The following is a 142,210-nucleotide window of genomic DNA, read 5'->3' as shown; positions in this document are numbered from 1 at the left end:
TTGGTTTTGATCATGAGGGCCGCCACCATCGAGCTTTTCGCAGTATCGTCGATCCTCAAAGCTTTCGAATTTGAAGCTCCGTTCTCCGGTTTAACGCTGTCTTCTTCGTCCCTGGAATGTTTTCCCGGTGCCGGTGAGTAGAAAGTTGCCGGAAATCCAGGACGGTAAAGAGCCGGTGGCGGTGGCGGAGGCAAATGAGAAGAATTACCAAACGAGAGAACAGCACTGGCTTGACCTCGAAGGATAGCTTCGGATATCATAACGTGATGATGGTAATGCAAAGCGGCGGCGGAGGAAGAAGAGCTTTTAGCTTTACGACGGCCGGCGCCGACCGGAACGTTCCTCATGGCTCCACCGGCGGTCCAGTATCTCTGACAGTTTTTGCAGAAATGACGGGGCTGTTTCACGTTGTAATTGTTGTAGTAACAAAACTTGGTTTCGTTACTATTACATCGTGGGCAAGGAAGTATCTTGTCGGGCTTCTTTAATGTCTTCTCTTCGTTCTTGGAGCTTTCGGACAAAGGGATCCTGCCATTGTCGTCTTCTTCATGCTTCTCCTAAAAACCAGAACTTCAAACACTTAAATTTCAAGCATAATTTTCGGTTATATTCACTGGGTTTTCATGCTTAAGCTATTTCAAACGTCATCAATGGTGGGTTCATTGAAACTTAACCCTTAAGAAATTAGATCAAAACAGATAAAGGACAACTTACTTGAAGATCAAGAAACATAAAATAATGTTTTTGCTCAATTGCGTGGAAGCAATCGGCGCCAACCTGAAATGATTGTTTAAAACTGTAAGAAAATAACATTTCTCACAGGAAAAAAAAAGATTGTTTTTTTCTGGTTAAAACTTTTCAAAATTCAGAACTTAATTTGAACAAATCAACCCCAAAACAGATCACCCTTAAGTCATCAAGATTTGCAGGAGGAAGAAGAAGAAGAAGAACAAATTACAGAACTGAGTCAACGACAGAGTTTCATTAAAAACCTCGAAATAAACTAAAGCAAATTTGAACAAATTACCTTGTCTTCTTCCATGGGAGGCTGAGCTTGAATCCCATGATTAGAATTAGAAGGAGAAAGAAGATTTGTGCCACAACAATGATCGACTAAAGCTTCATCCCGGTTCAATGTCAGCAATGGAATCAACTTGCCGAACAGCTTAAGTTCAGACATGACTGACTAATATCTTGTTGTAGTGATATTTCTAACTAAACCAAACCTCTTTTTTCTGTTTGTTTTGTCAGAAAAAAATGATTCCAGTTATGTTGGTGAATTAATGGAGGGAGTCTGGGGAAGAAGACTAAAGAGGCCCAAAGGCGTTCGGCTTAAAAAACAGGGGTGGGGAATGCCAAGTAAGCAAGTGAGAAAGAGGGAAAGACAATTGAGAACCACAAATTTTGTGGACTTTTAAGATCTTTTCATTCTCTTATATTCCTCCACATTGCTTAAAAAGATAGTGCCTTTTTTTTCCTCCTTTTTCTCTCTCATTAAACACATGATAGGTATTTCATCAAGTATTATTTTTTATAAGTATTATTTTTAAAAAAAACTTTTGAGTCCAATATGAAATTTGAGTCCAATCAAAATAAATATATTAGTTGACCCTATTCCCATATGTAATGGAGGTAAGGGGAGGTATAATTGTAGGCTACCCCCAATGCCAGATTGAGAGCAGCTTCCGTGGGAGACCTCCGGCAGTTAGAATTATATAAATTGTATTTATATTCAATCATAATTATTTATAATTTTATGATACTAATTAGTTTCAATGTAAATAATTTTTTCTAATAATATATATAAATATTCATATTATTTTTAATATATGTAAGTAAAGATTGTAATATTATTTAATAAATTAAGGTTATATAAATTTATATAATATATCTATAATATATTCACATTTAATCAATTGGTTAAGCTGATCATCTTTGGTCGCTCATATTTCCTTTGGTCAAGAGTTCTAGACTGCTAAGGACACTCTACATCCTTTTTCTAGAGTCTTTCCTTCCCTTCTCCTCTAAGTAGGATTGTGATTGTATTAAGAATTTGTCAGAGAGAGAGAGAGAGAATGAATTTGATTATAAAGTATTTATGGACATATAAAGGAGTTAAAAAATTGATAAGAAGAAAAAAAAATGTAAAGAGTCGAGGCTAGAGGATTAAATTGAAAAAATGCAAAGTTAAGAGATTAAATTTTTAGAAAAAAAAGTCAAAAAGGTATAGATGTTATCCATGTATTCTATAATGGTTGAAGAATATATAATTTAAATTTGATAAAAAAAAATGATATTAAAACAAACAAATGAAAAGAAATAAGATAATCAGTGATCAAATCAAAAAATACTCAAATTATTTAGCTAAAGTTAAAAAAATTGATGTAGTTTTAATATTCAATTTCTTGGTTATTCGAAATTTTAAAATTTAAACTTGATTTGAACTCAAAATTTAAGCTATTATTTATAGTTGACTCGAATCAAACAACTCAGATAATTTGAAATTAAAAAAATTAAACCAGATTGAATATTACTCACTCCTAATTACACATATACCCTCATTTATTTTCTTCATTTCTCTCAAGGCTTAGTAGTTAGTACTCATTTTTACTCTAGAATTATATTTTTTTCACTCTTGGTATTTATTTATCTTATTTAACTTCATTTTTTTCACTCATTTTTCTCGTTTTTATTCTTATTGGAAATTTTTTTAGAAAAAACGTTGTAAACTTGAATGTAAATGATAATTTAGGTATTAATGTGAAAAAAATTAAATACCAAATTAAAAAAGAAGCTATAATTCAAGGGCTAAAATGAAAATTAAGCCTTTTTTCCTGAATACTTGGTTCTTATTTTCTCAAATACATGCCTTGTGTGTTTTTTCCTTTCTTTGATCAAATGATAGCCTTCACTAACCAAAGAAACCTAAAACGTTTCACATTATTTTAAGCATAAATGCATAATTCAAACCCTTCACTATTCAAATCAATTTTAATTGATTTATAAAAAAAAAACGACAACAAAAAATTAGCTGTTAAGTGACTTAATTTAAAAGTTTATGATATTTTTTACTAAAAAATATATATGATTATGTGACGAACATAAATATGTTTAAAAGTTAGGTGACTAAATATGTAGTTTATCTAATACTAAAATACTTAACTGCTTATGTATAACTAGGGTTTCTTTAGAAAATATATTCGAGTCGGTTTAGATTCAGGTTTAGGGTGAGAAATATGATTCGATCTGATCGTAAATAAAAATATATATATATTTATGAATAATTACAATAATAATTCTCTATATATTATTTTTAATTAGATCCTTGATTTTACTAAATAAAATAAGATTTATTTTGGATCTGATCGAATTTAAAATTTATCTCAAAATATCAAATTGGATTTAAATCGGATGAAGTCATACTTAAATCTGGGTCATATCAGATTTCAGATGAGAGTATTTCGGGTCAGGTCATATTAACTAAAATTCGACCCGACCTATGCCATCCTTATGTATAACACATGAGCTGTCAATGCCAACATCGACATGGAACAAGTGACCCATCTGCCTTGCCAAGCACACCTCAGCACATATTCCTGTGTCGGTCCCGCCAGCTAAAGTGAAACGGCAAATATTCATTCTAAACAACGTCTCATCCTCGCCGTTCATCTTTATTCACACTGATGTTTTGACACGTGTGTCTTCTGCTCTGACCGGCAACCGACATCACCGGTATTTCCGCGGGCAGGAAATGAGTTCGATTGTAAAAGGATTCTTGTTTCTACATTTTAGGAGGTGTTTGGTTCGTGGTTTTTAGAATTATGTTTTCATATTTGGTTTACGAAAATTATTATTATTATGTAATAATTTATTACTAATAATAGTAATTTTGGGTTAAAATGATAGAAATATCGTTACTTCTAAATTCTTAGGTAATGAATAATTTTTATTACTTCGGACATAAATACCCTTGAAATAATAAATTCTTTAATATAGATCATTTTCAAATTTTATTCTTTGTATTTTACTCAAAATTATAAACTTAATAGTAATTATATACAAAGAGTTTAATTTAGTAAAATATTGATAAATTTATATAGTTAAAATTATGAATAAATGATATTCATACCTTAAATTTGACCTTTCTAAAAGGAATTTGATGGTTCTTGAAAATAAATGAAGGCTTAAGATAGAAATGTTAGGTCAAAAACTTGGGAATATGAAATCAAACTCACAGGGAAACGACACTATTAGTGGAATGAAGAAAGTGGAAGAAGATGAGTTGTAGGTCACTTTGCAATCACTTTTTGTATCACATCCAATTCCATCAAGCCTTTTCTTTTATGGTATCTCATTGGCTATATGCCCCACTATCATACTTATCCCCCTAACTTAATTTAGTAGTGAAAGGTGCATTTAAAACCACATTGAATCCATAACTAGATTGTACATCAATTTGGTGCCAAAGCAAGAAAGAATTGTTGGTATATTTGTATGCTCATTCCATCCATTAGGAGATGCTTTAGTAGTTTAGCTTTCATGATAATATTGTATTCCTACATGTGAAAAAGGAGGCAAAGTTAGACAACTTTATATAATATATATTATATAAATATAAAATATGTTCCATGATAATATAATTATATTATCGACTGTGATTCTGTGTAAATCTATATGATGAAAAAGATGAACACATCCCACTACAGCTGTCCCAAGCAACATTTTACCATCAACGATTATGTAGGTAACTTCAGTTTATGACCAATCTTTTGAATCATGTCTTGCACATGGTGTTTGTTCTATTACCAGAGCTTCGTTGCACGACAGTGGACGTTAAAAGGAAATTGCAGGTTGATCCCATGATTACACCATCAGCCACCACCTTGTCCGAGAAAAATCTCAAATGCTCGTGGTGGAACGAGGTGGATCACTTCATGGCAATGCCTTGGTGTCGAGTAAAAGGTTTTTTGAGTCTACTCATTGATTCAAACCGGAGCTGCTTCTTCAGCAGCACGAGATTGGTGAAGTAATCGTTGATGGGTTGACATTACAAATTCTGCAAATTCTCCATGTGAGAGTAGCCTCAAAAGTTCGAAATTTATTTATAATCATCAATATGTACATGGTTTTCAAATAAGAACAAACAAATTCTTTCGCGATTCTTCTAATTCTGGGTTTCATTTTCATTGCCAAAACCAGTTGAAGGACCGTTATTGAAAGAAAATCTAACCCAAATCTCCCTCTCCTCGCCTCTCTTCTTGCCATTCTCTTCATCATGGACAGGCATCTTGTACCGGCAAACAGGGCAAGAGCCATGAATTTCAAGCCATTTCTCTATACACTCACCGTGAAACTTGTGCTTGCAAGGCATCCCCTTTGCAACCTCCTTTGACTTCCACTGCTCCAAGCAAACCACGCACTCTCCATCTTCATCTTCACCGATGTCAACGCTCGGCATGGCTTCTATCGATGCCTTGGAAGCAGGCGGGTGACCGTCTTTGTTAGCCCACCCGCGTACCAAAGCTTCCAAATTTGAAGCTCCCTCGATCACCACCATGCCCTGAGTAAACGGGTTGACAAGGATTGTTCTTTCACGTTGTGGCGCTGTTTCTTGATCTGGGTTTTCGGTGCTTTGTCTTGAAACGTCGTCGTTGTCGTTGTCGGAGGATCTCAAGACGAAGGGTAGAAACAAATAGAGCTCTCTGTGCCTTAACACTCTTTCAAACAAAGAAGAAACCGGAGGAGCTTCAGTTTCAGAAGCCATGGGAACTTCGAAAAAGAGAAGAAAGGTGGAGACTTTTGAGTTCTAAAATGAATCGATTAATGAAAAAAAGTGATGGGATTAGGGGAAATCACCAGGTAATAGAATCGAGAGATCCACAGATTCGTTAAGAAGGTTGTGGAAAGATCTGGAATGTTGATTAATGAGAAACTGTTGTCACTTACAAAACACGTTGAGTGAGATAACAGTTAATGTCTTTGAATTTGATTATGTTAATATTTTCTCAGGTAAAGTACATAAATAGTTTTTATGTATAAAATACTGATTTATTAATTTTTTCGATTATTTAAAATTATAAAATATTTTTTTAATTATAGAAAATTATTTATTTTAGTTCATTAACTATTAAAAATTATAAAATAAGCACTTGATTATTCATTATACTTCAAATTCGTCATTTTCAATTAAAAAATTTAATGAGAATCTAAGTTGTACATTAACTTGTTAACTGAGATATGATAAAATCTGAATCTCATAATTTTAAATTATTATTATATCTCATTCAACATATTAATGTTTAACTCAGACCAGAGGCGGACCCAGGATAAAAATTCAAGGTTGCAAAAGTCTCAGTGGTGACACTTTTGAGGGGTGACACTTGTGGAGGGGTTTCTTGGGATACCCGGACACCATGGAGGTCCGCCCCTGACTCAGACAATTATTAATTTTTTAACAAAAAATAACGAGTTTGAAACATAATAAATAATCGAACGATCATTTTATAATTTTAATATTAAAAATAAAATAACTTTTGATAATCAAAAGATTTAATAATATAATATTTTATAATCGATGACGTGCGTCCAGCTTCTCTTTGATTTTTTTTTTAATTTTTTGCTCTGCGGAAACGGAAAACTTTATTCATTTTTATTTTTTTGAATTCAACCTAATATTGAACATACTAAATAAAAGCAGCAAAAAGGTTTGATTTTCACTTGGCTACGATTTTTTTCCATGTTTAATAGAACATATTTTTATTGAAAGTAATTAATTTTATTCAAAATAAGAAATATATCAAATTATAATAAAAATTTATAATTAAAATCATAAATTAAGTATATAAGTAAGACAATTCATCATAATCGTTTAAACACAACTAGTAACTTAAGATCATAAGGACCATACGAGAAAAAAATTAAAAATCTAATCAAGAAACTCTAACAATAATATATACAAATAGATCTGATCGCATCGGCAAATAAACCATAAAAAAGATCAAGTTATTAAAAGAACACCGACAAACTCGTAAATTAGATTTTATGGACGTGTGAAAAGCTATCAACAAATGCAAAACGAATATCCAAATCCACTCCGAAGATCCAAAGAAAGAAAAATCAACAAGATATCAGGAAATTACTATCTTAATCAGTCTTGACGATATCAAATCAATCTTTAAAAAAATCAAACAATCAAAAAATATGCCAAAAACAAAAGAAAAATACCACAAATGCAAACTTAATGAAAATAAAAAATTAAAGAAAATAGATATGCAATATAATAAAAGAAAAATACAATAAATAATACCGACGATCGATAATCAACATTAAAATTAATACCGTTATCATTTATCAAAAACGAAAAAAAATAAAAATAAATGACACATCAACAAGAGAAAACTAATTTTTTTCAAAATAAAATAGATTTAAAAAATGCAGAGCGTGTCCTTATTAATGCGACAAAACTTAATCGGGTGTATATTATTTAAGATCAAAACAAAAGGAAATAAATGAATGGACCAAAAATGTAAAAGGAAAAAACAGTAGAATTTTATTTAAAAAGAAGTAACGTGCTTATTATGTATGACTGCAAACATAATTAGGGTTAAACGAGACACATTGTTTGTGTACATGCATGCCATCCACGTATAATTATAAAATAATATTTATTTAAAATATTTTTTTAATCTATTAATAATGTACGTATACTCGATAAACGTAAAAATTAATATTCTTTTTCATAATGGATTCAATATCTACGCATTTGTGCAGTATTTATGTCTACCATTTCCCAATCACTCATGTTGGTTACTATCTATGCCCTACAAAAAAGATTTCTTATTATACAATAATATATAATGAGTAACCCCGTCAACCTACTATCAAAATATCATTAAAAGAGCAAAAGAAACAAAAGGACCACCAAAACACCTTCTCTTACTCTGATTTTTCCTCAGGCGGATCGATCGAACCAGCAATGGCTGGTCGGTTTCCTCCTCCATTTCCGGTCGAGTTAAAGTTAGCACCGGAAAAGTGCTGGTTGTGAAATGTAGTCGTCGGTTTTCGTTCGTCAAAGAACCTAGAAGGAACCATTGCATACCTTATGAATTGCCACAGCACATAGCTCTTTTTGTCTCCTGGAGCTTCTGCCATAAACACATCATCTCTCTTGGACCTTGATAGTGAGCAATGACATAACCATCCTTGCAACCCTCGTTAAAGATCCTCTCTTCCTTCTCGTACCGGACTTCTAAACCGACTTTTATCATATCCGCGATCCAAATCCCCATCGCCACATCTTCGAGCTTGAACATCTGTTGTTTACACGAAATATTTAATCAACATTGGCCAGTGACTGTGTTTTGCATGAATCAAAACAACAAAAATAGGAGGTGGTCGAAAAGTTTCATTTGTACCTTTAAGCGTACTTCATTAAACCTCTTGTAAACAGCCTTCGCTATGTCGTTGGACACCACATAACCAGGACCATGTGCCCAAGGTGGGTACCTATCTTCGGACCATTCCTTCATTGGAAATGATAGCAAGAACATAGTAAGCACTGGAAGATAATTTTTATCCGATTACGGGTAAACATAATGGTGATTTGTAGCTAAAATGAAGATAATGCAAATTAACAGAAGCTAGCATAGTTCTTCATTCCACTCGGTGCTCATATCAAACAAAAATTTGAGGGAATCGAGTGAAGAATTACCTCGGGACTAATATACCACTTGCTATCTGTACTGCGATGAGGTTGGGAATCTGAGTTAATGAGTCCATAAAGCAATCCATGAGTCACATTTATCCTGCTTAATGAAGCCATTACTTCGTCCAAACGAATGAATGCATCATCATCAGTCTTCATGACAAACTTTCCAGAAACAACTTGTGTCTGTAGGAGAGATGAAGTCTAAGAAAATGAACAATTTTGCATATTCAAACAAAGGGAACAAGACTTTACCCCGAAGGTGCAAATAGCCAAAGTTTTCCAGGTGATCAGGCTGTAGTAATCAACAAAAGGCATCAGCTGTACGTCTCCATATGTCCGTGCTTCATTCCATAGTTCATCATTCACAATATGGTTTTTATGCTGCAGAACATCTCAAATTCGGTAAGTGATTATGTAAGAGGCTTAGATAACCATAAAACTTAAAACCACAAACTCGAAAATAGTTTCAAGATAGAAACAATACAGATTTTGGCACCAAAGTTTCCAACTGTCTAACTATTTTCTAACAGCAGTTAATGCTTCTGGCATAAAATCATAAGCATTCTAGAGGTGCAACGATGGATTGAGAACATGATCAAGATTCAAGAACCATATATGATTCTCTCTTACCATGATAGAACTAGAATCACCCAAGCGTCCAAATTAGAACTATTTTGAGTGAGAAATTCACAAGGAGATCTTACCAAACCAACAAAAAAGCGCACTACAACCATCCCAGATCGAACTTCGGGATACTGCATCCATGTTCTTCTCACAGCCATCCTTCTCTTAAAATTATTGGCTGTAGAGAAAACACCAATAAAGAGATCGACGGGTCTGTGAAGAGAAAGAGGAACTGATTTAAGTGCTTCTATATCAACTGTATGGTCTGAATCCTCTGAAGTGGGTAAACCACTAGCCAGCACAGAGATTAATTTCACATCTCCAGAAATTCTAACCTCACTAACAAGCCATGGCTCCAATGTCTGAACATAAGAGCAGCAAAAAAGTCATTAAGTTTAATAAAACTATTAATTATTGAACAAATTCTACAAGATGAGGATTCAGAAATTACTTCTCGGTAAGCAAAGGATGTTATGTGCTTCCCATCAACTGTCATCTGTATTCCCTCTGATCCTACTCTAACTGTTGCAACGAAAAGAGAACCTTGCTTAAAAGGAAAATATCTTCTGGATTTAATCCCTAGCAGCCCCATTGAAGACTTCCTTGAACCATGGGAACGCACTCTTACCGTCAGGTTATCATCTTTACCCACAAACTTATTGCATTGGTCCAACTCATCCACTGTAGAAATAAATAAGTAGAAATTTACATGAGGTGGAAATATTCTTTTTCATTGCACATAATGAAGGTAAAGCATTTTTATAGCTAGTCATTAATTGATTTCATTAAGCATAGAGTTTCATGCTAGACAAAGCCTCAAGACAATAGGTTGAAGAACCTTTGAAGTTGATGAAACTTTCAGACTCCTTTAATGTGTTATCCAGAAGAGAGGACAATTACACGGACCTTAATTTAACATAAAACAAGAGGAAAGACCCTAAATTTTTTGCACTAAAAGTATCAAAAAGATGTAACGAGTCTTTCTACCTTTATTATTCTTTTCAGATGTTTCTGGCGGACAACGCTCCTCTTCACCCCAATCATGAGCTAAGGTCCAGGTGTTTTGCACAATTACCGAGTCCTCGGTTATCTTATCCCCATGAAGTCTAATGTTGTAGTGCAAAATTATTGGTGGATCAGGCTCCCCAGGAAGTGCTTCCCCTGTTAAATCAATGCGAAAATCACCAAGAACACCATTTGGAATGCCAATGATTGTAATGGAAGAACCTTGAGTGAGGCCACAAGGAACTCGTAACTTGAAGTGACTCTCAGGTTCTGTAGCATTCATTTTATTAAGAAACTGGGGACATTGCTTCTCTTTTGCTTTTCTAGATGAATTGTCATTCACATAACCAAGCTTTTCCTCTTCGACTGAAGCCATCAAGCTATTCCATGCACTTCCAGCTTCCTTGATAGCCTCTATTCCATTTGGCAAAGCATGAGAATGATTAATTAAGTTCTTCAACAAATTCCAGGTGAGCAAAGACTGTTGCTCTCCCTTGGAGAGGTTCCTTTGAGCAAAGAGACTTAAGGCTATGATATCAAAGGAAATTACTTGAGAAGCATTTCCTGGATTCTGAAGTGCAGGTGGAGCTGTAAAACGCACCCATTCAAGTGGATTGGTTCCATTAAAAGAGAAGGGATTCATCAAGTAGCTTTCTTCAACAGGATTTTTCATAAAACCATATCTCAGCAGCAGCAACATAAACAGAGATGCAACTACAGCACCACCGTACCATTTCTTCATTCTGCCAACCATACAGCCACATCAGTGCTTTTGCAAACAACTGGGAAATAAGTAAGTTTATTTGCAAAATACTTAAAGAGTTAGAATATGGATGCACTTTGGACAGACAGTCAACAGTCTAAGATTAAATGCTGAATGATCATTTCACCTCTTCAAATGGGGCTTTTCAGCTTTCATTTTCAACCTGCCGTCCAACTGAGCCAACTACCAAAATTTGCAAGCCTCACCTTTCGGCTTAAAAGCTTGAAACTTCTTCAACCATGAAGCAGTTTCATGAAATATTCATCGTCATGCATCGGCCATAAGATTATCACACTGACAGAAAAGGAAACCAATCAGCCCATTAGAAAATGCATCAAATTTTGCCACTAAAACGAAGTAACACATCCATAATACTAATAAAACGAGAAACAGTTCAACAGAACAAACAAGCACACACTCCAAAAACTAAAGCAAATCAAACCGAAGACCTGGCCATATTCTTTTTCCGCTTACAAAGTTGATAAGCTATACCAAGTTCATCCCGAGACAAGTGTCATACATTTCGTAAACATCAGTACCATCATTATAATTTATAAAACACTAACCTAACATTTTCCCCAAGCAAACAATATCCAATTCGCAGCAGCCACCGTAGACTATTAAGATGTACAAGTCAATTGTATAAAGCTGTCTCACCCCAACTGCTCTTTTGGAGGGAGTTGTTGAGCTTACTGTTTCAATGGATATATTATATTCATGTTGACTGAAACAAACAGGAAACTTTGTACATATAAAATTATATAAAATAACTAAATAAAACTTGAGACGCATAACTATAGCAAACGAGAAGAACTTAAAACTTCAAAGAATAAACTATTTCTTGTTATAAATTATAATTCTGCCCCAGAGAAACCGTGAATTATATTTTCTTTAATTGAAACTATAGACATGGAATTTATTCTCATTTTATATCAAAAAGTCATAAAATCGTTTTCTTTATACAACACGAAAATGTCATTGCCGTATCAGAATTCGCTTTGGCTGGGGAAAATTTTAAATAAATAAAATGAAAATTAACCGTCATTACTCATTACAGCTATGATTGGCACGCGAGAAAATGTAGGAAAAGAAAGAAAAGTAAAATAGAAAGAAAATTCCGAATTTTTTATCGATCAAATCTCGGATTCAACTGTATGATATTTTCCCTGCCGGAACTTAGCAAAATTGCTAGTTTGCTACCATACTATAATTGAAACAAGTTTCAAACAATAAACTTTAAAATTCTCATAAAGAAAACGAAGGATATAAAAAAATCAAGATTTCAGTTCCCTCCTCATCTTCTAATCAGCTCATGTTTCCCCGCAAACCAAACTAAAACAGAAAAAAATGCACCAACCCACAACCCAAAAAAAGAAGTTTCGAGACAGATCCAAGCGCATTGAACTAAATCTAAACTTAACAACGCAAACGCGAAGATCTAAAGCGAAAATTGATTAAAAGAACTGAATAAAAAACATTTCTGTATTAAAAAATTTCAACAAAAAGCTGAACTAAAAATGAACACTGTAAGCAAAAATGAAGAAGAAAAACTACAAGTTCCAGCGAGATCAAAGACTGAAGCTTACCTACGAGGAGAGAAATCGCAGAGAGAATTTGAAGATAAAGCTTTCGGAAACAGGATTTGGATCTCTGTCGTTTTGGACTTTGTTTTTTGAACTTTGAGGTCGTTTAAAGCTAAACGGTGGGAAATAGAACCGTTCCCCGTCTTACCAAGTAACAGAGTTTGTGCGTTTGTTGACTGACTTGTAATTTTATTTTATTTTTAATCAATTAAATAACATAAAACCGACTAGACTATTTTTTATATTTCCTTTTTTGCCCTTTCGCCTTTAGCCTTTTACTAGCATCCGCTGATTAGACCTTGACTGGAATGCCTAATGGTATATGTACGCGTGGCAAATTGTCGTCTGCTTTCTCTTCCTTTTTGTTTTTCTTAGAATATAATGATAAATTTAATTTTTAATACTTATATCTTTAACAAATTGGTTCTAATTTTTTAATTGAATTTTTAATTAATCTTTGTTTTTCACCAAATTGGTGTATTTTTTTAGTTTTTCTATAAAAAAAAGATATCGTGGGTAGGAATGAGTATGAGTCGGGTTGAATTTTCGATCAATCTGACTCAATACAAAAAAATAGACCTCTTTCACCTGAGTTTTATCTGACTCGAGTCTAGAGTGATTTATGTTATCTCAAAATTTGACCCGAGTGTTTTTAAATAAAATTCGAACCCTACTCGACCGAAATAAATATATTTATAAAAAATATCAATTTTACTTCAATAAAATAAGGATATAATTAAAAATAATATAAAGATTGATATTCTTGCAATTATCCATAAATATATAAAATAAAATAATATTATTTTTGGGTTGGATCGAATATTTTTCATCTTAAATCATAATTTAACCCGACTCGAAATTATACTCTAAAAATCGACCTCAAACCTATTTTTTAAAAAAATATGATCTGATTGAGTCGAAACCCACCGAATTTAGGTATCGTGCCCATACTAGTTGTGGGATTGAATCTTATATCTAATACAAGGATTAAAGTAATCAAACCATATGAGTGGCTAAATAAGTATTACTAAAGTTTGATTTTATAAGTTTTTGAAATAATGTAATAAATGTACTATTTAATTATGTAAGTCGGAACACGTGGCTCCACACGTTGAGACTTTTGATTAAGAAACCGTCGGGGGGCCTATTCGAGAAAGGACATTGCTTTATCCTTTTTTTCCATTTCTGAATAAAAGAGAAAAGCGAGGGGTAAAATCCAAAAATAAGAAAGTAACGGAGGAGTTAAAGAGTAAAAATAAGACAGATAACGTGAAATGCCGACAATGATTGAATATTTCAAGTAACGTAAGAACTTAGATTAATCAATTCGAAAGCAATACTTCACCTCTCCTTTGTTGCCTCATACCATATATATATATATATATATAATTTTTATATTTGTATTTTATAGTTGTATTTTCTATTTTAATATCATGTTTGATGCTGTTAGATCACGTATATCTAATTTTATTAATAAATATTATACATTTTTTGGAGTTGTGTAACTCCGAAAAAAGATAATTATATTAATTAATATTATTTATATTCAAATTTTGATTGGTCTTTAAATTTTAAAATATTATAAATTTTAAAATTTTATTAATCAAAATCCTCAAATGTCAGAAACTAATACACGTAACCTATGAATCGTTCTAAAACAATTTTTAATCTTCTTCAAAATAATAATAGGAACAAGTTTTATTAAATAAAAATTTAAAATAAAATAATAATGTGTCCCCTCTCGTGCGTCAGTCAACAATTTGATAAACACGTGTTAAGGCAGAGGCCCAATTGTGCAATTAATTTATCCATCGCGTTCGCAATGAAGCAGCAATTACTTGACGAAGGGGTTTTAAACTATTCTTTTTTCATATTTTTAACAATAATAAATTTTAAATAAATAATAAATTAAAATTAAATAAATAAATAAGAGACATAGAGAGTATTATTTTTCTTAAAAATTTAAAGATTAAATAATTGTATTTTTATGATGTATATACATCATTAATGATTAAGATTTTTTTTAAATAGAAACTACATTACGATTACTTTAAACTAATATAAAATAATTCATAATTTAAATTTTATCACGGATTAAATTGAATGTATATTTTAAATTTATTTTAAGGATAAACCAAAAAATAATCATCAAACTTTTAGGGTGTTTGTAGTTTAGTCATCAAACTTACAATACACCCATTGGACTTTTAATTCAATTTAATCACGATTATTATCGTTAGTTGCCGTTAAGAAAGGTTGATATGATACATTAGAATTATATTATCTCATAAAACTCTATGTTTCTCATACTAATGGCAATAGCTGACTCTTTTTACTTGTGTCGTCACCCATTAGAATTATATTAAGTTTCAGTTGTGTTTGAGACTTGGATGAGATGATGATAAAACTCTCGTGTAAGGTGGGTGTTGTATTTAGTAACGGTAACGATCGAAAAAATTCCAGATGGTGATGGCACATGCAAAAGGAAACTGATAGTTGCCATTAGTATTATAAAATTAGGATTTTTTTGGGAAAGAAGATAAATATAACGTGTCATGTTAGTATTTCTTAACGGTGTTTGATGCTAACATTAGTGACCGTAATGAAATTGAATTAAAAGTATAATGATCAAAATACAAATACACTAAAAGTTTAGTTCTACTTTTATAATTTTCTCTTAAGTTATTTTTATCTAAATTTATTATGATACAAGTTTGGATATATCTTATTTATCAATGTGATCATACGTCATAATGATTAAATGACTTTGGTTCAAATGATTTTTTTCTTTTGATTGTTAAAGGTGATTACAAAGTAATATATGTTCTATATACTCTTAATTATTTGACAATAAATGTTTAATCATATCCTATAATCGCTGATGTTAGAACCCGTGACCCCGTGACCTATAGGAACAACAATAATTCCTTTAACCACTAAAGTAATTTGATTCGTGCGGTTCAAATGAAATTTTAAAATTCATTCGATAGATAATTACATTGCAAGCTACGCATACTCTCTTATTACGAATTACAAAGATTTTATCAGATGATAACAGGCAATCGTGTGCATCAATTAACTATAAGATTTGCAATGTTTGAACTAAAATATTAAAACTTTGGAAACTGGATGCTTGAACCACATCTAGCCCTTGGCAACAAAGGGCACTCGATGAAGTCTGACCCAGAAGTATCAACACACAAGTAAACTTGATAAAGCTGACTGTTACCGGAAGGATCCACATTGCACTCAATGCCCGGAGTATACCCAATCGCTTCCTTTATAGCATCCCTAAACTCCTCAATTTTATAGAATTCATCGTTCGGTTTGATTCCTACAAACATGAATTTCACATCGAACTCGTTAATCCGGTATTCGTATTCAACACATACTCAAAAAGTCAAAACCCGGATTTGAGTAAAAGAAAATGAATTCCGAATGTACCCGCATTCGTTAAAGCGTAGAGGAGGTTGGCCTTCTTTTCAATGCGATCGTCGCCTCGAAGTATTGACGTTGGTCGAGTTCAGATTCGGAGCATGTCCCGTGCTTGAACCATTCGTGAGTCCAGAACTTGGTTCCGTCGTTGCTAGGACATGAAAGAGTGGGCCATTTCTTCTCCATTGTCCGAATCAGATCTGATATCTATTTGTCGTGTAAATGATAATTTAGTATCAGTGTGAATAAACAATATGTTGAAAAAGTATAATGTAAATAAATAATTGGGAATTTGGGAGCAATTGGTATTATTTTAAGTTGTTGGAACCAAATCGAGACATAAAACAACTTGGGTGGTATGGTTTGGTCTGGTCCCACTCCCAACAACATGGAAAGTAACGAAATGGGTAGTTATAGCTGTTGTCAAGTATTTGGGTGATTCTGATGCACGCCCCTAAAAAATGTTAAAAAAATGATGTTACTTGTTAAATAAGTGATCGATTAAAATTTAGATCGATTATGTTATATTATTTAACCGGAAATATTATCAAGTACAATAATATATTAGGTAGCGCTTATGTAATAGGTAGCGCTTATATTGACTTATTTTCTAACTAAACATGTATATTTAAATCGATAACATTACAAATTTACCTATTACATTATAATTATCGGTTTCCCAATGTTATTATTTTGTTACTGCAAAGTTTTTGTTATTTTATTATTGGGTTTTGCTTAAAATATCCAACTTTTTGTATTAAAAAATGAAAATTCTGATATAAAAATGATCACACAAACACACTTTTTTACTACCGGTTTTGTCATTTCGAGATCGATTTTGTCATATTTTTACTTGTTATATTATTATGAATCGATACATTTTTATAAAGTATTGACACTTTATTGGCGCTATAACTTCTTTTCTTTTAAATTCCAAAAATGTCGATACTTATAATAAAGTATCGACACTATCAACATATCTGGTAGTTCTTTACCGGTTTTATCATTTCGAGACCGATTTAGTCATATTTTTATCTGTTATATTGTTATGGATCGATACATTTTTATAAAGTATCGACACTTTATTAGCACTATAACTTATTCTCTTTTAAATTCAAAAAATGTCGATACTTATAATAAAGTATTAATACTATCAACATATCCGGTAGCGCTTTACCTGTTTTGTCATTTATAGATCGGTTTTGTCATTTTTTTTACCTGTTTTATTGTTATGGATCGATACATTTTTATAAAGTATCGACATTATTAACATATCCGGTAGCGCTTTACCTGTTTTGTCATTTATAGACCGGTTTTGTCATATTTTTACCTGTTATATTGTTATGGATCGATACATTTTTATAAAGTATCGACACTTTCAATATATCCGATAGCGCTTTACCTGTTTTGTCATTTATAGACTGGTTTTGTCATTTTTTTGCCTGTTATATTGTTATGGATCGATACATTTTTATAAAGTATCGACACTTTCAATATATCCGGTAGCGCTTTACCTGTTTTGTCATTTTTTTACTTGTTATATTGTTATGGATAGATACATTTTTATAAAGTATCGACACTTTCAATATATCCGGTAGCGCTTTACCTGTTTTGTCATTTATAGACCGGTTTTGTCATTTTTTTACTTGTTATATTGTTATGGATCAATATATTTTTATAAAATATCGACACAAACCGACAAGCTAAGTTTGCCGGTTGCCAAATTTTTTAATATTTCTTCATGATTTCCACCTATTACATTATTATTACTTGATATTTCCTGTAGAGCTAAACCAAATTTATCAAATATCTTTTAATATATCTGATAACGCTGTATATTAACCGTATATTAGTCCGCCTTTCCAGAGACAATCCCAAAATATTTTGATTAAAGTGAGAAGAAAAAGTACCGTTATTATCTAACCAAATAGATTATGTATTTATAAAAAAAAAAGTATATTTAAATTTAGGGTAAAGAACGTAAATGTATCCCGACTATAGGATATTTTTTATTAAGTATCTCGATTATTAAAAATTACAAAATGATCATTTAATTATAGAATGTTACTTTATTAAGTCTTTCAATTATAAAAATTATAAAATGGGCACCCAACTATTTATTATCTTGCAAACTCGTCATTTTCTGTTAAAAAATGTATGATATTTTGAGTTGATCGTTAACTTGTAGGTTGTGATATAATAAAATATGATCACAAAATCTCAAATGACTATTATATCTCAATCATCAACATCCAACTTAAACAACCGTCAATTTTTTAACGGAAAAGGACGAGTCTGGAACATAATGAATAATCGGGAGACAATTTTGTAACTTTTAATAGTCAAGGGACTCAACAAAGCAACAATCCATAGTTGAAGGATCATTCTGTAACTTCTAATAGTCGAGAGACTTAATAAAATAATATCTTATAGTCAAGGGACCATTTGCGTTTTTTACCCTAAAATTTATACATACATGAATTCGATTAGTATCATCTATTAACATGTAATATCAGATTCAAATCTTAAAACAACTCTTTCGAATAGTGTGACAAAGATATTGTACCTCGGATTTGTCGAAACGAGAGTCGGGATCGCAATTGGAAGGGTAGCCGCCGCCGTTGTAATTAGGCCAGAGTCCATGGATCCCAAAATCTGCAGCAGGCTTCCCTGTCTTCGGATAACAACAACGCTGCTTTGAATCGCAGTAGGATCCAGGCCACTGTAAGGTAAGCACGAACCAATATCATAACTCAAACTCCAAAACACGAGTTATACGAAAATTAGATAGATGGATAGATATATATAATAAAAAAAAAGTGATTTCGTCTTGTTCGTTTACCTGTTGAACAAAGTAGAAGAAATCAAAATCTTGTGAAAAGCAACGAACCGAAAAGTATTGCAGTACGAAAAGGTTTATGAAAAAGATCGAACATGCGTTGAGTTTCATGTTTTCAGAGGTTTTTTTTTGTCCGAAACAAATGATGAAGGTTGGGTTTTGACAGATGGATGTATTTATAAGGCAAGAAGGGTGCTAAGGGCATGGGATATTCATGGCAGCATATGCTTGTCATTTGCCGTTGATTGCATGTTTTAAGTTGTTCTCCAATGAACTTTTTATGTGCTTGAAGTTATATTTTAGTGGATTTAAACTAGCTTTTAAGTGGTGGTTAAGCAGTTAATTAATTGTGTTTTTCAATTAAAGATTACTATTTTGGCTTAGCCAATCCTATTGCGTGCAGATCAACACTTTATTCAACTCTATACCTAACCAATGTGTAATGAAATGACATAATGCAAAATGGTCGGAAAAAAAGAGAAGGGAAAAAATGGGTCACTTTCAGTTTGGGTTGTGTTTTTCTTCATCTTGTAGCAAATGAAATCTTACAATTTTGCTTGTACAACTTACATATTTGGCTTAAAGGAAAACATCCCACGATCGAAATTAGAGCAAGGAAGCAACCGTCCAAAACAATTTCCCAGATAAAGCTTACCTTTTGCTTTACACTTTGGTAAATCACGCTTTTCACTTTGTTTTTAGCATCTCTAGTCCACGTTACAAATATCAAAATAATATTTTAAAGGGAAAACTACGTAATATCTAAATATTTAATTCTTTTAAAATTTAACGTTAAATTTTGAAAGGGTATTAAAATTTAATAAAAAATTAAATTTTAATTATATTTTTTTAAATGAAAATTTAAATATTAAAATAAATCAAAACTAATAATTTAAATATTAAACGCGTAGTTTATCCTATTTTAACTCACTCGAGCTGCATTTCGATGATCAGCAGTTTCAATCGCAAAACACAAGACCATGAGCTGAGAATTTAAACCACAGACCAGCAAATTAAATAAGTAAAAATGCAGTAAATATCAAACATGTCAGCCTAAAAGGTAGCCCCTCTATCCATGACGTGGATAATACGTAAACACAAAGTTTTTACGTTAAATGATAAATTTATAATATTTTAAAGAGACCGAACTTATAAAATTTTATTAAATAAAAATAAATTATTAATAAAAATTATAAAGAGATAATCTCATTAAGATCATTAGTTTGATTGAAATCAAATTACAATCAAACTAAGAGCGATAAACAAAAATAATTTACCCTAATAACTAATATTAATAATTATATTTTCATATTTTATATAATCTACCAATAAAAAGACTAAAAATCATCTCATATTCATCATATTAACACATAAACTCTTCAGCACTCTGCCTATCATTATTATTGCCAAGAGAATAGGGGGAAAAACTAATATTGATAAAAAAAATAAATAATAACTTGAACTCCATTTTTATTTTTTTGGCTTAATTATAAAATAAGTTTCAAATTATACTGTTTTTCTCAAATAGATATATATTTTTTTTTGAATCATCCAGTACCTAATATTACAAACGTTTCCATTTTAGGTATCCGAGATGTAATGGTCGCTAAAAAATCTCGTTGACTGACACATGTCACATTTTGGTAATTTTGAAATTTTTATTTTTAAAAAAAACTTAAAATGTCGTTATTATATTTTAAAAAACCTAAACTTTTCTATTTTACACAAAACACCCCACAATTCATAAAATATCTTATTATAATCCCATTTACTCCTGTCACCAGCCATCTCCGATCACCCATCCGTCGTCGAACGACTATCCATTCATTGTCGGCTACCCAATGATCGGCCATCACCGTTGCTATCATCTCAAACCTTAAAATTCTCAAATTCCTATACTTAAATCTCTAATCCCTAAAATCTCAAATATCCAATCCCTAAAACTTAATAGCTAATTTTGAAATAAACCTTAGTGATCGCCCATCATCATTGATGAATTTGTTGTTATAGATTGGAAATTTGAACTGTGAAGAAAAATATTTTTTCTAAAAAAAAATTAACAAGATGTGACACGTGTTATTTAACGATGAAATTTAACAATCATTACAATCGGACACCTAAAATGATAACATTTGTAACATTAGACACATGAATAATTAAAAAAAAATTATACACATATTTAGAAAAAGGTATAATTTAGACACTTGTTTTATAATCTATCCTTGTTTTTTTAAGGGGTTCTCATGCAATGTTTTTGGAATTGGAATCTGGAGCGGATATGGTGCCCATGATTGGCTATGTGTCGGCTCAATTCCATGTTCATATTAAACCCCGTTAATGTCGTAAAAATCTCTGTTTTATGGTATGAATCCACGGAGGCAATTATAATTTTTATATAACTTGAGCTGCATTTCAACAGTAAAATACAAGAAAATAAAGCTGATAATGTATACGACAGACAGCATGAGCAGATAAAACAAATTACAAATGCAGTAAATTCCAAATACACCAGAGAGATTAGAAGGAAGGGAATTCGATCTCAGGCCCACATTTCCCCCCTCTAGGGAAAACAGGGCACTCAATGAGGATAGACCCTGAATTGTCAAGGCACAGGTACACCTGGTAAAGCTGGCTGTTCCCTGACGAATCCCGGTTGCACTCGATCCATGGCGTGTGCCCCGTCCCTTCTTTGATCGCATCCTTAATGTTCTCCAAGCTGTATGTGCTTCCATCCGGATTGATCCCTAAAATACCCGGATTTTTACAAGGGTCCGTTTCATGATTATAATTGATTTTCGGAAAGTGATTTACCTGCGGTTTTGAGAGCTTGGAGGAGTTTTGTTTGTTGCTTCAACCCGAGTGTTGTTTCGAAGTAGTTGTGTTGATCGAAGACGGACTCGGAACAGGTCCCGTGTTTCTCCCATTCGTGAGACCAGAAGGTTTCCCCGCTGCCGCTTGGACAGGCCAGTGTCGGCCAGTTCTTTCGCATGTTACCGATGAGGTCCGAAATCTGCAACGGTTTCGAACTACATTACTCGTATTTTAACTTCAATGCATTATTTTAAATGGTGTACACAACAAATGTTAAAGCTACCTTGGATTCATCAAATGGGTTGCCAGAATCACAGTTTTGAGGGTAGGAGCCATCGTTGTAATTAGGCCAAAGTCCATGAATGCCAAAATCAACAGCAGGCTTCCCCGTTGTAGGGTAACAACAACTGCTCTTGGCTGAATCACAGTATGATCCTGGCCACTGCAAAAAAAAAAAAAAAAAAAAAAAAAGGAAAATCAAAACAATCCCAGAAAAAAAACATTTTTTTCTCAGCAACCAAACAACTCACTTGTTGAACAAAGTAGAAAAAATCAAAATCCTGGGAAACACAAACAACTGCCAGACACTGTAAAACCAGAAGATTGATCAAAAATGAAAACTTGGACTCCATACTTCTTTTTTTCTCTGAATTTTCTAGTTGATTTTGGACTTTGAAGAGTTTGAGAATGATTGATCCAGCGTTGATAAGAGCTATTTTTATAGGCATTTAATTGCAGGTTTTTGACAGATACAGTTGATAATGACAAATGTTTACGATAAGGTAACGTATCCGTTCATAATCTCGATTCCATGTTCATATTTAGCCCCCCATTAATGTTGTTAAATTTGTTGTCTTTTTAAGGTGTGAATCCAATCAGGCAACTACTGTTTAAGTTTTTATTGTTTGGAGTGCGGTTGAATGATTGGGACAACTCACCAATGTCCCAAGCGTTTATTATTAATAATATATGTTAGATGTTAGATAATGGACAGTGGGGATCGAAGAAGAAATAATTTAGCATTGAATGTTTTTCAGGATGAGAATTAGTTGATTATTTTGGTAAGTGAAGAGTAGTGACGGTGACAGAGATTAAGCGGGATTGAAGAGCTTAGAATGAAGAAACTATTATGGATGACGGCGAAATCTTTCATTTTTCACATGTCCCTTCTAGTGTATATACTTTTTAGGAAGGACAAAAATTACATGTAATTTTGTTTTGACGTATTGATTTTGCTAGCTCAGAGTTCGTTAATGGATTCAGAGTTAACTGTTGAGAGATCAAAATCGAAGGAATTGGTGATATGAGGGACTAAAATCATTTTTTTGAACCAGTGATCAAAATTGAATGAACTGAAAACATAGGAGGATCATTCGTATAGTTTATCCTTCATTTTTCTAGGAACGAACCGAACCGGAATTTTTCATCGCGCTCCAGGTACTCGTAAAAAAGCTTGGAACTTGAAAAATAAACGCGAAACGAGAAGGGGGGGAAAACAATCAGATAGGGGAGAGAGAGACCTCTGAAATTCGTAGTCTCTCCTCTCCGATCCAAATCCCAATTCAAGGGAGGGGGACAAAAAATCCATTTTTCAATCGATTATTCCGTTTCGTTTTCTTCAATTTCGATTATAATTCCAATTATTTTCCTTTAGTAGTGTTCTTAACAATTCACATGCTTCCTCTCCAACTGTTCATTTCTTGATGCGACGATCGGCGGATCGAAATCGGGTTGATTCCAAACCCAAACCCACCACCGCCTCACCCAAAATGGATCCGATTAAGTTCCAAAACCGACCCAATTCCCGATCCACCGCTCTTCTTTCCCGAAACCCTCGTCAAACCAGGCCGACCCTTTCTATCTTTGTAGTTTCAATCGTCGTGTCTCTCGCTTTGTTGGTTTTTAGTTACATTTTCCTCTTCTCATCAGCGGAGTCCACGGAATTCGGAATCATAATCGATGGCGGAAGCACAGGAACGAGGATCCACGTGTTTCGATACGGAGTTGATCGGAGCAAAAACCTGGTTTTCGACTTCAAAGAAGGGTCAGATAGCTTGAAAGTTAATCCGGGGTTGTCAGCTTACGTGGAGCAGCCGGAAGCAGTGTTGGGTTCTTTGGAAGAACTTCTGAAGTTTGGGAGGAAGAAAGTTCCAAAAGAACTGTGGGGAGAGACGGAAATTTGGCTAATGGCGACGGCGGGGCTTAGATTGTTGGATGTTGAATTGCAGGAACAGATTCTAGAGGAGTGCAGGAAGGTGCTTAGGGTGTCTGGGTTTAAGTTTCACGATGAGTGGGCTTCGGTTATTACAGGTGATACATTGTGGGTTGCTTTAGTTGTAATTGAATAAACCGACATGTGAATAGGAATAGAAGAATAGTAAGAGGTTTACGTTCATCTTTATTTATGAGAATTAGAGTACTTGACCATGTTTTGCTTTTCATCTTTTTTTGGTATCCGGGGCTTAATAAAGATCACTCCTGCTGTCAAGGCTGGAAATATTTCAGTCTTATGTTTATATTTTAGTTTCGAATCCCTGATCCATATTTTTTAGGCTAATTTTTAAATTTTCTGTCTCAGGCTCTGATGAGGGAGTCTATGCTTGGGTTGTTGCAAACTATGCACTTGGTACTCTTGGAGGTGATCCTCTGGATACGACTGGAATTATTGAACTTGGCGGTGCATCTGCTCAGGTTTGTTGTTAACTTCCTGTGTTTTGATTGAGTTAATTGGATTCTTCAACACCAGAATTCTTTTGAGCTTCTAATTAATGGCCCTAGGCATTAGAGTTCCTTGAAGCAATTTCTTCTTTTATTTTTCAATCATTCTAGTAAACATAATTTTTGCTCCTTTGAAGCTATTTCTTGTGTATTGAGAAATGATATCTCAGATTAGGTCATAATCCATAAATCTTTCTTTGTTGAACTTGTAACTATGGAGTAGGCTTTTAGTGTGAGCTATGAACTGCACTTTGTTGGCTTTCCAGAAAAAAACAAGTTGATGTCACTCCGAAAAACAGGCATTAACATGCAAAAAGTTATTGTTGTTAAAGACATTACTGATGCTTAAAGCAACAGATGTTAAAAGAACAAGAAGCTATAACTTCAACGTATTGCAAATGCATTTGATGGCATTATATTTGTTCTTTACTTGGTGCACTTGATGTATAATTTGAGAAGCACTTATAAGATCACCATTAACTCACTGTTATACTTATTTCAGGTAACCTTTGTCTCAAATGAGTTTATGCCTTCTAAGTTCTTGCGCTCCATCAAGTTTGGGAATTTCACTTACAATCTCTATAGTCACAGCTTTCTTCATTTTGGCCAGGTAACCTTTGCATGCATATCTACTTTTTTTGTTTGTTTTTATGTTTCAAATGTAGGCTTTAAAAAATTTGGTTTAACTTTCTTGCAATTCGAATGAGATGTTTGGATGTTTTTCATAAGCCAAAATCAAGTGGACTGAGAATAGTTTTTTGTTCATTAATTCTGAAAGTGATAGTGACAATAACGATATAATGCAGATCTAACTTCTAACTAGTATTAGTATTATTTCAATATGGCTTTGCATTGTGAGTTTTGTGGGATGTTATTAGAAATTCTGTCAAGAAATCCAAGGCTGGCATAAGAGCTTTTTCACTTTTTCATTTCTTTTTTCAGAATGTTGCTCATGAGTCATTGAGGGAATTACTTATTAAAGGAGATTTCAGTCCTGGTATGTTTTTCCTTATCTTCTTTCTGCCAAAGTTTTACAGGCTTAGAAGTGCTTGAAATTATGCATTGAACTCCAACTAGGAATTTCTCTCATGCTGGATTGTAATTTAATCATATCCATGAGTCTTGCAATTTAAAGCTTAAGGAAGAGATCTGGATTTGATTATGAACACTGTTTGTATATTATGGTTTTTATTATTTATGCTGGGTTGAATCTTTAATTCTAAAAGTTTTCGTTTACCTTTGGTCATTTATGGCCTATTCACGAGGGATGTATCGAAAAAGGTTGTTTGAGTCAGTTTTTTGTTGGATATTTTCATAGAATCTGTTACCTTTAATAGAGATGACATGGACTTACTAGTTAGTTAAGTAATAAGGTTATATGGCTCATTATGTTTTTTCTCACCCTAATGCAGCTGCTGACTCTCTTCACAATGAAGTGTATATAGATCCTTGTACACCTAAAGGTTACTTGCCTCAGTCATCGAATCTTTCACTAGGTTTTATGGCTGAAAAAAGTAAATATACTTCTGAACTTCAAGCTATGGGTAACTTCTCAGAGTGCAGATCTGTTGCACTAAGGTTATTACATAAAGGAAAAGGTAACAAACTCTCTTAGAACCACTGAATCTGCATTACCTTGCGCTACAAGATAATAATCATTATATATTCTGAATTGCAGAGAAATGTTACAGTTATTGCTGTTATTTGGGGTCAGTTTTCATGCCCAAGCTTCAAGGAAAATTTTTGGCTACAGAGAATTTCTTTTATACCTCAAAGGTACAACTATTAATGTCTCTGTTTCTGACTGGCTTATGTGCAAGCACATCCTAAAGCATGTGATGTTTTCTTGGATGCACCGAGTTTCTGTTTCCTAAAAGGCTTCAATTTCTTTGTTTGTCTCCTCTTGTTTGAGTAGTTCTTTAAGTTGCGCCAGAGGGCCTTTCTTTTGGATCTAATGATGGCAGGGCAACATTTCTGTGGAGAGGATTGGTCTAAATTGAAGAAGAAACACCAATCACTCGATGAGGAGGAACTGTTGCGCTATTGTTTTTCTTCCGCATATATTGTGGCCTTACTTCATGATAGCCTTGGAATTGCTTTGGATGATGAAAGGTATATTTACTGCCTTATAGTTGAGTATCTTCAAAAGCAAAGACCAAGCAAGTTCAATGACATTTTGGGCACCGTGGCTTTCCTTGATATGAAGCATATCTTTTTGCAGATCTGTCAATAGTTTTTATTACTTCTCTCACAATTGAACTTTAACTAATTGGATTCTATCATAAACAGGATCAGCTTTGCTAATCAGGTAGAAAATATACAACTTGATTGGGCCTTGGGAGCTTTCATATATTGCAAAGCACGGCCAAGTTCGAAGAAGAGGAAACTGATTGGATAACTACCATTATCAGCCGTGATTCACCCACACTATTCTCCATCATTGCCATTTCTGCAATATTGATGTTCGTTGCTTGGTCTATATCGAAATGGAGGAAACCCCAGTTGAAGACAGTTTATGATTTAGAGAAAGGACGTTATATTAGTGACTCGTATAGGCAGAAGTTGATATCATTGTCCAGAGGAGATAATAACATGCTTACAAGTTTGCATCCAAGGAGGACGACGATCCATGTGTTACGATGGTATACTATCGTTATGCTTCCTTGGTTTCCTATGCCCTCCACCTAAGGTCACAATGTGAGTGGGAAATTTAAGATTGTATATCATCAAACTCTTAACATAGGGTCGAATGTAATCATGGGGATACCGGATAGAAGACTAGATTCCAATTTTGTATATACCGGGAAGTCGTGAACCAAAAACCCTACACTATTATACCACTTGCTTGTTCATTTGAACCTATACTACAGAATCAGAAAAAAGGAGTGATGCATTAGTTGTGGAAGGAGAGGAAGGGGTTTATTTTCAGAGCTTTATCACTGCTTCTTCCTCAAATGCTGTGTTCTTAAAGTGCCTTATAATGGCTTGTTTGTTGTTTTGCTATGAAAATTTTGTTCGAATTTGAGTCTTCGCCAAAGTTACCATTTGTTTTATTTTTCTAATTATTGTTGCTATTATTGCATTTTGGAAAAAAAAAAAGGAAAACTCCATACAGTAACTCCAATCATAGGAAATTTACAAAGCTTAATTAGAAAATTTCTCTCCTATTTCTTCGTACTCTAATTTAACGCAAATTTCACATTTTTCCCGGTAAAGGTAAATATATTTAAGACTTCTTTTTCCTCTGTTTCCCATACGTTCCATAATTTCTTTCATTCTTTCATTTGTTTCGGAACCCCCGTGTTCGCTGCTCTTACCCAGCGCGATTCCATGATTCCTTTATTCTTTTGTTAAAAAAAAATTAATCGGTTGAATGAACTTGTAGAAATCGAATATTTTTTTGTTCATTTGTTGTTAAATCTGAAGAAATTATGAGTGACAACGGTCTGTTAATGCTGGAGCCCGTGCAGCCGGTGGGGTTCGATGTTGTTCCCCCAGAGGAGAATCCAAGGCCGCCGTGCTTGTCAAATTATAAGGAGAATGAGGTCGTCAAAGGTGATGAGGAGGAGCCGCTTGTTCAGTCGGCCGAGTGCCGCATTTGCCAGGATGAAGATTGCATTAAGAATCTCGAGACTCCCTGTGCCTGCAGTGGTAGCCTCAAGGTAGTTTCTTTCATTGTTATTATTTTTCATTTCTTTTTCTTGATAAGAATTCAAACCAATTTCACGATTCGGTTCAATGAACCTCATAAAATTTGTGCTAATTTCGCAATTAACATTACTTTGTTTTGGCATTTTAAAAATACTACATGAAATGAGATTTATGATGAGCATTTCATGAAATCTCTGTGTGTTTAAAATTGCAGCATGCACATAGGAAATGCGTGCAGCATTGGTGCAACGAGAAAGGCAATATAAACTGCGAGATCTGTCATCAGGTATCTACTTGGTTTAGAGTCCCCCTTCATCGATTACGGCAACTTGGTTTCATCATTTTCATTTATCGCATTATTTTGAACTAGAACATTAGGTTTTTTGTGCAAGGAACGGAAAGTTTGTGGATTTCGAAGTAGTTCCACCAGAGTGGAAGAGGCTGAAATCGACTGCTTTTAGAATTAGCCTTTGATTTACAGGGAAAACCCTTTATTTCAAGCCCCGGTTTGATACATTTAGGCTTTGAATAGCTGCCAACGCCTTGTTAACTTCTTAGTGCTATTGAAATTTGGTTGTTAATGTCTCATTGCAAAGTTAGTATGTGCTTATCATTTGCCTTGCAGCCTTATCAACCTGATTATACTGCTCTTGGATGCGTCCAAACTGAAGAAACCACTATTGATATTGGGTATGTTTGAGGGACAACTGCTCTGTATGATCTGTTTGGAAGATTCCATCTTATTGAGTTCTGTATGTCTTGTAGTGGAGTCTGGACAATCTCCAGCCCCCTCTGAACTTGCGTGATCCTCGTCTCTTAGCCATTGCAGACGCAGAACGGCAATTTTTGGAAACCGAGTATGATGAATATGCTGCATTAAATGCCAGTGGAGCTGCATTCTGTCGTTCGGCTGCTCTAGTTGTAAGCTTTTAGTTACAGAGCTCCATGTCATATTCAATTTCTAATCATGTTTAGCACGGTGCTCAACATCCTTCTTTAGGTGAATTTAACATTAATCCCTGAACATAGGACTATTATCATTTCTATTTATTAATTTACAAGCCACGTCTTGAGGAAATATTTTGATGAAACTGATTTGGAGAAAGGACTTTTCTGAGCTGTCTAAGCATTTAACTCGACAATCTTTATTTTCTCACACGGCCATGTGATTAAGAGTCCATTTCTAAAATGATTGATTTTTTCCTTCAATTTTATCAGTTAATGGCGCTTCTGCTATTGCACCATGCATTTGATGTTCCAGATGCTGACTCAGACGAAGATGTGTATACCGTCTTCTCTGCAAGTTTTTGCGAAAGCTGAATTCCGGTATTTCACATACACACTTCTGAAGCATCTGTATTGTACTCATCATCTCAATTGGAGCCATTTCTTCTTAGATTGCATGGTTTCATGTTTCAGATTTTCTTGTTTCGTGCTGCTGTAATTCTCCTACTATGCTACATCATGGCTTGGGCCATCAGTGTATTACAGCGACGAAGGCAAAGACGGGTTATTCTCGGATTACTTCTACTTCCAATTTGAAAACTTCATGTTTGTTTCTCTTCCTGAGGAGGCCCGGTTCTCTATATCTTTTTTAACCACCCCTCCTTCGCATATTTCTTCAGACCTTGAAAACCCACCATATTTCTTCAGATAGTTTTTACATTTGTATCATATCAGCATATCAGTATCAGGGTGCGGCTGGGGCTGCAACAGAGGTTGCACTTGTGCTGCAATCCGGGCAACATGGTAACTACAGTAACTTCTCAGCAGGTTAGTGTTTGAAACATGAAGCCCTGCACTTACATTATATTGGTAGTTGATGAACAATGATGATCGTTCCTGTTTATTCTTGTCCGATCGATGAATTTTTTTATTTTCTATCCATCTGCCTGAACTTAGTCCAGTCATATTAAAGATGGAGATGAATCAATCTGCTTCAGTACTAGCCTGGAGCCCCTACGCCTAATAAAAGATTTTCCAGGTATTCCCCACCCATATAGTCAATGTCCACAAGTTCAGTTTAATTCTAAAAGAGCCCTAGCTAGAGAAATCCTTTTACCATCCGAGAAACCCGGCCACCAACCACCCCTTATGCGCCGATGGCTAAAGTGTCCTGGGGCATGGCACCTAGCTCAGCTGGAGAGGCCTAGCCTGATCTGAGAAGTGTTAGTTCGGTTCCTTGTGTCTTGTATATGAGCTCTGCTCTCATTCTCTGTATCTTGATTTTTCAATTTAAATTAATTTTCTTTCAATTTTTTCACATACCGGAATCTGGTTAGTCCGAGTTGTGTTGTGTGGTGAAGTAGGGAGGAATAAACAAGATGAAGCACCAAATTGTCTTTTGTGTATCTACTCTTTATTTACGACGTTGGAATAACATTTTGGAATTGTTAAAAATGTGAAATGCTCAGACTCCACTAGTTGGTCACATCAATGGATGCCCAAACACTTGGTGGTAATCTCTTATGAAGCAAATGCAGCATATATTCTCACATGCCCTCGACCACACTTGATCATCATCTATCAGAACAACCTTAAAAGTAAATGCCAGGTAAAGATTCTGCCTTTAACTTGTGTGTTTTTGGTAGCATCCCCATTTTGCAGTCTCTGCCTGATGGAAGAAAAAAAAGCTATAGTCTGTCTCAGATTGTTTGATCTTTCAATTTTGTTTATCTATAAAATACTCGATTGTTTATCTTGAAATCGCTTTGGTTTATGATCCGATATTTGCAAAATCGAGACATCAACATCGGTGTCTTCCTCGGGTCGGAGGTTGTCTCCTGAATAGGTCTCAACCCGGGGTCGATAACAATGTTGTCGATATCCCAACCCGGTGAACTTGTCTAAAAGGCTATCGATAGATCCGATGACATCAACAAGACTATTAATCGGTTCGATTTTGAACTAAACAAGAGTTTAAGGTATGGATGTGTTAGAAATGAAACAGCGGAAGAAAAGATGAAAAGATTTATTTAGGTAAGGAAAAGAAAGGTAGGGGAATAGATGAAAGATTGGGATTTAGGAAATAGACTTTATCTTTTGTTGAAATTGCTTTGGGTATTTTGAATGGGTCAGGGTTTAAATCAAAGTCCGTCGAGGCTGCCTCCTTTGGTCTAAATCTAAGTTTTAAAAGTATACACATTTAGACCAACCTCGAGAATCTATAGCATCCTTTCGCTTTTTCTTTTCTCAAACACCAGGTTTTATTTATGTTACATTTTATTTGGGTAGCGTTTGTTCTTACCTACATCTAAGCCAACATGATCAAAATATCTAATGTTTGACGGGTTTTAACTCGATCTGATCTTATAGAATCACATTCCTTGAAATTCATGTTCCAAGTGAATGTTATAAAACAAAGAATCTAAGTTGGTATAAGATCGAGTCTCGTAATGGTTTAGGACAGCAATTCATAATTTAATTTTCTTTATATTTATTTAATTTTTTTTGTAACGTTCAATTGGATGACAAAAGGTGTAGAATCAGAACATTAATAAAGAGCAAGGTTAAGTGAAATGATATGAGCAGCCACCATAATTAGCCCCACATCTCGAAAACAAACTTACCCTAAAGTGCAAGAATTTATGCTTTAGAATGTTCCTAGCTGCATGTGACATTTTGCATATTTTAATAATAAGAAGAAATAAAGCAAAATATACATATAATCCTTCCTACATTTAAACAAATTGAGGGACAAAAGACAAGTCTTTGATTTTTGAACTGCCTCTTCTTTTACATATAATATATGTGTGTATAAACATTCGCTTTCACTTTAAATTCTCATTCTTATATTTGGTTTTTGCTTTGGTTTGCTACTGTTGCAAAGCAATCTAGCTGTTCTTAGTGGTCCATGTCCATGGCTTCTGCCTTGACCAGTCCTTCCCATTAAAGAAACCCTAACAACACCCCTTACTTACCATCAAAGGAACGTCTTTATTTTTTTAATACCCTTCGTTTAATTTGCAGCAACTTTTATCTATATCGAACATTATTATATTTTTTCAACGAGTCGTATCTCCTTTTTCATTTCTTCGCCTACCGATATCTTTAAAAGAATCCATTCGCTAATTAAATCTTTTAAAGACCTACATCATCCGATCAATCGCGATCTCACGATCTTTTGACATGACTTCTAACATGTTAATGTCATCTCTCATAGTTAAATATACTGTTAAATGGCTAATACACTGATACTAAAATTTATTTATTATAAAACCTTTTAATTGAACAAAAAGATACTAAATTCACTAGAAGAGGACACAGTTCATCATCTACAAAGTGATGTCTTGTCATTAACTAATCGATTGCGATTTTCTGTCAAAATCAATAAAAGTAAATTATCCACGATTATCACAACCTAAACATTACCATCAACAAATATATATTTGTAGTAACTATAATTCGGATTACGCACGTTCGAGAAGCCTGTCAGACAGGAATAAGTGGGTCCGGAGTCGAACGTACACTTAGGAACTGGTCGGATGATGTGGCAGACAGAACACTGTGGCAAATGATACAAATTAGAAGGAAAGCTTAAAGAAAAAGATACTTGGCTTCTTAAGGGTATTATTCCATTTCCCAAAAACCTTTTATTCATCCATGTCAGATTCTTCCAAACAACAGCCCTAATTTGCTTTAGATTATTGCAGACTTGTGATTTTTAGTGAATCCACAAACCCAATCTTCTAATGTTGGGTCCCTCCATGTCTTTAATATTGCCTTTAAAGTCCTTTCCAAATCCAACAGGACACATAAATAACAGGCTTATGTCTGCGGCAATGGAACATAACCATAGAGTGACACCAGCACAAAACAAAGATATAGTTGTCTGTCTGCTTTTGCTTCTTCTTTGTTTCGAGTTGAATTGAGTTGAACCAAAAAAAATGATTTGCAGAGTTCAAAGAGTGCTTATATTTCTTATGATTTTCGGGTTATTGGCAGTTCAACCAGTTGAAGTTTCTGGTATGAGAAATTTGGACGTCTTCAGACATGTTCAACGTGTTCTCAAGGCCGTCGACACGAAGGGAATGGATACCGAGAAGAAACCGGCTTTCGGGAACAACGGATTCGACCCGAATAGGTCGAGCAAACGAAGAGTTCGACGAGGATCGGATCCTATCCACAACAGGTCTTGAAAAACCTTGATTGACAATAAGTTTAGAGTGGTTTAGTTTCTTCAACAAGGAAGTTCAATGACCTCAAAAGTAAGTTTCAACACTTCATAGTGATGTACTTCGGTGCTGATAAAAGAATGAAGCTGGTTGAAACCTCTTTGATTCTGAGGGTTGGTTGACTGGTTCTCTTTGTTTTTCATACGTTTTTCTTTTTCTTTTTTGTTACAAAGAGCTGAGTTAATCTAATTCGAATTTCGGATAAGGGTACGTATGAATATGTCATACGAATGTCGGATAAATATTTCAAGAAAAATGAAGAGTTCGAGTAGCATAGATAGAAGATATGTGTATAGTAAAGTTACTTGAAGACAATTTCATGGAGCCGCACGAATTAAATTACCTTCGTGGTTAAAGACATTTATGTTATTTCTAGAGATCACGAGTTAGAGCACCAATAACTGCAAAGGTGATCGAACGTTCTGTGTCAATCATATGATTAAAATTACTTAGAACAGATACTAATTTGTAATCTTCTTTTATCCGATCAATGAAGCAAATGAAAAGTACAGTTTATGGTTTGAAATTTCCCCGTAATTATTGTAACATTCATAGCTTTTCTTTTTCTTTTCTATTATTTCAAGAGAAAATATCTTATATTTGAATGTCATAGCAAGTTTCTTGAAAAATATACAGTCAATTTTTCTTTATAATTCTATGTCACAAGCGAAAATTTAAATTAAACTTATATGAAAAATATAGTTACTAACATTAAAATATTTGAATTTAAATTTTGAAAACACTAATAACTATATGAACCAACCGGATAAAACTTCGAATTCAAACAAATTACTACATGAAAACTTTATACTATGACTGAAACAAAGCTAAATTTTAATATAAATGAATATTTGAGTTTCATTTTTAAGCCATCAATATAAATTTTAAAATTGAGAGATCATAGTCTAATTGTTAAAAATTTGAAATTTACAGGGACTTACAAAAGTATTTAAGCCAAAATAAATACTTATTACTAAATCTGACTACTTTGGGCTGGAAAACCAAGACAAAAAGAGCCCAATAGAGTCCGGGTTTCGTTTTCCCTTAAAGCGGGGACTGAGCTGAACTCGCAGTCAATCCAGAAACCCTAGACCGAAAACCAGGGTGCGGAGGCCTCCAAAATGGTTCAGCGGCTCACTTACCGCTCGCGTCACAGCTACGCCACCAAGTCCAACCAGCACCGCGTCGTCAAAACCCCCGGTAACTTCTTCCATTTCTCCCTCTCCCCGTAACCCAGATTCGTTACTGGGTTTTTGGTTCCTTTGAATTCATGGGAAAAAGACCGTATGATCTATGGTGCATCGACATTGTGGTGATTTATTTCCTTTCCTTTTGTATTTTTGTTGCTATTAGGAGGGAAGCTTGTTTATCAAACCACGAAAAAGAGAGCCAGTGGACCCAAATGACCTGTTACCGGCAAGAGAATTCATGGCGTACGTCGTTTCTTTTCTTAGATTTTGATTGAAATCGTTGAATTTTGAAGGATTTTGTTTTCTGGGTATGAACTTATGGAGCTGAAATGTGATTCATTGGAGATTTTGATTCATTTTTTCCTGTCAAGTTTTGATCTTTACAACATTATAGACTTAATGAACTATTCATGGCATTTCAGTTGAGATATAATGTGTGTATATGGAGGGCAAATTGGGTATGTTTCAGTTTGAGTGAAGTTTTCACCAGTTGAGCTGAAATTTGCCCTATATTTTGTAGATTCCTCACTTGAGACCTGCTGAATACAAAAGGTCTAGATTGCCGAGAAACTGAAGGACTGTGAACCGTCCATACGGCGGAGTTTTATCCGGAAGTGCTGTTAGGGAAAGGTTTGTACATTAAGACTAGTATAAGTCTTCTCGTATCCGTGCTTATGATTGCTTTCGGTGGTACAAGACTTGTTTTCTTGATTGTGAATCATTGCAGGATCATTCGGGCCTGTTTGGTGGAAGAGCAGAAGATTGTGAAGAAGGTGCTGAAGATTCAGAAGGCAAAAGAAAAGCAATCATCCAAGAGCTAGAATTTCAATGGGGTAAATTTTGGCTTAATGGATTGATAGTGAACCTTGAAATAGTAGCTTGAGATGATTTAAGATCAGTGTTTTTATGTTTTCACGTTTGGCTGTTATGAATCTTGTTCTGCTTATCTGACTTTGTCGACGAACCATCTGTGTTGAAGTTTTGCTTTTTTGGAACATTCACTTGAATGCTGTTCTCCGGAAATTCATATTTCAGCCAAAAACTCGTCATTACCGAGTTATCTGATCGCCTCTAAATGACATACATTGCTCCATTCATTTCATTATAAAATGTTTGTTGCAGAAGAATGACACATTCTGATCGCCTCTAGATAGCAGCCTGAACTGATTGTTGCAGAAGAATAACAAATTAGGATTCATTTGTACATTGTTAGTTTAATATATGTCAACATTTTAAACAAGAATACATGAGCACTAAACGAACATGTACATTAATATTAAACTAATAAAACATACATAATTTCGAGCAAACATAAATAAAATTATGAAATTTTTAACAAACACGAATCAAACATAAATAAATTCATTCTTGATCAATTTAAGACGCACAAGCGACTGTACTGGTACTTAATATCATTTTACGAACACCAAGATTTGAATTAAACTTATAGTTGAATGACAAAACCTTGTAGATAAGTTTTCAAAAACATCACTGATGCATTTTTCTATGGACAAAAGTAAGCATCAAGTTTAGTAATTCAGAATATAGGAATATACAAATAACAAAAGCAGTGTGGTTTACCGATATAAGCAAAAAGCGCTGTCAGTATATTTTACGCAAGAAACTGAAAGGATGCTCAGTCTAACCAATTTAATCATCCTTTAACTCTTTCCTCGGCCGTGCTTCAAATCCCCCTTCTGCTCTCTTCTCGAGCGAATAAGGCATGTGCGTTCCGAGAATTCTATCCCACATGATGAAGAATGGTTGCGAGAAGTTGTATTTGGTACCATGAAGCTGATGGTGGATATCATGATATGCTGAATTGTTTCTAAAGAAAATATGGAAGGGGTTCCCGGGGAGCATTAACCCACAATGGTCATCCACGGTTTTCATGGTAGCGAATGAGAAGAAAAATATGGAAGTTCGAGGAGACATGCCGGACAGGAGAAACGATAGGGCACCACCTATTGTGTCGCCGAGAAGCCCCTCCACTGGATGATTGTACAAAGCTCCAAATGCATAAGGAACGACGAGACGATGATGCAGAGAGTGAACGTGTCGGTACAAGAACTTGTTCTCGTGCATGTATCTATGCAGAAAATACTGCCAAGTATCCAGAACCACCATTGCCGTGACAAACTGTCTAACTAGAACAATAAAGGAAGTTGACTGTAGTACAGAAGCCCCATCATCACCCCCTGCGACCTGCAAATTAAAAAGTTCGATAAAACTATATACAACCGAGACAATTTCACAGCTGAAACTGCTTATAAGGCGCATTATACACTGGCAAAGATAGGGATGTTCAAGTTCAATTAACAGAAATAAAACCAGTCAACGAATCAACTATAGATCATGAAAGTTAAAAGGAGCTCTCGAACACAATATGAGCGTTTCATCATGTGAGAAGATACAAAGAAACTTACGAAATCATTCCTAAAATAGAAGGAACTTTGATGTGGCTATCATACCTGTTAAATTAAACTTTCGACCAATAAGCTAGATATCACAAACACAAGCCGTAAGAGAGTATATATCCGCATTTATTGCGCCTACCTCAAATCTAATTAAGAAGTTTCAAGACAGATCATTCAGCATACATGCAGAATAACAGTAAGATTATAGCTGAAAACTCATAATTATAATGACAAGTCAAAGCTGTGTTACCCAAGCATGAGGCGAGTATTGGACATAAGTATCTTAGCTCATATTGTTAGAAGTCTTCTCATAGAATTGGAGGATTGTACTTAAATACACATGTCTGAATATGTATTATACTAGCTTAAGATTAGTGTTCTCATGGCTACCTAAAGCTTAAAATTATCCATCCAAGCTTTGTAATCAGCTTGAGCAAATACATCACATGCAGTGGAGTGATCCAAATAATTAACTCCAATCTCTTCTTCATATCTTTGCAAAGTAATTAAGTGTAAGAATCTGGAGCTATGCTAAGAAAGATTAACGAAGTCTTATAGCCTATCTTACTTTCTAATTAAGCATCAAAGCAAAAGTAAAACAAAAAGTCATACACATAATAATAAAATTCAACGATGCACACATCAAGGTAAAACAAGACCGCACCGAAAAAATTCCAACTACATTTAGATTGTGAAAAACCAAATCAATAATAAAAAAAGTAAAAGAATGAACAAGTGTTTCAGCAACGATTTACCGCAAACAAAAGGATGGCGACGACAGCCTGAACTGCCTGCTGCAGAAGGACGCCTTTGACGACAGTTGGTTTGGAAACCAAATTCTTCTCATCCTCGTCGCTTACTGAATGCAATCTATAGCTCTCAAAAGATCCTAAACACATATAAATTCCGGAATAAATCCAATAGACAACAATCGGGACGATAGTCCCCAATAACTCGTCAGATATAGCGAAGCCCATCTCCTTGTACTAAACAAACTTCAAACAAAACACATGAATTTGTAAGAAGAGAAGAAAAGAAGTTCGAAGCTAATGGCTTAACCCAGAATAAGTCAAAATCGACGGTTTACTCAAAGAAAAATAGCTAATAATTGTTTTGGTCAATGATTAAAAGTCTAAGCGCTTGGGAAACAGCTATACATAAAGACGAAGAAAGACAGATGGATCAAAGTTCTTATTAGAAGTTGGAATGAAAGAGGAAAATTCCAAATAAAACAGAATTGGGGGAAAATGACGAAGGCATAATGTTAAAATATCATGAGAAGTGATTCGGTGCGTACGGCTCTATTGTGAAAAATGTTGTAACAAATTGTGATCCTTCGATTTCTGATTTCTTTTTGTTAAGTTGATCCGACGGTTCTAAGAACAATTCCTTTTATATCAGGACGGACCCGAGCGAATCTATACCCAATGAGAATTTATACCTACTAGTAGTTTCCAATTGAATGACACGTAACTAAATAGTTAAGGATAATCTTTCATCTGTTTGGAATATTATATATTCAAATAAATTTTATTGCTTATTAATTTATAAAATAAATTGATATTCGTATAATAACAAAATTTATTATGATTTTTTATTAAATATTTAATTTGAATATTATTTTAGAAATAATGTAGGATAAATTATGCATTTAGCACTTAAACTATCAATTTTGATCTATTTTAGTACTTAAATTTTCATTTTTTTCAAAATAATACTTAATGTTTAGTTTTAATTTCATTTTAATACTTATCGTTGAAAAAATTAAATGGGTGATTTTCCCGTGACATCTTTTTTATGAGTAAATTATATCATTCATCACTCAATTATCTCTCACTCCTATTTTACTCACTAAAATTTAAATTTTATAATTTAATTATTTAACTTTTAAATTATTCTTATTTAATCACTCTAACTTTCAAATTTATTTTCTTATTTATAATTATATATTATTTTTTGACAAATTTAATTATATATTAAAATAATAATAAATGTCATGTCAAAAAATTATTAATAAAATAAATTAGTGTGATTAAAATAGAAACAATTTAAAAATTGAGTAGTTAAATTAAATTTTGTAAACTTTAATACCAAAATAAGAGTGAAAAGATAATTGAGTGATGAATGATGTAATTTTACCTATAAAAAATACAAGGCCGTTAAATTTTTAACGACGAGATATTAAAATGAAACAAAAATTAAATGTTAGATATGATTTTAAAAAAAAATTAAAGTACTAAAACATACAAAAATTGATAGTTCAAGTGCTAAACGCAAAATTTATCCAATAATTTAATCATTTTCAGTACTTTTTTTTAAAGATAAAAAACAAGTAAAAACCAACTTTTGCAATCGAATCTTAACGTAAGACATCGTTTAAGCTAAAACAAGGGACCTGTGAAGGCTGTGATTGCACATCCAGTAGCCTTTATAAAGGCTACAGAGAAACATATTGAACAGGTAATCCAGAAATCAATAAACATTCAAAGTAAATTGCTATTTTGATGTGTTTGTTGATGATTCTTCAGTCTCACTGCTGCCATGAACAAGCTGGCAAAAAAAGTGTCTAATAATCTGTTTTAACAAGCTGCGCTTGGGATCCAATAACATTTTCCTCCCCTCTTCTTTCTTTGAGATGTTCATAAGTATGGAACCAACATGATCAAAAGGGTCATCTTGTAAGCATGTAAAAAAAGGATGTGAGGTCAACATTTGAACAAGAAATATATATTACGAATACAAGTATACAAGGCTACAGATGACTTAAGCGAGAAAAGATGTAAAACACACCACTGGTTTCACTTGATCTACAGAATGATCTTACAAGCTTCATTACATAAAGCCCTTGCATCTTGTCATCTCCAATCTAAAAAGCACAAAAAGTCCCCTGCTAAGTGATTAACGATTCCCAGAGATAAGGCAGAAAAAAATAATGATAATGAGATGAGAAGCAACATATAAACACACACACAACATTCAACATAAATCTCAAAAAAAAATATATATGAACTGTCCCAATATTCATGCAGATTTAAGAAAGGATTAATAAGTCATAGGACATGACAAAAGCACCTGAAGCGAAGACGAAACACCATCATTCAACTGTGTTATATTAACAAGGAGCATAACCAGCAGCCGAGTAATACTAGAGCCTGGTTTATACAACAAATCCATGGCTATTTTAATCATCCCCATTTCAACCATCTTGGCGGCCAATCCTGCATTTTGGGACAGATTTACGAGAGCTTCAGCAGCTGGTTCTGAAACTTCCTGCAACATTGATGCATGAGACAACCACTCCATAAAACAAAAAATTCAAAAGAGAGCTACTTGTGTTAATTGATTCAAACATTTTCAATGAAATCACTTAACTGACAAGCACTAATGATTAGCTAAAGAAAGTTTTGTGAAAAAATAAACACCTTGTCGTCAGCCAAAAGCCGAGACAACGATGGAAGCACGGAGCTGGCATAGTTGGAAAGCGAGTGCAAGCCATCCTCAGACCCTGTTAATCCTCGCACAATATCGACTGCTGCCTTCTTCACCTACACATATCACAATCAATAAATATCACTACAAGAAATTCAACTGAGCTAAGAAACAGTAACAACACTTATTGGAGAAACTTCTATATAATTATAAATTCAACACTTTGAACTCTACAAGTTGTAAAAGGAACAACCAAAGCTGGGATTTAAATGGGATTTTGCTGTATGAAAATGAAATGAACCGAAAATGAATCGTTTAGCGTAGTTTTGCTGATAAGTAAGTAAATATAGAGTACAACTTGAAAACAGGTCGAGTAAAAGAGAAAACCCAGATAAATTATAATAGATTTTTTACATCAAATCGAGGCGACTTTTAGGAAGCAAAATAGAGGGTTAAATTGAACAAATGGAAACTTACAGGAGGAGAAGGGGCAGTGAGGAAGCCTAGTAGCTCTTCCAGTTCGGTCGCCATTATGTTTCTTCTGTTGATGCCTTTCGACGGTGAAGCAGCGCACAATTTGTAAATCGGTGTCCTCAAAACGACTTCGTTCCATATTTCATACTAGGGTTAATGCACCTTTTGGCCCCTGCCTTTTTCTGTTGCAATTTGGCCCCTCAATTTGGCTTTGAACTACAATTTGACCCCTTATTTAGGCTTTGGGTTGCAATTTGGCCCCTAACCCTTTTTGTAGGATTTACTTTAGTTTTGATATGTATTTTGGCTCCTGAGTATTTTTTGCACAATTTTAAAATATAATTATTTTTATAATAAAAATTATCTAAACCGGTAAGGATTATAAGTTTTAATTCAATATAAATTCCAATGTTATCAAAATCGGATCGGACCGGCCGGTTCGGCCGATTGAACTGGGAACCGATTGCATATCTGGTCCGGTCAACCTCCAAAACCAGTTTTGCAATGAACCGCTAAAGAACCGGCGGTTCACACAATTCTATTTTTTTAAATTAAACCAAACGACGTTGTTTGTTATGATTTTTTTCAGCCTCAAATTTATTTTCTAATTTTGCATCTGGGTTAAGCCATTTTCACGAACGTTTGCAAGGGTGAACCCTATCCCTTTTTCACTTTGGGTTCCTTCATCACTGTTCCGTCTCCGATATCATACTCCCTCAACGGCGTCGTACTCTGTCATCAGCAACCTACTCCATCACCGACGCGCTCTACTCGTCTTCCGCACAACATCACGACATCATCTTCGTCTCGATTCCTACCATGCCTCAGCCACAAGTGTTTTCTTTAATCATAATTTTTTTAGGTTTTTGTTTGTGCTTGATTGAGCCTGCTAATAATGTTTACTTGTTTAGTGTTCATGTTTCTACTTTTCCTAATATTTTGGAATTTGAGGGAATCAATTTCAATGACTATTATGATGATTGATACTTGTATCAATTATGTACTTTTTTATTTAGTTGTTGATGAATTTCATTAGGTATTGACCTTAAATATTATGTCGTAGTTAATTTAAATCATTTTGTTTCACTTTATATTATGATATTTAACTTATATATGTTATGACTTGTGATATTTTTTATACATTTTAATATTGTGAACTTAAAAAGAGTGTTATATATATATATTGCTTTGAATATTATGTAAAATTTTTAAAAATATTATTTTATATAAACCGGTTCATCCCCGATTTAACCACGGTTGAATCAGTACCTTCACTGGTTTAAGGTCCGGTCCGATTTTAAAAACATTGATAAATTCAGATTTTGTTGGTCAAATAATTCAGACAAAAAAATATAGATGTTAAAAAATTAATTTGAATCTAAATCATTTATTACAATGTGTTTAAATTTCTCTTATGAAAAAACGAGTACTATAAAATATAATAAATAATTAGAACTCGTTATATGAACATAACGATTTTCGTACAATTTTCGTCCAGTACATTGACGAATTCTATTTGTTAATATAATTTATAAAAATTATCATGTGGACATAAAAAACTTCACGTGTACTATACTAAAATTAGTCTTGATTTCAAAATAATTTTTTTAACGTACATATATTTCAAAGTGAAAATCGCTCACAATATTTCTAAATTTTATTGAAAAATATAAATTTTAACTATGAATTTACATTAAAAGAATTTAAGGCCAAATTGCACCCAACAAAAATTTAAGGACATATTTTTGTTCAAAGGTTTTGAAGGTTGCATCCAACATTTTATAACATTTAACGGTGAGAAATTCAATAAATCATTATTCTATAATCGAAGATTATTTATATATTTTGCTCATAAAAATAAAAATATGGCATTAAAGAAAATGATTAATTATAAAATAAGTGTCCAAACTATAACGTTTTTTACGAATATATTTCTAAACTATTTTGAATGATCTTGGTGTCTAACGTTATAAAAATCATCACTTTAGGTGTCTTGGCCGTCAATCGTATTAATTTTCTCTGTTAAGTGACACGTACCACAATACGATAAGTTTAAAATTTTTATATATAATTAAAAATTAAAATTATATTTTAAAAAATACACTATTTTTGAAATAACTCTAAAACTTTGAAAACCTTCATTTTACCTCTTAAACTCAAGGCACCCGTCGCCCTTTTTTCGTCGACGAAGTTTCACCTGATCTCACTTTTTCGGTGATTTGACGTTTTATACCCTGTGAAACAGAGGATAAAAATCACGATCTCAAGTGATTCTGACGGCTAATTCACGACAACTACAACGATATATGGTTATGAGAATGATAGAGACTACTGGCCGAAAAGTCGGCAATAAAATATTTTTTATGAATAAATTTTAAAATTATTGGATTGTGACATATGTTAATTAACGAAAAAATTAATATTGTTTGACAATCTTAACACCTATAATTAATAACTTTTGTAATGTTAGACGAACATCATTTGAAAAAATAATTTAAACCCTTATTCAAAAGTATTATAGTTTATGAACTTTTTTTATATTTAAGCCTAAAGAAAACAGTGGGCGGCAAGGTCTATAATTGATCGCCTGAGTAGAGGGGAGCACGGAAGCAGAGCAATCCAGTTGAGAAAATGGAAGCTTGTTTGACCAAATGCTGGCAATGGCAAAGCAAGGGTCTTTTCACGTCACTCAACTCCGTTCGCCGCTCGTCCATCTCCACTCACTCTGGTTATATTCCCTTTCCTTTTTCTACTTAAATTAATACAAAACCATCTTTTTATTTCTTAATTTGGACTCATTTGCAGTTAGAAATTCGGTTAAAAGAGCATACGATGGGCTGCTGTTGGACGCCGCTGGCACTCTCTTGCAATTGTCCAATCCTGTAGAAGACACTTACGCTTCCATTGGAGCTAAATACGGTCACTTTTTCTTTATTATCCGTTTATCGTTATTATAATTATTTCTTAAAAGATCTTAGAGACTTTTCAATCTGGGTTTTTCCTTGTTTCTTGATTTAACTCTTGAAATTATGGTATTCTAGTATAAAGTTTTTATTCAATTTGACAAAAACAAAAATCCTCTCTTTTAGGTCTGAAGTTGAATTCAAATGAAATAAAGCAAGGATTTAGGAGGGCTTTCGCTGCCCCCTGGCCTGATAAGCTCCGTTATGAGGTTCCTTGTTTACTTTGTTGCTCTCTTTATTTTGATACTCTAATTTAGGATCATTGGATGAGTGTAGATTGAGAGTTTTTTACAGAAAAAAACCATAACCTCAACATTCAGTTTACACCCGTCCAATGGTTCAATCTTTGTATGGTTGCAGATTCGACTTTCATGGTACATGCTATGCTACAATATATTTTCTTTAAGTAGTTGTAATTTCCCTTTGCTCTTGTGTTGTATATTGATAGGGGGATGGAAAGCCATTTTGGAAACTTGTTGTCTCTGAGGCCACTGGTTGTTCCGATGACGATTACTTTGAAGAAGTCTATGAGGTAATCTTTAGGGGCTTGCTTTTCCATTTTCATGTCCTTGAAGCTGCACTAATGAATAGAAATATAGAATTTCAAGAACTTAAGTGGCTGCTATTTAGTGACTGTCTCAACTGCAAGTAATTAGACCAGCGGCTCATTTTATGTTAAGTCTGAAGTAATTAGTGACTGTTTTTCAGCATTATGGCAATGGCTATGCATGGCGTCTTCCGGATGGAGCTTCAGAAACAATATTCCATCTGAAAAATGCTGGAGGTCATATTCATCAAGTATTCTTCTTCTTTTACTTTTGAAACTGATAATGGTAATACAAATTGCTTGGAATACATACTTTTTCCCCACCAATTCATTTCTCACTTGGTGAGTGATGGTACAGTTAAAGTGGCTGTTGTGTCCAATTTCGACACCCGATTGAGGAACGTGCTGAAGGAACTCAATGTCATAGATCTGTAAGTATCAAGTTCTTTGTCAATGCTGTTTCCTGTGCTTCTTAACATCAAAAACATTTTTAATTGTATCGATGATTCATGAGGCTGCTTATGAATTTTTGCTGGTTTTCCCCTTAATTAGCAGCGATCATTTCTTTTTACTCTTAAAACTTGGGATGCATCTTTTGTTATAGTTAGCATGGATTCACTGTTTCTCTTGTTTACTGCCTCATTCTGAGCTTGTGATGGCTCGTACAAACCTTTCGTTCCATACCTCTATCTCGTTTTACACTTCTACTTTCGTGTTAGATGCCTGAAAGGAGAAAAATGGCTTTTGTTTCAACCATTCAAGCCATTCATATAGTCGTCTTTACGTTTGATTTGCAACCCATTTTTTCTTCATTTTCAGGTTTGATGCCGTAACTATATCTTCGGAGGTTGGTTATGAAAAACCTGATGCAAGGATATTTAAAGCTGCTTTAGGTTTGTATTAAGTACCAAAGTATATCTTACTCATTGGTACATAATCCATTTAACTGTTACCAGAAACTTAGTAGTTTCACTAACATGCCCTGCTTGGCTAAATTAACGTTAAAGATATCTCTGTGTAGATCAAATCGATATGGAGGCCAACAAGGTGGTACATGTGGGGGATGATCTAAAGGCAGATAAGGTGGGAGCCAATGCCTTTGGGATCGAATGCTGGTAAGTTATCTTTCTACTAGTATAAAGACGTTCTTTGAGATTGCCATCAAAATCCAACACAACAAACTTCCATTTGAAACCAAAGTGCTTCATATTCGAAACTGATTACGCATATGTATTTTCAGTCGAAAAAACAGGTTGAAAACATTCAGTCATTTGTTTCGTTCTACTTTCTTCCTATATGTCGGTCATGATTACGTACACGAAACTATCCTTTTATCTTTATCGTGCAGGTTGTGGGGGAAAGACGTAAAGACATTCGCGGACATTCGGAACTCAATACTCGTCTCAGATTCATAGCTTCGGGAAAATAAAGCTTTTGATCAGATTGCCAGGCATGTAATAAAGTGTTAACAAACATGGAACAAACTATCTTTCAAAAACCCTAATATATGATCATGTCCATGAAAGGACTCATTGCATAAAATCCCCAATGTTTGATATTAAGTGGGAGGCTGGGAGCCATTGCATTATTAATATCATTGTTTGATAATGATCAATGACTAACCATTTAAACTGATATATACTTTCAAGTCTTGATTAATACCAAATTAAGAGTTTATTCATTCTTTTATTAGAAACATATAAATATTAAATTTATACATAAATTTTGATCTAATATATACTTTGATACATAAATATTAATTTTGAAGGTGGTCACCTACGGAGTGATCATGTCGAAATAGAGCGTTTTGGGATCCGAAAACACAAGACCATAGAAGGTGACAATGGGATCCCAACGTCGAAATTAACTTGTTCCAACCTGGAGACAAGGTCGGAGCTGCCGCCCTAGAGAGCTCCACATAAGCGGAGCTCAACCAAGGACCACCACACCGAGGTGGAACTACTCGATACGATCGACCATGGGTCGATTCCGGAGAACTTAAATCCGATCCCGACGACATTTTGGACGTGGTAAATTCTAGTAATCATGTCATCAGCGGGAGTGGCGCTGCCGATCCTTTGCGGACATTGCCTTCAGCTACAATGAATAGTAGTAGTGGTGAATCTAGAAAAAAAAAATTAGAGTGAGTTCACTAATAATATAAAATTTTTATATCCAAATAGATACAATAAAATTTCAAGGTGGGTACAATAAAATTTCAGGGTAAGCATACATATAAATTAAGAGGGAAAAATTCGAATTTTAAGAAGAAAATTTGAATTTCAAAAAATTTCAGGATGGAAACGTGTCTACCCTAATCACAATGTACGTCTGCCACTCTATAGGAGCACTATGTCTAGTAGGTACATTTTATGAATTTCGCTTCTCCGAACTCTCTCTTGCCTAGACAACAATCCGGTTTGGGAATCGATCACGAATTAGTTATCGACACTCGTTTAGGCATGCTCGCAGTACTAAACACGTTTATGTTGATTCTCGGAACAAATGTTTCAGAATCTTGTCAATTGTGAATGGAGAAAACTGGATTGGGAGGGTCACTCATACCTCTGTAGTATCTGATAACATAATTAGTTATTTATAGTAAACTACCTATTTAATTACTTATTATCGTTCTATATTGTTTCTGTTTTGGTCATCTATCATTAGGTTTTGCCGTTATCATAATTGAAGATATAACATTGGTAAATAACAATTTTAGTATATAAAACTTATACATTCTATCAAATTAATCTTAATTTGAACTAATTAAAAAAAATCCTCAACATTTAAAGATTCTATCAATTTTATTCTCATTTTAATTTAAAATATTGTATTAATGTATTAATATTTTAACAATAGTTTATATAATTTATTAATAATTTAATGACCTCTTTCAAAACTGTCAAAGTTTAAGGACTTATTGTGTGAATGCCCCTTTATATTTTATTTTCATATTTGTGGATCATCCTATCGTTCTCCATAACCACACACTTCGAACACCATCTTTTTGTCGTTACCATTATTTTTCCTCTCTTTCTGTCTCTCTCATAAGCACCTGACGTTTGTAAGTGATCAACGAGGGGTGTATGATCGACGTGGAGAGACGACTCGATGACTGAGCAAACATGCTGCAACTACAATCAAGATTTGAGAGAGATTTTGGAATTTTATGTTAGACAAAATTAAAGGATTTACAAATATTGAGGTTTTTTTTAAAATTATTTTAAATTATGATCAATTTGATAGAATGTGTAAGTTTAAAGGACTAAAATTGTTATTATATCATGTCATATCACCACTTGAAATTAAGTCAACAATCAAACTTTAATGGTATGTCATCAAAATAGAAATGTAACTTTAACTTTAAGTATGATTTAAAAAATAATAATTTAGTGACCAAAACATTAAGTTTTTTCTCCCCTCAATTTACAACATTGCTTGTTCAGTTTTTTTTTTCAGTTTTATTCGCAGACGACGTCATTAGTTTCGATATTGACCGTAAGAGTGTTCATTTTTTGGTTTCAACTGAATTAAAGAATCGAATCAAATTAGTTCAATTAATTTAGTTGACTACCGAATTAATTCAGTCGGAGAATGGTTAATACTTTTTTTAATATTCATTAATGCGATTTGAAATCGGTTAATTAACCGAATTAATCAAAATCATTAAACATTAAATATGTGATATATATTAAATATATATTTTAAGTTCAAACTCATTAAAAATTATGAACTTTTAACTACACTAGACTCATTAAATTATCAAATTGACAATACCTAATTAAATTTTAATCCAAATAAAAATACTTATGTTATATTCAAATTAATCTAATTAAAAAGATTATTAATTTTTTTTAGTTAATTTGGTTAATCAACCGAAATAATCGAACTTTATTTGGATCCGTTAATATTTTTAAAAAAGTCTGGATCAGTTAACGGTTAAAGAAAAAACCGATTAATTCGGTTAATAAAAATTCAATCCAGTCAGTGGTCGAATTAATCGTTTGAACACCCCTAATTAATCATCAGCTATCTATATTTGTTGTTTTCTTTTATTTTCTTATATCATATTTTTATTTTCCCTTTGTTCTTTTAGTTTTTAATAACTTGTGTTTATGATACACTTTTCTTTACCTTTTGATATGTTTTTAGTCTTCTTCAGCTGTCGTTTGACCATTCTTTTCGTTCAAGAGGGTTAATTTCGGCGTTGTTCGACTAATCAAGATGATGCTTATTTGTTATCCTGTTGATTTTTCCTACTTTGGATCTTCATATTGGATTTGGATACACAATTTGCGTTCAGAGATAGTACTTACAATGTTCGATTTTGATTTGTGATTATCGGTGCTCTATCAGTAATTTGATCCCATGTTGTAGTTCGTTTTTCGATGCAGTTATATATGTTCATATATATATATATTGTTCGAGTATTTTGAATTGGTTTTTAACCTTTTGCTTGTATGGTCATTGTTTTGATCTCAAATGATTAGTTTCTTGTGTTAATGGTTATATAAAAATGTTCTAATTATGTGTTTAGTTTACGTTTACAATTATAAACTCATTATAGTTTTAAATATTTTATCCTTTTTAATAAAATTAACTATTTTTATTTGCATAAAAATTATAATAATATACATTTTAATATAGAAATATTTTTTTACAGCAGAATCGGGCTTTAGGGCTGTTCAGGGTCTTATTAGCTAAAGCCCATGTCTTCTTCTCGACGGACCAGTTGAAAGACCACCGCCATGTTTGCTTTATAATGGAATTTTTCTTATTGTTTTAAGTACGTGTAAATATTGGACATGCTTTTCACATTGTTAGAGAAGTCGGAAACTTATTGTCGGAAGGGTCGATATAAAATTTAAAAGACTGAGGGGTTAAATTGAGTTATTAAATTTTTTTAGGGACAAAAATAAAAATTTTACCATATAATTACATGTACAATTATTAAAAAGAAAAATCATGGGGCCATGGCGTGGCGGAAGATTTTCTATCATAATCACGTGTCTGATTAAGTCATGTATAGTTTTTGAGACACTGACTGTGACCTCCATTATTAACCGTTTCTGTTGTCTTCCTGCCTCAAAAAAAAAAAAAAAATCCTTCATTTTTTTTTCTTTTAAGCTGTCAGTTAATTAACTGAAAAACAAAACAAAACATTACATGTGATTTTAGTTTGGGTTTTATTGTCGAAATGAAAGATTTATAAATATTTTTTTAAATAGACACGTATATATATTAATAATAAAATATTTTCGTATGAGGTAGACATAAATAAAATTTTAAGATGAACACTTTTAATAAAATAAACAATTAACATAAAAAAATTCGGATTCTAGAGTGAACATGTGTCCACCTGAATTTCGCTTGCCCCCTTTACAACACTAATTCATTCTTGTTAGGGTTTCTACCCATCTGGTTTTAAATATGAACATTGCTGCAAAAGAATGAACTTGTGCTGAAGCCGAAAAGGCTTTACAATCCAAACGAGACAACTGGCGAACAACAGGTTTCCGTTTGTTGTTTTTTTGTCGTTGGAAAACATCTTCGGTGCAAGAGGCTAATGACTCACATGGCTAGTTCCATTTGAAATTGATTTTGTCTAGACGTAACGGATCCAAAAATATTTTTCAAGATAAATACACATTATCGATACAAAACTTTTGAATATGAGACGAATATAAATAAAATTTCAGGGCAGACGCTATTAAGAATGTAGATAACTAACCAGAAGAAATTTAAATTTTGGGATGGACACGTGCTCACCCTAAATACTATATATATCCGCGGTTGTCTAGGCAAATGACTGTTGTGAAAAAAATTTAAGTAAACTACGTATTTAGTATCTAAACTATAAGTTTTGGACTGTTTTAGTATTTAAACTTGTATTTTTCAAAACCATATCTAACGTTTAATTTTTATATCATTTTAGTACCCATGTTAAAAACTATTTCATTTTAGTACCCATGTTAAAAACTAACGCGTTTACTACTTAAACTATCAATTTTAATCTGTTTTAGTACATAAATTTTCAAAAAAAATAATCAAAAATCAATGTTAAATTTTGAACATGAGTACTAAAATTTTCAGAACGTTAATGATAAAGAAAATATTACTCTGAATAAAAGATTCGAATTTGAGTGGAAAGTGTTTCATACCAAGTGTGCTTACGGGATATGATTTTAGTAAAATAATTACTGACTATCTTGGATTCTATAAACTAAATACCTCTCGGTAAAATTTTTCAATGGGTCATGCAAATGGAGAACAAAAAAGATAACACATAAAAAATTTTGATGTGACAGTCTACGGTGCCAACATAACAGTTTAGAGTGATTATTTAATATGTTAGATTGAATAAATTGGTAACTTAAATATGACAGACTAATTGTCTCATAAATATTATGAACTTACATGTCAATATTATAGTAATTAACGATTAAAAATGTTGATTAAAATATCACATTAATTTAAACAACATGACAGATTAATTGTCAAATCATATTGATTCCCCCCCCCCCCCCGAAGAATACATAATCCACTTATACCTTCTTGTCTTGAATAAATTAGGGTGGTTTAAGCAAAAATAGTTACGAAATTGAGAAAGAGCAAGTGATCTTGGGGGTGTAGGTATGGAGCTAGGTTTCCCTAATTGAGAGCTTGAAACATGGAGGCCACATGACACATGGTCCATGGCGAAGTAAAAGTTTATTACATTTTTCACCATAACTCTACATCCTTTTTTATATATAGTATAGCCCTTCAATCAATTCAACGTGGCAACAAAAGTTTGACCACATTACGAGGAAATTGCGATTGATTAGGGATCTTACTCAAGATTTTAATTATAAAATAGGGTAAATTATACTGATGGTAACTAAACTTTTGGAGTGCTTTCATTCTGATCACGACGTTTTAAAATTTTTGTATTACTAACTTTAATTGTGTTAATTACGATCACCTTCATTAAGAAAAGCTTACATGTTACGTTAAAGTCTTCCTCCAATTTTTTTTAAAGCTCCAGATTGGCCATCGTCGTAAAATTTAAATTTTCGATGAACATAATAGTCGTTGGGCAATATCAGTTGTGGGAAGACATTGTTTGGAAAGTAGATTAACGTAGTTCGGTTTCAAGTTGATTCAACAATCGATAATGACAGATAAAAAAAAATTAATTTTTAGTTTTGATTAGGATTTGAGGAGATTTAAAGGTTTTTCGAGGAATTTAAAATAGAAGAAAAAAAAAGTAAAACGAATAGTTTGATGACTTTTTTTAACCAGAGAAACCATTGAACAATGATGCAAGGAGGAGCAACGAATGTCAGCTGATGTAATTGGTTTAACTGAAAATTTTCTTAACAATAGTAATTTCAGTAAAGTTTTATCGATTTCGGTGATCAAAGTAAAACATTTTAAAAATTCAATGACTATTAATATGGTTTACCCTATAAAATATGGACTCGTAGACTTGACCATATGATCAGCTCTATAAACATTTATAGATCTAGCTGAGAAAAGGTTGAACATGTGACATATCAGGCGTGGAGACATTACTCTAATTAAATATTTCAAAAGTATATATTATAATCATTACATGGTAACCAAAAAAAACCCTAAAATTTGTGAGTCTGAGTGAGTTAATTAAGATCATACCCTAAATGGTGTGTTCTAACTTCTAAGAACTGCTTTATCCCCTCACGTTTATCTAGAGTTTTATTAATTATAAAAATAGAATTAAAATTAATGTACACGATTTATTTCTTCTAATTTAGATGAAAGATTGTAGTTGGTAATTCTGATGGGTCGAAGAAAATAATAAACAGTAATATTAGAATTAGGGAGAGAGCGAGGAGTTTAAAAGAGAGTCTCAGTTTTAACTTGATATGACAATTTATATACGTGTTTGGTGTTAAATTTAGAATAATAATGACTGATATAATTATCATGTAACGGATTCAATTGATAACGAAATTAATAATAATCAAACTTCAAGTAATGGTAAGTATTTAAAGATTTTCAATAATTTTAAATATTTTGATGGATAAAATTTATCTACAAGATAAGAATTGAGAAAAAAAAATAAAAAAAAAGTACAATAATTTTTAAAATAGGTTAAAAACTTGTTAAAATTGTTTATAAAGTGAGAAAATATAATTAAAAAGACAGGAAGTAATAAGAGAACGTGGGCTTGCGTGCTAAACTGACAGGCGGGAGGGCCGCATAGATGGGTGATTATTGTCCCTTAAATCCCACTTGCGACCACAGTATGGCGTATCTCTCTTCCTCTTTTTCTATTTCCCGTTATGAATCCTCCTCCTCCTCCTCCTTCCTCTTATATTTTATATATATATATATACACACACACATATAACTTATGTATAAACATGGATACACCAAAAAACCCTATTTATTAACAAGCCTAGCCCACTGCTTCCTTCCATGCATTTTTGTCTGCTATAATCACACTACCAAACCATATCTCTCTTTGATCTTCTTCTCATCCTTATAACCATAAGTATAACCCCAGTTTTCCTCCTCCTCTGACAAAACCCAAACCCCATCTCTTTCTTAAACTTCGATTTTGTTGGTTTAATTACAACAATGTCGAGCAGAAGATCACGTTCCAGGCAATCGAGTGAATCCAGGATCACAGATGATCAGATCATAGACCTCGTTTCCAAGTTGCAGCAGCTTATCCCTGAGCTTCGTGGAAGACGCCCCGACAGGGTGCCTAATCATTGTTTCTTCTTCTTCTTCATCATCACGTTTATCTTTTTCCAGATGTGTATTTGTCTTAATAGCAAGGTTTAAGGTTCAAGGTTTTGTGTTTCAGGTATCAGCTTCGAAGGTGTTACAGGAGACCTGCAACTACATAAGGAACTTACACAGACAAGTGGACGGCTTAAGCGACCGCTTATGTCAGCTATTAGCATCGACGGAGACCGACAGCGACCAAGCAGCCATTATCAGGAGTCTACTTATGGAATAAGCAGTCTTCTTTTCATATATCTAATCTAGGGTTTGTTTATGCAGACAAGGGTTCAACAGTTTAACCATGTTATATAGCCCTAGTCATTTAGACACTTGTATACTTATCGAGTTTGTCCTCATATATTTATAACATAAAAATAAATTATGAGTTTGTTTACATATATTATTTCTGCATAATGTCATAATCACTTATAATCCCTAAAACGAAGGTCATGTATGCATTAAATATGTTTAAACCTACGACTTGTCTTGGTTTGTTCATGGTGTCCTACATGAATCTAAGATGGATATGGCAAAGTTTTTAAATGTATAGAGAAAACCTAGAGGGCTATTGTAACACCCATAACCCGTACCCGACCAGAAGTCAGAGATGTCACATTAACTTTTTAAAATAATTTTCTTACAAAATAACAAAACATTCTAACTCATATTAAGAAAATATGATAATATATTACTGAATTATGTTCGTTATAACCAATTTAAGAAAATATACATTTTATGAACAGTAAAATACGTATGAACAGTACCATAAACAGTAATGAACAGTCACCTGCTACATTACCGTGAACAATAACCTGCTACATTACCGTGAACAGTAACCTGCTACAGTACCAAAATGTTAAATTTTCCAGATTACAAATAGGGAACCAATTCCCTGCTACATGGTATCGATTCCCCTGCTACAGTACTGCTATAGTACTTCCGTAAAACATACATAAAATTCGTAAAAATTTAACCATTCATTACTATACATTCACCATTTTTATATATACATTTAAAACGTTACAAAAGTCGATCAGAGCATACATACTAAACGACTCTATTTACATGCCAACACATATATCACATAAACAAACATACTTTTAAGGCTCTTTTGATCTGATCTTCAAATGACGATATGTTGCCTTGTTGCTCTTAAGATCGATCTTATCACTTTTCTGTACCTACGTATAAATCACTTACACGCTAAGTCATAGACTTAGTGAGACATATAAATATAATAATGATGCATTCCTTATGAATATGAACATGCAATCTATCCATTCAATCATGTAACATATAATTCAATATAAATGATAATAGCATGGTAACATATAACAATAATAATGTAATTACCTTTCATAATATTTTATAAGCCCATGTCCATTACTGAGAACTCAAGGTATTCAAGTACATTGAGGTTGTGCACTATTGCTGTCACCACAGCTCGTATAAGTCCCACTGAGTGGCATATGAAATTTGTCCCGAAGGACCTATGAATATGTCCCGAAGGACCTATGAAACCCTCGACTCTTGGCATGCCAACTATACCTATAGCTCTCATATCGTATATTATGTGCATTATTCTTATGTTTCTTATGTTCATGTGCTCATGTCATTTCTCTTGTGATCACATAGCTCATATAACTTATCATATCTGTTGAGTTAATCGAATGACGAAATTGGCCAAGAGGGGGGTGAATTGGCAATAAAAATTTTGTGGAAGCTTTTGCAGAAAATTGAAAGCAATTGCACAGCGATTTACAGTGGTTCGACTTTCTCAAACAAAGTCTACGTCCACTACCTTAGCTATCCACACTAAGGATTTTCCAACAAATTCACTAATTTGTTCTTTCTTTTGAGGCCAAAGAGATAACCTTACAATTCCCTCAAGAGTATACCCCAACTCTTGAGAACACTCTTTTCTCAAAGAGAAGATTACAAATTTGCAAACTTACAAGAAAACCTCACAAGGTAAGATGTTTGCACAATTCTAGAACAAAGAAAAGAACACTCAAAGATGAATACAATTGAGCACAGAAAGTGTTCTTGAAAGCAAAATGAATATTGAATGAAAATGGGCTTGAAATGCTCAAACTTGAGGTTTGATGCTTTCTCTTTGATTCTCTCTTGATTCTAGTTGCTTGATGTTTCTTGTTGTTGATCAATGGCTTCTAAGCTTGCTTAAATACACCTTGGATCACTTCTGAACGTTGGGGATAATTAGAGAAGATATTATAGCCGTTTTAGTGTGAAAACATTTAATAAAACAGCTTGGACAGTGGAGGGAATCGGTTCCCTCTCATAGGGAATCGGTTCCCTAAGTGTAAAATTCAAATATTTCGACCGTTGAACAAGGGGGGAATCGGTACCCCCTTGGGGGGGAATCGGTTCCCTCCGAGCATTCTGGAAATCTCGGAGCCAAACCATTCAGGGGGGAATCGGTTCCTCCTATGGGGGGGAATCGGTTCCCTCTGAGTAATCTGGAATTTTTGGCTTTGAATTGGTTCGAAATACTTTATAAAATATTTTGAAATTGTTTTATGATTAAAACTTAATTTTACACTTAAGTAAGGATCAAAAATGATTTTTGAAATATTTGGAGTAATGTTTTGATATTCGAATAGTTATATCGAATATACTTAGAAAATCATTTGGAAAATCTTAAAATCCATTTAACTTAATTTGTTATATCGAAATATTAAAATGTTTCAACAATCTTTCCCCTTTTTGATATAACAAAACATTTTAGTAATTTTAAGATTTTTGAAATCAAGTTTTGAAATTAGAAAAAAATGAAATTAGAAATTACTTAGAAATTACTCCCCCTTACTTTAACACTTATTCTTCTCCCCCTTTTTGTTAAATCAAAAAGACATTGTAAAACAAGGTTTTGTAAATCATTTAGCCAATTGATTTATTAATTATAAGCTTAAGCTGCTAAGATCATAATCAAAAGAGAGGTTAGCCATTAGTTTCATAAATCAATATTCATAAATAATGTGATATGGCAAAATTGGTCATATTGCTAATGATAATGTAAATGATGCAAAAATGAATAAAACACACCAAACATATAAGTTCACACCATTCATATATCCAAAATCCAACAATCCACAAAATCAAACAAATCAAAATGTTGAAACAATATTCATTTTGTTCAAAGGCTTAAAGCTAAACATAAAATCAAGCATCCGGATCGGTAGGAGGAAAACGGGCTCGCATAGCGGCCATCTCGTGTGTGAGTTCATTGATACGAGCGTTGGTTGATTCATTGTTTGCACGCATCTCCCGAAGAATCTCTAATTGTTGAGCTCCCATTGTGGATAAATGAGACTCTATAGAGGAAAAGCGCGAGTCCATGGTAGCGTATCGGAAATCGAATGTCTCCATAAAGGATTGAAAATATGGAGGCATTTGATGCGTTTGTTGAGCTTGCTCCTCGGGCTGCTCTTCGGGCTGATCAGGTTCTTCTTCAGCTTCATCAATATCCCTCATTAATTGTTCAAACTCGGGATCTTCGTCAGCTTCGGGTGGAGCTTGTGAAGAACTAGCTCCCGGAGTAGAAGAACGAACCCATTCACCGGTTTCTTTGTCCTTTACCCATCCCGCTCTCGTTAAGGAAAGAAGATTTATTTGTTTCTTAAGAGGAAAAACGGCATCTAGACCGACTCTAAGCCCAGCTTTGGAAAACAGATTACTCAAAAAGCAACCGTAAACTAGAGATGAACAGTGTTTCTTGTTAGGAACAAGATTTACGGTTTCAACAATTTCAGCAAAAATAATCTGAGGTAGGTTAATTTTAATACGGTTTTCGAAACAATGTAACCACCAAAGATCCAAAGCTCTAAGAGTAGAATAACGACCTCCGGATGGTCGAAACCACCAAGAAATCATTAGATGAAGAAAACGCTCATGTAGGTCTAAGACACTCGCACTATCTCTTCTTTTATAACGAGAACCTAAGATTTGTTTTTCATTCGAAATACCATCATTATCTAATCCAAAAGTATTGGCTATATATGCCGGGTCAATATATAAGAATTGTCCTAGAAGGTAGGAACGAATTCCTATGGTTTCGGTTTCAGCTTGGTTTTTAACACATACGGCATTAGAGTAGAATATACGAACAAGTTGATGGTAAACGATGGGTTCAAGATCAAATAGTTTATCAAATTTCCATTCTTGTAAAATGGGAAGATATTTAAAATTGATAGCTAACATAGCTTGACGAGAAGGAATACGTTCTTCCCGGATTTTGTAAGAATCGAAATACTGATAATACCAATATCGGTGATTTCTAGACCCAGGATGATTGAAACACGAATTTTGGATAGTCAAGTTAGGATCAGTGGGATTGGGATTAGAAATTGGAATAGAATGAGGATTTGGAGGTGGATTTTGTTGACGACTAGAACGACTAGATGAAGACCTAGGACGTTTAGGATTTGACATGGTGAAGGAAATCGGAATAGATATAATAACCTGCAATTTTAAAACAAGTGTATGCAATTCAATTAATCCCAAAACTCAAATGAGTCCTCAATATTTCAAGATTCTCTAAATCAATCCTAATGGGCAAAGTTTTTGAAAAACTTTTGAAAAATATGGTTTTGAGAAACAATATATGTATAGTTTTTCATAACAACAATATAATTTGATCAAAACACAATAATTTGAAAAATAACAATTTTTTTTTTATTTCGAAAATTTTAAAAATTTGAAAAATTCTTGTGTTTTTGATGAAATTAGTTGTAACATCTAGTTTCTAATCACTAAATAATCAATGCCCATTCACTATTTCAACCTAGAACTAATTGAAACTAATCCTATGTTCAAAAATAATGAAATAAAGAGTTTAGAAAAATTTACCTTGAAATATGAAGATTGAGGGGATTTAGATGTTGTTTGCACGATTTTAATGATTCCAACAGGTTTGGAAGATGATTTATGAAGCAAATTCCGATTAATATCGTTGATTTGAGGCAAAAATGGAGATTTGAGGGGTTTAGAGGGTGAGAACGGCGGAGAGAGAGAGGAAGAGGGTTTTTGAGTTTTTGAGCATTTGGGGTTATTCTGCCCGATTTTAGCAGAACCCCAGGGGGGTATCGATTCCCCTGTGGGGGGAATCGGTTCCCCTTCAAAGGGGGAATCGGTTCCCTCAGGGGGGGGATCGATTCCCTCTGCACCAAAATGCTAAAATCTGAATTTTTAAGCACAAAATGCTAAATTAATCTTTTCTAGTGGTATTGGCAACTCATATATCAAACATTAATTATGTTCAAATAATTAAATTAATCTTTAATTGATTTTTGAACATAAAATTAATTTTCATTAAGAATCACAAACTCCCCCTAACTAATAGCAAGAATGCAATCAAAAAAATATAAGCATTTTTCAAGATTTATTAAAAGTGCTAAAATTATTTTAAACACTAAGTGAAGATAGATTGGTCAAACCTAATTCTCTCCTAAGTGTCCAAAATCTTTCCTTGTCTAAGGGTTTTGTAAAGATATCCGCTAATTGGTGCAAAGTATCAACAAATTCTAGAACTACATCTTCCTTAGTGACATGGTCTCTAATGAAGTGATGTCTTATTTCAATGTGCTTAGTTCTAGAGTGTTGGATGGGATTTTTAGTGAGACAAATAGCACTAGTATTGTCACACTTTATAGGAATAGTACCTACTTCAATTCCATAATCAAAAAGTTGTTGTTTCATCCATAAAACTTGTGCACAACAACTACCAGCTGAAATGTATTCAGCTTCAGTGGTAGATAATGCAACACAATTTTGTTTCTTTGAAAACCAAGAAATCAGCATATTTCCAAGGAATTGGCAAGTACCGGAGGTGCTTTTCCTATCTAATTTGCATCCTCCATAATCCGCATCAGAAAAAGCATGCAAGCTAAAACTAGAGTCTCTAGGATACCAAAGTCCTAAACTAGGAGTGTCCTTAAGGTATCTAAAGATTCTCTTAACAGCTAGTAAATGTGATTCCTTAGGACATGATTGAAATCTAGCACATAAGCAAACACTAAACATAATGTCCGGTCTACTTGCAGTTAGATAAAGCAAAGAGCCAATCATTGACCTATATAGTTTAACATCTACACATTTACCTCCTTCATCTAAGTCAAGCTTTGTTGAAGAGCTCATTGGAGTGTTATGAGGTTTCCCATTTTCCAGTCCAAACTTCTTGAGCATATCTTTGACGTACTTAGCTTGATTAATGAAGATGCCATCTTTTCTTTGCTTGATTTGGAGTCCCAAGAAAAATGAGAGCTCCCCCATCATGCTCATCTCAAATTCACTTTGCATTAGCTTAGAAAATTCTTGACAAAGAACATCATTAGTAGAACCAAATATTATATCATCAACATAAATTTGAACTACTAATAAATCTTTACCTTTTCTCTTTAAAAACAATGTAGTGTCAACCTTTCCTTTTAAAAAACCTTTTTCAATTAAAAAATTTGACAATCTTTCATACCAAGCTCTAGGAGCTTGTTTTAAACCATAAAGAGCTTTTGTCAATTTTAAAACATGATCCGGAAAATTTGAATCTTCAAAACCTGGAGGTTGTTCCACGTACACTTCTTCTTTTATAAAACCATTTAAAAATGCACTTTTAACATCCATTTGATATAATTTAAATTCATTGAAACATGAAAATGCTAATAACATTCTAATTGCTTCCATCCTAGCTACGGGAGCGTATGTTTCATCATAGTCTATGCCTTCTTCTTGAGTATAGCCTTGAGCAACAAGTCTAGCCTTGTTCCTCACTATATTACCACTTTCATCAAGTTTATTTCTAAAAACCCATCTAGTACCTACAGTAGATTTATCACTAGGCCTTTCAACTAATGTCCATACTTTACTTCTCTCAAATTGATTTAATTCTTCTTGCATAGCCATAATCCAATGTTCATCTTTTAATGCTTCTTTGATGTTCTTAGGCTCTATGCATGAAATAAATGCAACATAATTACAGATATTTCTAAGAGAAGATCGAGTAGTTACCCCTTTTGATGGATCACCTATAATTTCACCATCTTTGACATAGTTGTACTCTCTTGGAAAAGATACTTCCCTTTCTTCAATGGTTGGATTCTCGAGGGGATCACGAGTTTTCTCATCTTTTGTTTCTTCCTTTGATGATGATTCTCTAACGTCATATCTAACGTCATTTGCTTGTACAATACCTACATCATCATTAACAGAAGAATCCTTCCTCGGAAGGGGATTATCATCGAAAACAACATGTATAGACTCTTCTAAAACTAAAGTTCTTTTATTAAATACACGATAAGCTTTAGAGTTTAAGGAATAACCCAGAAAAATTCCTTCATCACTTTTAGCATCAAATTTACCAAGATTTTCTTTACCGTTGTTTAAAACAAAACATTTACATCCAAAAGGATGAAAATAGCTAATGTTAGGCTTTTTATTTTTGAGAATTTCATATGGAGTTTTCTTTAAAATTGGCCTAATCATTACTCGATTTATAACATAACAAGCGGTATTTGTGGCTTCCGCCCAAAAATATTTTGGCAAATTATTTTCACAAAGCATGGTTCTAGCCATTTCTTCTAAAGTTCGATTTTTCCTCTCAACAACTCCATTTTGTTGAGGGGTTCTAGGTGCTGAAAAATTGTGGCTAATACCATTAGAATTACAAAACTCAATAAATCCAAGATTTTCAAATTCAGTTCCATGATCACTTCTAACACTAGTGATAGAGTATCCTTTTTCATTTTGGATTATTTTTGAAAATGTGATGAAATTTTCTAATGCTTCATCTTTAGTACTTAAGAATAGAACCCAAGTGTATCTAGAATAGTCATCTACCAAGACAAATGCATATTGTTTTCCTCCCAAGCTAGTAGTTCTAGTTGGCCCAAAAAGATCTAAATGGATCAATTGTAATACTCTACTAGTTGATACATCATTAATAGATTTAAAAGAAACTCGTTTTTGTTTTCCTTTAGCACAAGCATCACAGATTTTATCATTATCAAATTTAAGCTTAGGCAACCCTCGAACTAAATCACCTTGAATTAGCCGTTGCAGAACACTCATACTAGCATGACCTAGTCTCCTATGCCATAACCAACTATCATGCTCATCCTTAGCAACTAGGCATAAATTAGTCATATCAATAGAATCTAAATGCACCATGTAAATGTTTCCTATTCTATGACCAACAAGCATAATCCGATTAGATGCAATGTCAATGACTTTACAACCATTAATTTCAAATAAGACATTGAATCCTTTATCGCATAATTGACTAATACTCAATAGATTATGCTTTAATCCATTCACATATAAAACATTTTTAATTTGTATGGAAGAGGTATTACCTATTGTACCAATACCTTCAATGTGACCTTTTGAATTGTCTCCAAAAGTCACTTCTCCTCCATTTTTGGCGTTAAGCTCAATGAACCGGCTTTTGTCTCCGGTCATATTTCTTGAGCATCCACTATCAAGGTACCATGAGTTTGAATTTGTTTCCCGTGCCTTGTAGCAATGCTCCTTTCCCTACAAACATAGATTAATTTTTGATTTTTGGTACCCAAATTCTTTTGGGTCCATATTCATTAGTTTCCAAAATCCTAGTCCCTTTAGGTATCCATTTGTGTAGGATATTTTATCTTTAGTAGTAATGAGTTCTTTAGGAACCCACACACTTCTAATGATTTTTCCATTTGAGGTTCTTTGGGGACCTCTATGATTGTAGTTTCTAAAACTTTTTCTAACAAAGTTGGATTTTGAATTTTCACCTTTTTCAAAATGTTTTGTTCCAACTTTATCAAAAGAAGTTTTAAGATCATCAATTTTCTTTTGATGATCATCATTGATCTTTGAAAGTAAATTTTGCAAATCTAAATTTTTCTTTTCAAACTCTTCTAGTTTGATTTGCAAATTTTTGATTTTACTTTCAAGATCGTTGTTGGTTTTGGATATGAGTTTGTTTTCATTTTTCAATTTTGAAACATCATTTTTATATTTTAAAAACAATTTCTCATAATCCGAAGCCAACCCATTGTACTCCTCAAATAACTCATCATAAGATAAATCATCAAAATCAGATGAGTTAGAGGTTACCTTAGAATCTTCCCCGAATGCCATCAAGCACAAGTTTGCTACTTCTTGTTCCTCTTCATCGGAACCTTATTCATCGCTCCATGTAGCCACATGAGCCTTGTGCTTATTCTTTGATTGACCCTTTTTCTTCAATTGTGGGCAATCATATTTGACATGCCCCGGCTTTTTGCATTCATAGCAAATGATTGGGTCCTTCTCTTTTGGTTCATTTTTGAGGCCTTCGTTTCGTTTGAATTTTCTTCCTTGGTAAGGTCTCATCATTTTTCTGAACCGTTTGGCAAACAATGCCATTTCCTCGTCATCATCATCATTTGAATCACTCTCATCTTTTGTGGATTTGAGAGTAACTCCAATGTTTTTCTTCTTCTCCTTCTCCTTTGGTGTCTCTTCAACTTTATCAAGGTCCACCTCATCTTCAAGCATCATCTCATGAGTGAGGAGTGAACCGATAAGTTCTTCAAGAGTTAAGGACGATAGGTTCTTAGACTCGATGATTGCCGTCTTCTTTGATTGCCATGATTTTGGGAGGGAGTAGACTAACTTCCTCACAAGCTTTTCATTTGAGATGATCTCTCCATATGATTTGAGACCATTGACAATCGTTGAAAATCTATCCGTCATAGCTTTGATGTCTTCATTTGGTTTCATCCTGAAATTTTCATAGCTATGCGTTAGAATACTAATTTTTGATTTCTTTACCTCATCTGTACCTTCATGTGTGACTTGAAGTTTGTCCCATATTTCTTTGGCGGTTGTACACGATGAAACTCTTCCGTATTCATCTGGTCCAAGAGCACAAAAAATAATATGGATGGCTTTGGAGTTGAGCTGAAACATTTTTGTCTCTCATTCACTCCACAACCTTGGATGAGTGAGAGGTTTGATGTATCCTTCTTCTACAGCATTCCATGCTCCCATGTCACTTGCTTGAATGAAGTACATTATTCTATTCTTCCAATAGGCATAGTTAGCTCCATTGAAGAAAGGAGGCTTGTTGACAGGCATCGAATCGAGACCGGAGTCGAAGTTTGAAGTGGAGGCCATTGATGACTTTGTAATCGATGTAACTCTTCCCGGATCGACTCAAGAGGCGATTAAACCTTCAAATGAGTTAGGCTCTAATACCAATTGTTGAGTTAATCGAATGACGAAATTGGCCAAGAGGGGGGTGAATTGGCAATAAAAATTTTGTGGAAGCTTTTGCAGAAAATTGAAAGCAATTGCACAGCGATTTACAGTGGTTCGACTTTCTCAAACAAAGTCTACGTCCACTACCTTAGCTATCCACACTAAGGATTTTCCAACAAATTCACTAATTTGTTCTTTCTTTTGAGGCCAAAGAGATAACCTTACAATTCCCTCAAGAGTATACCCCAACTCTTGAGAACACTCTTTTCTCAAAGAGAAGATTACAAATTTGCAAACTTACAAGAAAACCTCACAAGGTAAGATGTTTGCACAATTCTAGAACAAAGAAAAGAACACTCAAAGATGAATACAATTGAGCACAGAAAGTGTTCTTGAAAGCAAAATGAATATTGAATGAAAATGGGCTTGAAATGCTCAAACTTGAGGTTTGATGCTTTCTCTTTGATTCTCTCTTGATTCTAGTTGCTTGATGTTTCTTGTTGTTGATCAATGGCTTCTAAGCTTGCTTAAATACACCTTGGATCACTTCTGAACGTTGGGGATAATTAGAGAAGATATTATAGCCGTTTTAGTGTGAAAACATTTAATAAAACAGCTTGGACAGTGGAGGGAATCGGTTCCCTCTCATAGGGAATCGGTTCCCTAAGTGTAAAATTCAAATATTTCGACCGTTGAACAAGGGGGGAATCGGTACCCCCTTGGGGGGAATCGGTTCCCTCCGAGCATTCTGGAAATCTCGGAGCCAAACCATTCAGGGGGAATCGGTTCCTCCTATGGGGGGGAATCGGTTCCCTCTGAGTAATCTGGAATTTTTGGCTTTGAATTGGTTCGAAATACTTTATAAAATATTTTGAAATTGTTTTATGATTAAAACTTAATTTTACACTTAAGTAAGGATCAAAAATGATTTTTGAAATATTTGGAGTAATGTTTTGATATTCGAATAGTTATATCGAATATACTTAGAAAATCATTTGGAAAATCTTAAAATCCATTTAACTTAATTTGTTATATCGAAATATTAAAATGTTTCAACAATATCACATGTGCATTTGAATCTATTCACATATATCATGTATGCATGTTTATAACTATTGTACTATAAAAAATCAACATAGGAATTAGACTTATCACAACTCTTATTTCATTGTACTATACTTATAATATGCACTCACATTGGCCTTGCTTTCGTTGATTCAATCCTAACTCTTCGATTGTTCCGGAACAAAATTACCTTTTATATCTACATAAACATAATTTCCAAGATGGTTATCAGAAGCCTAACCCTTGTAATTTGATACTAACAACTTAGACTAATTTAATGAACCAAACTTCAACTTTTCCTTTAGGGGGTATCGATACCCTCCCCATAGGGAATCGGTTCCCCCTGCATAATCTGTAAAAACCTGGAATTTACTGTTCAAACCCAAAAATCATCAACTCTTCACTAAATTTTTCTCATACAAAGTTCCTTTCATACCACCAAACTTAACTACAACCATTTTAACTAACTTCTATCATTTCAACACTTTAGAATCTCTCATACTTCGTTCAAATTCTTAAAGCTAAGAATTATACACAAATTTCAACATGTTCTAAATCCAATTATAACATTCCATATTCCTTAATTAACCTCTTGACAAGTCAAAAATCTTATTCAAACTTCAAAAACTCATTCATATCAAAATTTCATCTAAAAACCCATTTTTCAAATCCATCTCTAAAATACTTATCTTGTTGTTTTAATGCCATTTAAAAGCTTTCCTTTAGCTTATATAACATCCAAACTTCAATTTCCAAACCAAAAAATCAAAGAAACAACCAATGTTCAGATTCTTAACTTAATATGCAGTCCACGTTGAAGAAGAAGAGAGTAATATGATCTTCCAACTCTTCTTCCCTTTTTTTCATATATATCCCATCCAAAACCATTAAAAATATCTTTCCCTAAAATTTACCATTTTACCCTTATTATAATTTCATATTTACTATCATACCCAACACACAAAATTCCCCCATAAATCACTATACTTATCACTTTATTCTAATTCACCAATTTAATTTATAAGTTCTTACAATTTAGTCACTTACCCGATAATTGGGGTGTTACAAATCTCCCCCTTAAGAAAATTCATCCTTAAATTTTTATTGCACGAACAAATGGGGGTACTGATGTCGTATATCCTCTTCACGTTCCCATGTTGCCTCTTCTACCTTGTGATTTCTCCATAGCACTTTGACCAAAGGAATAGTCTTATTCCTTAGTTGTTTCACTTCGTGAGCTAATATTTGAACATGTTCTTCCTCATAAGTCAGGTCATATTGAATCTTAATCTTTTCTGGTGTCACGATATGAGTAGGATCAGATCTATATCTTCGAAGCATTGAAACGAGGAAAACATCATGAATCTTTTCTATTTCAAGTGGCAAGGCTAATTGATATGCCACTGGTCCCACTCTTTTTACGATCTCATAGGGTCCAATGAACCGATGACTCAACTTTCCTTTTCGATCAAACCTCAACACCTTCTTCCATGGAGACAATTTTAAAAACACTTTATCTCCGACGTGAAACTCAATTTCTTTCCTTTTTAGATATGCATATGATTTCTGTCTGTCTGCTGCAGCTTTGAGATTATTCTAAATTATTTGGACCTTTTCTTCTACTTCCTGAATTAGCTCAACACCAAACACTTCTTTATATTTGAGCTCGTACCAGTTCAAAGGCGTACGACACTTCCTTCCATAAAGAGCTTCATAGGGAGCCATTTTAATACTCGACTGATAGTTATTGTTGTAGGCAAATTCGACAAGTGACAAATATCTTTCTCACGATCATTTGAACTCAATTACGCATGCTCTCAACATGTCTTCCAAGATTTGAATAGTCATTTCCGATTGTCTATCAGTTTGAGGGTGAAAGGCCGTACTAAAATTTAGGCGAGTTCCTAATGCTCCATGTAAGGATTTCCAGAATCTCGAAGTAAATCGAGGATCTCGATCAGAAATTATATAAATAGGTACACCATGCAACCGTATAATCTCTCTTATATACAACTCATCATACTTGTCCATAGAGAAATTAGTTCGCACCGGAATAAAATGGGCTGACTTAGTCAATCTGTCTACAATCACCCAGATTGAATCTCTTTTGTTTGGAGTTAAAGGTAACCCCGTTACAAAATCCATCGTTACATTCTCCCATTTCCATTGAGGAATCGTCATTGGTTGCAATAATCCTGACGGAACCTGATGCTCAGCTTTGACTTGCTGACAAGTCAAACATTTGGACACAAATTCCGTAATATTTCTTTTCATTCTTGGCCACCAATAACGACTCTTGAGATCCATATACATTTTGTTTCCTCCCGGGTGCATTGTCAAAGGACTATAGTGAGCTTCCATTAATAAATCATTCTTCAACTCATCATTATCTGGAATTACTAATCTCCCTTGATAGTATAAATTTCCATCAGCTTTTATCTTATAATCATTGAGCTCTCCGTTCTGTACTTGTCGTAACCTTTTTGTACACTTTTCATCTCTAGCTTGTAATTCCTTGACTTTTTCTATCCACGATGGTCGAAGGGATAATTCCGCACATAAAGCATCATCATCATTCCATGATAACCTAGCATCCAGGGATCGTAAGACTACAAACGTCTTCCGACTTAAAGCATCTGCTACTACATTTGCTTTTCCATTATGGAAGTCAATTACTACATCATAGTCTTTTAGAAATTCCACCCATCTTATTTGCCTTAAATTCAACTCCTTCTGAGTCATCAAGTACTTTAAACTCTTGTGATCAGTATATAAGTAGCAACGTTCACCATACAGGTAGTGATGCCAAATCTTAAGAGCGAAGACTACTGCAGCCATCTCCAAATCGTGTGTCGGATAATTCTTCTCATGCGGTTTTAATTGCCTTGAAGCATATGCTACCACTTTACCCTCTTGCATCAACACACATCCCAACCCATTATGGGATGCATCACTATAAACCACAAAGTTCTTGCTAGACTCAGGTTGAACCAATACTGGAGCTTCTGTCAAAATCTTCTTTAACTTTTCAAAACTTTCCTGACATTCCGGATTCCAAGAAAATTTAACCTCTTTCCTCAATAACTTAGTCAAAGGTAAAGATATCATCGAAAAGTTATTAACAAACCTTCGATAGTAACCCGTCAATCCCAGAAAACTTTGAACTTCAATATATTCTTTGGGACCTCCCATTCTAGAATAGCTTGTACTTTTTAAGGATCTACTCGAACTCCTTCCGCCGAGATCACATGTCCGAGAAATATAACTTCATTCAACCAGAACTCACATTTGGATAGTTTAGCATATAACTTCTTATCTTGTATAATCTGCAATATTGTTTTCAAGTGTACACTATGATCTTCTTTTGTTTTGGAATACACCAATATGTCATCGATGAAAACCACTACAAATTGATCCAGATACGGTTGAAATATTCTATTCATTAAATCCATAAAGACGGCCAGTGCATTTGTAACTCCGAAAGGCAACACAATAAATTTATAGTGGCCATACCTCGGTCTAAATGTCGGCTTTGGGATATCTTTATCTTAAATTTTTAATTGATGATAACCCGAACGTAAATCAATTTTTAAGAACACTAAAACTCCCTTTAATTGATCAAATAAATCATCAATTCAGGGAAGTGGATACTTATTCTTGATGGTCACCTTATTAAGTTGTCTATAATCAATGCAAAGATGCATTGATCCATCATTCTTTTTGACGAACAACACTGGAGCTCCCCACGATAAGACACTTGGTCTTATAAATCCTTTATCTAACAACTCCTGTAACTGTATCTTTAACTCTTGCAATTCTTTTGGAGCCATTCTGTATGGAGCCATGGCAATAGGCGCAGTTCCAGGCATTATTTCAATCTGGAATTCTACCTCTCTATCTGGAGGTAACCTTGGCAACTCTGCAGGAAATACATCGGGAAACTCCTTGACTATGGGAATTTCTTCAATTTTTTTCTCCTTGGTTCTAACATCCAGCACATTAGCAATGAACTCTTGACATCCTTGTAGCAGTAACTTCTTTGTCGTCATCACTGATATTAGATTTGCTAATGGATTCCACCATTCACTAAACACCATGACTTCTACCCTTTCCGGACTTCTCAACATTACTCTTTCCAGTCTACAATCGACATTAGCGTAATAATGATATAATCAATCCATTCCCAGTATCACTTCAAATTCGTCGAAGGGTAATTTCATCAAATTGGCAGGGAATTCAATTTCCCGAATCCGTATGGGACATCCTCGACATGCCAAATTCACACGAGCACTATGTCCTAATGGATTTGTCACTATCACTTCATTATTAGTAGCTTCTAGCGGAATGTTCAGTTTCTCACTAACTTGCTACTAATGTATGAATATGTAGACCCCAGATCAATTAATACTATTATATGTTTATCCAACAGTAAAAAGGTACCTGTTATTATCTCTAGATCACCTGGTCTTCATTGGTTTTGAAATTATACACCCGAGCAGTGGAGCGAACTTCCTGCTGAGTAAAGGATTCAGGTTGAGTTCTACCTTTTCCTCTACCTCGTCCCCTCTGGAACATTGAAGCAGATCTCTATGGTGGAACAGACTCTTCAACCCTCAAATGACAGTCTCTCATGAAATGTCTTGTTTCCCCACATCGGAAACAAGCTCCTGTTTTAATTCTGCATATTCCACTATGGTTTCTTCCACAGATCTGACACTGCCCAACTTGACTCTGTTGTGCTCGCCCATCACCAGTCCCCACAGATTGAGTTCGTCTAGCTCTTGCCTGATTTGATCTTCTAGCAGAGGATGCCACTGATTCGGATCTTGTTTGATATCGAACACCAGAATCTCTACCTCTCTTCGGTAGTGCAGAGCTTGATGAAGCTCCAGTTCTTTTGGATGGTTGAGCTATCTGCTCCCCAAACCGTTCACTCTAGGCTCTTTCAGAGCTTTAGCACGGTTTAGTACTTCTTGGAATGAGGACATATTCAATACAATCAATATTTCTTTTAATCTTGGACGCAAACCCTCAACAAACCACTCACAAGCATCTTTCTCTGTGGGCACCAATTCTGCTACAAAACGACTTAACTTATTAAATTCGCACTCATACTCATATACATTGTGGTTCATTTGTTTCAATTTTAAGAATTCATGCTTCATTTATTTAATGAACTGATCTCCTATATACTTATGCTGAAACTCTTCCAGGAACAGAGACCATGTCATTCGATCACTGGTCATCCTCAAAGTAACATTTGTCCACCAAATTCTCGCTTGCCCACAAAGCAAAGAGACCACTCCATCTAGCTTTTCCACATTATAATAGTGGAGTCCTTCTAACATAATTTTTACATCATTAAGTCAAAGATCCGTAGCAACAGGACCTTCCTCAGCTTCACCTTTAAACTCTGGAGCTCCTAACCCCTTCAACTCCTTTGCAACATTCATTCTCGGAGTTGAAGTAGCAGGAGGATGGAAATGAGTCAATACTGCATCTAATATTCTAAAGAACACATCTTGATCAACTACAGGCACTCAAGAAGGTGTTTGTTCTTCACCTTGCCTGGCCAGGGCAGGTGAATTACTACTTTCAGCGGGCCGATCATCTCCCGCTTGACTTCGAGAACTATCATGTCCAGACATCTATTAAGAATAAACATATCATTATATTAGCAAAATAACATACTCATTACCGTACCAGATAAGAAGTTTTCACTATTTTGTTGGCATTTATACATTATAAAACACTCTAGACTACGGTTTATGTCGAGAATCGACTAAACCTTAGCTCTGATGCCATTAAATGTAACACCCTCAACCCGTACCCGACCCGGATACGAGTCAGAGATGTCACATTGAATTTTTAAAATAATTTTCTTACAAAATAACAAAACATTCGAACTCATATTAAGAAAATATGATAATATATTATTGAATTATGTTCGTTATAACCAGTTTAAGAAAATATACATTTTATGAACAGTAAAATACGAATGAACAGTACCAGATTACAAAATGTTAAATTTTGTTCCGGAACAATCTTACGTTTTATATCTACATAAATATAATTTCCAAGATGGTTATCAGAAGCCTAACCCTTGTAATTTGATACTAACAACTTAGACTAATTTAATGAACCAAACTTCAACTTTTCCTTTAGGGGTATCGATACCCTCCCCATAGGGAATCGGTTCCCCCTGCATAATCTGTAAAAACCCAAAATTTACTGTTCAAACCCGAAAATCATAAACTCTTCACTAAATTTTTCTCATACAAAGTTCATTTCATACCACCAAACTTAACTACAACCATTTTAACTAATTTCTATCATTTCAACACTTTAGAATCTCTCATACTTCGTTCAAATTCTTAAAGCTAAGAATCATACACAAATTTCAACCTGTTCTAAATCCAATTTTAACACTCCATATTCCTTAATTAACCTCTTTACAAGTCAAAAATCTTATTCAAACTTCAAAAACTCATTCATATCAAAATTTCATCTAAAAACCCATTTTTCAAATCCATCTCTAAAACACTTATCTTGTTGTTTTAATGCCATATAAAAGCTTTCCTTTAGCTTATATAACATCCAAACTTCCATTTCCAAACCAAAAAATCAAAGAAACAACCAATGTTCAGATTTTTACCTTAATATGCAGTCCACGTTGAAGAAAAAGAGAACAATATGATCTTCCAACTCTTCTTCCCCTTTTTTTTTCATATATATCCCATCCAAAACCATTAAAAATATTTTTCCTAAAATTTACCATTTTACCCTTATTATAATTCCATATTTACTATCATACTCAACACAAAATTCCTCCATAAATCACTAGATTTATCACTTTATTATAATTCACCAATTGAATTTATAAGTTCTTACAATTTAGTCACTTACCTGGTAATTGGGGTGTTACAACTATGGTTGCCTATATTATTATGCGGGAATGAAAATTTTAACACACATGCATGACCCGTTGAGTGGTTCCTATGAATTGAAACGGTTTATTTTTCTTCGGTAATATGTATTTGAATAAAACAATATTTATAGCAATAAAAACATAAATTATTAAGTTTGATATCAGTTAAAATGAAAAAAAAATTATTATCAATACAATATAAATTTAATGGATCACAAAACCTTAAATTAAACCCAAGGAGATTTAGATTTTAGAGTAAATTACATATTTTACCTAAACTATTAGTTTTGATCCGTTTTAGTACTTAAACTTTTAACTTTTCAAAATCATACCTAACGTTTAGTTTTAATTTCATTTTATTATCCCGCCCTTGAAAATTTAGCCTGTGTAGTATCTAAACAATCAGTTTTGGTCCGTTTTAGTACCTAAATTTTTAATTCTTTTCAAAACTTAACGATAAATTTTAAACGAGGTATTAAAATGAAACAAAACTAAAGTTTTTAACGACGGGTACTCAAATAAAAAAAAACTAAATTTTAGATATAATTTTGAAAAAATTGAAAATTTAAATATTAACAGGACTAAAACTGATAAATTAGATACTAAAAGCGTAATTTAACCTAAATTTTAAGAGTGAATTGGAAAGGTCAACCCCGGAAACTGTGGGCAATAGCTCACGTGATTTAGTACTGCACACCAAATTATCTTCCGGGTATTACGGGTTTTTTTCATCAGTCTATGTTCGAAATATACGGTACAAATTCGTGATACTCGTTTTTTATCATAAGATCGTGAAAAATGAAAAAGGAAAAAAGAAATGAGCTAATGCTCTCATTCATCCCCTTTTCGGTGAATTAACGTTCATGTTACACGAATTAAGTGATGTTAATGGTTAAAGAGATGATTGTTATTTTAAATGTCTCGAGTTTAAGTACGATATTCATCTGCAAGGGTATTTGAGCATTCGTTGTCAAATGTTAAAGAGTCTTTCAAGCATAAACTATCTTAATCAATCTAGACTAATAAAAAATAATACCCATGCTATATAAGATTAATTTTGAATATTTAATTAGACAAAAAATAACTTAGACGTTAAATTACATCTCGAAGTCAAATTCAAGTTTTTATTTTCTGGAGTACTCAACGGTTTGATCGTAAGTGACCTTTTATGTACATTACTCATTTTTATATTCTGAATTGTTAATGTGAAGGTTGAATTTAGTTAGCTCCTTGACTCGGGACTTATGACGGGAGAATGAGGGACTCAATGTCCATCAGGGTTCCGTACGGGATGAATTGGAGGCTGTAATGACTAAAGATCCTTGGCATCAGGTCGATCCGAATTCGTCTCCCAGCTCTCTTTCAATTTCTTTATCATCTTCCTCGTCGAGGATTCCCAACGGAAACTTTAACTCAACGTCGCCGATCAACGTCAGATCTAAGGATTGTGGTCCGATGCCTCTCATGTACAGGGTCATATAATACCACATGTTTCGTAAACTGGGCATGACAAGATGTTGGATGGCTGTTGGGAACATATGGGATTTTCAGCCGCAGCTAGTGGGGTTGGTAGGGACGATGCATAATTTTATGTCATGAATGAATTATAAAGTTTTAGAGAACGAATTTAAATCATCGATAGAAAATAGTTAAATTATATGAAAATTAAAAATTTTCAAGAGATGATCGTCCCTCAGTCCTTTAAAGTTGGCACAGGTGTTTTTTTTAAGGGGTAAGTTTTACAGTGAGGAAACAAACAATTAAGGACACATGAGGTATTCTTCTAATTCTACAAATTATCTCGACACAGATGGTTTCCTTTCTTGGAAATAGTTATTTCTGCTACTGTCTAAAAGATTAACAAAGCAGAATCATGCGAGAGGCTAAAAGTTACCAATTTATTGTAATTCATATACCAAGACATGAGGAAAAATATTAGTCCTACTAAACATAGGATTACCAACTTCCTACTTTGTGGAAACAAATAGTCTATTTTCTCGAATGAGATCTATGAACTACATTACCAAATCTCAAGTTTTGGTTTAAATTTTGGGATCATTGAACCTTAGGGTTGCAATGATAGTATACCAGGGGGAGGTAGACAAATTAGAAAATGAAACACACACACACGCACACGAAAAGGGTTAAACGTAAAGCTCAAAACCTGTTTGAAGGCATGGTTCAGGCCCTTCTCTTCTTCTGCAGCTTCTTCCACTTGAGGAAGATTTGGTAAGACAACCCGGCGAAAACCATGAGTACGCAACTCCATTGCTTCGAGGACAGTGGATTGCCACTCAGCAGAGAAGACACCACGATGCTGACGAATTTGCGCGTTGTGGTGATAGTTGTGTTCGCCAAGGAGCCGAATCGACTTATGGTCAAGAAAATGAAATTCTGGCCAACCGCACCGCAGAGGCAATAGAACAATATATCCTGAGCAGCTTCCGGATGCTGCTTGCAGAACTGGACTGCCTTGAAACCACTAGCTTCTGGCCAACCAAACATGTAGATCATGTTGTATATGGTACCCCATAAGTTCATTCCCAACATTATATCCCAAGCACTTGTCTTTGGATACCTAAGCAAATAAAAAAAAAAGAATGAACCAAAGTTCTCCTTTGGAAAAAAAAACAGTAAGAGCTTTTGCTCCTAAATTTAGTTGGAAAACTTATTCAATTGACCAACAAACTATATCAACAAGAATATTTCTTGGATAGTTATGTCAAAATATTGACAGTAAGAAAGGAAAAGATGATCGAAATAGCAATGAATAATAAGTGTCAAACAAAATAGCAAGCACAAAAGCTGAAGTACAAACATACCTAGTATTTATTGAATCCTGAGTGGCGTTAGTAAAGCCATCAAATGCAAGGTTCAAAAAACAGAGCCCATATCCAAGGGGTGCATTAGGATGTGCCAACTTGCTAATTGTTTTTTTGCTAGTCTGGAATAAGATCAAAGCATACATATGAGCAAAGCATATGACTCGGAACTGAGATTTCATGGGGAGACTAAAGACATTTAGTCATCAGTATGCCTAGCGAAGAAGCAAGAGGTAAACTGGAACTAGAAAAATAGTGACATTGTTATTACAGTCCAACAAATAGCACATTTCTCACCTTGATAAGTGCAAACATAGATACCCCTCCAGCCACAAGGAATGTGCAGATATACTCAGGGAAAGAGTATCGAATACCATAGACTAGAGTACCCATCAGCATGACTGCATGAGGGAAAAATATGTTATTAGATCGTTCAAAACCATAATGATACATGGTTCCTTAACCTAATGCAAATTTAAGAATAAATGACACATTCCTTTTAAACTACCAATTCAAAGTTTAATGCTTTGCATGATACCATTAATTTACTACTCAATGAAGAATCATGAGAAAAAAAATAGTTCGGAGAAAATAATGTATATCTTACCTGGAATCATTTTTGAGGATTTTGCCAGCACCTGCAAGACGAACAGCATCAAATGTCAAATGTTAAAAGTTAAAACCAATCTAGCTGTCCGAGAAATCAACAGCAACCATAATACCAAGGACTAGAGCCTCATCACTAACCAGTAAAAATTTGGATTCAACTATGGTCCTAGCACTAAAATAGCGAGTGTCCATAGTTTAACTTTGTACACGATAAAAACATTTTGCCAACTACGAGAACTAGACTAGCAAAGTCTTATATGATTAACTAAGAATTGGTTTACTCAATGTGGATTAGGATTGCAGATCAATAACTAGACGGGCACAAAAACATGAGAGATAAAACTAGAAAACATCTAAAAGGTATGGAGAATCTAAGACCATGCCTGAGCAGGGTAACTAATGTATTTCAGTGCTTCAATTCCCATGGCTGGACCAATTGTGTTTGTGATTCCAGCGCTCCAATAAGTCCACCATGGTGCACCACCACTGCTGCCACTGGACCAAAGCTTGATCACTGCATATGAGGCACCGGCCAATGGTATAGGAAGAGTAAACTTTATCAAAATACAATAGTATGGTAAAAGGGACGGCGAAACTCACTTATGTATGACCAAACTAAGCAGACCACATTTTGTGCCAAGTTAAGGAACGCAAGATGCTCAAACCTCTCCCCATCAGGGCCAAATCGCTTGGTGGATCTAGAAAGAAAAGAAATAAACAATGTGATTATGAAACAATAAAATAACATACAATATGCTCACACTTCGATATTCGTTCAAATGAAATGTTCAGAATCACAACAAATAGCCAGCAGAAAAAATTGCGAAATGAACCGGTGCCATTAAAAGGAGTAGGTTCAATTACAATAAAGTGGACGGAATCACCGCAAGTTATTCTAATTCAACCTAAAGAATGGTCATTTTACTCGAGTGATTTTAAAACTAACTTCTAAAGTAAAATATTCACTAAGATCCATTTTTCCTTTTCCACCTTTGGATCTAAATCCACTTCCAAATTAACTAAGAAATTCGAATGATCTGTCGCGTATTAAAAAAATGCAAACCTCGGAAATTATCAACAGCAGTTAATAGGAAAAGTCCAGAAGAATCAAATAGAACAAGAGAGAACAATTTGATATAAAAAGAAAAATGAATATAAAATTTTAAAAAAAAACATACAGAGTTTCCTGAAGAACGCCTTGGTAAATATAGGCAGACCAAATCCCGGCCACGCAAAACGCCAACACTAAAGCTCGCCGTAGTCCGACGCCGGTCGCTTCCATTAAGACGCCGTTAAATAACTGTTTCTTCCTTCTTCTTCTTCTTCTTCTGATTTTATCTGATAATCAAGTTAACGAAAAAAAGAATCGATGAAGAAGGAAACAAAGAGAGATCTTGTAACGACCAACCTGTCTATCATAGGGAAGTAGCGCCAAGCTACGTGGTACTCCACGTGTCTTCATTTTATTGGACTGCTGACTTCATGACTCTTCTTTGATTGGTTGTTTATTGAAACGCAACTCGGGCGTTTGCCGCATCTCCATCAACCGTCTCTTCGACTTATAACTTAAGCCCACTAATAGTACCAATAAAAAGCCATTGACTTTTGGTTCATTAATAAAAGGCTTAATGAAAAAAAAGTGCCTAAATTATATTTAGGGTAAACTATAATGGTCACTAAACTTTTAGGGTGCTTACGTTTTGGTCACCTAACTTTTAAATCTTGTAACACAGTCACCAAACTTTTAGTTTATTTTGGTTTCTAATGTTACCTTCTGTTAGTTTTATCGACGTGGCACGTTACTATTATTCTTAGCTTAATAAAATAATCTTTTTAATCCATTTTAGCTTAAAAAAATTTGCTAATCCAAAATTGACTGAAAACCCTAAAAATTAAATTTCCCTTACTCTTATTCTTTTTTTTTATCAACAACTGAAGGTAGCAATAGGGGCACCAGTTGCAATCCCAACATATTTTTTTGGAATGTCAACTACCTTATTCACAACTTGGATGAATAATAATACATGAAAGAGGTTCCTTGGGCGTGTTAGCCATGGGCGCGTATTTAGAAGAAATTACAATTTTTTTTATTTGATATGGCCCCCATCCCCATTGAATCCACGTTCACTTACTGTTATCGTTGATTTGTTAAGAAGGATGAGAGCCATGGAGAGGGGAAGAAGATTTGAATGAGTGACTTGGGTGGTTCTTTTGAGGGTTTTGTTGTACATGCTTTAAATAATCATGAAGTCGGTTAAGTTAATGATCTCACAACAAAACATTCGTAATAAGTTAAGTTATATATTAGTACTATAGTGAAACACAAGCCAAATAAATATGTTATAACCATAAAGTTTCAAACAATGAATTTGCATATCGAAACATTTATAAGGATGTCCTCTTTTTTGAGTAAAGAGATGGATGCAAAGGAGTTGATTATTGAAGGGAAAAAATTAAGCAACATTCCTACTTCCATCAATGGCATATTTGATTCCCTTTTCCACATATCTTGTCATATTTTTCGCTTACACAAGAATCACCCGATTCTCAAATACTTAAACAACAAATTGAGATTTGTGAAACACATGCCATTGAATGAAAATTAAGGTATTGTACAACATCTTTTGAAGCTTTTATTGAATCAAATATTTCTTTTCTTGGAGATGACATTCAATTGTTAACTCCTGTTATGGATAAAATAACACTAAACCTAAATTTTATCATTGACGAGGATATTAAACTAGAGGCGAAATCAGATGTGGTGTGTTGTTTACCTATGTCATTATGTTGATCAAACATACGTCTACAAAGTTTAATTGGTAGGAGAGGATCGAACAAAAACAACAAACTAGTTGTTTGTGATCATAATACATCAATTTGGAACCCCAAGCATTTGGCTTTTCATTTTCTAAAAGTCAAGCCAGATTCTATGCCCATCTATCATTTTTTAGTAAAAGATATTTTTGTTATGATCATCTCGACCTCTCTTGTTGCTTTATATTTTTTTAGTAGAAAGAAGAGTCACAAAATACAATACAAAGCAACAAGAGAGGTCGAGATGAACATTATTAATCAAGTTGACGAGTGAACTCAAATAAGAATATCTTTTACTAGAAAATAACATATAGACACACTATCTAACTTAACTTTTATAACACGAAAAGTTAAGTACTTGGAAGTTCCAAGTTGATGTATTATGATGTCAAACAGCTAGTAATGTTGTCTTTGTCCCATCCTCTCCTATCAATAGAACTTTGTAAACTCTCATTTGATCAATATAATGGCATAGGTAAACAAGGTAGACATAATCCAGCTTATGACATACCACATCTGATTTCACCTTTATCTTAAAGCTTTGCCAATGATAAAATTTGGATTTGGTAGTATTTTATCCATAACATGAGTTGACAACTTAACGTCTTCTCCAAATAAAGAAATATTTGTATTGATAAAAGCTCCAGAAGATGTAGTCAATACCTTATTTCTCCTTCAACAATATGCGTTTCACAAACCTCGATTTGTTGTTTAAGTATTTGGGAATCAGATGATTCTTGTCTGAGTGAAAAATATGGCAAGATCCGTGGAAAAAGGAAACAAATCCGCCATTGATGGGGGTAGAAATGCTGCTTTGTTGCCTTTCAAACAGTCAGCTCCTTTGCATCCGTCTTGTTACCTCTACAAAGATGTGCATTGAAAGTAAAGATACAAAGGATATGAAACTCCACTAGAAAAGCTGGAAGAATGATGCAACTGAAATTTAGTTAGATAGGATGTAGTTTAACTGTGTGGTAGCCCTATATTTATACCGGAATGCAAATCCTTTGCTCCCCACACCATGTTTCTCTTGTGATTTCATGTTTTAATTTTTATATTGAATCAATTATTATTTAAATTAAATATTTAATTATATATGTAATAAGAAATTTCATTATTCACCGATGTCATTCCCACTTTACAATATTATTTATATGTCATAAAATAATTAACTAGGCTATTTAAGTAGGTTTTTGGTACATGTAGTAAGGGTTTTCACAGTCGGTTAACTGTTAAAACGTTTATTAAGTTTTGTTAATCATAATCTAACCATCAAAAAACGGTTAATCACTAACGGTTAACCTTTATTAACGGTTCGATTGTAGAGTAACCTATGGTTAACCTACTACAATTTTTTTCAAACATAACCTAACTTAAAATTTTCATAAAATTTATGATAATGGAAACATATATATTGGTAAAAATCTTATTTATTTATAAATGCATTTTATTTTATAAATATATGTATTATGAGGTATATTCATTTTTTACGGTTTAAAATCTTGTGTATATTTATATTTTGTAATTTAAAATCGTGTATTTATTCCATCTATGTCTGATTTAATGTGATCCTATATAAGATAAACATGGTAACCAAAAAATAGGAGGAGTCATTTTGATTTTATTTTGAATTCTATTCTCTAAAAAAATATAATTAATTAATTATAGTTTATTAACGTTTAACCATCGGTTAACCATTTATTAAAATTCATTAATTGTAAAAGTAACCGTTAGTCGATATTTTTAACGGTTCGGTTAACCGAAACCGTTTAATCTTAATGGTTCGATTAATTAACATATAAAATGTAACGGTTACATCGGTTAATTGTTACGATTAACAGTAACAGATTAATTTAAACACCCCTAACATGTAGGTTAATAGTTACAATTAACGGTAGCGGATTAATTTGAACACCCCTAACATGTAGGGCTCTTATTAATTCAGATTTAGAAACTAGGATAATTTCTCGCAACCATAAGTAAAGTATTTTCTTTTAAAGTAAAATAGTTTTGGTTTTTCTTTAATATGTGTCTCTATCGATCACATGTAACATTGATTATGTCGCATGCATATCCAGGTTCCTGGAATTATTAATCTGTTCTCTATCAGTCACATGCAACATTGATTATGTCACATATATCTCCATATTCATGGAATTAGTAATACAACTTAATTTACTATTCCCAACTCTTACTAAATTTCAGTTGCATCTTTCTCCCAACTTTTTCTTACGGAGTTTCATATCCTTTCGATCTTTGTAGTTCGTAGTTGCTTCGAGATATACTACTGCTCCACCCGAAGAGATATATCAGAGATTCGCCAAGGTTTTCTGGCGTTGGAGTGCTTGAGAATACCGATATTTTGCATATCTCTTCCGGTATAGCAGCAGCATGTCTCCAAGGTATATTAGCTTGTAGAAGTGTTGTTAAAGGTTCCCTCGTCAACTTGATTATGGTCGCCTCGGCCTCTCTTGTTTACCCAGTTTCAAAACAAAGGACCTAAAAAGAAATTGAACCAAAAAATTGGGGCCTTAATTTGTCTAGTTTTAAAAGTGGGACCTATAAAACGATCACACCAAAAAAAAAATTGAAGAACAGTGCCCAAAAGTTAACTTAATAGTTCCACTTGTATTTACACAAATCATCATCAAGAAGTCTCCAAATGCAAGTTTCAAAGTTTGATTTATCGACTTATGGTTTATTTATGCTTTGAGTACTTGATGAAAGTGCTGCCCAATGAGCAGCATTCATTTTCACAACACAAACAACTAACAAAGCCAAAATAGTTTTAAACACATTTTTAGTGTTCAATGTTATTTAGACAGGCCACTGGGACTATTTTTGACGTTCCATAGAAACCAAACCTCGAGCCATCCATCAGCACTATCGCGTACTCTCCTATTGTCTTCACGCTTTGTTCTTACAATGGAGTCCGACATGAAATATTAGTCAGCGGTCCAACTCTGCTCAACGACCTCGCGCACTCTCCTATTATATTCGCGCTTGTTCTCACTAAACATTCGAGCAGCTTCGGAATTTGCAGGGGAGTTTGGATTTGGATCGCAAAGCAATGACTACATACACAAAAATATGAGCGGCTTGAAACAGGTCTATGAGAGAGATGACCATAAGTGGCATACATGTTAAATGCATGAGTACTGCAGTTTTATAACAACCTATCAGGATTAGAACCAAGGATTCTTAATTTAGAGGTATCGACGTGTTCACAAGAAAAGTTACCTCATTTCCCCCCAATTGTTTATCCCGAAGTGCAATCTCTATATGTTCTATGTGTGTATTACATACAACCGGAGGTCAATGCTAAGCAATATCGTAAATGATGCATGCAAAGTATTAACAGTCAATGGTAAGTAATATCATAAATGATGCATGCAAAGTATTAAAGGTCTGGATCCTTCACATGAATGATGAGTACCAGTAGCTGGTTGTCCTTGGAGCTTTGCAAGGGTAACTGATGTTTTCACTTCCACATCTTTCATACGGAAGTTTACAATATTAGGCAGGTTGTTTCAAAGCATATACCATGACAGAGGGAATTGGAATTAATAATATTTTATTCCGTGGCCCTTAGACAGCCACAGATGAAAGTATGAAGAAATTGAATCGTACCTGAATGGATGTCAGTATTGCAGCTACATCATAAATTGGACTCCATTGATTTTGTAGAATGTCCAAACAGATGCTTCCATCAGCATATACTGACAAATTAGCAAGATACAATACGGATCAGATCAAGAAGGGCTAAATCTGTTGATTACCAAAATATACTAGAGCACAGAGAGAAATCTTATATCACAATAACAAATAAATTATAATATAGTTATCAAATGATGAGAACCAGAAACTGAAGTCGAACATGTAAATTAGCCAATTAACATCATCTTCGAAGCTTTGGTTGTGTGGATGGCCAGGTGTTTATGACACAAACAACTAGCAAATGATGGTCTTGTGTTTCCTAAACATTCATTACCTCATGTTTGGAGATTCATAAACAAATATGTAATCCTCCTTGAGCACCCACTTTCATAGTAGGGGTCTACTCATTCAGAAATCACAAGTATCAAGCTCTTTCTGAGTATTAATAAAATTTAAAGGCGTGATGAGTGACATAAGCACAACCGCTATAGTTGCATCCTACGTAGTACATCTAAAATGCAAGAAAGGATAAATTTATCTTGCACAGATGTGTAAAAAGTTGAAGCTTGTAATAAAAAGCTTAAAAAAGCTGCATGGCATGCAACAATAAATGAAAATGTGGATCCAGAAAAAAAGCAGAGGATTTGTCTAGAGGCTTACTATTTGGATGGAACATTTGAGATACAAAACGAACTGTTGGTGGCTTGTTTGGATAATCCTCCATAAACTGAAGAGTCAGCTTAAACGTACCTAAAAGACTCAAAATTTTCAAACAGATATTATTAATTTATAGTTGTTAGCAATTAACCTACATTAAATTGGGAAAAAATATCCAAAGTTATAGCTTATATAATCCTAAAATTCTACTATTCAAACTAAAATCCACATCAGAAATAAGCATGATGATTTTCCATCCAAAATGTAGAGGTCTTATGTCCGTCTTCTGAAGAACATCCTTAACAAAATCATAGGCTCATTGAATTTAAAGATTTCCTAAGCCTCTAATCCATGTAAAGATTGTTCCACTTCTGCTTCACTTATTCACATGAAAAATAAGTCTACAGGGCAATTAAAAATGTCACTCCCCATTGAACAAATCCAACCTTCAGCCTTTTGCATTAAATACCAGCTCAAATAATTCACAGAATCTCTAAGTATATCTTTGGGCCAAAACATAACAAATTCATCATTCATAAAGCCATTCAGAGGAAGCATTTAACCAATTTATATGGGAAACTGATAACATCATTATGGGACAATAGAATTATAGAGGAATTGTCTCCGATTAGATAGATTAACATAGAAATCTTTTAAAGAGACAACCAAACAAGCCCGCCAAAGAACCATAGACAAACTGATACTTCAAACCAAAATATGCACAGGAATACATTACCTCCATCCCATGGGGTGTCATCAGGCCTGCAAATTCATCAAAGTATAGACATTAGGACATGCTATTGAATCTTAATCTAAAAGATAAAGATACTTCATTCTTATTTTATCATATACCCAAATATAACAGCATTCCAGAGCATAATGTTGTTATCTTGAGGAGCGCCACTAATTCCAGCAGGAGGATCTTGTTGCAACCTCTTAAAATCCCTCATCAGTCTCTTCCTTGCAGGAGTCGACATCCTGCAGATTTAAGGGAAGCCAATCCAAAATCAATACAAAGATGCAAAAAGTGAATTATAAAAGCCAACTCAAGCAGAAAGAAAAAGGACTAAAATCAGACTTCTACAAGTAAACCAAGTTTTGAACATCAGTTCTGTAACTTTATATGCAGATTGACATTCAAACCTCAATATTTACTTTGAGCAGCAAGCATATACCCACTAAATCAAAATCTACACAGCAAGAAGCAATTCATTCCAATCCCATAGACTCTAGTTATTTAGTTTACATCCCATGGCTCTAATTAAACATTTACAACTTAGAATCTCAATCGCTAATAGCTGCGAAACATCGATTTTCATACTATTGATATAGAAAAAGAAGGAGAATTGCTTAAAGATGAAGCAATTGAAAGAAAATGACAAAAGACGACAGAAAACACACTTTTTCTTTTAAATTCTGTTCAGGACAATGATTCAGCAAATCACAACCATTAAACATGAAACTAAGATTATAATTCAATAATTTCTAGAATTATTAGAACAAATTAACACCCAGCAAAAAGAGCCGAAAAATCTACCGATTGAAAGTTAAAAAAATAGGTAAAAAAATATTTGATAATTTTTATAATTTATTAAAAAATAATAAAATTATAACGTCTTTTTTACTCGACGTATATTAGAATGTTACACGTGAGATTTTCCCGTAATTTAACCCATGATGTCGGCTGTAAAATTTTAGTCTTATCAACAAAGCATGTGGACACCAGCCGTCAAAAATAAATATGATTTTTTTTATTTAATTTGATTTGAAGAAATTAAATTTTAATTAAATTAGAAAATGAAACTCAAATAATAATTTGATTATTTAAATTTTTAATAATTAGTAGATTAATTTTTAATAAAGTATCTCAATTATGTATTATATATGTATATATATATTATAGAAATAGTTTAAATGTAAATAAAATAGTATCATAATATTATAAATATTTATAATGATATTTAAACAAAAATTTGAACAAATTCACTCGAATCAAATTTATAAACTCGTTTAAATTCGAAAAAATTCAAATAAAATTCGTCAACTTGAATAACTCAATTTTTTTCCTCAACTTAGTTCGATCAAACAATCACCCCTTAACAATAATAAACTAATTGTTCTTAAACCATAAATATATCTGAATATATAAATTAGTATTATAATAATTATCTCTCTATATAAATATATTATTATTTCTATTTGGATGAAAGACTTTTCATAATAAATTCAATTTTATCATTAAAAATCTTGTTTTAGTTTATATTTAGAAGAATAGTTTTATAAAATCGAATGAGATCGAAGTTCATCAAATTTGATTAATTTAAATAGTCATAATTTAAATACATACTAAATTTGTTGACATCATATCTAAAATTTAAATTTTACATGTGAAAATCCTTTTTATTTAAATATTTTTAAAGTTTGTAATATAAATTAAATGATTTGAATGATTAAAGAATTATTATTATCATTTAAAGTCTTGAATTTAAACATTATATATATATGTGTAAATATAAACATTTATTATCAAATAATTTAAAATTTTAAAACAGACGTTATATCAACCAAAATTTATCAAAAAAAAGAGAAAACAAAACTTAGGCAATATTATTCTTATGTCTAGGTATAACTATTAGATCTGAAACGGCGTCGTTTAGTAGTGACAAACAAGGTGGAAAACAAAATAGTCCCCAACATCAGCCAAGCTAAACCGCCGTCATCTTCCTCTCTCCCCCAATTTCTCTCCCTTTTCAACCAAAAAAACAAACCAAACTCTCTTTGGTAATCGAATCTCCGCCATGGCGATGCAAACTGGAGTCGGATTTTCGAAGATTTTGATCCTAGCCGGCGCAGGTACTGTTCGAATTGACTATCTTACTGCGATGCTCGTCTTGGTGGTTGTTAAATTTCAATTTTTACTTTTGTCATTTCTTAATCTTTTTATTTTCAGGTTACACTGGTACGATTCTTTTCAAGAATGGTAAATTATCGGAATTATTAGGTGAATTGCAGGTTCGTTTTAACCGTTTTGCATTTATTTCAATTAGTTAGTTTCTCCTTGCAATCTCATTGAACTATTGATCCTTTTTTTTATCGCTAACGTAGAGCATTTTAACAATTTTCTTTTCTTTTTTTTTTGTAATCCGGTAGTCACTGGTGAAGGGACTGGATAAATCTGGAGACCAATCAGATGATTCAGAGGCCCTTCTGGCTCAGGTATATGATTAAATAGAGCTTAAATTTGAAACCTTTTGGTTGTAATTTTGATTTTTTTTCTTGTTGTATTAATTAATCTGTAGGTGCGTCGCTTATCAATGGAGATGAGGCAATTAGCCTCGGCACGGCAGATAACTGTTCTAAATGGGGATTCCGGCGGTATTTTTAATTTTATTTGATTAATTAGTATTTTTTTAAGCTTTAGAAGTAGAAAAAGTGTGAAGCCGGTTTATATTTACATTATCTAGATAAATGAAGGAGTTTCTAAGTGAATTTGCTTAGTTGTTTGAATTTTTCCTAATTTGGCAGTTAACTTAGCCTCTATGGTAGTCCCAGCTGCTACGTTGGGAGCATTGGGTTATGGTTACATGTGGTGGAAGGTATTCTGATTAGAGATAGATTGGCATTTTTTCCCATGAATTCTTAATATATTTCTTTTCTTTTTTAGTTCTGTATGGAGTTAATTATCTTTTGTCTAATTGCAAGGGCATTTCGTTCTGTGATCTATTTTGGGTAACAAAACGCAATATGGCTTTGGCTGTGGAGAACTTAACAAAACATCTGGATTCTGTGTCAGATGCTCTCTCTGTATGTCTCTTGTTACAGTTTTCTTAGCATTTCGTTTTCATTGAGCATGTTCTGTGAACCAAATGTTTTCCATAATCAATATCATGTTCATCTCCAATATGATCCAACCTAGTTGGTTTTTAAATTCATTGGTTGTAATAAATGGCACACTAAGAAATAAAGATCCTACTTTTCATTAGTTTGCAAATATTATTTGGTCAGGCTGCAAAGAAGCATTTGACCCAACGGATTCAGAATCTGGATGATAAAATGGAAACACAGAAGGAAATCTCAAAGAACATTCAAGAAAGTGTAAGTGACATGTTATCCTTTTCTTTCACCTGATCTTTGTAGGGAGTAAATATCATATGCAACAAGACCTCATTGAATAAGACCCACTTCGCAGCTTGTTTTAAGAAAAGAGTGAATGGAGTATGTCACACATGATTGTTTCAAATGCTTCTTGGTTCTCATTGTGGAGATGAATCTGCAATGATTTCAATAATAATAATAATAACGTGGGTTTGGAACATTTGAACTGGATGTTAGAATATCAACCATATTGTGCGTTTATTTGCTCTTTGCTTTTGGGCTTGTGGTTAATATGCTTAGTTTTGTTTTGGGGGGGGGGGGGTACAGATCAAATTGGATAGATCAAAAGAAATAATAGTTTACTGCTCTAATGTTGTTCATATACATAAACAGGTAGAAGAGGCCCGTATGAATCTTTCCAACATTGAATATGATTTGGATGCACTGCAGAGAATGATTTCTGGTCTGGTGAGAAATCTTTTTTCTCTTCTCTAATAAATTTTGCCGTTATGTTATTGAGAAGCTGTTGTTATATGGCACAACAGTGGTTGTGTCTCTTCTTTTGTTCTTTCATTTGCCTCACATCAAGAGATATTAAACTTACTAGTGAAACATGGTTCTCCAGATAGATAAAGGAGCATTGCTGATTCTTTTCCGTTTCTTTATCTTGTTCCTGGAGGTCATAGCGTATAGATATACATGTACCTTGGTTGTTTTGCTTTTCCACCTTTGCTCACTTTCGGTGGTTGTGTCTCTTCTTTTGTTCTTTTGTACTTCCCCATGTCAAGAGATATTAAACTTACTAATGAAACGTGGTTCTCCAGAAACATAAAGGAGCATTGCTGATTCTTTTCCGTTTCTTTATCTTGTTCCTGGAGGTCATAAGATATATATACACATATATCTGATCTGTTTTGCTTTTCCACCTTTGCTCACTTGCAGGATGGAAAAATAGGTTCATTGGAATATAAGCAGGTAACTATATATTTTTTTACCTTTTCTTCTACTTTGCTCTATGTAATTTGCATGTGTTTCTGGGCGCGAAATTGCATTGTTTGACTGATCCTCATCGCTCTCTTACCCTGTGATCATTGAAGTAAGGACTGGTTGTGGCACTGATGAAAAGAATATGATATTTAGTTTCTTGCACATCTAAGAGTGAATTTTGTTTTTGGCTGTGCAGTTTCTTTATTGATTTTATTCAACAGAATTACACACTTTTCTTCTGTGGCAGGACCTTGCCAATGCTGGTGTTTGGTACCTTTGTAACATGGTTGGTGGCAAAAAAGCAAAGATGCCCAAAGCCTTGCAGGTTGGTACCAGTCTGAAGATGACCTTTTAGTTTGTTTGCACCTTTTGAGTTTGCAGTATGATTATATTTTCATTCCATCACATTTTTATATGATCCCCGTTTCTGCACTAAAATATAACCTAGGTCGGTCCGTCTTGTCAATGTTGTATGACTATAATCTTAGTTTCTGATTTGACATTTTCTTGCAGGAGCAACTTAAACTTTCTGGGAAATCTCGTTCTTTACTCACACATTCAGGAACTCCCACTACAAAGGTATCTTTATGTGTTCATAGATAAAGTTTTAATTTCTTGTGCTCTCTCAGACTACACATTCACATCCTTGTTGTACATAAACCTGTTGTGGTTGAATGGAGTGTGCATTTACCAGGTATCAATATTAGTTTGAATGTGATAGCTTAATCTGTCATAGATCAACTTCACCTCTACTGCCAAAATTTAGATTCGCAAACTATTCCGGGTTATGTAATCACTAGCTGGAATATTAACTGATAACTACCATGTCTAAATTTTGACATGCATATCGTTGTCTATAAAAGTCTTACCTGGTTTGTTTCAGGGCCTGAAAGACTTTGCAGATATCTTTTCCGAGAGTCCAAAAGGTTCAGGCCGAGATGCTATTGTGCAAGATGGTATCGGTAATTTAGAAGAAGAGCCAAGAAGCCTGAAGAGGATCGATTCATAAGCGTCACCCAAGTTTCAACTTTTAACGTAGTGTACTATGTAGAAAACTGTTGTGGATTGCAATTTCATTATTGGTTTTGGGGCAGGCCATTATTTTTGCTTTATTTTCTGGGGTTAATTTCTTAAAATTGTTATGCTAGAGAGCAAAAAGAAAAGTAATATTACGGTACACATATCAATAAAACAAGAATTTCAAGTACAGGAGATTTAGGTACCTAAATGGCAGAATTATTTCACATTGTTTATCTGTAAACCTTACATAACAAGCACTCGATTCAGTTTAGTCTGATTATGTGTTTTTTATTCTCCCAACTTTCGGTAAATTTCTCGTGTTCGATACATATTCGGTCACGGGTATAATCTTATGTTCGTATTAAATATATTCGTATCAGATACGTTCTAAGAATGATTCCAATTTATGATAAAATAAAAGAAAGTTACATTGTTCTTCATAGCACTGGTGTGTCACCAATTGCAAGGATTCATTATGTCAACATTAGGACAAAACGAAAAACAACTTCAAACCTACTTTTTTCAGAACAATCAATGGCGGTTAAGTTAAAAGATTTAAGGCACCATTTCACATGGACTGCCCTCTTTTATCATATAATGAAAGCTTACTCTCTTCGGATTCTAAACCAGACAGTACACTTTTGTTGCGGAGCACCTAATAGGGACATTTTCAACTCCTACCTCGGGCATCTCCTTTGTACCATTCTCTTCTTTTTCATCGTAATTTGCATTCAAGTTCTGCTCGACTAGTTTGTTGAACATTTGAAGACCTAAGGAGGAGACTTAGTGCCGTCGAGGGAACAGATGATGAATTGGGACAACGACTAACGGCGTTTGAGTTAAAGAGAGCCAAGTCATTTATTTGCTCGGCCGGGAAAAAGTTTGATGTTGGCGGTAGCGGCTTAGACGCCGCGGCTGTCTTAATTTGATCCGAAATAAGGGCTTCATTGGCTCCTGGTTTTAGCCATCTGATGTATGTGCTTAAATCAAAGTTGGTACTGCATTGACCCCCCTATATTCAATTGCTGCAATATCATAAGCATGTGCAGCCTCCTCTTGTGTACCTGCAATAAGACAACGTGCCATCGGACTTTATCGAGAGTTCGTTATTCTAAATCTAGCTCGAACTTAGACTCGAGATCAACCCCGGACAAAATTTATTGTCTGAAGTAAAAAAAATAAAAAAAACTCACTGTATGTTCCAAGATAAAGATATTTATTTCCAAAAACCCTACCTATTCTTACCTCCCATCTCCCATTATGATGATGCCTGCAATGCATTTAGTAAAACAACTTAATTAGTGTTTCATTATTTTTCAAACATTTTGATAAAAAGAAATGGTCTAGTTCTGTCTCCTTATACGTTTACCTTGCTACTCCTCTGTACCGGGAAACTCCCCTTGAGAACCCACTGCTTCTCCTATAAAACCCATGATTAATTACAGAAAAAAATTCCAACTTTTCATTTTTCCTAAAATATTTGTGCTGAATTCTCATACTGGAGTCTGAATAATCAATAATATAATGTGATATTTTGACATACTGAAGGGAAATTACCTTCTTAAAGAGGCCAAGTATTCCTCTTTTGTCACACTTCCCATTATCTCAAACTAGTTCTGATAATCAGATATCTGCAAATATAGTATAATTAGACATGCATTTTCATGGCATCAAAGAAATGAAAAGAACTCTCGGATCAGCAAAGACTGTAATTTTACAGGAAAATTTGTGAAAGTTGATGTTCCCCAGTACTTGATTGCAGCCAAATCATAGGCTCTAGCTGCAGATTCTTCTTCATCATAAGCTCCTAATAAAATACCAAAAGTGTTCCATTTAATTTACTTTTCTCCCAAAAAAACAAACAAACAAATTGGAGCTCCAAAATTAAGGACTCACCAAGATAAACTGTTCCATCCAGCAAAATTCATCAAAGGTCCAACCAGAGGACACGTTAAACAATCATGGCATTAGCAAAATATGTTTATGTATTCGACGAGAACCCGGATTTCATAACTCGAAAATACTTGTTTTCCTTTCTTCCTCTGTGTTGGATTCCATGAAGCTTTATCCCATAAGTGAGCTTCGAACCTGCCAGTCCATCGATGTCTGTTTCGGCCCGTAATAATCAGTCGCATCTTTACATGTTCGAAGCATTGTAACAAAGGAAGAGAAAAAAGAAGAAGAAGAAGTGCACGTTACAAACCTGCTGACACCCCTGAATCTTGAACTTCTCTTCACTGTAGTTGCAATAGGTTGATCACCTTGTAGCTGCTGATTATTGCAGCCTAGTGCACCATTGGAGTGATCTCTTCGGCGTCGCTTGATGCACTTCGTGTCGATAGCGTTGCCTTTGACGGTGAACGAATGAGTTCTTCCGGGGCTTGATTTGGATTTTGCGGTGACGAGTTCCATGGATGTAAAAAACTCGAAAAATCGAGGGAGCCTATGAGATGATCGAGTTTTGGTTTGTGCAGGGTGGTGGTCGATGAGAAACTGAAAAGTGGTGGTTTAGATTATATAAACAGGCGCGGCAACTTGACGTTTTTTTTAAGTTAGTTCTGTTCCTTTGTTGTTGAGATTTGTCTGATGTTTAGGACAAAACCTGTCGATGCTCACAACATCAGCCAAAGACAAGAATGAAGTGTATATTATGCCATGAATTTCTAGGGGTTAAAATAGAAATTATATGTTTTTGGAGGTCAAAGTATAGTTTCATTATTGGATTAATTGGTAATTTTACAGTTTCTTATGGGACTAGATGGAAGTTGCTCCATCCCTAATTATAAGGTCCCTTGCTATTTTTTGTTGACATATGTAGCCCACTTATAATTTAGGAATAAAATTTAGGGTAAATTATGCATTTAGTACTTAAACTATTAGTTTTTATCTGTTTTAGTACATAAACTTTTAATTTTTTCAAAACCATACCTAAAGTTTAGTTTTTGTTTTATTTTAGTATCTACTGTTAAAAACTTTAGTTTTTTTTCATTCTAGTACCCCAGTTCAAAATTTAACATTAAGCTTCGAAAAGATTGAAAGTTTTGGTACTAAAACGGACCAAAACTAACATTTTAGGTACTGAACGTGTTATGTTTTTTGGCGGGGTACTAAAATGAAATGAAAACTAAATGTTAGGTATGATTTTGAAACATTAAAAGTTCAGGTACTAAAATAGACCAAAACTAATAGTCTAAGTACTAAATACATAATTTACCCTAAAATTTATTGACCCAAATTTATCTTTTAATCTACACATTTTGTAGATATAATTATTCAAATTTAAAATCTCAGAGGGCAATATCTTGTTTTATCATTGATGTCACTCTTTTTAATATTATCTAAATATTGATTGTGAAATGTTTTTTTTTACTAACCATCCATTAGAAAATCTCTAATCATATTGTAATACTCTAATGATAGATAACACAAAATGATGGATTATATAACAATTATTACAACATTAAAATAATAATATTTAATAATTATTTTTAATAATATGATAAATTTTATAAAACTCAATAAATATAATAAATATTTTATTGACATCAGACTAATTATTTTATAATAATTCAATAAATTAATAACTGACATAAAAAACTATTAAAATATAATTTAATAACGCTGTGCGCACTTTAGCAAAATATTAGGGTTAAGTTCATCACGAAGTTCTTGAGGTTCACGTCGATTATTACTATATGAAGAAAGAGAACCTATAATTTTCTCTCTTAATTATAAATATATTTTATTTTACAAGAGAGGACCGCAGGAACACAACGCAACTAAGATTTTAGTAATATGAATAAATAGTATTTTATTTCATAACAAAGTAACATCGGAACGCTATACTTTTAAATATATATATCCTATTCATGCATAAACCACAAAGTATACTATTTCCTTCGACATTAGCTAACTGGCTTCAATAATCACCTGGTCTAGCCTTGCCTTTAATCAATCCCCCCACCCCCCAAGCGTATTTCCGAGTAAAAATGGTACAACAATGCCAAATAATATCGGTGAGGTCAACACCCTCGCCGCCGACGTTCTTCAACTTGATGGTTGACGTCTGTATAGGATATATACACTGGTAAAATATATAATGCCAATGGTTTACGTTTAAGATGTTTCCCAGGCCTTGTAATCTTTCCCTTCAAGGGCTACGGACCATCTTTGAGGACCACTCGGAGGCTCGTAATAACCCGGTCCAATCTTCATCGCAACTTTTTCATCGATGATGGCTGCGTACACATCCCTCTCCGCCTTGACAATTTTAACCTGGAATGTATAAGTCACGGTATGAAGTTAGTATTCTCTCTTTACAAAGTAGATCAGATTGTGTTAGTTCTCTAGTATAAAAGAAATGGAAATTATTTGGAACAGCTTCCTACATAAACCTTAGTCCTCAAATATGAAGTGAAAGTATTCGATACTCACTGTACTCCGGCAATGGATTTGGTTTCTGTTTCTGATAGAGGTAAGGGCAGCGATTTCAGATCGATAATGAGAGAAAATGTGATCGTAGAACACGGCCGGTGTTCCTGGGTGAGTCAAGATATAAGCATATCCTTGCATTTCTTTTCCGCCCGGAAACCTCCAATGACCCTTCAAGTGTGTTGCAATAGAAAAGGATTAAAGAAGGAAAAAATATCATTCTCTACCCTCAAAGACTCACAGTTTGAACTTCAAGGTTCTTTCTCCTTCAAGTCAAATTGCAGTGAATATATGAGACGAGGAAGACAGAACTTCAACAATTTCATCAAGCCTCAGTTTCATGGAAAGTGTTATTATAACATGCACTTGATTTTGCATGTATCATACATTCTTTGGATTACTTCAGTGTAAGAGTGAAAGACTTGAGTGAGATTAAAACCTGTGTGGAACCAGTGTCATGATTCTCTATGAAGGTAATGGCGCGAGATGGCCACCATCCAACAACCCAGGAGGCTTCCCTTTCTGATCCGATAATCTCCAATATTCACATCTTTCCAGAGCCTGAGTGAAACAATTATCCGTAAATATTTCCGGTGCCTTACTACTTTAGGAAAGAAATAACTAGAAATAATTGCTAAGGGCAAACAAGGACGAGGAAGCGCCGGTTAGGAAAAAAATATCATTTCTCTATGAGTTTCTCGACCTCTTATATGTTTATATGATACAAAAGATAACAGAATATCACGCATGCCATAAAAGCTAGGTGCAATACCGAATGAAGAATTCCCTTGGTTGTGACATCAAATGCACCAGCAGTTCCATTAGTAGCATTGATCCAGTCGATAATTCTCTGCCGATGGGCATCTTGATTGTGGTCCATTTCATTGTATGTGTAACTAAGAGAATCCCAATATTCACCCACAGAAAAGTAAGGTTCACTTGCATCCAAGTAGTCCTTGACATAACCACCCCAAAATCCTCTGACAAAATCCAGCCTCCAGCCATCATAACCAATCTCTTCTCTACAAAATGCCAGTAAAATATCACATCAACAAACCCAGGCAGTAGAAATATGTATTATGGAGAAACATGAACCAAGGAATATTCTTGAAAGAAACAAAAGATGAACTTGTTCATTAAAGAAGGGGAAAGTTGAAGTGGTTATTCCAAGATAATCCATCGTCAGAATAGATATTTTTTTTCACAAAAAAACCTTATGCAAAATTAGGCCATACACAGGGAAAGTTTCTTTTTCTTTTTGAGAAAGGAAAAAGGTAGAATTTTTCAAATATTTAGGGTTGGGAACTTGTGACAAAGAACCACTGTTGCAGCTTGTCTGATTACAGAATAAAATTTTTCCATCAGTACACCCTTTTTCTGTTGGGCAATGTATGTAGTTAGAAACGAAGGATATATATACTAATTAATATAACTGAAACTGTGTTTCTAGTTCATTTATGTAATAATCCTATTGCCAGTATATACAATTATATAAACAATCATCACAATCAGTAGTAGCTGCAAAAATATCGAAATATTTCATAATGCCTATATTATATATATTCTCAAATTAGAAGGTTTTAAGTAATATTTTGACACAACACAAGGCAATGTGGTCAATAGTTTTAAACCAAATACTCGTATCTATCAATCAGTGTCCATACCGTAACTTTTGACAGGGCAAGAGCACGATCAAACTAAGAAAATGCATGCTTTAGTAATCCTTTCATGCATGTTACAGTTGGATAGTGGAAAGAAATGAAATTCAAGTTTTAACCTCAGCCAGCCAAGCCATTCTTTGAGATCCTTCCTCACAAACTCTTGGGAATGATCAATGTTTGGAGCAGCATGGAAATTATCTCCACTACTTTTGTTGCCCCGGCCCTGTATGAAAAATACAAGTTCATATACCCTCTGGAACATCAATATAACAGATGCATAAAGTTCACTCAAAATATTGCACCATATCAAGCCTAAAATAAGCAATATTCTTCAGGTCTAGATTGAAAATTTGGAGAACAAGCATAGACACGGACATGAAACTAGATGAATAATGTTCAGCCTAAAACAATCAAAATAATTGGTAACGCATATAGGAATTCGTGCAACAACTCAGTTGTATGGAAACTAAGGAATTTAAGATGTGCTATCCATGAACCTCTTAAATGCCTTGTGTTTCTCAAAAGCTTCCATAACAAAAGAAAACATCAATACCTGAAAATGAGGATCATCACCAACCACTGCACGATCATCCCAATTCAAGCGACCTCCAAAAATATTCCATATACCATTCTGATTTTTAAAGTGTGCACAACGGTGATTCAATACAGCATCACCGAGAACTTTCAGACCCACTTCATGGAGACTCTTCACAAGTTCTTTCAGCTCATCAATAGTTCCATATCTGATAATCAAGAAAATTTACACAATGTTTTGCTTTAGGCCCTTTGAGGAGCATGTAACACAGGATTTCTTTCATATGCAAGAAATAACTACTGATTTATACATATCTGAATGTTCAATAGGTATGTGCAACCTACATTTTAAACTAATAAGTGTAACAGAAGTCTCATTTAGTTTTACCATGACAGACAGTTAAATCAAGTAAACAACAAATTGCAGAAGTGAAGGCCAAAATCTGATACTTGGAGCCGACATTATATGAACTACTGGAGCAAACATAAAAAACACAAAGTTTCATCACTTCTTTTCCCGAAAAAAGATCCTAGTTATAACTATTATATCATAATAAAAAAAAGACGTGTTATGTAAAAGAAATTGAAATTCATCTTTGCAAGTTTCAGCTTCTATGACCTAGTCCAAACACCAAATGATAGACTCCGAAAGATTCATCATCTACATGCTTGTAATATATACCTGGAATTTAGATTATACAAGTCCTTTGGCATGTATCCTTCAGGTGAGACAGACTCTGTTGGTGGTGGTAGCCAAATCACAGTAAACCCAAGTGAAGATATTTCTGAAGCTTTTTCTTTGAGTTCCATATACCATCGTCCAGATTTATGAGATTCCCAGTTGAAACCTTGGCACAATATCTCAAAACCTGTGCCTGTTCCAGAGGATATTTTAACAGCGGGCTTTGTTGTACCAGTATCAGTTTCTGAAACATCTTCCTCGGGAAAAGTTGTAATGGAGCTTCGGAAGATGCTATAAGCTTCTGCACTAGCTGTTCAATTTCTTGAAGAATGCTTTCTTGTGCTTCCTTTATTTGGGTCTTCTGACTCTTCTCAGAGCTAAGGCCACTAACCAAGTTTCGTATCTCATTGATGATACCATCAGTATACGATTTATTAGAAATTTCTTCCCTTGTACTCTCAGATCGGCCATGTTGACCCAGAACACTACATGCAGCAGAGAGGAACATAGAAATCATTTTCTTTAAATTTCAACCAAGTGTTATCGCCCAGCTTGAGAACAAAAAGAAATCCTAAAACTTCTTCATCTAAAGTGAATAATGCTCCCGATCTGTTTCCTGTAGCGTTTGGCTGCAAAAGAAGGATTTTGATGCAAGAACAGTAAATGAATAAAATAAATTTTCTAAATCAAGAGGGTCAGACAGGGGGAAAGTTGCAAATAGATGCTTTTAAACATTCACAGTTGATAAATAGCAAATTTGTAAACTCAATATCCTTTCTCCTAGCTATATGAAAAAAACTTAACTCCAGTACACCAAACATCAATTGCTTTGAATCATAGACCTGAACTTCATTTCAAATTATCAGAGAGGACCAGGCAGTCAGTTCATTTTAGTCAAAACTCCCTGTTATTTTAACATACAGCTACTAAACTAAAAGGAAGAAACATGAACTTTGGTGCAGAAAGAATAAGATCATACCATTCATTTCCTATGCTTAGTGACCTCTTATGATATTTTCATCCTTAAGTTACTACATAGAGATGTTCCAGCACAATCTAACAAAATCTTTACATCTGTGTCCCAAACAGTTATATTCTTTGTTTTATCACAAGAAATAAAGGAAAACAAAAGTGTGAAATCGGTAAAAACTATTTGCTGACATGTCAATAGGAATGCATAAGCTTACTTAACATGTTTTAGCAAGAATGGAACTATTTATTTATAGTAAGAACTTAGCCTACAATTAAGTTCTCACTGAAAATATATATAATCATAATTCACACCTGCAATAAAGTGCGTAAAGCCTTGTTCTTGAATAGAGTTGTTTCTGGTGGATATGGGGCAGCAGGAATTTCCCATCTTTTAGCATCATCTCTGCAAACACCCCAATGAACTACAACATCTCCAGGTATATCAGTTTCCAAATACAACACAATTTTTGCTGTTTCAGGAGACTTCCTAACAGCGACACTCACTAAGTTACCGACAGAAACTTCTTTTACAATGGACTGCTCCTCATAAAACCCTTCAAGACACCTATTTTATTTTTAGTGTCCTTGGACTCATTGTTCTTGTTGTTTGGACAATCAGCAGGAGATGCTTCTGCTTTAAGTAGCACATTAAAGAACTGCTGCAGAGCACCTAGGATCAGGAGAAACCAAGGAAACATGTCAGTATATCACTGAACAAGGAACATAGAGGACATGAAAGATATGGTGGAAGAATGGTCCACTGTGTTCCCACCCAGACCCACATCCCATTAACTAGGCTCAGATGGGATCCTATAAATATCAGCAAGTAGGCCACTTGACTCACTATTCTATATCAATCTGTAACTGCGCCTAAGAGACTTTGGGGAACAAGGAAGAATTCAATCTCTGATACCCTAACCATAAGTCATGATTGCACTGGGCGCAGACCACACCGAAGAAAATGAAGATAAGATTAAGAATGAAGTCATTTCAGTGATGTTAATCCTACCCATTTTCAGTAAATTAAGAAATAAAAAATTAATTATCAGTTCAAACCTCTGATTTCGTGATCTGTAATATATACTGTATCAGGAGTGACTGCTGACCGGTATGCATTATCACACCAGAATTTGTTTTTTTTAAGTTATCCTTGATGAATTTAAACTAATAGCAGAAACTGATTTCTTGTATAAGTTGAGAGTCATGCAAGAAAACAATATAACACTTTCAGCCACCTGACCATACACCAAACCCTCTTTTCGCTCCAACTGTATTGCCATTATCCTGAAGGTAATCCACAAGAGGCACCTTAAAATCCCTACCTCTGTGCTGATACCATGCTCCAGTTTCTTCATCCTGCAGCAACATGTTATCACACAAATAATAAGATTGACCAATGATTAGCATATCTAATGTAAAAGCATTTTCTAGATCACTTCATTGGAAATACAAACCTTCAGGACATAATGTATTACAGCAATTTCACTGCTGGGATTAAATTGATCTTTACTTCATGAAACATATCTCCTTTAGACGTTTCTTCAAGGGAGTGTCATAGCATAGTCCTGAAAAGATTCACTTAATACATTTATGTTCATAATGAAAAGGCAGAGACTTTCATACAAAAAAAATAGAAGTCAAAGCATACTCTAATGGGAATTGAACCAGGAGGTCTCATGTTTTTGGAGGTTGATCCCATTCGCTGCAAAATTCAAAGACAATATATTAATACACATAAAAGAAGTACTAAATACCCTTTTCTTTTGCTAACTAACTCCCCAACAGTAAAATAGCATCTTTCTGTGCACGAATAAAATTCAATTCCTTAACCTACAAAAAACATCCAAGGAACTCTTTGGATCAAGGCTAACCTGCCACTATCGCCGAGATAAGAAACTCCCCAATGAAGAATCCATTTTCCTGGAAGACTGCATCCTACTGTAAGCTGCCAATCCCGCTGATTTTTTGATCGATCCAACCTGATGAAAATTTTCCCCTCCACCTAAGATCTCAAATCAAAGAAATTAATAACCACTCAAAAGAAGAGAGAACGTCTAATCAAACCGACACCGAATTCAGATCTCTGTTCAAATTATCAGTAATCTCTTTTCTCCAAAGTTACACTGATACTATAATAGATTAGTCAGCTCTGTTCGAATTGAAACAGTACGTTCCTCAGGAATCATTACAGTGTATTGAATTAAGCTTCATTGATCAGCCGAACTTACAAAACTAACATCAAACTTTTTTAAATTTGTTGTACATATCAAGCAAAAGCTATTCCACAGTACTAACAAATACATAAATCTGAAGATTAGAAAACCTTTTCAATTCGCTTGACGGGAAAGTCTCTTTGTGCAAGACGTCATCGGAAGAAGAGGTGTCGAAGTTGTCAACAAGAGCTGTCTCCGATGAGTTGGCTCTGACGACATGACTCGTCCGGCGAGGCTTGAAGCTACAAAAGCAAGAGCTTCGAGAGAGGAGAAACATCCGATTTCGAGGACAATCCGATGAGCGAGGCGGTTTCAGCAACACCTTGATTTTGGAGGAAACGAGGTAGGATTCTGGAGAAGAGAATCTACGGTAACCGCCGCCATGGTCGGCCGCCAATGGAAGTGGAAATACGTAGACTTCGATACTTCTTTCGCGGAATCTCGTAAAAGAGAGAGTTGATGATATGATAACGGATTACTGTATTACTGAACAGTCTGAACCGTTTGTTCTCAGTCGTTAATTTGGCACCAAACCAAACAAAACGAAAATATCATGGAGATCAGAGCCCCAGCAATTTCGTAATCTTATAAATAACGCGAAGGGAATGTGTGTGTATCCCTCTTTTAAGTTGAGTAGATCATACACGCCTCCATTTTTGGCTTTTGAGATATTCCAATCGAGCACGGTAACCAGCTTACCTTTTCCACATAGTTCGCATTTAAAGAAAAGCTTCTAAATCCGAGTAGGGTGTTCGGCGAAAGGTTACATTTTTTAAATTAACAATCTAAATATACATATTTTTTAAGTCACATGGATCATTTGTCTATATTGTTATTGAATCAATATTGCTATTGTTTGTTTGTGATTCTAACGTCTCCATTCTATAATTATAAAATATTGATTTTTTATATTTTATCATAAAAAGTCACATCTTCGTTAAATAAAAAAATAAAAACAATTCTAACATGAAATTTCAAAATTTTGGGGAAAAAATTAAACATATCCAAAAAGCTAATAATTATCAATATTTATCAATCTTCTTCTAACATAAACATAATATGGATGTATACGTCAAGCGTGGAGATTAAGAGAATCAATCTTACAGAAAATTCCACGAACGGTTTTAAATATATCAATAGATTGTCACACAAAGAAATATAACTATGTGATATCGTCAATCTTTCTTGATTATGAGACGTGTTGTGATGAATACAACAAAAAATGTCAAACTATCATAACGAGATACAAAATTGTGCCATAAAAGCAACGAATAGTTGTGCTATAAAACAACAACAAAATATTTTCTAAAAAATAAAAAAGTATTTTCAAATTATAATCATCGTTCTAAAATAATTTTTAAAATTTTAATTTCATTTTATGATTTTAATTTTTTAAAATATTTTAAATTCGTCTTTAAATTATAATCATCATTTAAAATTGATCATCAGAATTTTAAACATTCTTATAATACCTCTAACTCATTCAAAAGTTTAGGAATGAAATATAAATATTGTTAACGAGGAAACGAATAGTGCAATTGAGCGCAATGATCGGTTGTGAAAAGGTTTATCAAGGACAATGTTTGAATCCTAGGATGAGTTTACATCGCACGTCGCAGTCCACAACATACCACTAAAACGACGTAATGAAACGTTTCATTAGTTAAATTGTTCTTATTAAGTAAATATTAAAAAGAGAAATTATACGTTTAGTATTTATACTACCATTTTTATTTCATTTTAATAACTAAACTTTATTTCCCCAAAAAAAACATTAACGATAGTGTGATGTGGCATGACATGTCAATTTTTTTATTTCCACATCATTTTTCTATTTCTCCAATATTATTAATTAATTTTATTCAACTAATTAAATGATGACACGACTTACCAATTATTAGGATAAAATATAAAAAAAATTATTGCTCTTACCATGAATTGAACCTAAGCCTCTTAGTGAATATAAGGCACTCAACTATTAAATTAAACTAGTCATTTATAATAATTTTATCATATTTTGTATTTAACCTATATAACAATATCACCACAAAATTAATATTTTACGATGATTATAAAATTCGAATATGTGATATTTTAAATTAATGATCGAAAGTTTAGTTGCTCAAATATAATGTGAATATATTTTATTATCAAACTTAATACTTACTTGTATCATCATAAATTAAAGAGTAATTTTACCACTTAATTTGGAAATAAAAATATTAAATAATTACTTTTATGTATTTATAAAATTATATAAATTAATCTAAAAAGTTTATTTATAATACTATGAAAAATTTTTAAAATATTTTTTTAAATCATCTTATTTATTTGAAATAATTATTTTAAATTATCTATTTAATTTTAAATAATATTATACGGAATCAAAATAATAGTTGGATAATAAAAGTATAATTTATCCTAAATTTAAATTATTTAAAATTAAATAGATAATTTAAAAATAATTTTATTTTAAATAAATAATTAATTGAGTTTTAAAAAATAACTAAATATTTTTATAATATTATAAACATGCATTTTATAATTATATCATATATATTTTTATAACAAAAAATATGAATTATTAATTATTTTTATTTCTAAATAAAGTGAAAATTTAATTTTAATTTAATAATCATTTAAGTAAATATTAAATTCGGTATAATAAAAAAACATACTATTGGTAAGTGATTAAACTTTCGATGATTAATTTAAAGTGTCCCAAATTTGAATCTTATAATCATCGAAAAATATTGATTTTGTGGTGATATTGTTATATAAGTTAAAATATAAAATGTTGTGAAATTTATTCAAATGACTAGTTTAACTCAATAGTTGAGTGATTTGTTTTTCATGTAAGATATTCGAGATCAATTCACACTAGGAGCATATTCAAGAATGATTTCTATCTTTTGATTCAATAGGTGGTGACATACCGTATGGGTTAGTTTGAATTCTTATTGAGCCTTTTTCTTCCTAAATTATATTGATTTCATAGTCATTAGAAGGAAGAAGTATAGATAGATTACTATTGATCGATGAATCGATGACTACTCATGATCCCATAATTGAATCAATGTTCCAAACTAGATGAAGTTATGGTAAAACTTCGTTTGAAACGATGTGATAAAAAACATGTGACTTGAAGGATATGATCGTTTGTGGATGTCAAAACTCACCATTGTTCATTATGTAGAAATGAAGATGCTTTTTTCTACATCCTTTGTTCTATTATAATTCGACTTTTTTTTGGGTTGTAATGTAAATAGTACATGATGGAGCTCAAAGAGAAACACCTATTTTCAAGGGCAAGGATCTAGGGTTAGTTAATAAAAATCAATAAGTTGGAACAACTTCATAAGTCTATTTTTGATATAGAAATATAAATCGAAAGGCTCCGATTCAAACTATTTTCAATCCAGAGGTAATTTGTTGGAATTCGTAAAACTCTTTCAATCAAAAGTATCATGCAGGAATAAATCGTTCATATGATTTTTGATAAAAAAGAAAGAAAAAAAAAGACATCTGCCATTTTTTAAATGATTAAATATCGCCGAAGTAATGTCTAAACCCAATGATTCAAGGAAAAGATAAAAGATCTTAGAACAAGGAAATATTTTCAATTTTCTCACAACTAGATTAAAATAAAGAACCGAAATAGATTCTATGCAAGAAATAAAAAAAGGGGTTAGAGACCACTTAATAAAAAATGTCACTACCTAACTGATTGAATAAAATTAACTAAAAATATTGACAAATAAAAGATGATGTGGTAATTAAAAAATAACATTTTAAAACGTCGCTTTAATAGTATGATGTGATACGTAACATGCGTAGTAGAACTTTATTCATTCCACCCAACCATTATCTAAATATGATGACACTTGTCACTGTAACATAGTAACAAGTGTCGGTGATGGAATTTCATTGATAACCAAAATGAAATTAATGAATATACACTAGTGGTCTTTGCAAGTTTCTAAATTTATGTGACAAAATAATAATATGATAATTGCTGACCACTATGCAGTTTACCCTTAAATTTTTTTTAAAAAGATGAATTAATCATATAGAACAAAAATCTTATGTGAAACCATATATACTGACACGTCAACAATGCTTTCAATTAAAAATGTAAACTCATCATAAAATTATGTGATTATATAAGTATTTCATTTTTAATTTAGACAGAAAATTACAAATAGTAATAATAATTATTGATCGATGATGTTTATTAGAAAATGAAAAAGATTTTTGAGAAAATTAATTTAAAAAGAAAAATATTTTTTCTATCATGTTTAAGGTATAAATATGGATCATAGAATGATTGATATCAATTTTAGGATATTGCAATTCAAGAAGAGGTTTATAATGAAATCTTTAAATAATTATTTATCGAATCGCAGTATTCTTGATAGATTTACTCTATATTTATATTGACGATAATATTTTCATCCCATAGATCATAAATGGTTTATTCTTTTAGTTTGGATGAAGAATTGTTAGCGATGAGTCCATCAATGATTTTTCACTAGGAAACCAAAAAAAATTAAAATGGTTTCGAAAAGAATAATAATAATAATATTTTTTATTCGAACCGAATATCTTTCGTGATAAAATAATTGTTATTATTCTTTGAAGAATCAGATTCGAATATTATAATTATCATAAGTGTGAACATTTAATATAAAAAATTTACCTATATTAATAAAATATATATATATAAATATTCCAATCGACTATGTTGATGGAAGAATTTCAATTGATACTGTAAAGAGCAGTCGATAAAGATGCGTAGAAGCAAAGCTAAAATGTCGGCTCCGGGTTTGCCTCGTGGCTTACAGTTCTCTCCCCACGAAGAATATTCCTTTTCTCTCTGATTCTTACTGTTTGAGCCCATTGTATGGCTAGTGCTTAATTAATTAGTAATTACAAACACACAAGACGCGGATGAGAAAAAATGAGACCGTGGAAATAAGATTCGAACGGGCTAAAGAGTGCTACTTGATGCCAACGTATTCTGACTAGGAAAGCCCGAGAAACAAACACTATAAATAATGCCTTAAGCGTCCAACTTTCACAGCCAACAATCTCATAAAAAACAATTCATTGTATTTTGAGAGGATGAGTGTGGAAGTGTTGGACAGTGCCACCATAGTTAACTTCGTCGAAGACGAGGAAGCATTCACCGTCTCGATAGCGGACCGGTTTGCTCGCCTGGACGCCGACCACGACGGGCTGCTTTCTTTCGCGGAGTTGTTGAAGGAATTACAGAGCTTGAGGGTGGTGGAGACTCACTTCGGCGTCGACGTCGAGACGGACCCGAGGGAGCTGGCTCGCGTTCACGAGTTGCTGTTCGTGCAGTTCGATCATGACTCGAGCGGGAAGGTGGATTTGGAGGAGTTCAAGTCGGAGACCAAGCGGATGATGCTTGCTATGGCGAGCGGGATGGGGTTCCTGCCGGTTCAAATGGTGTTGGAAGAAGGCAGCCTCTTGAAGATTGCCGTGGAACGTGAATCCACCAAACTTCCTGCTTGAATCTTTGATTTCTTACAAGAGTTGAGCTAGTTTATGATTTTGTTTAGTTCTGAGTAAATGGGGGGTCAAGTCTTTGTTCCATGAAGCAACAAATAAGTTCATTTCAAATATAAATGCAAATTAAGTTTTGTTGGGTTTAGGGTTATCTCATGACATCATTAGTCATTGATATCGTTGAATTCGATTGGATTTTTAGTCATCTAGATTTGATTCGAAAAATCAAATTTTTTATATGTATTTAATATAATTCGAATTTACGAGAGTTTCATCTGATTTGAAACTTAACATGTTTTTTAATTCAAAATTAGTTTTTTTATTCAATCCGATCCAACACGACCTATATATATTTATATACAATTCATTCTTATTATGTAAAATAAGACGGTAATTAAAAAATAAAATAAGAGTATTGTTATGATTATCTTTAAATATATAAGATATAATTATAATATTATATTGGATCGAATCTTACTCAATTCAACTTCACACTTAAAGAAATTCGACCTAACTCAAACTTAAAATTTTAAAATAAAAAAATTGATCTAACTGAATTGAATAAAAAATTTATCAAATTAGAGTAAAATGATCGTTCTTACATATAACATAGATCATTAAATGTGAAACCAAATTTAATCATTAAATGTGTATTAAAAAAGAATTATTATCATGAAAATATCATATTAAATGGAGTAAAACTTGTAGATAAATTATTAATCGATAATAACAATAATTTTATAATTAATTATAATAACTGAAAATTTTTATTAAAGTATTTCATAAATAAATTTTAAAATTATAACACATGTCCTTGAAAAAAAATTAAAATTATAAATTACTTAAATTTTATGCAGGTATACTCGCAAAAATTAATTAAATTATCTTTTTATAAATAATTAAATATATTAATATAAGGTTCTTTTAAATTATAAATGAAACGTGATATTATGTAGACGAATATGCCCAATCTAGATTCCTCGACAACCGAGGCCGCAACAACCATGGAGTTGATATCAACGGTCAAGAATAGGGAATATTTTTCTCCACATGATCGACGTTCCATAATCACCAAATATTATTAATTATTTTAATCCTTTTTTCTTTCGCTTTATTTTTCTTCCGTGTGTTTCGTAAACAACGAAGAGCCATCACACGAAACCAGCTCTCGTTTCTCTCATTTTCCTCTCCATTTTCTCGGGAAAAAAACAAAGAAGCATGGGAAAAGGCCCTGGTATCTACCAACTCAACCCGAATTCGACGGGTTTCGACCTGACCCGACCCGATCGGGTCGGATTTTTTAAAAAAAAATTTGGGTTCGGGTCGGGTCGGGTTTTTTTAATTGCACTGTTCGGGTCGGGTCGGGTCGGGTTTAGGGTAAAAAAAAATCCGACCCGACCCGACCCGAAAAAATATATAATTTTATCTTATATATTTAGGGATAATTACAATAATATCCCTCCATATAATTTTTTTCAATTAAGTCACTGTTTTCATTGAATTAAATTTTTTTTTATTATTTCGGGTCGGGTCGGGTCGGGTCGGTTTCTAAGTCATATATCGGTCGGGTCGGGTCGGGTGAAACATTAATTTGTTGGGTCGGGTCGGGTCACGGGTGGAGAACCCTTTCTTCTCGGGTCGGGTCGAATGGCCCAAAAACCCGACCCGACCCGACCCATTGCCATCCCTAGTCTCTACACCGATATCGGCAAAAAGGCCAGAGGTGAAACTAAAATTACTTTTTTTTTATAATTCAGTTTTTATTAACCAAAGTCAAGTTCAATTACAACCAATTAACCAATTACTTAACACAAAAATCAAAGAACAACCTATACAAAAAGATTGGTTAGACTATACCCAAACATTACAAAACTTTAAATTAGTACTATTTAGTCTATTACTATTAGTACTCCTAAGAAAGATTCCAACAATGTCTTTAACTTCTTTGAGCAAGCATTCAACCGTTCTATAATGTCTTTGGAACATCTTTGATTTCTTTCTTGCCACAGAAAGTAAATAAAAGCAGTCCAAGAAATTTCAAAATGGTGATAAGAAGAGACCTCCCTTTCCATGAAGGACTTGCCCTTGAAACCATTTCATTCCATGTCAAGAATGATGACTCATCCCATTAAGATTCAAAATAGAATTTCAGAGTCCTACTGCCAGTGAACATTGCGAGAATAGATGGTCCCTTGTCTCTTGAGAATTGCTGCAGTTGACACAAAGATCTTATGTGCAAGTTCTCATTCTAAGAAGTCGATCTCTAGTAGGCAACCTGTTGAGTATAGTCATCCAAGCAATCAAACTAAACTTTGGAGTATGCAATGAGAACCAAATTAATTTATGCCAAGAGACTTTCTACCCTTTGAATCGAATCAAGTCCCATATTTCCCTAACCTGCAGGGGTTCGACTGAAAGAATAGGTAAAGCTTCAGTCCACAATTTTAAAATTCTGCTAATACCCCAACTAACATTTACACCAGCTTGGAATTGCCAAAAGTCTTGCTCTTTAAAAACATAGCCTTTAAGTCATGCTACCCACAGAGAATCATCGCCCGCAAGTATTTTCCGAATTAGGCTAATAAGACATGCTCTATTCCAAATTTTAATATTCTTCAGACCTAATCCTCCTTCTGATTTAGAGAGACAAACATTATCCCAGCTGATTCTAGCACCAGCAGCAGATTTATCTGCTCCTTTCCAAAAATACCTGGAGCAGATTTGTTCCACCTTCTTAAGAATTGAGGCTGGCAGTACAAGTTGTTTGCACCAGTAATTGCAGACATTGAATAAGACAGATCTTATGAGCTCTAGACGTCCTGCATAACTGATACTTCTCCTAGACCAGTAATGGAGCTTGTGCTTGATATTGTCTATTAGAGCTTGACAATCCTTCTCGGTTAGCTTGAGGGTGACAAGGGGAATTCCGAGATAACGGACAGGCAGACTACCTAATTAAAACCCAGTGAACAGTTTTAAATTCTCAATGGTTCTAGAATGAATACCCGCGTCAAAAATCTCACATTTTGATGAATTCAACTTTAGTCCAGCGACTTTATAAAACTGATCGAGGATGCTGAGAACACCAACCACTGATTCAATATTTCTTTGCAAAAAATCAGAAGGTCGTCGTGGCTAAAATTTCTTGTTTCTTAGTTTATCTTTGGTTTTTTTTTTTCATTTTCACTTATTTTTTTAATTTAATTTAGATCATCTTTACAAGGATTACCAGGCCAGCCACAAGTTCACTGTCACTACTTACACTTCCAATGGAGTTGTGAGTTTCTTCTTTTAATTCTTTTTGTTGGATATTTAAACATTGATCCCCTTTCCGGCTGAGTTTGTGAAGCTTGCACTATTATTTGATTTATTTTCTTTGTATGAAACTATGAATGACTCATATATTGGAACTTTATCATTGTTGATCTCTCTTTCTTTTATCGATTATTAAGTCTATGGCGTTTGCTGAAAAATATGTTTGGCAATTTCAGCATATTATTATTGTTATCATTATCAGCATTATTATATTGGAACTTTATCATTGTTGATCTCTCTTTGAATTTGTTTGCAGAAATATTGTTTCCTGCATGACATTGTGATTGGCCTGGAGATTTTTTATGTTAATTGTATAATTGATATCCTTATTCTTCAATTTGATGAATATTTAGGCAATCACATCAACTGGAACTAAGAAAGGTGAATTGTTGTTGGGTGATATAAGTACCGAGCTGAAGAACAAGAACATCACAACCAATGTGAAAGTTGACACTAATTCTAATGTAAGTTGTCATTTTTTTCGCACAATTTGATAAGCCTTTAATTTTGAATGCCATATGCTTATAATGGTCGAATGCTAGCTGATTATGATGAATACAAAGTTGTGGAATGTTTTTGTCATGTACATTTTTTACTCATTCGTAATGGTGAATTTAACCCTTACTTTAATAGTATCTAATCTTTATTTTTTGGGTTTTTAAATATTTTTTAGCTTTTCACCACTATTACTGTTGATGAACATGGCCGGGTTTGAAGACAATCTTTAGTTGCATTGTCCCTGATCAAAGGTCTGGCAAGGTAATGGGGACTTCCTTACTGTTGTACTTTATGTTCTTGATACCAACATTTTCAGCATCATGGTTTAGCGAATGTGTTGTAGCTTTGTTTTTCCCTTTCATTCTGTCATCATGACAAGGTTTTCATTGTCGTTGAAACAGGTGGAACTGCAATACCAACATGAATATGCTGGCATAAGCACTAGCATTGGATTGACTGCAACCCCCTTGTTAACTTCTCTGGTGTGGTTGGAAACAACTTTGTCACTGTTGGGACTGATCTCTCATTTGACACTGCCAGTGGGAACTTAACAAAACTGAATGCTGGGTTGAATTTCACCCATTCCGACCTCATTGCTTCCTTGGCATTGTAAGTAATTCTTTCAGCAGAGCTAGGGATAACCCTTTAGGTTTACATAAATTCATGTGCACTCATATTTCTCTTCTATGTAACTTTAATTGAATTGCTCTATGTGATCCTGGTCATTAATTACTTAAACTATTGGTTCCGAAGCATGGAAGTTACCTTGAAATATCTGCCCTAGTGGATTCTATTGTTTCTACTTGTCGTGCTTCTGGTTTGTTGAGGTATTTTTGTTGATTAACTACAGGAATGATAAAGGCGACACACTTGGTGCTTCCTACTACCACATACACGGCAGTCGGTGCGGAGCTGACGCATAGCTTTTCAAGTAACGAGAACACTCTCACAATCGGTATGCAGCATGCTCTCGACCCGTTGACCACGATCAAAGCTCGTGTGAATAACTTTGGCAGAGCAAGTGCTCTGATCCAGCACGAATGGTGCCCAAAATCGCTCATCACAATATCCGGAGAGGTGGACACCATAGCAATTGAAAAGAGTGCTAAAGTTGGATTGGCCTTGGCACTCAAGCCTAGGCAAAGGCAAAGCTATTAAGTAAAATATTCATTTGATATACAACATTTTTGGGTGTGTCCATGTACACATACATGTATATTGTGTCACATCTTTGGGTAAAACGCCATAAAAACCTTTACACATATATTCATAAACTGACGCAGTGTTAGGTACAGATTCATAAAATTGCAATACCCGAATCATACACAACCATATATGCTAATACGACTATCATTCTGCTTGTACAAAGAAAATAACTCCAATGGATTTATATAGGAAACACCAACCTTGAACCTAAACCTTTTTAAGACGGATAACCATTCGGCCAAACTTCAATCATCACTCATCAAGGACAATGGTCACTTGCCCAAACGCTGTTATTAGGTAGAATGATTAAAAGACACTGCTGGGCAGCCCAAACTGCCATGCAATACTCGGCTATTCAGTTGCTCTGGCCAGCCTGAAGAAGGCCATCCCTGATTTGAGAAGCGATGTCCCTAACAGCACCTGGCCCGTGTGGGATGAAAACAGAGTTGGATTTTGACGACGCTCCAACCTCCTTCATTGTGTCAAAGTATGTGTCACAAAAACCATGTCCATGATATCCTTCGATGTTGTCCCAGGAACATTCACGGAGAAGGCCAGAACACTGTCCCTAAGTCCATCTACGATAGCCTGTCGCTGCCGAGCTACACCAAGCCCGGCCAAATATTTTGACTCCACATCTCCTGCTTCTCGCTTGATCTGCAGTATCTTCTCTGCTTCAGCCTTCTCGTTCGCATCCACCCTCAGTCTAGCAGCTATTTATAACAAGACAACGTATATCAGACCTATTTACAATATCTCTGTTAGACAAGCTAAAATTTTCAACAACAAAAATGGTTCTTCATGCGGTACATATATAGTTCTAATGATTTTCAGGCTAGCTAGGACACCAAAAGTTAGCAGAGACAAGGTACATTTTCGATAAATTAAGGTAAAGAGAGCGAACAAAACAGTGAAATAAATACATATTATTCACAAAGCTGCATGTATCGTACCTGCATTTATCTCATTCATTGCCCTCTTCACATGCTCATCTGGCTCGATATCCACAATAAGAGTTTGAACAATCTCAAAGCCATAATGTGACATTGCCTGAAGATTCAAAACAATGGGTAAGTTTCAGCTTGCACAAACTTGATTAATCCAAACCTAAAACAAGTAGGCAGAGCGATCCTTTTCAAGTTCCTCTTCCACAGCTCTTGCTATATCATTCTTCTGTTCAAATACTGCATCCAGCTCCAGCTTAGGAACACTTGCCCTAATAACTAAAAGTATCGTAACTTCATTAGTTTGCAGAACAGTGATCGACAACCACGTTGACTTAATTACGACAGAGTATGAGATGACATGAACAAACAAAAAAACATTGCTAAAAGTTCAGAGCACATGATGATTCTTCACAACATTCAAACTCCTCAAGACTGAAAACTGCGACCACACTACATATCAAAGATTCACATCCTCTCCACAAGATGATGACAAAATGAAACCCAGATTAGTCATGAAACAGTAAAAAGGAATAATCATTTAAAATTTTCAAAAAGAAAATTATAAGGAAATCCTTATTGAAATATTTCATAAGATGCAATATGGCAACTAGATTCCTAGTAATCATCCACTGCTACTAATACAAGACTGTAACCTAAGCAGTGCAGGAAAAACCCAAAACCAAATTAGCATCCCGCACCCCAACAGAGCCACTTAGCCTAACATTTCCTGTTGAGAGAATGAGTGATGCAGCTCGTATGGAAGTTCTAGAATGAACGAGGCAGCTTGTGTGAAGGTTCTAGATCAGAAGTTAGTAGAGTTCTAGAATCTAGACGGTTATGAGGTTGTTAGTCTGTTATAGGGAGTTGATACGCTGCTGTATAAAAGCATAATTGTAAGCTGTAAATTAGTGTTCAAGTAATACAATCAAGAAGCAATTTCTTCATTCTTTTTTCAGCGTTTCTGCTGTATTTCAAGATGGTATCATTCGCTTTCGGTCATGGAGATCTCTGCTGAAGCTACGATGGCTCTCTTCGGTGATTCATCCTCATCATCAGCTCGCATGTTTACCAACAAACGGGTAAACGTGGTGCTTGGTAAACGTGGTGCTCGATGAGATGAACTTCCTTCTATGGAAGCAACAGGTGCTACTTACAGTTCCTAGCCACCGCCTTGAAAGTTTGTTGAATGGCTCGTCAACAGCTCCTCTGTAGACGATCGTTGATGCAAACGGTGCAACTGTTGCTAATGAAGCCTATGAAGACTTCATAGCTCAAGATAGTGCCCTTGCATCCTGGCTCTTATCCACGATCAGTGCTCCATTGTTGCCGCAGTTCGTTGGTGCCGAGTCAGCCGCTATTGTGTGGAATACGGTTATACAGTTTTTTGCTAATCGATCCACCACCACGATCATGAACCTACACTATAAGCTTCAGTCCATGAAAAAGGCGATGACTCTATGCGAGTTTATCTCACTCGAGTTAAGGAAATTTGTGACTCGCTTGCGTCGTGTGGAAGCCCAGTGTCTCAAGTTGAGCACATTGTGAGTATTCTTAAAGGACTGTCGCGTGAATACCAGCCGTTCATGGCAGTCATCACTACTACACGTGAGACTCTGTCCTTGGATCAGATTTACTCCATGCTCGTTGATGTGGAAACGCAGATTGCGGGATTTGATTCGCAGCCTGAGAATCTCCCCATGAGCGCTCATGTGGCTCAAGGACGAGTAGCATCTGATTCGTCTGATTCGGCTCATGGTGGTCGATCCGGTGGACGTGGTCGAGGTCGTACACAACTTCAGTGCCAGTTATGCAGGAAAAATGGGCATTCTGTAGATCGGTGCTAGTATCGTTTTGATCGAGACTTCCCTGGGGTTAATGCAGCAGCTGGCTCGTCGCGATCCAAAGATGATTCTGGTACTGTTAATTGTACCACGTTTGATTCATCAGGATGTTCTTGCTGCAATGCAAAGCAAATGACCTCGTCTAGTCAACCTCAAGCAAACGTGGCTTCGGGTGAACATTGGGTTATCGATTCGGGGGCAACTCACCATGTTACCCCAGATGGTTCCAAGCTAATGCACTCTACTGAGTTCTCTGGCCCAGGTAATCTCCTAGTAGGTAATGGTGGTTCACTAGGGGTTAACTCGATTGGTAAAACTGTTTTGAATGCTTCCTCTCGAGCTTTAATATTGAGTGATCTATTACATGTGCCAAAAATAACAAAACACTTGCTCTCGGTTTCGAAGCTTGCTAGGGACAACAGTGTTTTCATTGAGTTCCATGCTGATGAATGCTTTGTTCGAGATGAAGCAACTGGTGCAGTGGTCCTTCGAGGGCAACAACATGATGGGATGTATACCTTTGCTATGGAACCAAAAATTTTCTTGTGTAATAAAACCAGTGTTGTTGGTTCTAGTGAGTTTGATCTTTGGCATAGGCGTTTAGGACACCCTACTTTTCAAACATTGCAAGATGTATGTAGTTCAATCAATGTTAACATCCCTAGTAGTTTGAATAAAACTTGTGTTGCGTGTTGCATGGGAAAGAGTCACAAATTGCCATTTAGTTCTTCCACCACTATGTACAATACTCCGTTTCAACTTGTGTTCATTGATCTTTGGGGTGCTGCACATGTATCGTCATGTGGCTATCGATACTATGTATCGTTTGTGGATGCATGTACACGACATACGTGGGTGTACATGCTAAAGGATAAATCCCAAGCCCTTGATGCGTTTCGATTGTTCCAAGCTATGGTCACTACTCAGTTCTCTTTGTCTATCAAGGCTGTTCAGAGTGACTGGGGAGGCGAATTTAGACGGTTGTCGTGTGAGCTAGCTCGTGCTGGTATTTCGCATCGAGTCACATGCCCACATACCTCTGAGCAGAACGACGTGGTCGAACGCAAACACAGACACTTGATTGAATTGGCTCTAGTATTGCTAGCTCAAGCTACTCTCCCGTTTCGGTTTTGGTCCTATGCTGTGGCTACAGCTGCACACCTGATTAATCGTCTACCTACGAGAGTGTTAGGTAATATCTCACCGTTTGAAAAGTTGTTTGGTTCTAAACCTGATTACACTACACTACGTGTGTTTGGGTGTCGCTGTTTCCCACAGTTGAGGCCATTTCAACAACATAAATTGATGTTTAGGTCTGCCCCGTATGTCTTCCTGGGCTACAGCTCGCAGCATCGAGGTTTTCAATGCCTTGGTCAAGATGGTCGTGTTTTCATCTCTAGGCATGTTAAATTTGATGAACATGTGTTCCCTTTTGCATATAAGAAACAGTCCGAGTCGGAGCCTCTCGATGTTACATGGAGGTCCGCACCTTTGCAAAATGCTCCCTCTTGTGGAAGGATAAGAACGGTGGTTGGTTTTCCTACACACTCTAGCGAGTCGTCACATACGCATGCAGATGCTACTGATTCCAGTGTTCAAGAGAATACTGATTCTGTTTCCCACGCTAGTGTTGCTAGCTCTACTTCTCACGCTGAAGCTGACTCGGCTATAAATGTCAATGAAGCTGAGTCAAGCGGTTATGAGCCTACTCAGTTATCGAATGAAGAATCTGAAGTTGTGCCCAATGCTGGTGTTCAAGTCTCAGCTGAACAAGATGTGGTGCCTACTAATCAACATCCTATGTTAACGAGAAGCAAATATCGCGTTTTTAAACCCAAAGTTCTTGTTACTTCCTTGAATGAGGTGCTTCATGCATCGATCAATGATGCCTTGCAGTCAAAAAAGTGGAAAGAAGCAGTACATGCTGAGCTTGCTGCTCTTCAAAGTAATGGCACATGGACACTTGTTAAGTTACCTGAAGGTCGGTCTGCTGTTGGCTGCAAATGGTTATTTAAGGTTAAACGTAATTCTGATGGAACAGTTCAGCGATACAAGGCTAGGCTGGTTGCTAAGGGGTATTCTCAAGTCCCTGGGCAGGATTTCAAGGAGACCTTCAGTCCAGCGGTGCGCTTTGCTACGTTGAATATCATACTTGCGCTTGTTGTTTCTGAGGGATGGCCACTAAGGCAAATCGATGTCAATAACGCATTTCTCCATGGTGAGCTGAGTGAGGACGTGTTCATGCAACAGCCACCTGGCTTTGAACAATACACAGCTGATGGCGTCAAGTTGGTGTGCAAGTTGCAAAAGTCCCTCTATGGGTTGCGCCAAGCTCCACGAAATTGGCATGCAAAGCTAAAAAATAGTCTTGGGCAGCTTGGATTTAAAGAGTCCAAAGCTGATGCTTCTCTCTTTGTGTTGACAGCAGGTGATGTGTCAACATATGTTTTAATATATGTCGATGACATAATAATAACCGGGCAGTCTTCAAGTGCAATTGAGAAGGTGGTCGTGTTATTGAAGAATCATTTTTCATTGAAGGATTTAGGGGAGCTACATTACTTCCTAGGCATTGAAGTTAAGAGATATGATCAACTGTTGATTCTTAGTCAAAAACAGTATACTCTAGAGTTGCTTGAAAAAGCGAAAATGACTAAGGCCTCGAGTACTTCTACTCCTATGGTTGCATCCTCGCAGTTGAAGAAGGATGATGGGCAGCCGTTGGCTGATGCACGTGAATTTCGAAGCCTTGTAGGAGGGCTGCTCTACGTGTGTCATACTAGACCCGACATCGCTTTTAGTGTAAACAAAGTGGCACAATATATGCATGCACCAAGAGAACATCATTTGCTTGCTGCTAAACGCATTCTGCGTTATTTAGCTGGAACGTTGGACTATGGGCTGGGGTTTGTTCCAGGCAAACTGCGTATATCAGCCTTCTCGGATGCTGACTGGGGTGGATGTGCAGATGATAGGTGATCGATGTCGGGCTACTGTGTTTTCGTTGGAGAAAGTTTGGTGACTTGGAGTGCTAAAAAACAGAAGGTGGTGTCACGTTCAACCATGGAAGCTGAGTACAGAAGCCTTGCGGACACAGCGGCTGAAGTAGCATGGGTTGATGCTTTGCTCACTGATTTGAAGCTGTCTCAATGCCAACAGCCAACAATATGGTGTGATAACACTAGTGCGATTGCGTTGAGTGCTAATCTGGTGTACCACTCACAGTCCAAGCATGTAGATCTCGATGTGCACTTTGTTCAGTAAAAGATAGCTGCAAATCAATTATGTGTAAGCTATGTTCCAGCAGCTCATCAAGTTGCTGATGACTTGACAAAACCATTAGCAAAAGCTATCTTTAGTAGTTTTCGTGATAAGGTGAATGTGTGTTTGATTGCTGAAGAGGGGAAGAAGCAGGGGGAATGTTGAGAGAATGAGTGATGCAGCTCGTATGGAAGTTCTAGAATGAACGAGGCAGCTTGTGTGAAGGTTCTAGATCAGAAGTTAGTAGAGTTCTAGAATCTAGACGGTTATGAGGTTGTTAGTCTGTTATAGGGAGTTGATACGCTGCTGTATAAAAGCATAATTGTAAGCTGTAAATTAGTGTTCAAGTAATACAATCAAGAAGCAATTTCTTCATTCTTTTTTCATCGTTTCTGTTGTATTTCAAGATTTCCTTTGCAACAAGTGTTGATAAACTTAAAATAAGCACATGGCACATACTTGACATTCTACAAAATTTAAGGAAATCTAAAGTATACATACCATCAAATACATATGATTGGATTTGGGCTCTAGTATTGCTGAGCTTATAGAAAGCATCTTGTGCCTTCATCTCGGTATTGGATTGAAGCAACCACGTTAACAAACACGGTATCCTGCTGACATAGTAAAATATCAGAACCAGCTAGAAAAAGAAAATGATGGGACTAAGCCAAAATGCCCATGCTTTGAACTTAAATGCACAAAACCAGCATCAACATATATGATTCAGTGGTCTGAATTCCAGTATCAAATTCAAACGTCCATTACTAAAGACTTGTCACAGTTTTCCCGTTATCAGACATCCAACATGAAAAACTGAGTTCTCATCTCAAAATAACAGCTCATTGAGTTTGATTTCACTTAAATAAAAATACAGTTCGTTGCAAAATCAGAGACAGAAAACAAAGAAACCGAGTGAACTCGGGACGACGACGTATAAGGAGGAGAATATGCGAGGAAACTATAGGGAACTGGAGGCGTATAGTCTATGGATTCTTTACTCGTTTTTGTGTGTCCGTTTCATCTTCCATATATACAAATTATTTTTGGGTCAACTGATCACTTAGTCATATTTAAATGATAGTTTTAGCTATTAAATTTTTAAAAATTTATAAAAATCCATTAGAATTATCCAACGGTAATAAAATAATTTATTAAATTTATTATAAAATTATAATAATTATTTTTATTAAGCTAACATACAAAGTAGTATATCTTCTAAATACTCTCAATCATTTGACGACGATTTCTTTAATCACTAAGATAAGTTGATTCGTGCAATTAATTTTATAATTCTTAAAAGTTGAATAACCAAAATAATTATATTTATGTAAGGGCTATTTTTTTCCTGTCGTTATATAGTTATAGATTATAGTCAAACGAGATATATGAATATAAATAAATACTTCATAAATTTATTAATTACGTCAAATTATATATAATATGATATTAAATTATAATATATTATATAATTTGTTTGAATAATTCTTAGTTCAATTGATATTTTTTAGAATATTTTTAGAATATATAAATATATTATCTAACAGAAAGCTTATGCATCATATGTCGTTTTAGAGAGTGTTTGAATGAAAATTTAAATAATAGATTCATTTATAAAATTATTTTTAAAATATTAAAATGATTTTTGTTTAAGTAATAAATTTTTAATATTTAAAATGAAAACAATTTAAAATAGTATTATATAAAAAATTAGAAGAACAAGCCCTCTTAATTTTTTAATGGTTTCGTCCTTGCTACCTGACCAATTTCTTTCACATTTAAATTCTAATAAATTTTGGAAATAATTATTTTCTTGAATTCGTATGGATTCTGGCTTTGAACAACCAAATTCCCATTTCATTTTAGATCATCGATTTACCTATGCCTTAATTAGTGGTCTTGTTCACGATTTACCTATGATGTGATATTTATTTTAGTATTTTACGTATAGGTACAAAAATGATCTTTTAGTATTTTACGTATACGTACATAAATGATCCATTGACTATAAGATATTATTTTATTAAGTCCCTTAATTTTTAAAAGTTATAAAATGTTCTTTTGCCTATTGAGAGTTGTTTTGTTAAGTCCATTGACTATTAAAAGTTACAAAATGGTCGTCGACTATTCATTATGTTCCGAACTTATCATCTTCTGTTAAAATTTTGAATACAATCTGAGCTATAATAAAATTAATTTGATATCATAATCTCAAATAATTATCACATCTCAATCAGCATGTTAACGTCTAACTCAGATGACCGTTAATTTTTTAGCAGAAAATGATAAGTTCGAAACATAATAAATAGTCGAGTGACCAGTTTGTAATTTTTAATAGTAGAGTGATCAGTTTGTAATTTTTAATAGTCGAGAGACTCAACAAACCAACTCTCTATAGTAGAGGGACAATTTCATAACTTTTAATAGTCGAAAAACTCAATAAAATATCCTATAATCGAAGGACCATTTACGTACTTTATCCTCTGCATGTTCATTTTAAGCAATCTTGGAAGTTTAATATATGAACTCTGAAACACAACATATCGTATCATTTCACCCATCTCTAGATGCAAAGAACGTTTCTTTCCTGTCAAAGAGGGTAAATAAAAAAATGTCATTCTCAAGATTGCAGCTTACAAGAAATCATTTTGCGGTTGTATTTTTCTGACGAGTTCGCTTGCTGCTCAACAAGGAAAGATAGCCATCTCGGTTCCAAAGATTGTGCACAATATGGCTGTAAAAGCTGAATACCGGGTAACAAAATTAATCACGCTTTGAAATCCTTGATGGTTAAATGTAAAAGTAAAAATAAGAAACACGATTTGCAATCCATCCTAAATAATCGGCATGGAGATGCTAGTAGTCGCATTTATCATCGGTGAGCGCTCCGGGATGTACGTACGACCTGTTGCATCACAAAAGGATTCACCGTGAAAGATAAAACATGAACATTTGACGATATCCGGTAAGAAAGTGTAATGCCTTACAGAATGAAGAAACTATAATGAAATGAACACAATCTGCGAAATGTGCTCTAGGAAATGTGAACATAAAATGTAAAACTAACTTATGGTTGAAGAGGAGAGACTACTAAATACAATTCGATCGAGAACAGGCAAGCTTAGTGCTAAATAATAGATCCCATAACAGACATTCTAACATTTTTTTCCTTAATGTCACTTCTAGGGAAGATCATAAAAAGAAAACAGATGGATACCTTTCTCCTTGACATCAATCCGTAAACTGTCCAGTGTTATTATGCCTTCAGTCAACGGAAGTAGCTCCATCTTAATGGTAGCCGTAGATTGAGCAGGAACACGTCTGAAGCAATCGATTGATTTGTTATCATTTGTGTATTCGAAGTTTGAAATAATATTAGAAAAAGGTGATAGCGATACATTACCCTAATGGTACTCTACCTGCAGCCAGAGATGAGTACATTCCAAAGCAGAAGTTGGAATGAAATTAGCTATTGGAGGCAACTGCTCATCAAAAGAAGTAGACCTAGTCCTAGCATCACCATTCTGTTTCTGACTCTCTGATACAGTGGGCATTGAGCCAAGTCTCTGCATTGCACTAGCATGCCTCTCTCTACTTGCTTTCCCGGCAAAGGCAGAAAAACCAAGAAATGGGCTCCTTGGCGTTGTTGGATAAGAATTCAAGGATAACACAGATGGGGGTGAGGTAAAGGAGGCTGGAGCAAGAACGGTCATAGTTAGATCCTCGGATGTCAAATTTGAAGCCTTAAGAGTTAAGACCTGACAATCACACAAGTGGAATAAGATTCGTCATAGATTAATATGTAAGAAGCATGTAAGGACGAAAGAGGGTGGGAATCAGATAGAATAAAACCTAACGGGAAGCTGGGAGGATCTTTCACTTGATCCAGGATATTGTCCTGACATTTTGCTTGTGACAGAGATCATAAGATCCCTCGAAATACGTGGTCTCCTATTAGTTGGTTGCTTTAAAAACAACCTTGACTCTAAATTTTACATGAAAAAAATGATACGCTAATAGTTAGAACATGTAATTAATGCAAAGCTTTCCAGATGATGCTGTAAACTCAGAGAAACAGACGCACATACCACTGTAGTTGCAACGACATGCTACCATAATTGCATACTGGTTACCAATCAAACAACTCCCCTTTTGGTTGAATGTCTTCAAAAGGTATTTCCAACTGGATGCCTTGGACTTTTCTCCATAAGTTTTGAGGTTCTTCCACACAGAAGAAGCTGGTTTTAAAATAAAAGAATGCTCTTCACCCCTCCTGCAACAGAAACTATCGATAAGCTCATGGGAAAAGACAGCCCTTCCCACTTAGACACCCATGAGACGGTAGATACAATTCTTCTAAACCTTAATTCCAAACACACCCCAAGAAATAGATAACTGCCAAATATATTTATACCCTTCAAAGGCAGTCCTGGGGGCATGCAGCCATGTGTTGTGAATTTACTATTTAATATTCTGCAACAATTTCTTGTTGCTCACAAAATGATCAGCACATAATCCCATCTATTCTAAGAAAGAATGACTAAATACAACAACAAAATATGGATATATTTTGCATTTTGGTGGTTTATGTAGAAATCAGAGTAATTCTCTGTAATTTCTTATTCTTTTCAATAGGACAGATTACATATTTATATACAAATCATCTCTCTAAAGTAGGAAACTCTAAGAAAGGAAAAATACTAATCCTAGGAGATATGATCCCTTAAAATAAGGGATTGTAGAATATTTACAGAATCCCTTAATTAAAGGATATTACATAACCATATATTTCTATAATTCCTACACTCCCCTTCAAGCTGGAGAATATATTGTATAATCCCAGCTTGAATAGGAATTTATTGAAAACAGGCTTTGGCAAAGCCTTAGTAAGAATGTCTGCAACTTGTTCTTCTAAAGGAATGTATGAAAGAGTGGTTGTCTTTTTGTTAACTTGAACAACAATAAAATGCCTATCAATCTCAACTTTGTCCGATCATATTGAACTGGGTTCTTGGCAATTTGAATAGCAGATTGATTATCACATAAAACTTCAAAGTGATCCTCTTGATTAGTGACAAGTTCTTTCAGTAGTTTAAGTATCCAAATTCCTTCGCATATTCCCAATGCTAGTGCTCTGAATTTAGCTTCAGCACTATTTCTTGAAACGACAGATTGTTTCTTACTTCTCCAAGTTGTAAGGTTTCCCCAAACAAAGGTACAGTAGCCACCAGTGGATCTCCTTTCAGTAAGGTCTCCGGCCCAACTAGAATCTGTAAAGATCTTAACAGTTTTGTCTTGTGTTTTCTTAAACATTAAACCGTGTCCTAGAGTTTTCTTCAAGTACTTGAGAATTCTATTTGCTGTTGCCATATGCTCTTCAGTAGGATTAGTCATGTGTTGACTTATCACATTTACAGGAAATGCTATATCTAGCCTTGTCAAGGATAAATAAATTAGTTTCCCAACTAATCTTTGAAATTTCTCTTTGTCTACCAAGGACTCATCTTCTTTGTTAAATTTCAAGCTTGCCTCCATTGGTGTATCATTCGGCTTACAACCAAGAAAACCAGTTTCTTTGAGTAAATCAAGTACATATTTTCTTTGGTTGATCACAAGTCCTTCTTTTGACTTTGTCACCTCCATTCCTAGGAAATACCTTAGCTTTCCCAAGTCTTTGGTTTCAAATTCCTTATTTAACAACTTCTTCAAATTACAAATCTCTTCTTCATCATCTCCGGTAAGAATTATGTCGTCCACGTACACAATAAGGATAGCTTTCTTATTTGTAGAAGTTACCTTGATGAAAAGAGTGTGATCGGCGAGGGATTGCTTGTAGCCATTTTTTAGGATGACTTTAGTGAACCTCTCGAACCAAGCTCTGGGTGATTGTTTTAACCCGTATAGAGACTTGTTGAGCTTGCACACCTTGTTACTTCCTTCAACAGACTTTAAGCCAGGTGGCAACTTCATATAGGCTTCTTCTTTTAGTTTGCCATTAAGAAAAGCGTTTTTTACATCAAGTTGGTATAATTTCCAATCGCAATTTACAACCAAACTTATGAGTACTCGAACAGTATTCAGCTTCGCCACAGGTGCAAAAGTTTCTGTGAAATCTATCTCATATGTTTGTGTAAAGCCTCTGGCCACTAGTCTCGCTTTGTATAGTTGGATGCTACCATTTGAGTTATACTTTACAGTAAAGATCCATTTACAGCCAACAACATTTTTCCTTGAGGAAGGTCCGTAACAGTCCAAGTAGCATTTTTCTCCAGTGCACAAATTTCCTCTTCAACAGCCCTTCTCCATTTGAATCCTTTAGAGCTTCAGCTATGCTTGTGGGAACCTGTTCTTTATCCAAGTTTGTTGTAAATGCTTGAAAAGACGGCATCAATGAATTATAACCAGCAAATTTTTCAATAGGATGCTTGGTGCACTGTCTAACCCCTTTTCTAATAGCAATAGGGAAGTCATCTAGAGTAAGGAAAGTGGACTTACTGATTTCTTCTTCTATTTCGGCAGCTGGACCCAAATCCAATTCTCGACAAGCATCAGATTGCAAAACAGCCTCAGGAATATGTTTTATTTTCCTTGTATAAAAACCAAACTGTTTGATTGGTGTTGTTTGTGGAATATTTTGAATGGGAGTAAGTGTATTTTCAGGAAGGGTATTTAAAGTGGGTATGAGTGAAGTAGTGATAGGTACTACCGGTGGATCAATAGGAGTAGTTACAGGTGACAAATCTGTAGGTAAGGACAAAATTGGTGGCAATTCTGAAGGTTGAGAATGAAGAGTAGGAGGAGATAGTTGATGTGGCTGAAAATCCTTCCATGTCTCCCCCTGAATTTCAGCCTGAGTGAAATAGGGATCCTGCTCATAAAATGTTATATTCATAGTGGTAAAAAATCGTTTTGAAGGAGGATGATAGCATTTATAACCCTTCTTAAGTGAAGAATACCAACCAGTACACACTTTAATGATTTAGGATCTAACTTGGACTTATTAGGAGCAATGTTTTGGATAAAAACAGTACAACCAAATATTTTAAGTGGAAGAATGGAGGAGATAGGTTTAAAATGGGAAAAGTATTGTAAAAATATAAATTGAGGTGTTTGAAATTGTAAAACCTTACTAGGCATTCAATTGATTAAATATGTGGCAGTTAATAAGGCTTCATCCCACAAATATTTTGGAGCATTAGTGGTAAATAGAAGAGAACGATTAACTTCAATGAGGTGTCTATTTTTTTTCGGCAATACCGTTTTGTTGTGGGGTGTCAACACAAGAACTAATCTGAACTATGCCCTTTTTCCTGAAAAACGCACCCAAAGACTTAGCAAAAATTTCACTGCCATTATCAGATTTAAAGAGCTGAATTTTAGACTCAAATTGAATGAGAACCATGTTATAAATTTGGGTAAAAACACCAGCAGTTTCAGATTTATCTTTTAGCAAATAAGTCCAAGTTATCCTACTGTGATCATCAATGAAAGTGATAAACCACTTACAATTATCAGCATTCTTCACCCGAGAAGGACCCCAAATATCACTATGGAACAAAGCAAAAGGGTGAGAAGACTTATATGTAGAAGGAGAATAAGTTGATTTAGTATGTTTGGCAAGAGAGCAAACTTTGCAAGAAAAAGAATTTGGCCTTTTATGAATGAATAGAGCAGGAAAAACTTTTGCAAGATAGTGAAAACGTGAAAACTAGGATGACCTAAACGATAGTGCCATAAGATAACATTATCAACTTTTTCTAAAACGGTAAAAGATTTCGAGATTTCGATTTTAGTAGGGGCAAGAAGAATGTAGAGACCATTCTGCAAGCTGGCCTTACCAATCATCTTCTTCAAGTTCAGTGCCTGCAAAGTATAATCAATATCATTAAAAATTGCATAGCAGTGCAAGTAGGTGGAAAGTTTACTAACGGAAACGAGATTGCAAGCCAGATTTGGTACGAAGAGGACATTTTTAAGTACAATATAGTCATTGAGAATAACAATGTCATGTTCTTCTATTTTGCATAAAGAACCATCAGCCGTTTTGACAGCTTTACCAAAGTTTGGGAAAAAATTGCAAAACAAATACTTATTTCCAGTCATATGATCCGTAGCACTAGAATCAAGGATCCATTAGGGGACGACTGGGAGGAGAAAAAAACTGTAGCATGAGGTTTACCTTCTGGTTCTTTCATGACCAGATTACCTTCTGATTGAGCAGCAGAACCAAAAAAAATTTCTGGATTTGAAGTGATATCCGGAGTAGGAGAAGAAGTTGTGGACATCATCTAGGTTGGAAAGAAACCGTAACCTAAGCTGATACCATGTAGAAATCAGAGTAATTCTCTGTAATTTCTTATTTTTTTCAATAGGACAAATTACATATTTATATACAAATCATCTCTCTAAAGTAGGAAACTCTAAGAAAGGAAAAATACTAATCATAGGAGATACGATCCCTTAAAATAAGGGATTGTAGAATATTTACAAAATCCCTTAATTAAAAGATATTTACATAATCATATATTTCTATAATTCCTACAATTTACACCTTAATCATCAAGCTAAACTGCAAAATGTCAAAGAACACTTTGAAGTAAATTAAGGTACCTAGAGTGAAAACAACCTGAGAGCTAGATTTGGCAAACTATGATCGTTTCCAGCTTCAATACATGCAACTGGTAAGGAAGCAGGTGGTCCAACTTTTGAAGACTCTTCTAAAACAACTGTTATAGCATCTACGTGTACAACAATATTTGGTATATGTGCTGGAGAAACATTCTGCAATATAACATCACAAGTGAATAAAAGAACCTTTTGACCATGTCCACAGAGAGTGGAGGCGAAGAGCTCATGATATACCAGGTATGGTAAGCATTAGGGTTTACCTTTATCTGAACGCAAAGAAGGTCATCTGTATTGCAGTTGGCAGCATAAGAATGGATCTCAACAGGTTGAATTATTTCAAGTTTCTTACTCCATCTTCTTCCCGGGATATGAATCCCCCGTAACCCACAACGAACAGAAAATATTTCCCGCTCTAGTGACACACCCCGAAAAGATAAAAGCTCTTCAATCCCTGTTCTTTGACTTTTCAAAATCTTTTGAGAAGAGTAACGGTCCACCTCATCAAGGTCAAATGATGATTTAGAACTTTGGGCTTTAATAGGTCCCCGAGGAGGAGTAACACTTTGAGGAAGTGATGACATGGAGTAACTTCTTAAATTATTAAAAGAAAAGAGCTGAGAACCAGAGGAGGCAGAATAGCTAGACCTATGAGATGATGGGCTACCCATTCCAGAAGCAGAACCAGAACCTAAAGGAGAAGATAAAGCACGAGGTGAAGGAAGAGGCATTTTTACTTTGCGTTCAACAGTAGCTCTAAGACCCAGAACACAAGCTTCATACTCAGCCATATTGTTAGTACAATCAAAATTAAGCCGACTGGTGAAAGGATAATGCTCTCCCTCTAGTGATACCAAAATTGCCCCGATTCCATGTCCCATGGCATTTGAAGCACCATCGAAGTTCAACTTCCAATATTTACTAGTGGATGCAACTGCTTCTTCTACCGAAATAGCCATTAAATCTTCATCTGGGAAATCAAAGCTCAACGACTCATATTCTTCTGAAGCCCTTCTTGCAATGAATTCCGCTATAGCACTTCCTTTAATTGCCGTCTGGTTTACATACTGGATGTCAAACTCGGACAATAAGATCTGCCAACGAGCTAATCTTCCAGATAATGCAGGCACACCCATTAGATATTTCAAGGGATCAAGCTTGGATATAAGCCAAGTAGTATGATACAACATATATTGCCTAAGCCTTCGGGTAGCCCATACTAAAGCGCAACACAACTTTTCAATGGGTGAGTATCTTGTCTCACATTCAGTGAACTTCTTGCTGAGATAATAGATAGCCCTTTCTTTCTTCTCAGTTTGGTCACGTTGCCCCAGTACACACCCCATTGAATTTTCATAAACTGACAAATAAAGAATCAAGGGTTTGCCTGAGATGGGTGGCGCTAAGATTGGAGTGCTCGACAAATATCTTTTCACTGCTTCAAAAGCTCTTTGACAATCCTCACTCCATTCTCCTGAGTTATTCTTACGAAGAAGGCGGAATATGGGATCACACTTTTCCGTCAGCTGTGAAATAAACCGAGCTATATAATTCAATCTCCCCAAAAATCCTCTGACTTCTTTTTGTGTTTGTGGGGCTGGCAAGTCTTGAATAGCCTTTACTTTATCTGGGTCTATTTCAATTCCTTTTTGGCTTACTACGAATCCCAATAACTTCCCAGATGTCACCCCAAAAGTACACTTATTTGGGTTGAGTTTTAGCTGGCATCTTCTTAGTCTTTTAAAAAGCTTTCTCAAATTCTCAATATGTTCTTCCTCTGTCTTAGCTTTGACAATCATATCATCGACATAAACTTCTATCTCTTTATGCATCATGTCGTGAAATAACGTCACCATGGCCCTTTGATATGTTGCCCCTGCATTCTTCAGTCCAAACGGCATTACTTTCTAGCAAAACGTTCCCCACATGGTAACAAATGTCGTTTTTTCCATATCTTCAGGGTTCATCTTAATTTGATTATAGCCAGAGAAACCATCCATAAAAGAGAACAAAGAATTTCCAGCAGTATTATCCACTAGAGTGTCTATATGTGGCAAAGGAAAATTATCTTTTGGACTAGCTCGGTTGAGATCCCTGTAGTCAACAAACATTCGAACTTTCCCATCCTTCTTCGGTACTGGGACAATATTAGCTACCCATTCAGGATATTTGGCCACTTTAAGAAACCCGGCATCAAATTGTTTTTTCACTTCCTCTTTAATCTTGAGCAGCATCTCAGGTCTCATTCTTCTCAGTTTTTGTTGTACCGGTTTACATTCAGGCTTTATTGGCAGTTTGTGAACAACCAACTCTGTATCTAAACCTGGCATATCTTCGTATGACCAAGCAAACACATCCTTGTATTCTTGAAGCAGTTCTATCAAATCTTGTCGACCTCCAACTGACAGAGTGGTACCAATCTTTACTTCCCTCTTATCTTCATCTGTCCCCAAATTCAAAATCTCAGTAGACTCTTTATGAGGCAGAATCTGCTTATCTTCATTCTCCACCATTTTCAGCAATTCAGAAGGTAGTTCACATCCCTCATCATCATCACAATCCTCGATTTCTCCTTGACATATAGACTTCTCGAAATCAATCTCCGGGTCAGAGTCATTGGCATTCATATTATTGATATTTGAGCTCCTGAAAAAATAATGAAAGAGAAGATATATATACATATATACATATGGAAGGATCTTTTCCCATATAAATAAATAGAAAGAAATAAATACATACATATATACAACAAAGAATGAATGAATGAAATGCATGGGAAAATGTTTGCCATTTGGAACTAATAGAATGCATCTTTTATTGAAAGCAAGAAAAAACAAACAGCTTAACCCTTTACATGAAATCACCTATTGCCCCAGGGTATGAACAACAGGGAGAAAGTTCCAGTGCATTACTCTGTAAAAGATTTGTAAACTACAGGCAGTTCTTCCGCGGTCCAATTGTTCAACACGAAGCCCGGTGGTGCAGGATAAATGCCCATAGCTCTCATTTCCTCGGATTCATCATCAGTTATAACATTAATGCCTAAATTTCCCAAGGCATTCTCAACCATCATCTCAGTGTTTCTTGAATTCCCTTGAAACATATGCCCCCCAGACATGAAAATGCTACTCAACGGCGGGAAGGTCATGGGTTCCCAGCTAAGGTCTTCACCAGCCAATCTGGCCTTTCTGATTTCTTGGCCCTTCTTAATTCCCCTCATCTTATCCCTCGAAGTTGGCTGATATCCCAAACCAAATCGATCTTTTTTAGTAATAGGGCATATGGGATTCACCGGTCCTTGCAACTATCGGCCTAAACCCTTTCCAACTTTTGCTCCTCTTCCAAGAGTCAATTTAAGCCTCATCTTGGTACAGTTTGACAATCGAGGCTTTGGTATCTTCTTGCCTTCGGCCACAAACGTATCATTGACAAACTCCAACGATCTGAAAGAACACTCAACGGCTTGCTCATCAACTTCAATATACGGAGCAGTAGTAGAAACAGAAGCAATAATGTCCTCTTCAGCATGAATACATACCAACCTTCCATCAATCACAAATTTCAGTCTCTGGTGTAATGTGGACGGAACTGCACCGGCCTGATAAATCCAAGGCCTTCCCAACAAACAATTGTACGTAGGCATAATGTCCATTACGAGAAATTCCACTTCATAAGTTGCTGGACCAATATTCAGAGGAACATCAATCTTGCCCAACACTTCTCTTTTAGTCCCATCGAAAGCTCGAACCACACTTTGACAGGTTCTCATAAGTGTACTATCTAATGGAAGCTTCTTTAGAGTCACTAAAGGCATCACATTCAAAGCTGAACCATTATCAACCAAGACCCGGGACAACACATACCCTTTACATTTAACTGTAATGTGCAAAGCCTTCTGACTACCCATCATCCCAGAAGGGATTTCATCCTCAGAAAAAGATAAAAAATTATCAGCTTGTACATTAGAAACTAACCGATCCAACTTTTCAATGGGCAACTCTTTCGGAACAAAAGTCTGGTTCAAAACCTTTAACAGAGCATTCCTATGGACCTCTGAACTCAAAAGTAATGATAAAACAGAAATACGGGCAGGCAACTTGTGTAACTGTTCCACAACACTGTACTCACTGTGTTTCAGAAACTTCAAAAATTCTACCGCTTCACTCTCGGTTACTGGTTCATTGATAACAGGCTTATCCTCTTCTATCTGCACATCAACCTTTTTCCCCTTATCAACTACAACCTTCTTCTCAGACTCTTTAGGTGGATTAAGAGAATAACACCTACCACTTCTAGTAAAGCGTCCCACCTCATCTATTTCCTCATTCTCTTTTGTTACATCTCCCATCTGGCAATCATATCTCCAAGGCACTTGTTTATTATCCCGATATGGGAATGGAGATGGAGGTGTAATAACCACTTTCGGGGCTACCTTCTCAGCAACTCGATTTTTGGGAGTAATAATTAGGGGACAACTGGCATTGTATACCCCTTTAGACGATCATTCTGAAGCACAAACTTCCGCTTCCTCATCTTCAGCAATCTCTCTAAAGAACTCAATTTCTTTACTGTCCATCATGTCTTGTACCAAAGATAGGAAGTCAGGACATTGCTGAATATTGTGTCCCTCACTGTTATGATACAGACATACCTCTCCACTGTTAAACTGTTCACCCATCAAACTGGGCTTCAACAATCCTACCTTGACCATCTGGCACCACACCCAACTCATGGGTGATACCACCTCACCAACATTCCTTACAATTCTCTTTCCTTTCTCTTCAGTAATCGCATTAACTCCTGCCCCTGCATGGCTTGGCAATGGATTCTGAGCTATATTTGGCTGCTCACTGTCACCAAAGTTGATGACATTCCTCGTTCTCAAAGCTTGGACAACCTTCTTAAAAGCAGTACAATTCTCAATGGAATGCCCAGGGTTCCCTGCATGGTACTCACACTGAGCACTAGCATCATACCATTTGGGAAAAGGAGGTTGCATTGGTGTCACGTGATACGGCGAAACCACATGTCGATCATACAAAATCTGAAATAATTCCTTATAAGTCATCGGGATATGGTCAAATTGAGGCCTCTCTCTCCTCTGGTCCCTTGCCCCTTGTCTATTGTCATTTTATGTCGATGACCCTGCTCCTTGAGGACGGGAAACAGTGATGTTATTAGAATCGTATTGCCTCACATTACTGACTTCGTTTTCTTTTTTCCTCGTTGGTGGCCTCTTACTAGACTCTCCTCCCTCGAGCTTCCTACTCTTAACAGCCATTTCAATCATTTATCCCGCCGTAACTACATCAGCAAAACTTCGATAAGGATTACCGATAAGATGCGAGAAAAAAAGAGCTTTTAAGGTGTTGACAAAAAGCATATTTGTTTCTTCCTCTTCCAATGGCGGGTGGACTTGCACTGCTACATCTCTCCATCTTTGAGCATATTGTCTAAAACTCTCGTTAGACTTCTTTTCCATTCCTTGCAACATCATCCTGTTGGGCCTAACATCCTTCACATGTTTGTATTGCTCAAGAAAGGACTTAGCCAAGTCTTTCCACGATTTAATATTAGCTCTACTCAGCTGGTTATACCATCGGATTGCCGAGCCAGTTAAGCTTTCCTGAAAGCAGTGTATCAACAATTGATCGTCCCCTATGTATCCGGTCATCTTCCTACAAAACATTGTGATATGTGCAGAGGGGCACCTGGTACCATCAAACTTTTCAAAGTCAGGAACTTTAAACTTTGGAGGTAAGACCAGATCAGGAACTAGACTTAACTCCTTTGCGTCGAATCCATAGACACTGGTATCTTCCTTCATGGCTCTGACCTCTCTTTCTAACTGCTTCCATTTCTCTTCCAACAGATTGTTTTGGTCCTTCTTGGCTTCTTCATCAAGGTCCGGAACTTGATGATATTGATGTTCTTCCTGATACGAACTAGATCCAGGCTGTACGTTAACAGAAGCACCGACTGGATTAATGTGCACCTTCCCGACATGAACAGGGGTCACTTGAACATTCTGAGATTGTTCTGGGGTTAACCCGGAATGAGTGAAGATTGGGTAGTCAGAAACACTAAGAAGAAGGGAGACAGTGAGTGCATCTCTTGGGCTGCTCTGAAAGAAGTAATTGCTCATCATCCTGATAAGAGAAAGAAGCATGACTTGTTTGCTTTAGGGATTTATGGGCTTGTTATTTTTCCAAAAGTGCTAGGATATGTAGACGTATCATTTGTTGACCTGTTTGAAAGATTAGACAAGCACGTGGATCCTGTTCCAGCTATTCTAGCTGAGACGTTTCGGTCTTTGAGTTCTTGTAGGCGCGAGGGAGAAAGACGCTTTATAGGATGTGCGCCTTTGCTGCTAGTGTGGATTCTAAGTCATTTCAAACATGTTGAAAGAGCACCAGGACGAGTGTTTCTAGACGGTTTCTCGCCTTTGAAGGATTTTCTTTCTAAAGAGTGGCCTGGGGGCTTTACCGAAGAAAAATGGATAGTTATCTTCAAGGATATCAGAGATGGTGATATTTTGTGGCGAGCTTCGTGGAATACCTCTTCAGATATACTTTACCGATGTGGAGAGCGAGATTGAGTTCCTTTACCAGGTATATGGGGTTTTGTTGGGTATGCACCGCTACTAGTTTCCAGACAGTATGGGTCGAGGCAGTTCATTCCAGCCACGTGGGACTTGGTAGGATCAGAGTTTGCATTCAAATGAGATCATTATAAGGTTAAAGTTAAAGGGGTTGCTGAGGCCTGGAAGCAAACTCGTCGCGTGAATTTGTTCACCTATGATCTCGAGTTATCTCAAGAGTACGAGCAGTGGAGAAGCGGTCGAGTCAATGACAATATCCCGATGGTGAATCCTGAAAATATTCAACCGGTGGAAGAACAATTGAGAGTGGTGCCATCTCCATTAGAGTTAGCTAAGCGCGATTTCGAAGCAGAACGGAGACAATGGAGAATGACTTTACAGAAGCTAGAAGATGAAGTGTATCAAAAGGGATTGGAGATTGACATTCAGAAGAGTAGAGCAGATCGAATTGAAAAAGTAGAGAAGCAACTTCGGCTAGACTTTGACGATCTTCGGTCAACTTATCAGCGAATAGTAAAAGCTCAAGTAGGTTCTAGCTCGAGTAAGTTTGTCGAATTGAGGCAAGAGGTGGTGAGCCTCAAAAGAGTAGCCGGAGAGAGTCAAGAAGAGCTCAAGCAAAGCAGGCACCAAGTGAAAATTTTATCGAAAGAAAAGGATTCTTTAGAGCAGCGGTTACAAAAGAGTCAAGCCCATAATGAAAAGTTGAAGGAGAAAATTTCAAGTTTAGAGACTGCATTACGACGATATCGAAACAAGGAATGTAGCTCGAGCCAGGGAGAGGTTGAAAGTCTGAAAAAACAAGTGATGATGATGAGGGATGTGAACTACCTTCTGAATTGCTGAAAATGGTGGAGAATGAAGATAAGCAGATTCTGCCTCATAAAGAGTCTACTGAGATTTTGAATTTGGGGACAGATGAAGATAAGAGGGAAGTAAAGATTGGTACCACTCTGTCAGTTGGAGGTCGACAAGATTTGATAGAACTGCTTCAAGAATACAAGGATGTGTTTGCTTGGTCATACGAAGATATGTCAGGTTTAGATACAGAGTTGGTTGTTCACAAACTGCCAATAAAGCCTGAATGTAAACCGGTATAACAAAAACTTAGAAGAATGAGACCTGAGATGCTGCTCAAGATTAAAGAGGAAGTGAAAAAACAATTTGATGCCGAGTTTCTTAAAGTGGCCAAATATCCTGAATGGGTAGCTAATATTGTCCCAGTACCGAAGAAGGATGGGAAAGTTCGAATGTGTGTTGACTACAGGGATCTCAACCGAGCTAGTCCAAAAGATAATTTTCCTTTGCCACATATAGACACTCTAGTGGATAATACTGCTGGAAATTCTTTGTTCTCTTTTATGGATGGTTTCTCTGGCTACAATCAAATTAAGATGAATCTTGAAGATATGGAAAAAACGACGTTCGTTACCATGTGGGGAACGTTTTGTTATAAAGTAATGCCGTTTGGATTGAAGAACGCCGGGGCAACATATCAAAGGGCCATGGTGACGTTATTTCACGACATGATGCATAAAGAGATAGAAGTTTATGTCGATGATATGATAGTCAAAGCCAAGACAGAGGAAGAACATATTGTGAATTTGAGAAAGCTTTTTAAAAGACTAAGAAGATGCCAACTAAAACTCAACCCAAATAAATGTACTTTTGGGGTGACATCTGGGAAGCTGTTGGGATTTATAGTGAGCCGAAAAGGAATTGAAATAGATCCAGATAAAGTAAAAGCTATTCAAGACTTGCCACCCCCACGAACACAAAAAGAAGTCAGAGGATTTTTGGGAAGATTGAATTATATAGCTCGGTTTATTTCACAGCTGACAGAAAAGTGTGATCCCATATTCCGCCTTCTTCGCAAGAATAACTCAGGGGAATGGAGTAAGGATTGTCAAAGAGCTTTTGAAGCAGTGAAAAGATATTTGTCGAGCACTCCAATTTTAGCGCCACCCATCTCAGGCAAACCCTTGATTCTGTATTTTTCAGTTTATGAAAATTCAATGGGGTGTGTGCTGGGGCAACGTGACCAAACTGAGAAAAAAGAAAGGGCTATCTATTATCTCAGCAAGAAGTTCACTGGATGTGAGACAAGATACTCACCCGTTGAAAAGTTGTGTTGCGCTTTAGTATGGGCTACCCGAAGGCTTAGGCAATATATGTTGTATCATACTACTTGGCTTATATCCAAGCTTGATCCCTTGAAATATCTAATGGGTGTGCCTGCATTATCTGGAAGATTAGCTCGTTGGCAGATCTTATTGTCCGAGTTTGACATCCAGTATGTAAACCAGACGGCAATTAAAGGAAGTGCTATAGCGGAATTCATTGCAAGCAGGGCTTCGGAAGAATATGAGTCGTTGAGCTTTGATTTCCCAGATGAAGATTTAATGGCTATTTCGGTAGAAGAAGCAGTGGCATCCACTAGCAAATATTGGAAGTTGAACTTCGATGGTGCTTCGAATGCCTTGGGACATGGAATCGGGGCAATTTTGGTCTCACCAGAAGGAGAGCATTATCCTTTCACCAGTCGGCTTAATTTTGATTGTACAAACAATATGGCCGAGTATGAAGCTTGTGTTCTGGGTCTTAGAGCTGCTGTTGAACGCAAAGTAAAAATGCTTAAAGTGTATGGTGATTCAGCTTTGGTAATATACCAGCTCAGGGGAGAATGGGAGACAAAAGATCCCAAGCTTGTAGAATACCGTAAGTTGGTTATGGAACTTGTTGAAGAATTTGAAGAAATAACTTTCAATTACCTCCCCAGCAGAGTCGCCAAGCTGTCGAAACGATTTTTTTCTTAAAGGTGAAAAGTGAGATTTTAAAAAACCACATTAATTTTTAATTACCTCTTTCAATTGATTTTTAATTTAAAAACAAATGCGATTTAAAAAACCTCTCGTTTCGAAAAATTTTGGATTTCCTTTACGATCGAAAAAATACGGTTCAAAGAGTCGCCACCAATCTTTGATTAGGGTGTGATTGGGCACCCAAAAACGTTTTGTCACTTTAAATAAAAATTAATTTTAATTAAAACAACAAATTGAGGTCCACGTTACCAAAAAATGAGTTCGGGAGTCGATTACGTGTGGGGAAGGATTAGCTCCCCCACAACGCCCTAAATCGGTACCTAATCGATTAATTAACGTCTTTGCAATGAACTTTATAAATTCGAACTTAATTTAATTTTTGATCCCATAAAACAAAATGTAAATTTAAAACATTCAAAAACACTCAAACAAATTAAATTAAAATTACCAAGTCATTTTAGAAAGATAAAGAATGTTCGATTATTTACAAATATCGAGACCAGATCTTAAAGATATAACAACCTTTTCCCCTTATCAACTACAACCCTCTTCTCAGACTCTTTAGGTGGATTAAGAGAATAACACCTACCACTTCTAGTAAAGCGTCCCACCTCATCTATTTCCTCATTCTCTTTTGTTACATCTCCCGTCTCCCATCTGGCAATCATATCTCCAAGGCACTTGTTTATTATCCCGATAAGGGAATGGAGATGGAGGTGTAATAACCACTTTCGGGGCTACCTTCTCAGCAACTCGATTTTTGGGAGTAATAATTAGGGGACAACTGGCATTGTATACCCCTTTAGACGATCCTTCTGAAGCGCAAACTTCCACTTCCTCTTCTTCAGTAATCTCTCTAAAGAACTCAATTTCTTTACTGTCCATCATGTCTTGTATCAAAGATAGGAAGTCAGGACATTGCTGAATATTGTGTCCCTCACTGTTATGATACAGACATACCTCTCCACTGTTAAACTGTTCACCCATCAAACTGGGCTTCAACAGTCCTACCTTGACCATCTGGCACCACACCCAACTCATGGGTGATACCACATCACTAACATTCTTTACAATTCTCTTTCCTTTCTCTTCAGTAATCGCGTTAACTCCTGCCCCTGCATGGCTTGGCAACGGATTCTGAGTTATATTTGGCTGCTCACTGTCACCAAAGTTGATGACATTCCTCGTTCTCAAAGCTTGGACAACCTTCTTAAAAGCAGTACAATTCTCAATGGAATGCCCAGGGTTCCCTGCATGGTACTCACACTGAGCACTAGCATCATACCATTTGGGAAAAGGAGGTTGCATTGGTGTCACGTGATACGGTGAAACCACATGTCGATCATACAAAATCTGAAACAATTCCTTATAAGTCATCGGAATTGGATCAAATTGAGGCCTCTCTCTCCTTTGGTCCCTTACCCCTTGTCTATTGTCATTTTGTATTGATGACCCTGCTCCTTGAGGACGGGAAACAGTGATGTTATTAGAATCGTATTGCCTCACATTACTGACTTCGTTTTCCTTTTTCCTCATTGGTGGCCTCTTACTAGACTCTCCTCCCTCGAGCTTCCCACTCTTAACAGCTATTTCAATCATTTTTCCCGCCGTAACTACATCAGCAAAACTTCGATAAGGATTACCGATAAGATGCGAGAAAAAAAGAGCCTTTAAGGTGTTGACAAAAAGCATATTTGTTTCTTCCTCTTCCAATGGCGGGTGGACTTGCACTGCTACATCTCTCCATCTTTGAGCATATTGCCTAAAACTCTCGTTAGACTTCTTTTCCATTCCTTGCAACATCATCCTGTTGGGCCTAACATCCTTCACATGTTTGTATTGCTCAAGAAAGGACTTAGCCAAGTCTTTCCACGATTTAATATTAGCTCTACTCAGCTGGTTATACCATCGGATTGCCGAGCCAGTTAAGCTTTCCTGAAAGCAGTGTATCAACAATTGATCGTCCCCTATGTATCCGGTCATCTTCCTACAAAACATTGTGATACGTGCAGAGGGGCACCTGGTACCATCAAACTTTTCAAAGTCAGGAACTTTAAACTTTGGAGGCAATACCAGATCAGGAACTAGACTTAACTCCTTTGCGTCGAATCCATAGACACTGGTATCTTCCTTCATGGCTCTGACCTCTCTTTCTAACTGCTTCCATTTCTCTTCCAACAGATTGTTTTGGTCCTTCTTGGCTTCTTCATCAAGGTCCGGAACTTGATGATATTGATGTTCTTCCTGATACGAACTAGATCCAGGCTGTACGTTAACAGAAGCACCGACTGGATTAATGTGCACCTTCCCGACATGAACAGGGGTCACTTGAACATTCTGAGATTGTTCTGGGGTTAACCCTGGATGATGAAGTGGGTCTTCAGTTACACCTTCTGGCATAGGGCTTTTCCCATGTTCTGGATTTCTTCCATCCAACATACTCGCAAACTTGGCAAACATCTCCTTTTGGGCATTCATCATATCTTCTTGCATTTTCTTGATATTATCTTGTAACTCCGACTGAGCCTTCTCAATTTGGGCAAGTTTGTCTTCCATAACTTTCTTCCTGGTTCTGTAGATATGCTTGGGATTTTCCAGTATTACTCTGTCACAGAGTCATTTTGTTATCGCTGATATTTATTAATGAATATGAAATATATGATTATGAATGAATAAAATGCGATGCAAAAATTAAATGCATTAAAAATGCATATGCAAAATGCAGGGTGTTGATCCTGGAACGACTCCTTAGAACAACTCTTTATATTAGAACGACGTTCAATTACAAAGTTGAAACATATCACAAATAAATCTGCACCATCTCTCCTATTTCTTGTACGTGTGCTAGTAACTCTACAATCTTCTGGTTTTCTTCAGCCTCAGGATCTAGTTCTTCAGTCACATCAGCGGCTTCCTCAGATAGAATGACCAAATATTGAGCTATTCCCCGCGCGTGTTCTAGGTAACAAGCAATAAAGTCTTCTCTTTGCTTAACTCTCGCCTGAGCTCGCTCCCATCGAAAACGCCACTGTATATCCCCCTCATAGGGAACTATCGATAGCTCACTTGCTTGCCTCCGAAACTCTTGAACCATGGCTTCAAGCTCACTCACTTGTTTTTTCAGACTTTCAACCTCTCCCTGGCTCGAGCTACCTTCCTTGTTTCGGTATCGTCGTAATGCAGTCTCTAAACTTGAAATTTTCTCCATCAACTTCTCATTCTGGGCTTGACTCTTTTGTAACCGCTGCTCTAAAGAATCATTTTCTTTCGATAAAATCTTCACTTGGTGTCTGCTTTGCTTGAGCTCTTCTTGACTCTCTCCGGATACTCTTTTGAGGTTTGCCACCTCTTGCCTCAATTCGACAGTCTTACTCGAGCTAGAACCTGCCTGAGCTTTTACCATTCGCTGATAAGTTGACCGAAGATCGTCAAAGTCTAGCCGAAGTTGCTTCTCTACTTTTTCAATTCGATCTGCTCTACTCTTCTGAATGTCAATCTCTAATCCCTTTTGATACACTTCATCTTCTAGCTTCTGTAAAGTCATTCTCCATTGTCTCCGTTCTGCTTCAAAATCGCGCTTGGCTAACTCTAATGGAGATGGCACCACTCTCAACTGTTCCTCCACCGGCTGAATATTTTCAGGATTCACCATCGGGATATTGTCATTTACTCGACCGCTTCTCCACTGCTCGTACTCTTGAGATAACTCGAGATCATAAGTGAACAGATTCACACGACGAGTTTGCTTCCAAGCCTCAGCAACCCCTTTAACTTTAACCTTATACTGATCTCCTTTGAAGGCAAAATCCGATCCTACCAAGTCCCACGTGGCTGGGATGAACTGCCTCGATCTATACTGTCTGGAAACTAGTAGCGGAGCATACCCAATAGAACCCCATATACCTGGCAAAGGAACCCAATCTCGCTCTCCACGTCGGTAAAGGATATCAGAGATGGAGATATTTTGTGGCGAGCTTCATGGAATATCTCTTCGGATATACTTTACCGATGTGGAGAGCGAGATTGGGTTCCTTTGCCAGGTATATGGGGTTCTATTGGGTATGCTCCGCTACTAGTTTCCAGACAGTATGGATCGAGGCAGTTCATCCCAGCCACGTGGGACTTGGTAGGATCGGATTTTGCCTTCAAAGGAGATCAGTATAAGGTTAAAGTTAAAGGGGTTGCTGAGGCTTGGAAGCAAACTCGTCGTGTGAATCTGTTCACTTATGATCTCGAGTTATCTCAAGAGTACGAGCAGTGGAGAAGCGGTCGAGTAAATGACAATATCCCGATGGTGAATCCTGAAAATATTCAGCCGGTGGAGGAACAGTTGAGAGTGGTGTCATCTCCATTAGAGTTAGCCAAGCGCGATTTTGAAGCAGAACGGAGACAATAGAGAATGACTTTACAGAAGCTAGAAGATGAAGTGTATCAAAAGGGATTGGAGATTGACATTCAGAAGAGTAGAGCAGATCGAATTGAAAAAGTAGAGAAGCAACTTCGGCTAGACTTTGACGATCTTCGGTCAACTTATCAGCGAATGGCAAAAGCTCAGGCAGGTTCTAGCTCGAGTAAGTCTGTCGAATTGAGGCAAGAGGTGGCAAACCTCAAAAGAGTATCCGGAGAGAGTCAAGAAGAGCTCAAGCAAAGCAGACACCAAGTGAAGATTTTATCGAAAGAAAATGATTCTTTAGAGCAGCGGTTACAAAAGAGTCAAGCCCAGAATGAGAAGTTGAAGGAGAAAATTCCAAGTTTAGAGACTGCATTACGACGATACCGAAACAAGGAAGGTAGCTCGAGCCAGGGAGAGGTTGAAAGTCTGAAAAAACAAGTGAGTGAGCTTGAAGCCATGGTTCAAGAGTTTCAGAGGCAAGCAAGTGAGCTATCGATAGTTCCCTATGAGGGGGATATACAGTGGCATTTTCGATGGGAGCGAGCTCAGGCGAGAGTTAAGCAAAGAGAAGACTTTATTGCTTGTTACCTAGAACACGCGCAGGGACTAGCTCAATATTTGGTCATTCTATCTGAGGAAGCCGCTGATGTGACTGAAGAACTAGATCCTGAGGCTGAAGAAAACCAGAAGATTGTAGAGTTACTAGCACACGTACAAGAAATAGGAGAGATGGTGCAGATTTATTTGTGATATGTTTCAACTTTGTAATTGAACGTCGTTCTAATATAAAGAGTTGTTCTAAGGAGTCGTTCCAGGATCAACACCCTGCATTTTGCATATGCATTTAATTTTTGCATCGCATTTTATTCATTCATAATCATATATTTCATATTCATTAATAAATATCAGCGATAACAAAATGACTTTGTGACAGAGTAATACTGGAAAATCCCAAGCATATCTACAGAACCAGGAAGAAAGTTATGGAAGACAAACTTGCCCAAATTGAGAAGGCTCAGTCGGAGTTACAAGATAATATCAAGAAAATGCAAGAAGATATGATGAATGCCCAAAAGGAGATGTTTGCCAAGTTTGCGAGTATGTTGGATGGAAGAAATCCAGAACATGGGAAAAGCCCTATGCCAGAAGGTGTAACTGAAGACCCACTTCATCATCCAGGGTTAACCCCAGAACAATATCAGAATGTTCAAGTGACCCCTGTTCATGTCGGGAAGGTGCACATTAATCCAGTCGGTGCTTCTGTTAACGTACAGCTTGGATCAAGTTCGTATCAGGAAGAACATCAATATCATCAAGTTCCGGACCTTGATGAAGAAGCCAAGAAGGACCAAAACAATCTGTTGGAAGAGAAATGGAAGCAGTTAGAAAGAGAGGTCAGAGCCATGAAGGAAGATACCAGTGTCTATGGATTCGACGCAAAGGAGTTAAGTCTAGTTCCTGATCTGGTCTTGCCTCCAAAGTTTAAAGTTCCTGACTTTGAAAAGTTTGATGGTACCAGGTGCCCCTCTGCACATATCACAATGTTTTGTAGGAAGATGACCGGATACATAGGGGACGATCAATTGTTGATACACTGCTTTCAGGAAAGCTTAACTGGCTCGGCAATCCGATGGTATAACCAGCTGAGTAGAGCTAATATTAAATCGTGGAAAGACTTGGCTAAGTCCTTTCTTGAGCAATGCAAACATGTGAAGGATGTTAGGCCCAACAGGATTATGTTGCAATGAATGGAAAAGAAGTCTAACGAGAGTTTTAGACAATATGCTCAAAGATGGAGAGATGTAGCAGTGCAAGTCCACCCGCCATTGGAAGAGGAAGAAACAAATATGCTTTTTGTCAACACCTTAAAGGCTCCTTTTTTTCTCGCATCTTATCGGTAATCCTTATCGAAGTTTTGTTGATGTAGTTACGGCGGGAGAAATGATTGAAATGGCTGTTAAGAGTGGGAAGCTCGAGGGAGGAGAGTCTAGTAAGAGGCCACCAACGAGGAAAAAGGAAAACGAAGTCAGTAATGTGAGGCAATACGATTCTAATAACATCACTGTTTCCCGTCCTCAAGGAGCAGGGTCATCAATACAAAATGACAATAGACAAGGGGTAAGGGACCAAAGGAGAGAGAGGCCTCAATTTGATCCAATTCCGATGACTTATAAGGAATTGTTTCAGATTTTGTATGATCGACATGTGGTTTCGCCGTATCACGTAAATCCACAGGAAGCAACCATTTCAACAGTTCTCCACATGGGTCTTGATTTGCATAGACTAAGTTTTCCTGATTCTCAGACAAGTTTCTTTCCTGAAATTTCTCAAATTGAAGAATTTCAATGACAGGGTCTCTGAGAAAACCAATGCCAACATTTACTTGTAAAAGTACCTGCATCCTTCCAAACAGAGAAATAGAATGAGAATCATTAGTCTGAATCGACAAGTCACCTAGAAAAGAAAAGAGTTGTTTCAATATGCCAATTAGAACCTTCCCAAAAGAATGCCAACTAGAACAATTGATCATGAAACAAAACGCATCCAAGAGCTTCTGCAATTGATTGCAGAAGCAGACAAGATATTTGTTAATTGAAAGAAATTTAAAAACTTAATAAATTTCCTCTAGTACAATTTTTTTGTGGGGGGGGGGAGCCTAGGAAGATGAACATGCCAGCAGTCAGCTTGTAAAAGGTAGCATACTGAAAGTATGATTCCATCAAATTCAGTTTACATGACTAGCAATGCCGAGTAGGTTGGCTAGAAGGAGCCCTCGCGAGCAAGCCTCCAAATGACAAGGTAGGAATATCCTACCTGTAATTACTTTTTATATTTCTCCAAGTTACCAACCCTTTCTCACAATAGCATCCAAGAACTCAAATCTGTGACTACAGGTAATGTCAGTAAATCTGGATATCAAGCAGCAAGGTCTCACACTCTCACTAGAAAAGATCTATTGAAGAGGAGTTTAGGAGATCCACATGACATAACCAATAGTGCTCCCCATCTTGTCATCAATATGGCTAATCTCAACAACTCAGCTAAAAAATCCCTCTATTCTTCTCCCTTTTCTTTTTACAAGAGGAAATTCAATTGACTGTAGCACATTAATTAAAAGATTTCTAGTCAGAAAAGGGAGACAGATTTTGGGATAGGAAGGTAGATTCTTTCCAGTTTTTGACAGTGGTGGATTGTAAACTGCATTAGCCTCTAATTGGAGGCAAGACAGAAAGGATGGTTCAAGAAAGAGGCAGAGAAGGTTGCAGAGAGTGCATTACTTTATGTATCACTGGCACTGCCCCTTGCCATTCTCATCACTAGGCAAATCTGGGTTTTAAGCACACCGCACTTACTGCACCCGGCTGAATGTTTACCAGGTTGACAATAACACACATCCAACATGGTCAGACAGAACTATCATGCAGCTTTTACAATAGTATTGCATGCAAAACAGACAACTTATTACTATCAGCAAAAAAAATTAAGTACAAATGCCTGCAGCATTTCCAAAGTCAAAGTAAAGAGTAAAACAATATCATTAACAATATAGTTCTTCAGTGGTGCATACCACTATATCTCCATTGGAAAGAGAGCAACACTTGACAGTACCTCTAGTTGCTCCACCAGAACCATTGGCATCAAAGTTCCCTCTATCAATAACTGCAGTCAGACTAGATATGTTCTTGGCAGTGGTTTCGGTTTCATTTTGAACAAACCATTGACTATCTATTTCAGATGAATCAGTAGCTGTCTGAGGAGCACTTTTTTTAGACCACAGAGGTTCATCCCTCTCTGTAATCCTAACAAAGAAATGAGAGTTATTAAACCTTTTTAATAGTGTTTCAGTCCGTCTTTTATGCTCTTCCATTCTAAGAAATGATTCACTGTCATGGACATCTTTTGCTGGATCAATCTTCTCTTTCTCCAATTTCTCATCATTCAGATCCATTAAAGCACCACCATGATTCACTTCCTCTCCTCCAGCCACTGAATTTGTCTTACCCTCCGTATCTAAATTTTGTTTCTTAGCGTATTTGCGCATGCCACTTTTACACATCACTGCAGCAACTTTAAAAGGGGTAATAATTTCTGTTTTCTGATTAGATGCTGATAAGCATGCTAGAACATGGACTTGTTCACCTGGAGAAGGAAACAGGAAAGATTTCAAGTTTCAAACAGAATATCTCCTAAGTGAATGCAAATCAAATACATACTAAATCTTTAAAGAAACAAGAGGCTGAAAAGAAAAATGGTACCAGGAAAAACAAAAGAACGATCCAGGGAACGTAATAAGCATACATCTGGTGCATGATTCCAATCGTCGGGGAGAGCCTCTAGAGAGGCATATCAAGATTAGCATATAACTAAGAAATACCAAATACTTGCATATTAACTCAGGAAGCAGATCAAGAACACAGACCGATACAAACTTCAGAGAGAGAGAAAATATCAGGAAACTACTATCAAGTTGAAATGTTCTCAAAATAATTCCACCAACATGGTAAACCTTAAGAATCTAACAAGCCATCACACGCACAATTCTATGTCATACCAATGACCCTATGGTTAAAATTACAGCCTATCAAAATATATCTATTAACCAACCAGATGGTCATATAAACTTCTTCTACCATCAAAATTTGGAACATTTAACTTTCATATTTCAGTGATTACTGCAATCTCAGTCTAATTTCCA

General features: G+C 35.0%; 15 protein-coding genes, 3 long non-coding RNA genes and 5 pseudogenes across 22 annotated transcripts in view; 9 read left to right on the top strand and 14 right to left on the bottom strand.

Annotated features, from left to right (window-relative positions):
- LOC120216028 (cyclic dof factor 1-like) overlaps positions 1-27,936 on the bottom strand; it is a 28,214-nt gene extending 278 nt beyond the window's left edge. The window contains exons 1-5 of one of the 3 annotated variants that reach the window (XM_039213545.1): positions 27,926-27,936; positions 8,941-8,953; positions 1,028-1,226; positions 715-777; positions 1-557 (exon numbers count right to left, since the gene is read on the bottom strand). The exon at positions 1-557 is cut by the window's left edge and continues 278 nt beyond it. In XM_039213545.1, the coding sequence (XP_039069476.1) occupies positions 1-557; positions 715-777; positions 1,028-1,180 (773 nt within the window). In that variant the 5' untranslated portion in view covers positions 1,181-1,226; positions 8,941-8,953; positions 27,926-27,936. Of the gene's footprint in view, positions 558-714; positions 778-1,027; positions 1,450-8,940; positions 8,954-27,925 lie in introns of those variants that run through there. The other 2 variants (XM_039213544.1, XM_039213546.1) reach the window with 2 other exon arrangements.
- On the bottom strand, positions 5,079-5,903 carry LOC120216031 (E3 ubiquitin-protein ligase MPSR1-like). Its single transcript, XM_039213549.1, has one exon. It carries the CDS (start codon positions 5,762-5,764, stop codon positions 5,165-5,167), a length of 600 nt encoding a protein of 199 aa, XP_039069480.1. The 5' UTR covers positions 5,765-5,903; the 3' UTR covers positions 5,079-5,164.
- Positions 7,768-12,845, bottom strand: LOC120216026 (beta-1,3-galactosyltransferase GALT1-like). Of its 2 annotated transcripts, none has more exons than XM_039213542.1 (9): positions 12,686-12,845; positions 11,227-11,393; positions 10,319-11,079; positions 9,783-10,012; positions 9,412-9,693; positions 8,960-9,088; positions 8,711-8,890; positions 8,415-8,522; positions 7,768-8,312 (listed from the first exon to the last, which is right to left on the bottom strand). In XM_039213542.1, the coding sequence occupies exons 2-9, from the start codon at positions 11,253-11,255 to the stop codon at positions 8,100-8,102; spliced, it is 1,932 nt and encodes a 643-aa protein (XP_039069473.1). In that variant the 5' UTR covers positions 11,256-11,393; positions 12,686-12,845; the 3' UTR covers positions 7,768-8,099. The 2 variants fall into 2 exon arrangements, with proteins under 2 accessions (XP_039069473.1, XP_039069474.1); XM_039213543.1 differs by lacking the exon at positions 12,686-12,845 and adding an exon at positions 11,666-11,782.
- Positions 15,778-19,112, bottom strand: LOC120216030 (ribonuclease 3-like). Its single transcript, XM_039213548.1, is given in 5 exon segments — positions 15,778-16,016; positions 16,127-16,162; positions 16,165-16,324; positions 18,684-18,839; positions 18,960-19,112. Coding segments are annotated over 5 exon segments (684 nt in total). The 5' UTR covers positions 19,068-19,112; the 3' UTR covers positions 15,778-15,792.
- Positions 21,423-22,464, bottom strand: LOC120216029 (ribonuclease 1-like). Its single transcript, XM_039213547.1, has 4 exons — positions 22,298-22,464; positions 22,051-22,209; positions 21,768-21,966; positions 21,423-21,700 (listed from the first exon to the last, which is right to left on the bottom strand). Exons 1-4 carry the CDS (start codon positions 22,397-22,399, stop codon positions 21,474-21,476), a joined length of 687 nt encoding a protein of 228 aa, XP_039069478.1. The 5' UTR covers positions 22,400-22,464; the 3' UTR covers positions 21,423-21,473.
- LOC120216027 lies at positions 23,250-27,390 on the top strand (annotated as a pseudogene).
- Positions 27,917-30,678, top strand: LOC120215786. The gene is made up of 5 exons (XM_039213353.1): positions 27,917-28,147; positions 28,351-28,422; positions 28,762-28,830; positions 28,902-29,057; positions 29,355-30,678. The coding sequence occupies exons 1-5, from the start codon at positions 27,917-27,919 to the stop codon at positions 29,454-29,456; spliced, it is 630 nt and encodes a 209-aa protein (XP_039069284.1). The 3' UTR covers positions 29,457-30,678.
- A 3,701-nt stretch (positions 30,679-34,379) lies between these two features.
- LOC120216032 lies at positions 34,380-34,737 on the top strand. The gene is made up of 2 exons (XR_005525017.1): positions 34,380-34,510; positions 34,664-34,737. It is a non-coding gene; the product is annotated as an uncharacterized LOC120216032 (long non-coding RNA).
- Positions 34,738-36,008: 1,271 nt separating this feature from the next.
- Positions 36,009-38,034, bottom strand: LOC120216021 (sphinganine C4-monooxygenase 1-like). The gene is made up of 2 exons (XM_039213538.1): positions 37,673-38,034; positions 36,009-36,705 (listed from the first exon to the last, which is right to left on the bottom strand). The coding sequence occupies exons 1-2, from the start codon at positions 37,892-37,894 to the stop codon at positions 36,151-36,153; spliced, it is 777 nt and encodes a 258-aa protein (XP_039069469.1). The 5' UTR covers positions 37,895-38,034; the 3' UTR covers positions 36,009-36,150.
- Positions 38,035-39,296: 1,262 nt separating this feature from the next.
- Positions 39,297-40,906, bottom strand: LOC120216022 (protein HGH1 homolog). Its single transcript, XM_039213539.1, has 5 exons — positions 40,824-40,906; positions 40,340-40,462; positions 39,990-40,187; positions 39,708-39,783; positions 39,297-39,592 (listed from the first exon to the last, which is right to left on the bottom strand). The coding sequence occupies exons 1-5, from the start codon at positions 40,875-40,877 to the stop codon at positions 39,414-39,416; spliced, it is 630 nt and encodes a 209-aa protein (XP_039069470.1). The 5' UTR covers positions 40,878-40,906; the 3' UTR covers positions 39,297-39,413.
- A 2,510-nt stretch (positions 40,907-43,416) lies between these two features.
- Positions 43,417-45,808, top strand: LOC120216025 (haloacid dehalogenase-like hydrolase domain-containing protein 3). Its single transcript, XM_039213541.1, has 9 exons — positions 43,417-43,548; positions 43,626-43,739; positions 43,910-43,992; positions 44,232-44,315; positions 44,492-44,567; positions 44,689-44,761; positions 45,150-45,223; positions 45,352-45,445; positions 45,679-45,808. Exons 1-9 carry the CDS (start codon positions 43,452-43,454, stop codon positions 45,743-45,745), a joined length of 762 nt encoding a protein of 253 aa, XP_039069472.1. The 5' UTR covers positions 43,417-43,451; the 3' UTR covers positions 45,746-45,808.
- Positions 45,809-52,934: 7,126 nt separating this feature from the next.
- Positions 52,935-53,322, top strand: LOC120216023 (transcription factor PRE6-like). The gene is made up of 2 exons (XM_039213540.1): positions 52,935-53,060; positions 53,167-53,322. Exons 1-2 carry the CDS (start codon positions 52,935-52,937, stop codon positions 53,320-53,322), a joined length of 282 nt encoding a protein of 93 aa, XP_039069471.1.
- Positions 53,323-62,651: 9,329 nt separating this feature from the next.
- Positions 62,652-83,057, top strand: LOC120216020. Its single transcript, XR_005525016.1, has 3 exons — positions 62,652-62,664; positions 79,548-79,551; positions 82,933-83,057. It is a non-coding gene; the product is annotated as an uncharacterized LOC120216020 (long non-coding RNA).
- Positions 73,262-76,159, bottom strand: LOC120216012 (UDP-galactose/UDP-glucose transporter 3-like). Its single transcript, XM_039213533.1, has 7 exons — positions 75,932-76,159; positions 75,354-75,451; positions 75,137-75,267; positions 74,752-74,782; positions 74,442-74,545; positions 74,145-74,266; positions 73,262-73,900 (listed from the first exon to the last, which is right to left on the bottom strand). Exons 1-7 carry the CDS (start codon positions 76,033-76,035, stop codon positions 73,504-73,506), a joined length of 987 nt encoding a protein of 328 aa, XP_039069464.1. The 5' UTR covers positions 76,036-76,159; the 3' UTR covers positions 73,262-73,503.
- LOC120216015 (ubiquitin-conjugating enzyme E2 2-like) lies at positions 80,170-83,428 on the bottom strand. 2 transcript variants are annotated; one of them, XM_039213535.1, is made up of 6 exons: positions 83,015-83,202; positions 82,734-82,862; positions 82,618-82,643; positions 81,885-81,974; positions 81,198-81,286; positions 80,170-80,641 (listed from the first exon to the last, which is right to left on the bottom strand). In XM_039213535.1, the coding sequence occupies exons 2-6, from the start codon at positions 82,856-82,858 to the stop codon at positions 80,513-80,515; spliced, it is 459 nt and encodes a 152-aa protein (XP_039069466.1). In that variant the 5' UTR covers positions 82,859-82,862; positions 83,015-83,202; the 3' UTR covers positions 80,170-80,512. The 2 variants fall into 2 exon arrangements, with proteins under 2 accessions (XP_039069466.1, XP_039069467.1); XM_039213536.1 differs by lacking the exon at positions 81,885-81,974 and having other exon boundaries at positions 82,734-82,864; positions 83,050-83,428.
- A 1,148-nt stretch (positions 83,429-84,576) lies between these two features.
- Positions 84,577-88,074, top strand: LOC120216013. The gene is made up of 12 exons (XM_039213534.1): positions 84,577-84,734; positions 84,832-84,893; positions 85,032-85,097; positions 85,181-85,256; positions 85,407-85,477; positions 85,584-85,685; positions 85,887-85,976; positions 86,370-86,444; positions 86,919-86,951; positions 87,211-87,288; positions 87,477-87,542; positions 87,847-88,074. The coding sequence occupies exons 1-12, from the start codon at positions 84,680-84,682 to the stop codon at positions 87,970-87,972; spliced, it is 900 nt and encodes a 299-aa protein (XP_039069465.1). The 5' UTR covers positions 84,577-84,679; the 3' UTR covers positions 87,973-88,074.
- Positions 88,075-88,462: 388 nt separating this feature from the next.
- LOC120216011 lies at positions 88,463-90,400 on the bottom strand (annotated as a pseudogene).
- Positions 89,587-115,691, bottom strand: LOC120216014 (annotated as a pseudogene).
- Positions 90,874-98,872, bottom strand: LOC120216006 (annotated as a pseudogene).
- On the top strand, positions 103,570-104,153 carry LOC120216017. Its single transcript, XM_039213537.1, has one exon. The coding sequence runs from the start codon at positions 103,601-103,603 to the stop codon at positions 104,012-104,014; it is 414 nt and encodes a 137-aa protein (XP_039069468.1). The 5' UTR covers positions 103,570-103,600; the 3' UTR covers positions 104,015-104,153.
- On the top strand, positions 105,112-113,182 carry LOC120216018 (annotated as a pseudogene).
- Positions 115,692-117,925: 2,234 nt separating the features above from the next.
- Positions 117,926-118,852, bottom strand: LOC120216019. The gene is made up of 3 exons (XR_005525014.1): positions 118,480-118,852; positions 118,294-118,397; positions 117,926-117,981 (listed from the first exon to the last, which is right to left on the bottom strand). It is a non-coding gene; the product is annotated as an uncharacterized LOC120216019 (long non-coding RNA).
- A 60-nt stretch (positions 118,853-118,912) lies between these two features.
- Positions 118,913-141,849, bottom strand: LOC120215785. The gene is made up of 8 exons (XM_039213352.1): positions 141,771-141,849; positions 141,083-141,654; positions 139,742-139,909; positions 126,780-126,783; positions 123,965-124,428; positions 123,703-123,857; positions 119,165-119,349; positions 118,913-119,061 (listed from the first exon to the last, which is right to left on the bottom strand). Exons 2-8 carry the CDS (start codon positions 141,569-141,571, stop codon positions 118,913-118,915), a joined length of 1,614 nt encoding a protein of 537 aa, XP_039069283.1. The 5' UTR covers positions 141,572-141,654; positions 141,771-141,849.
- Between the last annotated feature and the right edge of the window lie 361 nt (positions 141,850-142,210).

The sequence above is a fragment of the Hibiscus syriacus genome, unplaced genomic scaffold (assembly GCF_006381635.1).
Source record: "Hibiscus syriacus cultivar Baekdansim isolate YM2019G1 unplaced genomic scaffold, ASM638163v2 tig00110156_pilon, whole genome shotgun sequence".
Classification (NCBI taxonomy): Eukaryota; Viridiplantae; Streptophyta; class Magnoliopsida; order Malvales; family Malvaceae; genus Hibiscus; species Hibiscus syriacus.
Note: the sequence above shows the minus strand (reverse complement) of the source record. Positions and strands in the feature narration are given on the sequence as shown.

Bases quoted from the DNA above. Each gene is read 5' to 3' on its own strand.
- LOC120216031 (XM_039213549.1), bottom strand. From the start codon at position 5,764: ATGGCTTCTGAAACTGAAGCTCCTCCGGTTTCTTCTTTGTTTGAAAGA.
- LOC120216026 (XM_039213542.1), bottom strand. From the start codon at position 11,255: ATGAAAGCTGAAAAGCCCCATTTGAAGAG. The intron at 11,080-11,226 runs GTGAAATGATCA...TATGGTTGGCAG, and splicing joins GAAAAGCCCCATTTGAAGAG to AATGAAGAAATGGTACGGTG. The intron at 8,313-8,414 runs GTACAAATGAAA...TGTAAACAACAG, and splicing joins TTAATGAAGTACGCTTAAAG to ATGTTCAAGCTCGAAGATGT.
- LOC120216029 (XM_039213547.1), bottom strand. From the start codon at position 22,399: ATGGAGTCCAAGTTTTCATTTTTGATCAATCTTCTGGTTTTACAGTGT. The intron at 22,210-22,297 runs GTGAGTTGTTTG...TTTTTTTTGCAG, and splicing joins TTTTCTACTTTGTTCAACAA to TGGCCAGGATCATACTGTGA. The intron at 21,967-22,050 runs GTAGCTTTAACA...AAACCGTTGCAG, and splicing joins ACCCATTTGATGAATCCAAG to ATTTCGGACCTCATCGGTAA.
- LOC120215786 (XM_039213353.1), top strand. From the start codon at position 27,917: ATGAGTGACAACGGTCTGTTAATGCTGGAGCCCGTGCAGCCGGTGGGG. The intron at 28,148-28,350 runs GTAGTTTCTTTC...TTAAAATTGCAG, and splicing joins CCTGCAGTGGTAGCCTCAAG to CATGCACATAGGAAATGCGT. The intron at 28,831-28,901 runs GTTTGAGGGACA...TATGTCTTGTAG, and splicing joins CCACTATTGATATTGGGTAT to TGGAGTCTGGACAATCTCCA.
- LOC120216021 (XM_039213538.1), bottom strand. From the start codon at position 37,894: ATGGGCTTCGCTATATCTGACGAGTTATTGGGGACTATCGTCCCGATT. The intron at 36,706-37,672 runs GTAAATCGTTGC...TTTAATTTGCAG, and splicing joins TCGCCATCCTTTTGTTTGCG to GTCGCAGGGGGTGATGATGG.
- LOC120216022 (XM_039213539.1), bottom strand. From the start codon at position 40,877: ATGGCGACCGAACTGGAAGAGCTACTAGGCTTCCTCACTGCCCCTTCT. The intron at 40,188-40,339 runs GTGTTTATTTTT...TCAATGTTGCAG, and splicing joins GGCTTTTGGCTGACGACAAG to GAAGTTTCAGAACCAGCTGC. The intron at 39,593-39,707 runs GTGTGTTTTACA...CATGCTTACAAG, and splicing joins TAGATCAAGTGAAACCAGTG to ATGACCCTTTTGATCATGTT.
- LOC120216025 (XM_039213541.1), top strand. From the start codon at position 43,452: ATGGAAGCTTGTTTGACCAAATGCTGGCAATGGCAAAGCAAGGGTCTT. The intron at 44,762-45,149 runs GTAAGTATCAAG...CTTCATTTTCAG, and splicing joins GAACTCAATGTCATAGATCT to GTTTGATGCCGTAACTATAT. The intron at 45,224-45,351 runs GTTTGTATTAAG...ATCTCTGTGTAG, and splicing joins GATATTTAAAGCTGCTTTAG to ATCAAATCGATATGGAGGCC.
- LOC120216023 (XM_039213540.1), top strand. From the start codon at position 52,935: ATGTCGAGCAGAAGATCACGTTCCAGGCAATCGAGTGAATCCAGGATC. The intron at 53,061-53,166 runs GTGCCTAATCAT...TTTGTGTTTCAG, and splicing joins GTGGAAGACGCCCCGACAGG to GTATCAGCTTCGAAGGTGTT.
- LOC120216012 (XM_039213533.1), bottom strand. From the start codon at position 76,035: ATGGAAGCGACCGGCGTCGGACTACGGCGAGCTTTAGTGTTGGCGTTT. The intron at 75,268-75,353 runs GTGAGTTTCGCC...CCTCATATGCAG, and splicing joins CTTAGTTTGGTCATACATAA to TGATCAAGCTTTGGTCCAGT. The intron at 74,546-74,751 runs GTAAGATATACA...TCCCTCATGCAG, and splicing joins ATCCTCAAAAATGATTCCAG to TCATGCTGATGGGTACTCTA.
- LOC120216015 (XM_039213535.1), bottom strand. From the start codon at position 82,858: ATGTCGACTCCTGCAAGGAAGAGACTGATGAGGGATTTTAAGAGGTTG. The intron at 82,644-82,733 runs GTATATGATAAA...ATGAATTTGCAG, and splicing joins TGGAATGCTGTTATATTTGG to GCCTGATGACACCCCATGGG. The intron at 81,975-82,617 runs GTAATGTATTCC...TGAGTCTTTTAG, and splicing joins TGACACCCCATGGGATGGAG to GTACGTTTAAGCTGACTCTT.
- LOC120216013 (XM_039213534.1), top strand. From the start codon at position 84,680: ATGGCGATGCAAACTGGAGTCGGATTTTCGAAGATTTTGATCCTAGCC. The intron at 84,894-85,031 runs GTTCGTTTTAAC...GTAATCCGGTAG, and splicing joins AATTATTAGGTGAATTGCAG to TCACTGGTGAAGGGACTGGA. The intron at 87,289-87,476 runs GTTGGTACCAGT...ATTTTCTTGCAG, and splicing joins AGATGCCCAAAGCCTTGCAG to GAGCAACTTAAACTTTCTGG.
- LOC120216017 (XM_039213537.1), top strand. From the start codon at position 103,601: ATGAGTGTGGAAGTGTTGGACAGTGCCACCATAGTTAACTTCGTCGAA.
- LOC120215785 (XM_039213352.1), bottom strand. From the start codon at position 141,571: ATGTGTAAAAGTGGCATGCGCAAATACGCTAAGAAACAAAATTTAGAT. The intron at 139,910-141,082 runs GTATGCACCACT...GGAAGGATGCAG, and splicing joins TTTCCAATGGAGATATAGTG to GTACTTTTACAAGTAAATGT. The intron at 119,062-119,164 runs GTATGTGCGTCT...TGTAAAATTTAG, and splicing joins ATGTCGTTGCAACTACAGTG to AGTCAAGGTTGTTTTTAAAG.